Source organism: Salmo salar, chromosome 16 (assembly GCF_965601325.2).
Source record: "Salmo salar chromosome 16, fSalSal1, whole genome shotgun sequence".
NCBI lineage: Eukaryota > Metazoa > Chordata > Actinopteri > Salmoniformes > Salmonidae > Salmo > Salmo salar.
The window spans coordinates 82,495,368-82,604,620 of NC_138306.1; the positions used below are offsets into that span (position 1 = coordinate 82,495,368).

At 44.8% G+C, this 109,253-nt stretch overlaps 2 protein-coding genes and 1 long non-coding RNA gene across 5 annotated transcripts; 2 read left to right on the forward strand and 1 right to left on the reverse strand.

The window, feature by feature from the left end:
- The first annotated feature begins 33,018 nt into the window (after nt 1-33,018).
- Nucleotides 33,019-85,279, forward strand: LOC106574841 (Krueppel-like factor 7). Its single transcript, XM_082963038.1, has 4 exons — nt 33,019-33,442; nt 67,328-67,967; nt 76,062-76,185; nt 80,961-85,279. Exons 1-4 carry the CDS (start codon nt 33,341-33,343, stop codon nt 81,010-81,012), a joined length of 918 nt encoding a protein of 305 aa, XP_082819164.1. The 5' UTR covers nt 33,019-33,340; the 3' UTR covers nt 81,013-85,279.
- On the reverse strand, nt 83,584-100,361 carry LOC145861148 (uncharacterized). Its single transcript, XR_014380988.1, has 3 exons — nt 100,125-100,361; nt 84,562-84,615; nt 83,584-84,236 (listed from the first exon to the last, which is right to left on the reverse strand). It is a non-coding gene; the product is annotated as an uncharacterized LOC145861148 (long non-coding RNA).
- On the forward strand, nt 98,859-108,651 carry LOC106574945 (cyclic AMP-responsive element-binding protein 1). 3 transcript variants are annotated; one of them, XM_014151080.3, is made up of 8 exons: nt 98,859-99,035; nt 100,503-100,628; nt 102,456-102,602; nt 105,678-105,781; nt 106,777-106,922; nt 107,393-107,575; nt 107,772-107,928; nt 108,194-108,651. In XM_014151080.3, exons 2-8 carry the CDS (start codon nt 100,542-100,544, stop codon nt 108,336-108,338), a joined length of 969 nt encoding a protein of 322 aa, XP_014006555.2. In that variant the 5' UTR covers nt 98,859-99,035; nt 100,503-100,541; the 3' UTR covers nt 108,339-108,651. The 3 variants fall into 3 exon arrangements, with proteins under 3 accessions (XP_014006555.2, XP_014006554.2, XP_014006556.2); XM_014151079.3 differs by having other exon boundaries at nt 98,864-99,188; XM_014151081.3 differs by having other exon boundaries at nt 98,864-99,179.
- The last annotated feature ends 602 nt before the right edge of the window (nt 108,652-109,253 follow it).

Consider the following 109,253-nt stretch of genomic DNA (forward strand, 5'->3'; position numbering starts at 1 on the left):
TCCCCAGCCTCATACCCATCCCCAGCCTCAGCCCCAATGCCTTTAATGTATTCAGAGTTATGGTTCCCCCCTGGACAGTACTCTTCCTCTCCAGAACCAGGCTGGGGCCCCTAATGGTGTCAGGCCTAGGCCAGATCAATACAGGTCTGCTCCCAGCTGCTCCCTGACCAGAGGACCTGGTGTTAACCATCTGTAGTGAAGCAAAGAGAGGGAGAGAACATAAGGGTCAGTGTATTGTTAAGATAGAGAGAACATGAGGGTCAGTGTATTGTTAAGGTAGAGAGAACATGATGGTCAGTGTATTGTTAAGGTAGAGAGAACATGATGGTCAGTGTATTGTTACGGTAGAGAGAACATGAGGGTCAGTGTATTGTTACGGTAGAGAGAACATGAGGGTCAGTGTATTGTTACGGTAGAGAGAACATGAGGGTCAGTGTATTGTTACGGTAGAGAGAACATGAGGGTCAGTGTATTGTCAAGGTAGAGAGAACATGAGGGTCAGTGTATTGTTAAGGTAGAGAGAACATGATGGTCAGTGTATTGTTACGGTAGAGAGAACATGAGGGTCAGTGTATTGTTAAGGTAGAGAGAACATGGGGGTCAGTGTATGGTTAAGGTAGAGAGAACATGAGGGTCAGTGTATTGTTAAGGTAGAGAGAACATGAGGGTCAGTGTATTTTTAAGGTAGAGAGAACATGAGGGTCCGTGTATTTTTAAGGTAGAGGGAAGGGACTAGCAAAGAGGACACACTGAGTGAGTTGTATCTTTTAGTGAGAGGAGGAGCATGGGTTGTGTTCAGGATGTCCTACTTGACTTCCCTACAGAGATGTTATCTGCTCTGTTTTACACCTCATCTCTTTATCCCCTGTTCCCCTGTTGGACCTCGCTGGAGTCTCTCTCTCCCAAACCTCTGTGTGATGGATAAATACATGTAATGTGTTTATACTGCCTCAGCATGCACTGTTTGGGCTATCCTTACTTACATTGTTTGTCTGCCTGTCTGTCTGCCGCCACAACACTGGCTGAACTTGAAGCTAAAGCACAAACACTCCTAGAGACCAGGCTATTGCTTGTACCATTGCAAGACTGGAAACCAGTGATTTATATCTGACAGTAGTACATGTACATCCCACCACCAGGGATGATCAGACAGTCATTGATGAAGAGTCTCTGAACCAGGGATCAGCAGGGATGATCAGACAGTCATTGATGAAGAGTCTCTGAACCAGGGATCAGCAGGGATGATCAGACAGTCATTGATGAAGAGTCTCTGAACCAGGGATCAGCAGGGATGATCAGACAGTCATTGATGAAGAGTCTCTGAACCAGGGATTAGCAGGGATGATCAGACAGTCATTGATGAAGAGTCTCTGAACCAGGGATCAGCAGGGATGATCAGACAGTCATTGATGAAGAGTCTCTGAACCAGGGATCACCAGGGATGATCAGACAGTCATTGATGAAGAGTCTCTGAACCAGGGATCACCAGGGATGATCAGACAGTCATTGATGAAGAGTCTCTGCACGACTACGGCAACAGCAGTTGAATTATTGATACCTGTCTGCTGTGTTCGCAAGGCTTTGTCTGTGTTCCAAATGACACCCTACTCTCTTTCTAGGGCCTATAGGACTCTGGTCAAAGTAGTGCACTATGAAGGGAATAGGATGCCATTTGGGACATTACCCTAGTGATCCTCAATCTTCCCATCCTAGCAGAGAAACAGGAAGAAACATGGAGGAGTGCTCACAGCCGTTTGTCATGATACCCCATTGGTCACAGGGCTCTACGATTATCTTCCTGCCCAGCAGTGGGAATGGTACTGTTCCCACTACCTTTTAATCAGGTGATTGTTACGTATTGAAGGAATATCCATTCCAATTTAGAATGAAACATTGTCATGTTTTGGGGGATAATGAGATTGGGATTTTCACATAAAAAGTGGAATTGCACTACATTTCCTCCTTTCATATGACTGTGTGTGTGTGTGTGTGTGTGTGTGTGTGTGTGTGTGTGTGTGTGTGTGTGTGTGTGTGTGTGTGTGTGTGTGTGTGTGTGCCAAAGGCTCATGTATGACCCACAGCAGCAGCAGTAATACTATCAGTGAGCTGTCTCCCACTGAGGGCTGTCTTTATGACTTCACAGACTGACCACTGATGTCTAACACTGACCCACAGACTGCTGTCAACACTGACCCACAGACTGCTGTCAACACTGACCCACAGACTGCAGTTAACACTGACCCACAGACTGCTGTTAACACTGACCCACAGACTGCTGTTAACACTGACCCACAGACTGCTGTTAACACTGACCCACAGACTGCTGTTAACACTGACCCACAGACTGCTGTTAACACTGACCCACAGACTGCTGTTAACACTGACCCACAGACTGCTGTTAACACTGACCCACAGACTGCTGTTAACACTGACCCATAGACTGCTGTTAACACTGACACACAGACTGCTGTTAACAGAGATCATGATATCTAACACTGACACATAGGCTGGGGCTTACATGCTTGGTGGGTAATGCTGCTTGCTTATTAGCCTTGATGCATAGCTTCAACACACACACAGAGAGGGATGCACACATACACACACACACAAGTGCACACACACACACAAAATCTCTCACATACACACATGCACACACACCCTCCTCCCCAACACACACACAACCCTCCTGTATCCCATGTGGACTGTTGCATGACCAGCGAGAGTCCCTGTTGTTTTGGTGTGAAACAGACCCCTAGGGTCGTGTGTGTGTGTGTGTGTATTGAACAGACTGGCTCTGGTTCGTATGGACGACAGACTGCTGTCTATCCAGCCTGCGTCTCCACAGGTGATCTAGTGTTGTTTACATGAGACCAGTGGGACATAGAGACAACACACATGCGTGCACACTCACACACACAGATGCAAGCAGACACACACACACACACACACACACACATGGATACACGCCGAAACATACACACACACACAGATAGATGCAAGCAGACACACAAACACACGATGGGTTTTCTCTGACTGGGCAGATCATAGAATCGATGTTGTTGCTTCCTTGTTTATCTGTAACTGCCTGTAGAGGGTATAATAGAATATATATCTCCAGCTTTGAGTTGCCAATAGGAATCAGGTCAGATGTCAGATCAACAGGGGAACTCTGTGGGTTGCTATGGTGACACTGTAGCCTGTGTTGTAAAAAATGTCAGCATTTTATCTGAACGTTGAGACGAAACAACACCTGTTATCTCATCCCTTCCATTCCTCGTTGCCTTATCGTAGCAGCTGGATGCTTATTGTAATTCCATCCCTATAAAACCATTATGAAATTGCTTGTTGACTATCCCCACCACTCATACTGTGGTGAAACCGTTACTACACAGACAGTGTAGGGTGAAGTTGCCCCTAGACGCTGATCTTGGGTCAGTTTTGCATTTCCCCCACTAATGATTGAGGTTAGAATTGGAGGAGGGCAAGCTGATCCTAGATCTGTACCTGGGGGAAACTTCCCCCCGGAACAACATAGACAGAGGGTTGATCATATTACAAAAGCATCTGATCCTTATCAGGAAAGTCATCACAGCACTGCACCATATGGCCAACAACCAAGCACCTATATGAAGGTGTGAGGCTGATGTCTGACTCTGAAGGAGCGATGGCTATCGGGTCGTTGTGAATGATATGTGTGTGTGTGTGTGTGTGTGTGTTTCACCTAGGCCTCAGACACAGATAAACAGGTAAACACAGACAGTTGTCTCTCATCTCCTCTCGGCCGTGCTGCACGACGGTGGGGTGATAACATCTCTCATGTCTGTTAGACGTTTACTTCCAGCCAGGACTAAGCCCCCAGATTGCATTCTGACAAGCTCCCGTCATCTCACTCCATCCCCAGAACACTGCTGAGAGGAGGGATGAGACCACCGGCTGGCTTCTTATTAAACAGAGGGAGAGATGAAGAAGGGGGAAAGAGGGGGGGTAGGGGGAGTGTGTGTGCTCAACTTTGTGTGTGTGTGTGTGTGTGTGTGTGTGCTGGCGGCAGTTGGATTGGAAATGGGACAGGACCAGACTTCCAGCATCATCAGACGGAGATGGAAGAAGCTGGGATCGTCGTGGTAACCATGTGTAAAACATGAGCAGATCAGACGAATGACACCCAGCTTGTAAAAAGATGCCGGTGATTAAATTGAGAGCGCTCACAAGAGTGCTTAACAAAACAATGTGTGTATAAACCACCCTGGAAATGGAAGAGGATCAAGGCAGTGTAATGGAGGGAATGGAAGAGGATCAAGGCAATGTAAAGGTGGGAATGGAAGAGAATCAAAGCAATGTGAAAGTGGGAATGGAAGAGGATCAAGGCAATGTGAAAGTGGGAATGGAAGAGAATCAAAGCAATGTAAAGGTGGGAATGGAAGAGAATCAAAGCAATGTGAAAGTGGGAATGGAAGAGGATCAAGGCAGTGTACAGGTAGGAATGGAAGAGGATCAAAGCAATGTGAAAGTGGAAATGGAAGAGGATCAAGGCAGTGTACAGGTAGGAATGGAAGAGGATCAAGGCAGTGGAAATGTAGGAATGGAAGAGGATCAAGACATTGTAATGGTGGGAATGGAAGGGGATCAAGGCAATGTAAAGGTGGGAATGGAAGAGGATCAAGACATTGTAATGGTGGGAATGGAAGAGGATCAAGGCAATGTAAAGGTGGGAATGGAAGAGAATCAAAGCAATGTGAAAGTGGGAATGGAAGAGGATCAAGGCAATGTGAAAGTGGGAATGGAAGAGGATCAAGGCAATGTGAAAGTGGGAATGGAAGAGAATCAAAGCAATGTAAAGGTGGGAATGGAAGAGAATCAAAGCAATGTGAAAGTGGGAATGGAAGAGGATCAAGGCAGTGTACAGGTAGGAATGGAAGAGGATCAAAGCAATGTGAAAGTGGAAATGGAAGAGGATCAAGGCAGTGTACAGGTAGGAATGGAAGAGGATCAAGGCAGTGGAAATGTAGGAATGGAAGAGGATCAAGACATTGTAATGGTGGGAATGGAAGGGGATCAAGGCAATGTAAAGGTGGGAATGGAAGAGGATCAAGACATTGTAATGGTGGGAATGGAAGAGGATCAAGACATTGTCATGGTGGGAATGGAAGCGGATCAAAGCAATGTGAAAGTGGGAATGGAAGAGGATCAAGGCAGTGTACAGGTAGGAATGGAAGACGATCAAGACATTGTAATGGTGGGAATGGAAGGGGATCGAGACATTGTAATGGTGGGAATGGAAGAGGATCAAGACATTGTCATGGTGGGAATGGAAGAGGATCAAGGCAGTGTACAGGTAGGAATGGAAGAGGATCAAAGCAATGTGAGTGGAAATGGAAGAGGATCAAGGCAGTGTACAGGTAGGAATGGAAGAGGATCAAGGCAGTGGAAATGTAGGAATGGAAGAGGATCAAGACATTGTAATGGTGGGAATGGAAGGGGATCAAGGCAATGTAAAGGTGGGAATGGAAGAGGATCAAGACATTGTAATGGTGGGAATGGAAGAGGATCAAGACATTGTCATGGTGGGAATGGAAGCGGATCAAAGCAATGTGAAAGTGGGAATGGAAGAGGATCAAGGCAGTGTACAGGTAGAAATGGAAGACGATCAAGACATTGTAATGGTGGGAATGGAAGGGGATCGAGACATTGTAATGGTGGGAATGGAAGAGGATCAAGACATTGTAATGGTGGGAATGGAAGAGGATCAAGGCAATGTAAAGGTGGGAATGGAAGAGGATCAAGGCAGTGTAAAGGTAGGCAATGGAAGAGGATCAAGGCAGTGTAAAGGTGGGAATGGAAGAGGATCAAGGCAGTGTACAGGTAGGAATGGAAGAGGATCAAGGCTGTGTACAGGTAGGAATGGAAGAGGATCAAGGCAGTGTAAAGGTGGGAATGGAAGAGGATCAAGGCTGTGTACCGGTAGGAATGGAAGAGGATCAAGGCAGTGTACAGGTAGGAATGGAAGAGGATCAAGGCAGTGTACAGGTAGGAATGGAAGAGGATCAAGGCAGTGTACAGGTAGGAATGGAAGAGGATCAACAAAGAAAGTGATTATTTTACTGTAATACTGTATTCTCTATTTGCTCGGCAGTGATGCTCCACTCCACTCTCTCAAAGCAATAATCATACTCATGTGTTATGGAGTTGACAGAACTCAAATTATATCATGCACGTTATACACACCCATGGGCAACTATGCCAACTGGGCCAGAGAGTGTCTGAAAGACACCAAATCATCAATTAGAGTTGCTAGGTCAGTGAGAGACACACACACACACACACACACACACACACACACACACACACACACACACACACACACACACACACACACACACACACACACACACACACACACACACACACACACAGAGAGAGAGAGAGAGACACAGACACACACACAGACACACACAGAGAGACAGACACACACACAGAGAGACACAGACACACACACACAGATACATTTGTGTAAAGTAACTAAGTAAAAACACCTGGAAGCAGTGAAGTCGTTTTTTTGGGTATCTTTATCTGCACTTCACTATTTATATTTTTGAAAACTTTTACTTTTACTTCACTAGATTACCAAATAAAGTGATGTAATTTTTGCTCCATACATTTTCTTTGACACCAAAAAGTACCTGTTATATTTCGAATGCTTAGCAGGACAGGAAAATTGTCCAATTCAAGCACTTGTCAAGAGAACATCCCTAGTCATCCTTTCTGCCTCTGATCTGGCAGACTCACTAAACACAAATGCTTTGGTTGTAAATTATGTCTGAGTGTTGGAGTGTGCCTCAGGGTATCGTAAATGAATAAAATATAAGAAATAAAATGGTGCCGTCTGGTTTGCTTAATTTTAGGAATTTGAAATGATTTATACTTTTACTTTTGATACTTAAGTATATTTTAGAAATTACATTTACTTTTGAAACTTAAGTATATTTAAAACTAAACACTTTTAGACTTTTACTCAAGTAGTATTTTACTGGGTGACTTTCAAAAAAGTCATTTTCTATTAAGGTATCTTTACTTTTACTCAAGTATGACAATAGGGTACTTTTTCCACGACTGCACAGAGACAAACAAACACACACAAAGACACAGACCCACAAACAAACACCCTCACACACAAACACAATTCCCACAGTCAATCTGGAGTCCAGCTGGTCTATCCCTCTCTACCTCTCCCATTGCTTTTCTCTATTCTCCTTCTCTTGTATTTATCTTCCATCTCACCCTCCTCTCCTCCTCACCTCCTCTACCTCCCCTCCTCCTCTTCATCTAAGACAATAAACCATTGTCTTAATATCATTTGTATAAACAAACTGTAAAGTTGATCACAAACTATAGACGTGACAGTATCGGTGCTGTTTCTATATCTCATGTATCAGTGCTGTTTCTATATCTCTGTATCAGTATCAGTGCTGTTTCTATATCTCTGTATCAGTATCAGTGCTGTTTCTATATCTCAGTATCAGTATCAGTGCTGTTTCTATATCTCTGTATCAGTATCAGTGCTGTTTCTATATCTCTGTATCAGTATCAGTGCTGTTTCTATATCTCTGTATCAGTATCAGTGCAGTTTCATATCTCTGTATCAGTATCGTGCGTTTCTATGTATCAGTATCAGTGCAGTTTCTATATCTCTGTATCAGTATCAGTGCTGTTTCTATATCTCTGTATCAGTATCGGAGCTGTTTCTATATCTCTGTATCAGTATCAGTGCTGTTTCTAAATCTCTGTATCAGTATCGGTGCTGTTTCTATATCTCTGTATCAGTATCAGTGCAGTTTCTATATCTCTGTATCAGTATCAGTGCAGTTTCTATATCTCTGTATCAGTATCAGTGCAGTTTATATATCTCTGTATCAGTATCAGTGCTGTTTCTATATCTCTGTATCAGTATCGGAGCTGTTTCTATATCTCTGTATCAGTATCAGTGCTGTTTCTATATCTCAGTATCAGTAACAGTGCTGTTTCTATATCTCTGTATCAGTATCGGTGCTGTTTCTATATCAGTATCAGTATCAGTGCAGTTTCTATATCTCTGTATCAGTATCAGTATCAGTGCTGTTTCTATATCTCTGTATCAGTATCGGTGCTGTTTCTATGTATCTGTATCAGTATCGGTCCTGTTTCTATATCTCTGGATCAGTATCGGTGCTGTTTCTATGTATCTGTATCAGTATCAGTGCTGTTTCTATATCGCTGTATCAGTATCAGTGCTGTTTCTATATCTCTGTATGGGTATCAGTGCTGTTTCTATATCTCTGTATCAGTATCACTGCTGTTTCTATATCTCTGTATCAGTATCGGTGCTGTTTCTATGTATCTGTATCAGTATCGGTGCTGTTTCTATATCAGTATCAGTGCTGTTTCTATATCTCTGTATCATTATCAGCGCTGTTTCTATATCTCTGTATCATTATCCGCTCTGTTTCTATATCTCTGTATCAGTATCAGTATCAGTGCTGTTTCTATATCTCTGTATCAGTATCGGTGCTGTTTCTATGTATCTGTATCGGTCCTGTTTCTATATCTCTGGATCAGTATCAGTGCTGTTTCTATATCTCAGTATCAGTGCTGTTTCTATATCTCAGTATCAGTATCGGTGCTGTTTCTATACCGGTATCGGTGCTGTTTCTATATCCGTATCAGTGCTGTTTCTATATCTCTGTATTAGTATCGGTGCTGTTTCTATATTTCTGTATCAATATCAGTGCTGTATCTACATCTCTGTATCAGTATCGGTGCTGTTTCTATATCTCTGTATCAGTATCGGTGCTGTTTCTATATCTCTGTATCAGTATCAGTGCTGTTTCTATGCATCTGTATCAGTATCAGTGCTGTTTCTATATCTCTGTATCAGTATCAGTGCTGTTTCTATATCTCTGTATCAGTATCAGTGCTGTTTCTATATCTCTGTATCAGTATCGGTGCTGTTTCTATGATCAGTATCAGTGCTGTTCCTATATCTCTGTATCAGTATCAGTGCTGTTCCTATATCTCTGTATCAGTATCTGTGCTGTTTCTATATCTCTGTACAGTATCAGTGCTGTTTCTATATCTCTGTATCAGTATCCGTGCTGTTTCTATATCTCTGTATCAGTATCAGTGGAATGGCTCACTGTAGTGTGAGCTATAGTCCCTTAGATCAGAGTAGTGTCCTATAGACAGCAGAAGACAGTTTCTTCATGACTCCAGCTCTTCCTCTGTTCTCCGACTGTGAGAAGTAATTACCACTGTATCACACACACACACACACGCACATGGAAGCACACATACACACACACATGGAAGCACGCACCCACACATGGTCACACACACACACACACATGGAAGCACACATTCACACATGCACGCATACACACACACTATCAGAAATGTCAGGAAGATAACCAGAACCCCAATTACCTCATTGATGGGACATTTCACTGGGGTGGGAGCCATACTAAAAGAATGGGGAATTGGCCAACATTTACAATGGTGGCTGGGCTGGGACATTTCCAAGATGCTAGCTAGGTTCCCCCCCCCCCCATTTTCCACTTTACCAAATGGAAGATGGTGGAGAGATACCCCAAGTAAATTAGATGGGTTTTTTCTTTGTATAAAGAGACTGCAATCATATGGAGGTTCTTGTTCCAATCAAGAGTTCTTCTGCGTCTCAAATGACACCCCTACTACTAACATAATGCACTACCTTTGACCAGGGTCCTATGGACCCTCATCAAAAGTAGTGCACTATGTAGAGAATAGGCTGCCGTTTGGGACTGAGGTTGGTTCGGTGTGATAGAGTGGTGATGGAGGAGAAACATTAGCATTGAGAGACAACACAGCTAGAGGAGATTCATGCTCTTTCTACAAAGTCTCTCTTATTCACATTCACATGGGAGCCTTGAACAGCATCACTCCACAGCATGTGTCTGGCTTAGCCTTGAACAGCATCACCCCACAGCATGTGTCTGGCTCAGCCTTGAACAGCATCACTCCACAGCATGTGTCTGGCTCAGCCTTGAACAGCATCACTCCACAGCATGTGTCTGGCTTAGCCTTGAACAGCATCACCCCACAGAATGTGTCTGGCTTAGCCTTGAACAGCATCACCCCACCATGTGTCTGGCTCAGCCTTGAACAGCATCACTCCACAGCATGTGTCTGGCTTAGCCTTGAACAGCATCACCCCACAGCATATGTCTGGCTTAGCCTTGAACAGCATCACTCCACAGCATGTGTCTGGCTTAGCCTTGAACAGCATCACCCCACAGCATGTGTCTGGCTTAGCCTTGAACAGCATCACTCCACAGCATGTGTCTGGCTTAGCCTTGAACAGCATCACCCCACAGCATGTGTCTGGCTTAGCCTTGAACAGCATCACTCCACAGAATGTGTCTGGCTTAGCCTTGAACAGCATCACTCCACAGCATGTGTCTGGCTTAGCCTTGAACAGCATCACCCCACAGCATGTGTCTGGCTTAGCCTTGAACAGCATCACTCCACAGAATGTGTCTGGCTTAGCCTTGAACAGCATCACCCCACAGAATGTGTCTGGCTCAGCCTTGAACCCCATCACTCCACAGAATGTGTCTGGCTCAGCCTTGAACAGCATCACTCCACAGAATGTGTCTGGCTTAGCCTTGAACAGTATCACCCCACAGAATGTGTCTGGCTCAGCCTTGAACAGCATCACCCCACAGAATGTGTCTGGCTCAGCCCTAAACAGCATCTCCCCACAGAATGTGTCTGGCTCAGCCTTGAACAGCATCAGGTCTGATTGGTATTAATCCACTAACTGTCAATCACTCAATGTGACCATTGGGAGCGTCCACAGTTAAGGCTGGATATCATGTGACCATTGAGACGGTCTATAGTTGAGACTAAATATCATGTAACTATTATGAGGGTTCCTAGTCAAATCAAATTTGATTTGTCACATGCTTCGTAGACAACAGGTGTTGACTAACAGTGAAATGTTTACTTGCGGGTCCTTTTTCAACAATGCAGAGTTACAAGATAAAAAATAAAATAAAAAAAATTGAAATAGTGACACAAAGAATATATACACAGTGAAAAATGAATTAATAAAAACTATTAAAATGAATATGGCTATATACAGAAAATACCAGTACTGAGTCGATGTGCAGGGGTACGAGGTAATTGAGGTAGCTATATACTGTACATATAGGTAAGGTGAATAGGCAACAGGATAGATAATAAACAGTAGCATCAGCGTGTGTGTGTGTGTGTGTGTGTGTGTGTGTGTGTGTGTGTGTGTGTGTGTGTGTGTGTGTGTGTGTGTGTGTGTGTGTGTGTGTGTGCGCGTGTTGGGGTGTCAGTGTAAGTATGTGTGAGTGTGTGGGTAGAGTCCAGTGTGTGGGTAGAGTCCAGTGTGTGTGTGTGTGTGTGTGTGTGTGTGTGTGTGTGTGTGTGTGTGTGTGTGTGTGTGTGTGTGTGTGTGTGTGTGTGAGGAGAAGAGAATGTGATGGGAGTCTCCAGCTCATGGAAGCCAGCTAATCCCTCTCTCCCTCCATCTCCATCTCTCTCTCCATCTCCCTCTCCACACCTCTCTCTATCTCTCATTCCCTTCTCTCTCTCCCCCTCTCTCTCTTTCGATCTCCCTCTCTTTCCCTCTCTCGCTTTCCCTTTCTCTCTCTCCCAGCTAGCTATGTGCAGAATTACCTCCCTACTAGCCTTTCTGCAGCTTCCTGCTAACAGTACCATGGAGAACCATAGACAGACAGACAATCACATTCAGAGGCATTCAAACAGCAGTCCCATAAGATATGAGAGGACATTTCTGTAGTGTCCCACTGTGAAAGAAATCCCCATCTGGATCAATGACTGAAGGTGGAACTAGTAGAGCAGTAAAGAGTAGCTATGCATCGTTTGCTAATGCCGTTTCCTTGATGGTTGGTCGTAGTAAATGAATAGTTGAAAGCAAACAGCTGTTAGTTGGTCTGTTGGTCTGTGGACAATCAGAGTGCTCTAAGAGATCTATTGAAGAAACCACATAGCCCATACCATTCCACTTGTAATGGAACATCCAAAAACCAAACCTGCAGGTTACATGGCACACACACACACACACACACTCACCATTAGCATCCTGAGCAGACCCATTACTCTCTATCTGTTGTGTGGGCCCCAGCCATAATGAGTCCCAGCCATATTGGGCCTCACTGCCCAATATGGAGACCAGTGTTGTCTTTCAGCAGGAGCTAGCCTCACTGCCCAATATGGAGACCAGTGTTGTCTTTCAGCAGGAGCTAGCCTTACTGCCCAATATGGAGACCAGTGTTGTCTTTCAGCAGGAGCTAGCCTTACTGCCCAATATGGAGACCAGTGTTGTCTTTCAGCAGGAGCTAGCCTTACTGCCCAATATGGAGACCAGTGTTGTCTTTCAGCAGGAGCTAGGCTTACTGCCCAATATGGAGACCAGTGTTGTCTTTCAGCAGGAGCTAGCCTTACTGCCCAATATGGAGACCAGTGTTGTCTTTCAGCAGGAGCTAGCCTTACTGCCCAATATGGAGACCAGGTTTGTCTTTCAGCAAGAGCTAGACTCAATGCTTCATCTTCACAACCAACAGGACAGTGCAGAAAACATCAAATCATTTCATCAGGTAAATCAGTAGGAGGATTTAGCTTTGCAATGACATGTTTTTGTCACGTCTTCTCCCGTCCCCCTAACCGGCGCTCAACGTCACCAGTTTATTCATTATTACACACACCTGCCACCATCGTTACGCGCCCCTGCGCCTCATGAGACTCACCTGGACTCCATCACCCTCCTGATGACCTCCCCTATATCTGTCTCTCCCTTTGGTTCTTCCCCCAGGCGTTATTGACTCTGTTTCTGTGTTTCATGTCTGTACGCTACTCTTGTTTTGTTCCGTTATTTATTAAATGCACTCCATGTACTTGCTTCCCGATTCTTAGCGTACACGTTACAGTTTTGCCTTTATAATCACTTAGCGTCAATTAATGCTAGGAAATGTATGTGTCCTAACCGCGGTTGAGATTGAACTCCAAGAGGTTAAAAATATCTTTATTTCTATATTATTAAATGTAATAACTATATTGTCGTGCCTCTCCTGACAGTGAATCCCTTCTCCTGAGGGCACAGGATGGAAGGATACGTCTGCCAGCGCCGTCAGTGTCGAGACTCCGGGCTGCCAGCTGCATCTGATTCATCCTCTCTGGTTGTAATGGGCGTAAGTCATCCTTGATTAACCCCTGCAGAATGAGTCTAATTACTTGAAATTAGCCCAGGCACAATGGAGCCGCTCTCCGTGCAGATGCAAAGTAGAGGGGTGGAGGGCACTAGCCTGCCCTGCAGCCTTATACAATACCTAAATCCTCGACAATCCCCTCTCCAAGCCCCCCTCCTCTCCTCTTTCCAAGCCCCCCTCCTCTTTCCTCTCTGAGAGGTCAGTCTGAACAGGTCCATTTACACCATAGAGGATGCCATAATTGTTCTAGTTTATCAGCGACCGCGTTTCTATTATTCCAGCCTGATGATGGGTTTGTCCATCTGCCAGCCCTGGACAACAAGGGCTACGTCCCAAATGGAATCCTATGCCCTACATACTCCACTTATTTTGACCAGGGCCTATAGGGCACTATGTAGGGCATAGGGGGCCATTTGGAATGTAGCCCTTGTTTGCCAGGGTTGCAGAAAAGTCATTTTAGGCCCATGCCGGGGGAGCGAGACAGCGTATTCAAGCTCGGGGACGACAAATTGAAAAGGGGATTTTGTAATGTGCCGAAAGCGCAGCCGAAAATCAAAACAGTCCCAATAATCGTCTACCTCACAGCTAGTCACCTCATTATGCAGACAGCGGAAGATGAGGCTGTTATGTAGAATGTACACTGACTACATCCCAAATGGCACCCTATTCCCTATATAGTGCACTACTTGACCTCTATCCGTTTAGCTACCAGGAATTGTACACACCAGACCAGAATCACTGAGGAAGTAAAGTACATTGTTCCTGAATGTGTCTAAGGAGTGACGGATTGTTTGCGTTTCAGGCAATTTAATTTCTTGGGTTAATTAATAGAATGATTTTCATGTGACTATACGTACTAGTCTAAAAGTGAGTATAAATGAAGTGAAGCCAGTTCAGAAGGAGCACGCCAGTGTGATGCCATCAGCTGATCGCATCAGCGGATACCACACCAACTGGATTCATACTACTCACATGCGGTCTATTTAAGTTGACCAGTTCTACACATGCTTCCTCAATGCCGGATGTATCTTGCTGCCATTGCGCTGCTGCTGTAAATAGCTGTTAGTCGCTATGCTTGCTGTTTTCTGCTATCCCACCACCACCCCAGTCTCCACCCCAGCCTCCACCTGTCTGTGTTCTGGGTTTCTTCCTTCAGGGGATTTGGTATAGAATATTGTGCTCATTGCCTGTAGATATTTTATCATCTTTATATGATGCTTGGCTCTGGCAGTGTGCTACCCTGAAGGAGCAGAGCCTAACGCCAAGCCTATGCATTGTAATATTTTCTAATAAATGGTTGAATGTACACGTGGCGTTTCCTTTCTGAACTTGTTTTGAGGGATAACAAGATAAACGTGTCTGTCCACCGTAACTGTGCAATGACTGTTGAAAGAAAGGTGGTAACTTCCACTGTTTAGTTCACTAACAACTATTGTGTCTAAGTCTTTGCCTTGACATCAGAGATGTTAGGAGAGAGGTTTCATGGTGTGGAGATGTTAGTGGAGAGGTTTACTGGTGTGGAGTTGTTAGTGGAGAAATTTCATGGTGTGGAGGTGTTAGGGGAGAGGTTTCATGGTGTGGAGATGTTAGTGGAGAGGTTTCAGGGTGTGGAGGTGTTAGTGGAGAGGTTTCAGGGTGTGGAGGTGTTAGTGGAGAAATTTCATGGTGTGGAGGTGTTAGTGGAGAGGTTTCAAGGTGTGGAGGTGTTAGGGGAGAGGTTTCATGGTGTGGAGCTGTTAGTGGAGAGGTTTCATGGTGTGGAGGTGTTAGTGGAGAGGTTTCATGGTGTGGAGGTGTTAGGGGAGAGGTTTCATGGTGTGGAGCTGTTAGTGGAGAGGTTTCATGGTGTGGAGGTGTTAGGGGAGAGGTTTCATGGTGTGGAGGTGTTAGTGGAGAGGTTTCAGGGTGTGGAGGTGTTAGGGGAGAGGTTTCATGGTGTGGAGATGTTAGTGGAGAGGTTTCATGGCGTGGAGGTGTTAATGGAGAGGTTTACTGGCGTGGAGGTGTTAGTGGAGAGGTTTACTGGCGTGGAGGGTTGTTAGTGGAGAGGTTTACTGGCGTGGAGGTGTTAGTGGAGAGGTTTACTGGCGTGGAGGTGTTAATGGAGAGGTTTACTGGCGTGGAGGTGTTAGTGGAGAGGTTTACTGGCGTGGAGGTGTTAGTGGAGAGGTTTACTGGTGTGGAGGTGTTAGTGGAGAGGTTTACTGGTGTGGAACCTTAACCGATAGTCACCAGTGGCTTTATCTGAATGGCTGACTTCTGCACGGTAGAGATTGGAGACATAGGTAAGAAGGGAGTATATGATCATCACGCGTAGAGAGACTCGATTTACCATCAACCATTTCTTTATCTCACACTGTTAGTCGGTGAGTCTCTCTTATGCATGCATACGAACACACACATACACACATGCACTCTCTATCCCTCTCACTCTGTTCTGTTCTGTTTATCCAGATAAGGCTCTTTGAACCTCACAGTGTTAGTGTGTTCTGAGACTCTGCGGTGGCATCTGTTAATGTCAGTGGTAATGACGTACGGCCTGCTGGCTGACTGGTGATGCACCTTGAAAGAGCAGCGGGGAACTGAGGCTCAATCATTCTCACACTCTTCACAGAAATATATAAATGTATTCATGAAAGGGTGAAAAACAAAGAGCAAGAGAGTAAGAGAGAGAGACTTTCAGAATCTGAGAATCTGAGAACTGCGAATGCAGACATTTCTTTTCTCGTAAATCATTTTCACACATGCCTTTGAAATGGCAAAGCCCCTTGGAAAAGATGAGGGAAGCTCCAATATTATGAACAACAACCCAGAGATGAAAGAAGTTCATCCTTCCCTGTCACCTTTTCACCTAGGTCTATCTACTGATCAGGGATCAGGTGACAGGGTTGATGCCTCCTGCTTCCCCCCCAAGTGACTGGGGTCAAAGCAGGTTACCCAGGGAGAATGTGATCGTCAGCCTCGTGGAGAGAGGACCTATGGTGAGCATCACATCATTATGCCTCTCGCTGATGAAGACGGCAGTTGGAAATGGTTCCAACACCAACCTTTCCCATCTCTTTAACAAGGCAGGTCCTACAGGCCCTTGTTTAGCCAGCCTGCCAGCTTAGTGGAGTCTGCCACTAGCACAGTCAGCTCAGCTTTCCCCATTGAGACCGTGTCTGTGCCTCGATCTAGGTTGGGCAAAATGGCGGTGTTCGCTTTAGCAATCTCACTAGTATAAAGACCTCCTCCATTCCTGCCATTATTGAAAGAGATTGTGATACCTCACATCTCAAAATTGGGTTACTTAATGTTAGATCCCTCACTTCCAAGGCAGTTATAGTCAATGAACTAATCACTGATCATAATCTTGATGTGATTGGCCTGACTGAAACATGGCTTAAGCCTGATGAATTTACTGTGTTAAATGAGGCCTCACCCCCTGGTTACACTAGTGACCATACCCCCCGTGCATCTGGCAAAGGCGGAGGTGTTGCTAACATTTACGATAGCAAATTTCAATTTACCAAAAAAAAAACAATGACGTTTTCGTCTTTTGAGCTTCTAGTCATGAAATCTATGCAGCCTACTCACTCACTTTTTATAGCTACTGTTTACAGGCCTCCTGGGCCATATGCAGTGTTCCTGAGTTCCCTGAATTCCTATCGGATCTTGTAGTCATAGCAGATAATATTCTAATTTTTGGTGACTTTAACATTCACATGGAAAAGTCCACAGACCCACTCCAAAAGGCTTTCGGAGCCATCATCGACTCAGTTGGTTTTGTCCAACATGTCTCTGTACCTACTCACTGCCACAGTCATACTCTGGACCTAGTTTTGTCCCATGGAATAAATGTTGTGGATCTTAATGTTTTTCCTCATAATCCTGGATTATCGGACCACCATTTTATTGCGTTTGCAATTGCAACAAATAATCTGCTCAGACCCCAACCAAGGAGCATTAAAAGTTGTGCTATAAATTCTCAGACAACCCAAAGATTCCTTGATGCCCTTCCAGACTCCCTCTGCCTACCCAAGGACGTCAGAGGACAAAAATCAGTTAACCACCTAACCGAGGAACTCAATTTAACATTGCGCAATACCCTAGATGCAGTTGCACCCCTAAAAATTAAAAACATCTGTCATAAGAAACTAGCTCCCTGGTATACAGAAAATACACGAGCTCTGAAGCAAGCTTCCAGAAAGTTTTAACGGAAATGGCGCCACACCAAACTGGAAGTCTTCTGACTAGCTTGGAAAGACAGTACCGTGCAGTATCGAAGAGCCCTCACTGCTGCTCGATCATCCTATTTTTCCAACTTAATTGAGGAAAATAAGAACAATCCGAAATTTATTTTTGATACTGTCGCAAAGCTAACTAAAAAGCAGCATTCGCAAATGGAGGATGGCTTTCACTTCAGCAGTAATAAATTTATGAACTTCTTTGAGGAAAAGATCATGATCATTAGAAAGCAAATTACGGACTCCTCTTTAAATCTGGGTATTCCTCCAAAGCTCCATTGTACTGAGTCTACACAACTCTGCCAGGACCTAGGATCAAGGGAGATACTAAAGTGTTTTAGTACTATATCTCTTGACACAATGATGAAAATAATCATGGCCTCCAAACCCTCAAGCTGCATACTGGACCCTATTCCAACTAAACTACTGAAAGAGCTGCTTCCTGTGCTTGGCCCTCCTATGTTGAACATAATAAACGGCTCTCTATCCACCGGATGTGTACCAAGCTCACTAAAAGTGGCAGTAATAAAGCCTCTCTTGAAAAAGCCGAATCTTGACCCAGAAATTATAAAAAACTATCGGACTATATCGAATCTTCCATTCCTCTCAAAAATTTTAGAAAAAGCTGTTGCACAGCAACTCACTGCCTTCCTGAAGACAAACAATGTATACGAAACGCTCCAGTCTGGTTTTAGACCCCATCATAGCACTGAGACTGCACTTGTGAAGGTGGTAAATGACCTTTTAATGATGTCAGACCGAGGCTCTGCATCTGTCCTCGTGCTCCTAGATCTTAGTGCCGCTTTTGATACCATCGATCACCACATTCTTTTGGAGAGATTGGAAACCCAAATTGGTCTACATGGACAAGTTCTGGCCTGGTTTAGATCTTATCTGTCGGAAAGATATCAGTTTGTCTCTGTGAATGGTTTGTCCTCTGACAAATCAATTGTAAATTTCGGTGTTCCTCAAGGTTCCGTTTTAGGACCACTATTGTTTTCACTATATATTTTACCTCTTGGGGATGTCATTCGAAAACATAATGTTAAATTTCACTGCTATGCGGACGACACGCAGCTGTACATTTCAATGAAACATGGTGAAGCCCCAAAATTGCCCTCGCTAGAAGCCTGTGTTTCAGACATAAAGAAGTGGATGGCTGAAAACTTTCTACTTTTAAACTCGGACAAAACAGAGATGCTTGTTCTAGGTCCCAAGAAACAAAGAGATCTTCTGTTGAATCTGACAATTAATCTGGATGGTTGTACAGTCGTCTCAAATAAAACTGTGAAGGACCTCGGCGTTACTCTGGACCCTGATCTCTCTTTTGAAGAACATATCAAGACTGTTTCAAGGACAGCTTTTTTCCATCTACGTAACATTGCAAACATCAGAAACTTTCTGTCCAATAATGACGCAGAAAAATTAATCCATGCTTTTGTTACTTCTAGGCTGGACTACTGCAATGCTCTACTTTCCGGCTACCCGGATAAAGCACTAAATAAACTTCAGTTAGTGCTAAATACGGCTGCTAGAATCCTGACTAGAACCAAAAAATTTGATCATATTACTCCAGTGCTAGCCTCCCTACACTGGCTTCCTGTTAAGGCAAGGGCTGATTTCAAGGTTTTACTGCTAACCTACAAAGCATTACATGGGCTTGCTCCTACCTATCTTTCCCATTTGGTCCTGCCGTACATACCTACACGTACGCTACGGTCACAAGACGCAGGCCTCCTAATTGTCCCTAGAATTTCTAAGCAAACGGCTGGAGGTAGGGCTTTCTCCTATAGAGCTCCATTTTTATGGAATGGTCTGCCTACCCATGTGAGAGACGCAGACTCAGTCTCAACCTTTAAGTCTTTACTGAAGACTTATCTCTTCAGTAGGTCCTATGATTAAGTATAGTCTGGCCCAGGAGTGTGAAGGTGAACGGAAAGGCTGGAGCAACGAACCGCCCTTGCTGTCTCTGCCTTGCCGGTTCCCCTCTCTCCACTGGGATTCTCTGCCTCTAACCCTATTACAGGGGCTGAGTCACTGACGTACTGGTGTTCTTCCATGCCGTCCATGGGAGGGGTGCGTCACTTGAGTGGGTTGAGTCACTGACGTGGTCTTCCTGTCTGGGTTGGCGCCCCCCCCCCTTGGGTTGTGCCGTGGCGGAGATCTTTGTGGGCTATACTCGGCCTTGTCTTAGGACGGTAAGTTGGTGGTTGGAGACATCCCTCTAGTGGTGTGGGGGCTGTGCTTTGGCAAAGTGGGTGGGGTTATATCCTGCCTGTTTGGCCCTGTCCGGGGGTTTCATCGGATGGGGCCACAGTGTCTCCTGACCCCTCCTGTCTCAGCCTCCAGTATTTATGCTGCAGTAGTTTATGTGTCGGGGGGCTAGGGTCAGTCTGTTACATCTGGAGTATTTCTCTTGTCTTATCCGGTGTCCTGTGTGAATTTAAATATGCTCTCTCTAATTCTCTCTTTCTCTCTTTCTTTCTTTCTCTCGGAGGACCTGAGCCCTAGGACCATGCCTCAGGACTACCTGGCATGATGACTCCTTGCTGTCCCCAGTCCACCTGGCCGTGCTGCTGCTGCTCCAGTTTCAACTGTTCTGCCTGCGGCTATGGAACCCTGACCTGTTCACCGGACGTGCTTGTTGCACCCTCGACAACTACTATGATTATTATTATTTGACCATGCTGGTCATTTATGAACATTTTAACATCTTAACCATGTTCTGTTATAATATCCACCCGGCACAGCCAGAAGAGGACTGGCCACCCCTCATAGCCTGGTTCCTCTCTAGGTTTCTTCCTAGGTTTTTGGCCTTTCTAGGGAGTTTTTCCTAGGGAGTTTTTCCTAGCCACCGTGCTTCTTTCACATGCATTGCTTGCTGTTTGGGGTTTTAGGCTGGGTTTCTGTACAGCACTTTGAGATATCAGCTGATGTACGAAGGGCTATATAAATAAATTTGATTTGATCTTTAGCAAAGAAACATTTAGCAGTTCATCAGATGATGCACGACTAATTACACTATAGAGTTACAAGATCAAAATTCTCACCAGCTACCCTCAGGGCCCAGTTTAAAACAAAAAAGCCTATCGGATAGGATTAAGTACATAGAAATAGAATGAACAGAACAGACAAATCACTTACTTAAATGGGGACTCCCGTTCTCTTCATTCTATTTCTATGCTTTTAATCCCATGCAATAGGCGAAATCCAGATAGCTAACTTTTGAAAATCTGGGCGCTGATCTCACAAGCTACCCTCCCTATGTTATATAAAAAAAGTATTTATCCTACTTCTCATTAGGTTTCTGTTAATGTTATCTCCATACTGAACAAATAAGAATACCTTTTGAATTATCTTGAACATGATATACATTAACATTAATTACCATAGGATAAAACACACTTTTCCCCATTTCCACCAGAGAATGATTCCAGCTGCGTTTCAGGGGGAGGGCTTTCTCTGTTCTCTGCACAGCAACACTGCTCATTGATGCAGGAGGTGTCCTGTCAATATTGGACCATTCACTACAAGCAGACACGTCTCTTCTGACAGAGACAGACGGCCACCTGGGTACCAAATAGGATTAAGAGAGGAAGGTACACACATTAATATACAGATGCAATACGGTCACCTCTCAAATGTCTACGCATGCCTCCCAAATGGTATCCTATTCACTATATAGTGCACTACATTTGACCAGGGCCCTATTCACTTTATAGTGTACTACATTTGACCAGGGCCCTATTCACTTTATAGTGCACGACATTTGACCAGGGCCCATGAAAATTAGGGTGCCATTTGGGACACAAGCTAGGACAATCAGGGGAAATCAAAGAGGATCAAGTTGTTGAAGACACATAGCAACCAGCTAGACTAGACTATCAGACCATATTCCAATGGATCGTTCACAGACACCGACTACAAATGCATTGCAATCACTCACGCCCTGACTATCAACGTCGATATATCAATGAAAGCATATCGGAAACAGCACATTTACTTTCAAATCGTATTCAATCCATTCAGATTCAATTAAATTTACAGCCCATAGAAAACGTCACGTATTAATATTGAATCAAATCAGATCTTACTGCAACCATAATGAAAATCACAAAAAAAATGTTTTAACACACACAACCCCTATTACTAGCCTGTTCAACCTCTCTTTCGTGTCGTCTGAGATTCCCAAAGATTGGAAAGCAGCTACGGTCATCTACGGTCACCCTCTTCAAAGGGGGGGACACTCTTGACCCAAACTGCTACAGACCTATATCTATCCTACCCTGCCTCTCTAAAGTCTTCGAAAGCCAAGTCAACAAACAGATTACCGACCATTTCGAATCCCACCGCACCTTCTCCGCTATGCAATCTGGTTTCAGAGCTGGTCATGGGTGCACCTCAGCCACGCTCAAGGTCCTAAACGATATCTTAACCGCCATCGATAAGAAACAATACTGTGCAGCCGTATTCATTGACCTGGCCAAGGCTTTCAACTCTGTCAATCACCACATCCTCATCGGCAGACTCAACAGCCTTGGTTTCTCAAATGATTGCCTTGCCTGGTTCACCAACTACTTCTCTGATAGAGTTCAGTGTGTCAAATCAGAGGGCCTGTTGTCCGGACCTCTGGCAGTCTCTATGGGGGTGCCACAGGGTTCAATTCTTGGGCCGACTCTTTTCTCTGTATACATCAATGATGTCGCTCTTGCTGCTGGTGAGTCTCTGATCCACCTCTACGCAGATGACACCATTCTGTATACTTCTGGCCCTTCTTTGGACACTGTGTTAACTACCCTCCAGACGAGCTTCAATGCCATACAACTCTCCTTCCGTGGCCTCCAACTGCTCTTAAATACAAGTAAAACTAAATGCATGCTCTTCAACCGATCGCTGCCTGCACCTGCCCGTCCGTCCAGCATCACTACTCTAGACGGTTCTGACTTAGAATATGTGGACAACTACAAATACCTAGGTGTCTGGTTAGACTGTAATCTCTCCTTCCAGAATCACATCAAACATCTCTAATCCAAAGTTAAATCTAGAATTGGCTTCCTATTTCGCAACAAAGCATCTTTCACTCATGCTGCCAAACATACCCTCGTAAAACTGACCATCCTACCGATCCTCGACTTCGGCGATGTCATTTACAAAATAGCCTCCAATACCCTACTCAATAAATTGGATGCAGTCTATCACAGTGCCATCCGTTTTGTCACCAAACCCCATACACTACCCACCACTGCGACCTATACGCTCTCGTTGGCTGGCCCTCACTACATACTCGTCGCCAAACCCACTGGCTCCAGGTCATCTATAAGACCCTGCTAGGTAAAGTTCCCCCTTATCTCAGCTCGCTGGTCACCATAGCAGCACCCACCTGTAGCACACGCTCCAGCAGGTATATCTCTCTGGTCACCCCCAAAGCCAATTCCTCCTTCGGCCGCCTCTCCTTCCAGTTCTCTGCTGCCAATGACTGGAACGAACTACAAAAATCTCTAAAACTGGAAACACTTATCTCCCTCACTAGCTTTAAGCACCAGCTGTCAGAGCAGCTCACAGATTACTGCACCTGTACATAGCCCATCTATACTTTAATTTTGCTCCTTTGCACCCCATTATTTCTATTTCTACTTTGCACTTTCTTACACTGCAAATCTACCATTCCAGTGTTTTACTTGCTATATTGTATTTACTTTGCTACCATGGCCTTTTTTTGCCTTTACCTCCCTTATCTCACCTCATTTGCTCACTTTGTATATAGACTTATTTTTCTACTATATTTTTGACTGTATGTTTGTTTTACTCCATGTGTAACTCTGTGTTGTTGTATGTGTCAAACTGCTTGCTTTATCTTGGCCAGGTTGCAATTGTAAATGAGAACTTGTTCTCAACTTGCCTACCTGGTTACATTATTATTTTTAATTTTTTTAATAATCATAATCCTATTCAAAACTGAGATTGCTATGCTGGTGTACAGTGTACTGCATATGTAGGCCTATGTGCAGAGTAGTATATCTGTCCCAGGCAGTTCTCCTGTGTTTTGTGGAGAGGTGTTAGATAGTAATAAATGATAAATGTTTTTTTGCTTTGGGTTGCTCCGGGTCTTCTTTTCTCCCTCTGAGGTCAATACCTGACAGCTGCTGATTGGCTGTGTGCTGTGGAGGTCAATACCTGACAGCTGCTTGGCTGTGTGCTGTTGCCATGGCTCCCCAGTGGATGGCCTAGTTTCTTTGACCTCTTGTCTTCTCTTTTATGCCCACTCACCTCACGGAGAAGCTGCAATCAAATCAAACACACACAGCTAGAGAGAGAGAGAGTGTGTGAGAGAGAGAGAAAGCTCACACGCACACACACATGAACACACACACACACACACACACACACACACACACACACACACAGACAGACAGACACACACACATCAAAATCACTGCTTCATTTTTGACAAGATAATACATGGCGTTCAGTATCTGTGGATGAATACCTTCCAGTCTCTATTCATGCTCCAAAACCAAGCGGCTATTAGAGTTTCCTGTGTCTCATCACACCTTGTCATGTTTGTCACTGAGCAGAAGACAAGTCATGAATGCCATTAGGAAGTCACCCATTGAGAATTCAAAGCTACAGATGTAGGATCTTTTTTTGATCACTCTTTTGTTGCTGAGAATTTTCACTGCACCACAGGAAATGCAGATGAGCTTCGTGATTTACCTAAATTCACTGAAAACCCCCATTAACACATGGTTATATTAATTCTAACCAGCAATCAAGCAACATTATGGACTAAACATTCAAATCCTGTTGCTGCAAGATTATTTTGCTTTGACAATCAAATCAAATTCCAAATCAAATCAAATGTTATTGGTCACATACACATATTTAGCAGATGTTATTGCAGAAAAATGCTTGTGTTCCTAGCTCGAACAGTGCAGTAGTATCTAACAATTCACAACAATACACAAATCTAAAAGTAAAATAATGGAATTAAGAAATATATAAATATTAGGACGAGCAATGTCGGTGTGGCATTGACTAAAATATAGTAGAATAGAATATGGTATATACATACAGTATGAGATGAGTAAAGCAGTATGTAAACATTATTAAGGTGGCCAGTGATTCCATGTCAATGTATAAATGGCATCAGCCTCAAAGGTGCAGGGTTGAGTAACCGGGTGGTAGCCGGCTAGTGATGGCTATTTAACAGTCAATACAGGTCAAATTAAGATCCTACACCTGTATGACATGATATGACAAGGCTGTACCACCAATGGCACAAATGGGCCCTTTCCCACTTCTTTTCATTGTCATTCAGGTTGAGGCTAGACAGACAAACCTGAATGGTTCCGTATTCACACTATCATGCCCACACAAAGCATAGTAAGCTGGCTTGTGTATTTTCATGGAGTATGGACATAACCTTCAACAGACTGGCAGGCCCAGACCCAGACAGTGCTATAAAAAGTATATTTCACACGGTCACTTTCTCATTATACTGTCACAAATCATATGTAATCAATTTAGATAAAAACCAATTCACACCCTATTGAAAACTGCTCCTTTAACTGTCACAAATCATATTTAATCAATTTAGATAAAACCAATTCACACCCTATTGAAAACTGCTCCTTTTACTGTCACAAATCATATTTAATCAATGCAGATCTCACTGCAACCAATATCAAAAACCACACATTTACTTTCACAATCATCACAATCCTTTATTCAAAACTGGATCGCCATGATGTTGAATTGCTGGTGTACTCCATTGGTTGGATAGGCCTCGGATCGGCTCTGCTAGTGTGAAAAGGACATGGGTGTCTCCAATCATGGCAACACTCAGCACAGAAGGGCCACAGTATCATGGAGATAACCTTCAACAGACTGGCAGGCCCAGACAATGCTAGAAACAGTCCGTTTCACACACTGTCACTCTCTCTTTCTCTCACACTCAACGGGCTTTAATTGGTTCTAAACAGCTGGCCACGGTGGCCTTGTCTATGTTCTATTTCCGCTGCGTGTTCTGGCTTAGGAAGGACCAGCGCAGCACTAAATATCACCCAGCTAAAAGGGCACTTTCTCTGGCTCTGTCTCCCTCCCCCATCCCTGGTTCTCTCTTTCAGCGACTGCGGGGGAGACTGAACCTCCGAAACCCCTAGCATTCATTATCGTTTTTCTGTTTTTCCTCAGTCTGTCACTCCAAATCCCTGCAGTCCCTCCCTCCTCTTTTCCTCCCTCCTGTCTACTTGCTCAGATGAGTAATGGAGGATGGTAGTGAGGAGGTCTGCAGCATCCAGGGCCCAAGCATAGAGTCTTAGAAAATAGTCTGAAGAGGAAAACTGTCCATTAGGGTGCTACAAAAGGCCCTAGACTTCAGCTGTGGTCTTGACTTCCCACTGCAAACTGGTAGTGCATATGTATAGTTATCTATGTACATACACATCTAGACATCCATGGTGTAGGCACTGCATCATGCTGAACCAAAGCCAGTTTCCCGTGCTGATGAACAATCTCTTCCAGTGGTGTAGTGAAGGGTATAGAGCTCCACAGTGGAGGTGTCATAATACCCATAAAACTTAGCGTTCAAACAGGGAAATGGTTCCAATCGTTTTTCCACTATTCATTTTTCCCCATAGGGGATTTTGCTAATTAGCATTTTCGATTCTGAGAGTAAATAGAGACAAATATATTGATAAAAGTCACCTTGTCCGAGAGAGATTTACATGGTTATCAAAACATCACGCCAGGGTAAGCTTACACGAAACACAGCCCTTATTTGAAGTGTTTCTGAAATCCCCTATGGGAAAAATGAATGGTGGAAAAATGATTGGAACCATTTCCCTGTTTGAACGCTAAGTTTTATGGGTATTATGACTCATACTGTGGTACTCTATATGCAGGTATACGCCCATATACACACTTTTTTTTCAGTGGGCATTGCATATACTCACTTCACAATTCCCACTGATGTGTATCAAAGTAGTGTAGTGGAGGTATATGCTGTATCAATTAAGGCTGATGGAACAGATCAGAATGTTTATCTTAAAATGTTGATAAAGTATTATTTCTTCACATTTAAGCGCTGCGATGTGCACACGGCGGTTAAGCCTATATGCCAATGTTCCCAAAGGTAATTAGCTGGAAAACACTGTTCTAAAACGTACACCACACATGCAACTGTTTTCAGATGGAACGGCTTCCCCAAAACCTTCTCAATTAAATGTTAACTAAAGTAGCCTATGTCTACCTGGCCAAATGATATCATGATCCAGAGGCTATTTGTTTTGCCAGCTCCATCTCATGTGTGCTACAGAAACACTGGTAACCAAACAACAGTCCTCAAAAGTGGTCTCCTGATGTGATTTAAGCGTTGTTGTGGACTTAGAACATCCAATTTTGTTGTTTTTCTATTAAAAAAGTGTGACTTTGAAAACCTGAAAGAAATGGGAAAAATCTGAAACCTGTTCATTTCTGACTCAAATGACAGACTCATCTATTATAATTGTAGTCCTACTATTAGCCTACTCCCCAGCACAGCTTGGGTTGGCCTTACTGTGAAAGACCAATATGGCATTGATCATTTTAGGTCATTCAGAGTACAATTCTCATATAATTTTTCACACAGGGCGCCATTCCTTCGCCGAGCGGTCCGTTTGGGAAATGTTTTAGCAAAATTAGAGTATGCCCACTTCTCCAGGCACCACTACACCACTGATCTCTTCAATGAAGCATCTCCATTAAAAACGCTTATTAGTCCAAGAATAGGTAGAATCTGAGTCCCGGAAACTGTCCCAGGAAGTGCAACCACGGTAACACACACATAGACATCTAGAACACTAGCTTTGACCATTGAAATGTGCATTCATATGGATGTTCCACTCCACTGCAGGCTTACCATAATAGACTAGAACCAATGAACACCGAGCATAGAGGTCCCCATTAATCTCATCCTGTTTAAATACCTGAATGAGTGAACTCCTGTCAGTGACACACCCAGCCACTGCCTTCTGGGTAAAGGGCATCTGTCATTGTGCTCTCTGCTCCACTAAAGTCCATTGAAATTGTCCTGATCCATCTTCCTCAATAAAAGCCCTGCATTCAGCTGACGGGATTAGCAGCCCTGCTGCCTCATATTCCAATGATGGATCGCAGTCGTTCAATTATTTATACTGTAAAAGCACTAACTGCCAGGTAAAAGCGATGTCAGCATCCCTATGCAACAGTGTGAGCAGAGTGGTGGACGGTTTGTTTTTTATCTATGATATGCATGCACACAGGGACTCTCAAAGGTACTGACGGAAGCTTTTATGTTGCAATAGCAGCTTGTGTATCCATGCACTTTACTACTATGCAACATGGGCTGGGATGATACGGTGATACGCCGTGTGTGTGTGTTTACTGCTACGCAACATAGGCTGGTATGATAAGGTCATACTGTGTGTGTGTGTGTGTGTGTGTGTGTGTGTGTGTGTGTGTGTGTGTGTGTGTGTGTGTGTCTGGCTCAACACGTAGGGAGAACATCTTATCTGAGCTCCCTCCCTCTGGCTCAACATGTAGGGAGAACATCTTATCTGAGCTCTCTGCCTCAACACATAGGGAGAACATCTTATCTGACCTCTCTGGCTCAACACGTAGGGAGAACATCTTATCTGAGCTCCCTCTCTCTGGCTCAACACGTAGGGAGAACATCTTATCTGAGCTCTCTACCTCAACATGTAGGGAGAACATCTTATCTGAGCTCTCTGGCTCAACATGTAGGGAGAACATCTTATCTGAGCTCTCTCTCTGGCTCAACATGTAGGGAGAACATCTTATCTGAGCTCTCTCTCTCTGGCACAATATGTAGGGAGAACATCTTATCTTAGCTCTCTCTAGCTCAACACGTAGGGAGAACATCTTATCTGAGCTCTCTCTCCCTCTGGCTCAACACGTAGGGAGAACATCTTATCTGAGCTCTCTCTCTGGCTCAACACGTAGGGAGAACATCTTATCAGAGCTCTCTCTCTCTCTGGCTCAACACTTAGGGAGAACATCTTATCAGAGCTCTCTCTCTCTCTGGCTCAACACGTAGGGAGAACATCTTATCTGAGCTCTCTCTCCCTCTGGCTCAACATGTAGGGAGAACATCTTATCAGAGCTCTCTCTCCCTCTGGCTCAACACGTAGGGAGAACATCTTATCAGAGCTCTCTCTCTCTCTGGCTCAACACGTAGGGAGAACATCTTATCAGAGCTCTCTCTCTCTCTGGCTCAACACGTAGGGAGAACATCTTATCTGAGCTCTCTCTCCCTCTGGCTCAACATGTAGGGAGAACATCTTATCAGAGCTCTCTCTCTCTCTGGCTCAACATGTAGGGAGAACATCTTATCTGAGCTCTCTGGCTCAATATGTAGGGAGAACATCTTATCTGAGCTCCCTCCCTCTGGCTCAACATGTAGGGAGAACATCTTATCTGAGCTCTCTCTCTCTCTCTCTCTCTCTCTCTCTGGCTCAACACGTAGGGAGAACATCTTATCTGAGCTCTCTCTCTCTGGCTCAACATGTAGGGAGAACATCTTATCTGAGCTCTCTCTCCCTCTGGCTCAACACGTAGGGAGAAATATGGAGAGGGAGCGATGTAGAGAGGAGGTAGAGAGAAAGAGACTGTGTGTTTACATGTGTGCATGCGTGTGTTTGTCTGTGTCTCTGTGTCTGTGAGAGAGAAAAAGAGAGACAGAGCGAGAGTGAGAGAGTGAGCTGAACGAGTCAAATGGATAAATGTCAGTCAGTGCTTCCTCAGCTCGCAGCGTGCTCTCCCTCCCCAAATGCCATGTGTAAGTCACACATCCAGGGCCGTCAGCCAGCCTCCCAGAACACTGTAATAAGATTACGGCTCTGCTGCATGCCACCATGTGAGTGTATGTGTGTAAGGTAACTCAGTATAAACTAGACTGACACAAATCTGAGCTCGATGAGCTCCGGACTGGGGACCGTCGGCGAAAGCTCCGGACTGGGGACCGTCGCCGGAGGCTCCGGACTGGGGACCATTGCCGGAGGCTCTGGACTGGGGACACGCTCTTCAGGGCAAGTGCGAGGAGCAGGCACAGGACGTACCGGACTGGGAAGGTGCACTGGAGGCCTGATGCGTGGGGCCGGCACAGGTTGCACCGGACTGGTATCACGCTCCTCAGCACGCCCACGCTGCAGCACTCACATCGCCACCACCTCTCTCCGGAATCTTTCGAGTTCCTCCTTCGACTCCCTGACGGTCTCTGGCTCATTCCTCAGCTCCGCCGACCACCCCGTGTGCCCCCCCCAAAATAAAATTGGGCTGTCTTTTGGGCTGTCTTTGTGGCCGCGAACCCCGGCGTCGTCGCTGTCCTCCCTTCTCTCCCTGCGTCTGCTTCCACGGAAGGCTTTCGTGTCCTGCCAAGATTTCCTCCCAAGTCCAGGATATTTTCTCCTCGATTTCCTTGTAAGTCCAGGATGCCATCTCCTCCTGGGCACGCTGGTTGGTCCTGTTGTGGTGGGATCTTCTGTCACGGTTGTGTGGAGAGACGGACCAAGGCGCAGCGTGCTCTGAGTTCCACATATTTTATTTAGTGAAACTTACAAAACAAAAGGAGACACAAACAACGAACCGTGACATCAGCGGTGCTACATGCACTAACTCAAAACAAGATCCCACAAAACACAGTGGGGAAATGGCTGCCTAAATATGATCCCCAATCAGAGACAATGATAAACAGTTGCCTCTGATTGGGAACCATACCAGGCCAACATAGAAATAAAACACCTAGTCACCTAGTCACACCCCGACCTAACCAAAATAGAGAATAATAAGGCTCTCTATGGTCAGGGCGTGACATTCATGAGGTAGTCACCTGGAATGCATTCCAATTAACATTTCAATTGTGCCTTCTTAAAAGTTAATTTGTGGAATGTCTTTCCTTCTTAATGTGTTTGAACCAATCAGTTGTGTTGTGACAAGGTAGGGGGTATACAGAAGATAGCCCTATTTGGTAAAAGACAGAGTCCATATTATGGCAAGAGCAGCTCAAATAAGCAAAGAGAAATGACAGCATCATTACTTTAAGACATGAAGGTCAATCAATACGGAACATATCAAGAACTTTTAAAGTTTCTTCAAGTGCAGTCGCAAAAACCATCAAGCGCTATGATGAAACTGGCTCTCATGAGGACCGCCACAGGAAAGGAAGACCCAGAGTTACCTCTGCTACAGAGGATACGTTCATTAGAGTTATCAGCCTCAGAAATTACAGCCCAAATAGATGCTTCACAGAGTTCAAGTAACAGACACATCTCAACATGAACTGTTCAGAGGAGACTGTGTGAATCAGGCCTTCATGGTCGAATTGCTGCAAAGAAACCACTACTAAAGGACACCAATAAGAAGAAACGACTTGATTGGGCCAAGAAACATGAGCAATGGACATTAGACCGGTGGAAATGTGTCCTTTGGTCTGGAGTCCAAATTTGAGATTTTTTTGGTTCCAACCGCCGTGTCTTTGTGAGACGCAGTGTGGGTGAACGGATGATCTCCACATGTGTATTTCCCACCGTAAAGCACGGAGGAGGAGGTGTTATGGTGTGGGGGTGTATTGACGGTGACACTGTCTGTGATTTATTTAGAATTCAAGGCACACTTAACCAGCATGGCTACCACAGCATTCTGCAGCAATACGCCATCCCATCTGGTTTGCGCTTAGTGGGATTATCATTTATTTTTCAACAGGACAATGACCCAACACACCTCCAGGCTGTGTAAGGGCTATTTTACCAAGAAGGAGAGTGATGGATTGCTGCATCAGATGGCCTGGCCTCCACAATCATCCGACCTCAACCAAATTGAGATGGTTTGGGATGAGTTGGACCGCAGAGTGAAGGAAAAGCAGCCAACAAGTGCTCAGCACATGTGGGAACTCCTTCAAGACTGTTGGAAAAGCATTCCAGGTGAAACTGGTTGAGAGAATGTCAAGAGTGCAAAGCTGTCATCAAGGCAAACGGTAGCTAAAATATATTTTGATTTGTTTCACACTTTTTTGGTTACTACATGATTTCATATGTGTTATTTCATAGTTTTGATGTCTTCACTATTATTCTACAATGTAGAAAATAGTCAAAATAAAGAACACCCCCTGGATGAGTAGGTGTGTCCAAACATTTGACTGGTACTGTATGTTTGCATTACGGTGTCCATATTAGGACAGCCTCAGTCTCAGCAGGACTTTTAAGTAAGATGCCAACAATCTTGTCTACATAGACTTTAAGAAAATGTAGGGTCTGGGGGTGAAAGGTTGAGCTAATTCTCACGTGGGGAGTCTTCCTTCACATCCTCTTTCAGAAGAGGTCATAGTGACAAGCACCCCTAACATGCAATGGTAGTCTATTGTCAGACGAGAGTTAAGTTCCATTCACAAACTTTGAGGCGTATTCCAACAACATCATTGCACTGAAGGATACTGTTATATACACTATATCCTGTTTACCTCACATAATGGGCCTTGTGTAAATTGGTGGCCCCAAATGGGAAAGACACAAGGTATATCCTACATGTACTGCACAATGTTGGTTCCTTCAACAAACTCTCACAGTCTCACGTCACAATTAGACTTTCATCATTTTGAAGTTGTTCCAAACGCACAATTTTGAAGTGGTTAAGGTTAGACATGAACTCTGAATGGTTAAGGTCTGAGATAGGCTTAAAACTAAAATCTCAAAAACAAGTTTCTATCAATGGATTCGAACATGCAACCTTTTGCACTAGAGGGATGTTAGTCATTAACTCCAAACGGTTAATGTAAGGGTTAAGGTTTGGGACAGGCTTAAAACAAGTCTCAAAAATTACTTTTATCACTGGATTCAAACATTCAACTTTCTGTAACAGTAGCAGATGCTTACACCCCCATCCCCAACACCCAAACAAAACGAAACCTACTTAAAAGGTAACAGCGCTCACAATTGCCCCTAATGGCCTTTTTCCACGTCATTTCCGGACTTGGATGGATGTCGAATACTGACTTGTATCACGGGTGACCTGGTGCCTTCAAAGCTCCAAGGTCTGTGTTTGTCTTTCTAAATTCTTTGGTCTACTACTTTAGTCATACGTAGAGTATATGGTTAATGTGTAGGTCTATAACCGAATATAGCCTGGTTTCCCAGTCTATTCGAGGAGCACACGAAAACGACTAGATGTTGGTGCTCTAACTTATTTTAGTAGACAGTCCAAGATGAGCCGCTTACATGTCTATTTAGCTTCGGATAAATAGCTCACCTTTCAAACCTATATGGCTTGAGTGACAGGGAAGGAGAGCCTATTGAGATCCAATTATTTGCATATATGCTCCTCTTTACACACCTTAACCTGTCAAATCACCCCGTTGGCGGGATCGTCAAAGCAATTTACCTTATATGGCCACGCACGAAGTTGATTGACAGTATGTACACGCCCCTCCACTCGCTACTCTCCTCCCCGTTTGTCTTGCGATGCCTGTAGCCTACTACCATCCTGCCCGAACATTTTCCTACAGAAGCGGAGCGCTGGGGAAAAGCGTAGTGGGGATGAGCAAGGTTACTACCTGGCAATAGCCTACGGATACACATGGAGCCTCCATCATCTCTGCAAGTGTGCGTCTCTCACCAAGTCTAAACTAGTTCATTAGAGTCTCCAGCAAATAGTGAAACTACATATTTCCTTCTTTCGGATCTGTTTGTTTCTTTCTGTGCATTATTATATTTCCTGATAGGACTGGCATGAACGTGGATTTGGACATTTGATTAGACACAGCCGGATTCCTTTTTTTCGTGGAACAGTCTCCTTTCTGCGCTCCGCACACAGAGCATCATCATGGACGTTTTGGCGAATCACGGTATTTTTCAGGAACTCCAGCTCGTGCATGACACCGGCTACTTCTCTGCGATGCCTTCGCTGGAGGAGAACTGGCAGCAGGTGACTATAGAGTTTCAATCGTTAGCTATATCAATCGTTAACTGTAGCTATATTGCTGATGGTGGTTTGGCAAAGCCACCGAAGTGCGCTCGAATCACTGACATAGGTGTCAACTTTCCTCCAATCCCTTGCATCACAAGTTCAGAGAGAGAGAGGTACTATAGCCTAAATGTAAGAGTAACTTGTCAAATAGATGAGTCTATGAAAGGAAACCTGCGCTATTGCAATTAAATCTTCATACTAGGCAATTAAATCTGCACCGATGTATTGTTACGCTATTGTTAAGAATATGACCCTGTGTGATTAACTTGAAGCATGTGGTCTAATATGAACAGTGTCGCAATGTTAACTCGTACCAAGTATGATTGTGTTATGATATTAGATCATACCAGCGGAGTGCTGTTCTGTGTTGAGCCGAGCGCAGGTTGTTATTCGCTGCCGTTAATGTATCCTTCACCGGTGCGCATGGTCTCAGCTGTCAAAAGCAATTAGGGAAAAGCAGTCATAATTTCGACAGGGAAGATGTAGATCTCTGAATAATAAAAACTGTGCTTTGTACATAAATAATACATCTGCTTCCGTCGGATTACTTGTTTTGAAACCCTCGGCGGCATGAGGCGAGGAGGTTCCCCATTCAAATGCATAATGTATTAACGCAGATGTATAGGGTTGCCGTTCGAGATAAGCAAGTGGTCTTTTTACAAGATGCTGTGGAAATGGGGAATAGTAAGAGGGGGATTATAATGAGGGAATGATATGGTCCAGGAGTCAAGCCTCGGGGTTTCCGAGTCACATTGTGTCATAGAGCCTGTGCTAATAAAAACTGTCGTGAAATGTAACGCCGGGGGACACATGGTGAAACCAACGTACTGCTCTACTCTCCGTAGGACTGCAGGCGTTATTCAACTCTGGTCTGGTGGGAAGTAAACTGTTTCACTTACTATGCAAGCAAGACAACATTTACACGTTCAGTTTTCTCTATATGCATAAAGTCTCGATGTTTCTTGTTTTACGCGGTGCGTGTAAAGGCATTTAAAGAACCACGCGGTTGCCATGCGGCATGCCATCCACCTGCACTGATGGAAGCGGTTTGGGATGATCATTTTCGCCACCAGCATCGCTGGGCTGCAGGCAACAGCAGTGCATGGTAATTTGGTGCGGGCTACTTGTGCCAGTAGAGTTCTTGTGTGTAAAGGAAGGCTAGTGGTCAGTCAGTGGTCCATGACCATGGCTCTACCCTCTCTAGTCACCTTCTTAATTGGCTTCCCGCTGTCAGCCACTCAAACATCCAGACTAACTCAAGATCACTGTCCAGTCACACACCAGATATTACTGCAGTCAGTTGAAAGACTATGTAACCATTGATAAATGTCATATTACTGTATTACTGACATGGCTCTGCCCTGGCCTGGAGAATAAAACCTCATCAATCTGGTAGAATACTAGCCTGGAGAATAAAACCTCTCATCAATCTGGTAGAATACTAGCCTGGAGAATAAAACCTCTCATCAATATGGTAGAATCCTGGCCTGGAGAATAAAACCTCTCATCAATATGGTAGAATCCTGGCCTGGAGAATAAAACCTCTCATCAATCTGGTAGAATACTAGCCTGGAGAATAAAACCTCTCATCAATATGGTAGAATCCTGGCCTGGAGAATAAAACCTCTCATCAATCTGGTAGAATACTAGCCTGGAGAATAAAACCTCATCAATCTGGTAGAATACTAGCCTGGAGAATAAAACCTCTCATCAATCTGGTAGAATCCTGGCCTGGAGAATAAAACCTCTCATCAATCTGGTAGAATCCTGGCCTGGAGAATAAAATCTCTCATCAATCTGGTAGAATACTAGCCTGGAGAATAAAACCTCTCATCAATCTGGTAGAATACTAGCCTGGAGAATAAAACCTCATCAATCTGGTAGAATCCTGGCCTGGAGAATAAAACCTCTCATCAATCTGGTAGAATACTAGCCTGGAGAATAAAACCTCTCATCAATATGGTAGAATCCTGGCCTGGAGAATAAAACCTCATCAATCTGGTAGAATACTAGCCTGGAGAATAAAACCTCTCATCAATCTGGTAGAATACTAGCCTGGAGAATAAAACCTCTCATCAATATGGTAGAATCCTGGCCTGGAGAATAAAACCTCTCATCAATCTGGTAGAATCCTGGCCTAGGGGAATAAAACCTTTCAACAATCTGGTAGAATTAATGGCAAATCCAGGCTGACATAGGCCTAGTGCAGTTTCAAGATGTTGTACTCTAGAGACACAGCCTATTGTACTTACAATATATATGCTAGCAATATTTCCTAGATGTTTGTGTGAGTGAATGAAAAATGTCTCAAGGTCTCGAGTTGACATCCCCAGACCAGATAAGTCATTATAACAGACCTGTTTACTTGACGGCAGCCACTCAGGGACATGCGACTGGCATTGTCCACCTCCATGGAGAAATATTGCCTGTATAAAACACATAAAACTCTGTCTGACACATGGAACAATGTTGTCTTAATGCTGTGGCCCACAGTAGAGATGTGATGCTTTAAGTGATGCTGTGATAGAACGTTGGTTTTAAAGGGCACCGCATGTTAGTCACCACTGTCATTGTCGTGGTGTTCCCTCCTCCCTGTCTACAGGGCATCAATCAGATGGTTATGGCATCAGCTGCTAGGCCTACACGAGGTGAGACTGCCCGACCATAGAACATGAATAGGATGCACAATACAATAAACAGATTCAGCACCCAACCATAACCCGAGTAGGAGCACATTGCCTATTTTGTCACATGACTGACAGACCAGCTGCCCTGATAGAATTTGCAGAGTGTTTTGTTATTCCCTGTATACCCAGTTGGTAGATGTAGAATTATCACTGGCCACATCACATGGACCCCCCATGGCTACACTGTAATACTACAGCCACAACACAAGGGCTGGCTGACATTGACCTACAGACACAGTCTGTCTGTCCTCCAACACACTCACTCTGTCCTTCAGGGTTCACTCACAGTAAGGGATGTCTAGTCAGTACTCAGGCAACATGGCTGAATATCACTCTACCATATCAGAGATGTGGTTGGTTTCTAAATGGAGGGAAAGGGATATAGCGTGTGTGTGTGTGTGTGTGTGTGTGTGTGTGTGTGTGTGTGTGTGTGTGTGTGTGTGTGTGTGTGGAGATCTCCAGCAACCTGGCAGGCAGCAGTGGTGGTTGATGATAAAGAGGGGAGGGAGAGCGAGAGCAAGAGGAGAGGGAGCGCGAGGAGATGAGGAGAGGGCAGGAGAATAAAGCAGAGGGAAAAGGGGAGGGAGGGGAGGAGAGGAGAAACGAGAAGAGAACAGGAAAGGAGAGGAGAGGATGGAAAAAGAGTGGAGAGAATAGGAGGAGAGAGTAGAAGAAAGAGGAGTGAGGATAGGAGAAGAAAGCAGAGGGGAGAAACGAGAGGAGAAACGAGAAGAGAACAGAACAGGAAAGGAAAGGAGAGGAGAGAGTAGAAGAAAGAGGAGTGAGGATAGGAGGAGAGGGCAGGAGGAGAGGGGAGAAACGAGAGGAGAAACGAGAAGAGAACAGAACAGGAAAGGAAAGGAAAGGAGAGGAGAGAGTAGAAGAAAGAGGAGTGAGGATAGGAGGAGAGGGCAGGAGGAGAGGGGAGAAACGAGAGGAGAAACGAGAAGAGAACAGAACAGGATAGGAGAGAGAGTAGAAGCAAGGAGAGAGAGTAGAAGCAAGGAGAGAGAGTAGAAGCAAGGAGAGGAGAGAAAAAACGAGAAGAGGAAAGGAGAGGAGAGAAAAAACGAGAAGAGGAGAGGAGAGAAGACAAGAGGGGAGGAGAGGACTGGAGAGTATAGGAGGAGAGGGAGTACAGGTAAGAAGGAGAAAGGAGAGGAGGATAGGAGAGAGAGTAGGAGCAAGGAGAGGAGGAGAAAGAGTAGAGGCAAGAAGAGGATGGGAGAGGAGAGGTGGAAAGGAGAGAAGAGAGAGGAGGACAGTGAGATAGAGGAGTGAAGTGCCAAGCATGCACATTTGCTACTGCAGGGTTTCACATTTCACAGTCCACTGGGCCAAGCCTGCAGGAGCAGATAGATGGATAGATAGAAAGATGTAGAGATATAGAGAGTCAAAGAAAAGCATGGAGCTGGACTGACTGACCGGCTTTCCCTTTGACTGACCAGGGAATCTGCCCCGGAGTATCTCTAGTGTTAACCTGACCGTGTGTGTGTGTGTGTGTGTGTGTGTGTGTGTGTGTGTGTGTGTGTGTGTGTGTGTGGTAATCCTCAGTAGGGCCCCAGCTGCTTTCTCACACAGCATGCAGACTGGAGGAGAGCACTTAAACTCTCCCTCTCTCCTTCCCTCCCTCTCTCCTTCCCTTTCTCCCTCCTTCCCACCTCCTTAGCTCGTTCATATGAAATGAAGAATGAACTCCCAATGGGATTGCCAGACGGCAACACTCTGGTTAGTGTGTAAGAGGACGTGTGTATACGCACACGCACACACACACACACACACACACATACACAAAAACACACACACACACATGTGTGAGGACATGACCTCTGAGACTGCTGTGTTTCTGATAAGCTCCAGTGGGTTGTGAGTGCATGTTCTGTATGGGAGATACAGGATATATCTAGCTTATTCTTTTTCTGTCTTCACCACCAAGCCTGCAGTCTTCTCTAGCTTATTCTATTTCTGTCTTCACCACCAAGCCAGCAGTCCTCTCTAGCTTATTTTATTTCTGTCTTCACCACCAAGCCAACAGTCCTCTCTAGCTTATTCTATTTCTGCCTTCACCACCAAGCCAGCAGTCTTCTCTAGCTTATTCTATTTCTGTCTTCACCACCAAGCCAGCAGTCCTCTCTAGCTTATTCTATTTCTGTCTTCACCACCAAGCCAGCAGTCCTCTCTAGCTTATTCTATTTCTGTCTTCACCACCAAGCCAGCAGTCTTCTCTAGCTTATTCTATTTCTGTCTTCACCACCAAGCCAGCAGTCCTCTCTAGTTTATTCTATTTCTGTCTTCACCACCAAGCCAGCAGTCCTCTCTAGCTTATTCTATTTCTGTCTTCACCACCAAGCCTGCAGTCCTCTCTAGCTTTTTCTATTTCTGTCTTCACCACCAAGCCTTCAGTCCTCTCTAGCTTATTCTATTTCTGTCTTCACCACCAAGCCAGCAGTCCTCTCTAGCTTATTCTATTTCTGTCTTCACCACCAAGCCTGCAGTCCTCTCTAGCTTATTCTATTTCTGTCTTCACCACCAAGCCTGCAGTCCTCTCTAACTTATTCTATGTCTGTCTTCACCACCAAGCCTGCAGTCCTCTCTAACTTATTCTATATCTGTCTTCACCACCAAGCCTGCAGTCCTCTCTAACTTATTCTATATCTGTCTTCACCACCAAGCCTGCAGTCCTCTCTAACTTATTCTATATCTGTCTTCACCACCAAGCCTGCAGTCCTCTCTAGCTTATTCTATGTCTGTCTTCACCACCAAGCCTGCAGTCCTCTCTAACTTATTCTATATCTGTCTTCACCACCAAGCCTGCAGTCCTCTCTAGCTTATTCTATGTCTGTCTTCACCACCAAGCCTGCAGTCCTCTCTAGCTTATTCTATATCTGTCTTCACCACCAAGCCTGCAGTCCTCTCTAGCTTATTCTATGTCTGTCTTCACCACCAAGCCTGCAGTCCTCTCTAGCTTATTCTATGTCTGTCTTCACCACCAAGCCAGCAGTCCTCTCTAACTTATTCTATATCTGTCTTCACCACCAAGCCTGCAGTCCTCTCTAGCTTATTCTATTTCTGTCTTCACCACCAAGCCTGCAGTCCTCTCTAACTTATTCTATATCTGTCTTCACCACCAAGCCTGCAGTCCTCTCTAACTTATTCTATGTCTGTCTTCACCACCAAGCCTGCAGTCCTCTCTAGCTTATTCTATGTCTGTCTTCACCACCAAGCCTGCAGTCCTCTCTAGCTTATTCTATTTCTGTCTTCACCACCAAGCCTGCAGTCCTCTCTAGCTTATTCTATTTCTGTCTTCACCACCAAGCCTGCAGTCCTCTCTAGCTTATTCTATGTCTGTCTTCACCACCAAGCCTGCAGTCCTCTCTAACTTATTCTATATCTGTCTTCACCACCAAGCCTGCAGTCCTCTCTAGCTTATTCTATGTCTGTCTTCACCACCAAGCCTGCAGTCCTCTCTAGCTTATTCTATATCTGTCTTCACCACCAAGCCTGCAGTCCTCTCTAGCTTATTCTATGTCTGTCTTCACCACCAAGCCTGCAGTCCTCTCTAGCTTATTCTATGTCTGTCTTCACCACCAAGCCAGCAGTCCTCTCTAACTTATTCTATATCTGTCTTCACCACCAAGCCTGCAGTCCTCTCTAGCTTATTCTATTTCTGTCTTCACCACCAAGCCTGCAGTCCTCTCTAACTTATTCTATATCTGTCTTCACCACCAAGCCTGCAGTCCTCTCTAGCTTATTCTATTTCTGTCTTCACCACCAAGCCTGCAGTCCTCTCTAGCTTATTCTATTTCTGTCTTCACCACCAAGCCTGCAGTCCTCTCTAGAAGGGCCATGTTTCCTCGCGGATTCTGTTCTGATGCTGATAGGTTACTGGTATAGGAGCAGTCTTCAATTCAGCCATTCACTTATGGAAGCATTCATTCTATTCAATTATAGTATTTTTCCATACATTCTTCATTAATTTCCCCATTCGTAGTGAGAAAACCCTGAAATATTGTCAGACGTGCAGTAACTTGTATGATAAATCACTATCGTCATCTGATATGATCCAGATCTCTACATTTCAAAGTAATGAAGCAACGTAATACCAATTCTATCAAACCATCTCAAAGGAATCGTCAAGAAGAAAAAGTTTGGTGAGCAAAGCTTTGTTCCAATCACAGGAATCCAATAGATAATCATCATGTGGATGGAGAGAGGATGGAGAGGACAGAGATTGTCCTGAGCTAACTTCACTCATGACACACGGTTTATGAAAGGGAGCTTCATGTGGTTGAGCGCCATTTCTCAGGAGGGCGTTACACAGTACTCAGGAGCCACTATCTTATGACTGAGCGGCCATTTCTTAGAAAACAGGAGGACAGAATTCAAGAGGAAATAGGCTTAAGGGGCCTGGAGCAGAGTAAAAAAAGAATTTCCATCTCAGATGGACTAATGAAGTTCTATTCTATCTGCTGTAGCTAAGTCTAATACAGTTATATTCTATTTGCTGTAGCTAAGTCTAATAAAGTTATATTCTGTTCTATTTGCTGTTTCTAACTCTTGTATCGTCGTCAGACCATACACTGGCATGACAATGAATTGACAGAGAGGAGCTGGCTAAACCTAACACAGACTGGACCACCAGGCTAATCTAATGTATCTAAACCTAACACAGACTGGACCACCAGGCTAATATAATGTATATAAACCTAACACAGACTGGACCACCAGGCTAATCTAATGTATATAAACTAACACAGACTGGACCACCAGGCTAATATAATGTATATAAACTAACACAGACTGGACCACCAGGCTAATCTAATGTATATAAACCTAACACAGACTGGACCACCAGGCTAATCTAATGTATCTAAATCTAACACAGACTGGATCACCAGGCTAATCTAATGTATATAAACTAACACAGACTGGATCACCAGGCTAATCTAATGTATCTAAATCTACACAGCTACATTAGATTAGCCTGGTGATCCAGTCTAACACAGACTGGAACACCAGGCTAATATAATGTATAGAAACTAACACAGACTGGAACACCAGGCTAATATAATGTATAGAAACTAACACAGACTGGACCACCAGGCTAATATAATGTATAGAAACTAACACAGACTGGACCACCAGGCTAATATAATGTATAGAAACTAACACAGACTGGACCACCAGGCTAATCTAATGTATAGAAACTAACACAGACTGGACCACCAGGCTAATCTAACGTATCTAACATTGAACAATAGAGTTCAGAGTGCAATTCAGACCAGATACAATGACTGACAGCAAGAAGATTCTTAATGAGATTCCTATTGCACTGTCAGGGAGAAAATTGATATGCATACAAACATTTTAGAAGACTGTTGCTAAAAGCAAGCCCTCATTATTCAACGGGCATTCAAGCACTCCACTGTGAATAATTTCATAATCATCATTTTGTGTGTGTGTGTGTGTGCGAGCTTGTGTGTGTGTGTGTGTGTGTGTGTGTGTGTCTGCCTGTCACCCTTTGACCTCAGAACACATCTTTTAAGTGATCGGACCACAATGCACTCTGCCTGCTCCTCCAAGAGGTGAGCTCGTCATTCAACAAGCGAGAAGATGATTGCGAGTGATGGGTGGGTGATGCATTGAAAAGGAGGCGACGGAGAGCTGGAGTGTTGATGAAGTAAAGAAGAGGATGGAGGGAGGAGACGATGCATTCATTTGTCTGGCTCGTCTCGTTCGGAGGAGTGACTGTCACGTCAGTAGCACCCGCTTGGAGAGACGATGAGAGGAGAGGGGGGAAGAGGGGATGAGGAGGAGGAGAAAAGGGGAGGGAAAGCACATCTTTATGTATGGGTTCTGTCATCTCCGCGCTGGACGAGCACGTCGAGCATATCTGGCAACCCTGCCCTGGGGGGATTTGATTAACAGTGAGGAGAGGGAGCCAGTCATTTATTCTCACACCAGACTCACACATGGCCAGGCAATGACTTTCACATCATTTGAGTGGAGATGGGAAGCTGTTACAGTGCTTTAGAGTGATCCGACATGCCTCGTCGCAATTCATCCTGGCATTGCAACCAGAGAGAGTGAGAGAGAGAGGGCTCAGACATTTCCGACATGTCCTTCAAATTTGGCATTTTGGCAATTCTTCTATCCTCTCTCGGTCTCGGCCTGTCTTCCTGCCTGCCTGCCTGTCTTCCTGCCTGCCTGTTTGTCTGCCTGTCTGACTGCCTGTCTCTGATTCGTTCTCTCTCCCTGTCTCTCTCTCACACACTCAGCATCGGTGAGGAACTGGAAGACTGAGAAGGTTCACCGTTGTTGTTATCTAAGACCATGGAGTTTTGTTCCAACTGAACACAGTGTACCAAGGATACATGGTACTTGACTTGTCTGCCCTATTCCTCTATAACCTTTTACCCCAGACAAACGTCAATGGAAGGTGTCCAAACATGCCAAATCAATGATCAACCGCTGTTGACAACCAAACACAAAATCAACCTCAGATCTCTCCAGTCTAGCAACACCTGTTGCTAAGCAGCCGGCACCGAGCACCAGGCAGGCTTCGGATCATTTGTTTGTTTAGTCTGCAACGATAATCCCACCTACCCATGGAACATCGAGGTCTAGAGAAGGGAGATGTCAAATCTGTTTTCTCCATCCTCGTTTATTCCGTTCCTCACCTTTCTGGTAAAGTGGATTGGAGGAGAGGATCCCAGGACCCTGCCCTCTAATCTCCTCCTCCTATGCTCTTTGAGAGAGAGGAGAGGAATGGAGGAAACAAGGATGGAGGAAGCAAGGGTTGACATCTAGTAACAGCCAAAGAGTCCTTTACTGGGACATGGAAGGAGAGAGTTAAACAGTAGTGCACTTTAGATCAGAAGTAGTGCACAATATATGAAAAAGGATGCCCTTTCAGATGCACCCAGAAACAGAATGGGGAAGCCTTACAGACAGGAACGTAGTGCAGGATAAACGTCTGTGGCTTAGGCACGGTTCAGCCTCTGTCATATTGGTAGTTACCCATGGATGACGGTGAGGGAGATTGGGCTATAGAGTTACCCATGGATGACAGTGAGGGAGATGGGATATAGAGTTAGCATGGATGAGGGAGATTGGGATATAGAGTTACCCATGGATGAGGGAGATTGGGATATAGAGTTACCCATGGATGAGGGAGATTGGGATATAGAGTTACCCATGGATGATCGGTGAGGGAGATTGGGATATAGAGTTACCCATGGATGAGGGAGATTGGGATATAGAGTTACCCGTGGATGACGGTGAGGGAGATTGGGATATAGAGTTACCCATGGATGACGGTGAGGGAGATTGGGATATAGAGTTACCCATGGATGAGGGAGATTGGGATATAGAGTTACCCGTGGATGATGGTGAGGGAGATTGGGATATAGAGTTACCCATGGATGACGGTGAGGGAGATTGGGATATAGAGTTACCCATGGATGACGGTGAGGGAGATTGGGATATAGAGTTACCCATGGATGACGGTGAGGGAGATTGGGATATAGAGTTACCCATGGATGAGGGAGATTGGGATATAGAGTTACCCTGGATGATGTGAGGGAGATTGGGATATAGAGTTACCCATGGATGACGGTGAGGGAGATTGGGATATAGAGTTACCCATGGATGACGGTGAGGGAGATTGGGATATAGAGTTACCCATGGATGATGGTGAGGGAGATTGGGATATAGAGTTACCCATGGATGATCGGTGAGGGAGATTGGGATATAGAGTTACCCATGGATGATGGTGAGGGAGATTGGGATATAGAGTTACCCATGGATGATGGTGAGGGAGATTGGGATATAGAGTTACCCATGGATGATGGTGAGGGAGATTGGGATATAGAGTTACCCATGGATGATGGTGAGGGAGATTGGGATATAGAGTTACCCATGGATGATGGTGAGGGAGATTGGGATATACAGTGAGGGAAAAAAGTATTTGATCCCCTGATGATTTTGAACGTTTGCCCACTGACAAAGAAATGATCAGTCTATAATTTTAATGGTAGGTTTATTTGAACAGTGAGAGACAGAATAACAACAAAAAAATCCAGAAAAACGCATGTCAAAAATGTTATAAATTGATTTGCATTTTAATGAGGGAAATAAGTATTTGACCCCTCTGCAAAACATGACTTAGTACTTGGTGGCAAAACCCTTGTTGGCAATCAGAGGTCAGACGTTTCTTGTAGTTGGCCACCAGGTTTGCACACATCTCAGTAGGGATTTTGTCCCACTCCTCTTTGCAGATCTTCTCCAAGTCATTAAGGTTTCGAGGCTGACGTTTGGCAACTCGAACCTTCAACTCCCTCCACAGATTTTCTATGGGATTAAGGTCTAGAGACTGGCTAGGCCACTCCAGGACCTTAATGTGCTTCTTCTTGAGCCAATCCTTTGTTGCCTTGGCCGTGTGTTTTGGGTCATTGTCATGCTGGAATACCCATCCACGACCCATTTTCAATGCCCTGGCTGAGGGAAGGAGGTTCTCACCCAAGATTTGACGGTACATGGCCCTGTCCATCGTCCCTTTGATGCGGTGAAGTTGTCCTGTCCCCTTAGCAGAAAAACACCCCCAAAGCATAATGTTTCCACCTCCATGTTTAACGGTGGGGATGGTATTCTTGGGGTCATAGGCAGCATTCCTCCTCCAAACACGCGAGTTGAGTTGATGCCAAAGAGCTCCATTTTGGTCTCATCTGACCACAACACTTTCACCCAGTTGTCCTCTGAATCATTCAGATGTTCATTGGCAAACTTCAGACGGGCATGTATATGTGCTTTCTTGAGCAGGGGGACCTTGCGGGCGCTGCAGGATTTCAGTCCTTCACGGCATAGTGTGTTACCAATTGTTTTCTTGGTGACTATGGTCCCAGCTGCCTTGAGATCATTGACAAGATCCTCCCGTGTAGTTCTGGGCTGATTCTTCACCGTTCTCATGATCATTGCAACTCCACGAGGTGAGATCTTGCATGGAGCCCCAGGCCGAGGGAGAGTGACAGTTCTTTTGTGTTTCTTCCATTTGCGAATAATCGCACCAACTGTTGTCACCTTCTCACCAAGCTGCTTGGCGATGGTCTTGTAGCCCATTCCAGCCTTGTGTAGGTCTACAATCTTGTCCCTGACATCCTTGGAGAGCTCTTTGGTCTTGGCCATGGTGGAGAGTTTGTAATCTGATTTATTGATTGCTTCTGTGGACAGGTGTCTTTTATACAGGTAACAAGCTGAGATTAGGAGCACTCCCTTTAAGAGTGTGCTCCTAATCTCAGCTCGTTACCTGTATAAAAGACACCTGGGAGCCAGAAATCTTTCTGATTGAGAGGGGGTCAAATACTTATTTCCCTCATTAAAATGCAAATCAATTTATAACATTTTTGACATGCGTTTTTCTGGATTTTTTTGTTGTTATTCTGTCTCTCACTGTTCAAATAAACCTACCATTAAAATTATAGACTGATCATTTCTTTGTCAGTGGGCAAACGTACAAAATCATCAGGGGATCAAATACTTTTTTCCCTCACTGTAGAGTTACCCATGGATGAGGGAGATTGGGATATAGAGTTACCCATGGATGACGGTGAGGGAGATTGGGATATAGAGTTACCCATGGATGACGGTGAGGTAGATTGGGATATAGAGTTACCCATGGATGACGGTGAGGTAGATTGGGATATAGAGTTACCCATGGATGACGGTGAGGGAGATTGGGATATAGAGTTACCCATGGATGAGGGAGATTGGGATATAGAGTTACCCGTGGATGATGGTGAGGGAGATTGGGATATAGTTACCCATGGATGATGGTGAGGGAGATTGGGATATAGAGTTACGCATGGATGAGGGAGATTGGGATATAGAGTTACCCATGGATGATGGTGAGGGAGATTGGGATATAGAGTTACCCATGGATGAGGGAGATTGGGATATAGAGTTACCCATGGATGAGGGAGATTGGGATATAGAGTTACCCATGGATGAGGGAGATTGGGATATAGAGTTACCCATGGATGATGGTGAGGGAGATTGAGATGAATGAGAGAGTGAGGGACTGACCACATGAGAGTGCAGTGATGGGAACATGGAGGCATGTGGTTAGATTCAGAATGTAAAGTGACCTTGGCTTCCTTTACTGTGTCTTCATAGATGGAAGGAGACACAGGGAGAGACAAGGACCATTGACCAAGTGTAAACACTGATGGTTGTGTTTGTTAATGTCACTCTCATCAATCACAGGCCTGAAGAGCCCCACGGTGACGACAGCAAGGACACACAGACATACGGCTCCCTAATAGGGACTGTCAGGGATGAAGAACCAACGCATATGGTTGTTTAGAGTAGAATATAACTTTATTGTCTATATGTTACAGTGAACAACAGAAATGTCTTCTGCTCCATTCTCAACCCCCCAACCTAGCATGGGGTGAAGTGGAGAGTTCCATTATGTTCATTAGAGAAGTGTGCCATTACGTTTTAGGGATGTTGTAACCCATCATGTGGTGTTCAGGGTAGTCTTGGCACGGAGAAGAGGTTTGTTGTAGGATGCTGAAGATGTGGTGGTTTTGAGTTGCCCAATAAGAGCTGTGTGTGTGTGTGTGTGTGTGTGTGTGTGTGTGTGTGTGTGTGTGTGGTGTGTGTGTGTGTGTGTGTGTGTGTAGGCCTGTGTCTTCAGCTCTGTGGCCCAATATGCAAACCCAGCGGTATTTCCATATGCTCTGAGTAATCATTTCCTCAGTTCCAACACGACCTGGCTGCTCTCCAGTCAGCCAGTGTGTGTCAGGACCTCGATGTAATGTCCCCCCTCCCTCCCTCTGCTGTCTCTCACTCAGAGCAATGCAGGCTGCTGGCTGGACCCGGCTACTGGACCCAGCTATCAGCTGTAGTGCATCAGCGGTGGTTAGGCTACGGTTATACTATAGACAGTAATGCCCAGGCTTTAGCTCAGAGGGCTAAGTTCAGACCTAGATTTGAACCCTGGTCAGTTACATTGTGGTTCACCAAACCACCTATGTTACAATAGCAGCTACAGGCTAACTCTGCTGGGATTGGAGGAGAGGAGGGTGGCTGGTTTTACAGAAACTAATGCTAGGCTGGTCTCTATTTAGTCTCCAGACTATCTTATCCCCCAGTGATTTGATGAATCCTGGGGCAAGTCATTGCTTCTTCTGACATCAGTGGCATGGTTTTGATCAGTACTGTTGGTCTGTCTCAATGCACTACCAGTATAGACCTATAGAAGGCCTATATTTGGCCAAAGAGGAAATCCTTCAAGCAGTTGATCCTATTTACTGTGATCTTGTGATACCAGTTCCTGTCCTGCAGCCATTTTAGAGCATATGTATGTCTATGATGTTCTGTCTCCCAGGCAATATACAATAGACTGTCTCCCCCACCTCTCCCTGGCCCACTACTGTACACTCTTGGCCTAGATAGGCCATAAACATTTTGGTTATAAAAAGGAGGGAATTAATTACCCAGTCAAACAAATGGCTTTGGTGTAACGTTGGACACCTCAGACAGTTCCAACAGGGGAGTTATTTGGGTCGCTAGCTATTTTAGTCCCGGTGATGTTGCCGGGAATACCTTAGGGAACGGACTGTGTTTTATAAGAGAGCCCATCAATCATTGTGTGTGTGTGTGTGTGTGTGTGTGTGTGTGTGTGTGTGTGTGTGTGTGTGTGTGTGTGTGTGTGTGTGTGTGTGTGTGTGTGTGTGTGTGTGTGTGAGCTATAGCAAGGCAGTGATCTGTGTACATTATTACCTGTATGCTTCTACATGCCCTACTGTATAATGATGTGTTCTTGTCGTAGCCTGCTGGGACCACTCTCTCTATGAGGTTTAGTGAAGCAGGTCCCAGGTGTCTGCTGGGACCACTCTCTCTATGAGGTTCAGTGGAGCAGGTCCCAGGTGTCTGCTGGGACCACTCTCTCTATGAGGTTCAGTGGTGCAGGTCCCAGGTGTCTGCTGGGACCACTCTCTCTATGAGGTTCAGTGGAGCAGGTCCCAGGTGTCTGCTGGGACCACTCTCTCTATGATGTTCAGTGGTGCAGGTCCCAGGTATCTGCTAGGACCACTCTCTCTATGAGGTTCAGTGGTGCAGGTCCCAGGTGTCTGCTGGGACCACTCTCTCTATGAGGTTCAGTGGAGCAGATCCCAGGTGTCTGCTGGAACCACTCTCTCTACGAGGTTCAGTGGAGCAGGTCCCAGTTGTCTGCTGGGACCACTCTCTCTATGAGGTTTAGTGAAGCAGGTCCCAGGTGTCTGCTGGGACCACTCTCTCTATGAGGTTCAGTGGTGCAGGTCCCAGGTGTCTGCTGGGACCACTCTCTCTATGAGGTTCAGTGGAGCAGGTCCCAGGTGTCTGCTGGGACCACTCTCTCTATGATGTTCAGTGGTGCAGGTCCCAGGTATCTGCTAGGACCACTCTCTCTATGAGGTTCAGTGGTGCAGGTCCCAGGTGTCTGCTGGGACCACTCTCTCTATGAGGTTCAGTGGAGCAGATCCCAGGTGTCTGCTGGAACCACTCTCTCTACGAGGTTCAGTGGAGCAGGTCCCAGTTGTCTGCTGGGACCACTCTCTCTATGAGGTTTAGTGAAGCAGGTCCCAGGTGTCTGCTGGGACCACTCTCTCTATGAGGTTCAGTGGAGCAGGTCCCAGGTGTCTGCTGGGACCACTCTCTCTATGAGGTTCAGTGGAGTAGGTCCCAAGTGCCTGCTGGGACCACTCTCTCTACGAGGTTCAGTGAAGCGGGTCCCAGGTGCCTGCTGGGACCACTCTCTCTATGAGGTTCAGTGGAGCAGGTCCCAGATGTCTGCTGGGACCACTCTCTCTACGAGGTTCAGTGAAGCGGGTCCCAGGTGCCTGCTGGGACCACTCTCTATGAGGTTCAGTGGAGCAGGTCCCAGGTGTCTGCTGGGACCACTCTCTCTAAGAGGTTCAGTGAAGCGGGTCCCATGTGTTCACTTAAATCACAACTAGTCTGAATGATTTAAGCCTGAACTGGTGCAAAACAGCCAAGGGACTGTGGGCTGGTGTTTTCCTTCTAAACAGTCCCCCATAGCTCCAACCAACCAGGCAACATCAAGCACACCTCTGCACACAGTCCATTGTGGGAAGCGTTCGTTCAAACATTCCCTCAAGCACATGTGACTGATCTCTGTGTGCAAAGTGAATGGCGCTCTCTCGGTTAAGAATATATTTGCTAAATAAACTAAAGTAAAAAGTAACACAATAAAATAACAATAACGAGGCTATTTACAGGGGGTTCCAGTACCGAGTCAATGTGCGGAGATACAGGTTAGTCGAGGTCATTTGTACATGTAGGTAAGGGTAAAGTGACTATGCAACCGGTCAGGACGGTGCAGCTGTAGAAAATGATCTTTATAATCTGGGGACCCATGACAAATATATTTTGTCTCCTGACAGGGAAAAGGTTTTGTTGTGCCCTCTTCACGACTGTCTTGGTGTGTTTGGACCATGATAGTTTGTCGGTGATGTGGACACCAAGGAGCTTGAAACTCTCGAACGGCTCCACTACAGCCCTGTCGATGTGAATGGGGGCCTGTTCGGCCCTTCTTTTCCTGTAGTCCACAATCAGCTCCTTTGTCTTGCTCATGTTGAGGGAGAGGTTGTTATCCTGGAACCACACTGCCAGGTCTCTGACCTTTTCCCTATAGGCTGTCTTATCGTTGTCGGCGATCAGGCCTACCACTGTTGGGTCGTCAGCAAACTTAATGATGGTGTTGGAGTCGTGCTTGGCCATGCAGTCATGGTTGAACAGGGAGTACAGGAGGGGACTAAGCACGCACCCCTGAGGGGCCCCTGTGTTGATGATCAGTGTTGCAGATGTGTTGTTGCCCTTATCAGATAAACTCTTCAGTCTCACCTTTCATACTACTATACTGCACTAATTTCCTTTTAAATGGAACCTGCCTGCCAAGCCTGAACCAATCAAATACGAGCTTACAAAACAGGCTTCCAGGCCTGAACCAATCAAATACAGGCTTACAAACAGGTTTCCAGGCCGGAGCCAATCAAACATAGGCTTATAAAATAGGCTTCCAAGCCTGAACCAATCAAATACAGGCTTACAAAACCGAGATCCAGTCTCTTGTTTATTATTATAGTGTCTGACTCGTACTATGCCCTGCGTCCATGTGACAGCTCACATGTGCACACACTAACTCACACACACAACACACACACAGAAGCAAAAATCTGGTTGTAGTGCTTCTATCTTCACTAAGAAGAGGCTCAGTTAATAAGAAGAGGCTCAGTTATTAAGAAGAGGCTCAGTTATTAAGAAGAGGCTCAGTTATTAAGAAGGGGCTCAGTTATTAAGAAGAGGCTCAGTTATTAAGAAGAGGCTCAGTTATTAAGAAGAGGCTCAGTTAATAAGAAGAGGCTCAGTTAATAAGAAGAGGCTCAGTTATTAAGAAGAGGCTCAGTTATTAAGAAGAGGCTCAGTTATTAAGAAGAGGCTCAGTTATTAAGAAGAGGCTCAGTTATTAAGAAGAGGCTCAGTTATAAAAACAGGTTTAGTTATAGGGAGGATATTGGGATTAAAGTGCTTGCACTCTGTTTCAGCGTTTCACTGAGGAGGCAAACTCTGGGCAGAGAGGGGTGAGCAGGTTCAAGCAGAGTTGCGTGCTTCCTTCCATGGCACAGTCCTCAATCAGCACAGAACACTAAACAGCCTTTTCTTCCATTCTATCTCTTGGAGGAGAGCCCACTGCAGTGGCAACAGAGGTATTTTGTTCAATATTTAAGCAGTTTGGCAAATCTGTGTTCCTGAGGTTTGTTTTAAAAGCGTTCCTGTGTGAATGAAGACAGGGGAGAACGACCCATTGTCTCCTTCTTCTGGCTTATACACCCACCCAGTTAAACCCGCGGGAGGTAAGTTGCGCTCACACACACACGTGTAAACAATTTTGACCTCATGAACTTTAACCTCGTCACCTGAGGTCCTAGCAGGGTGTGGTAACCTGCTTTTGAAAGATCCTGCCTTTTTCACTCTTGAACCTTAATTAACCTCATTGGAGGCATATCTCAATGCTGTAATCAGTGGTTGGTGGAGTTGACCCTCTTGACCCCTAGTTAACCTCAGTGGGGGCATATCTCAATGCTGTAATCAGTGGAGATGACCCTCTTGACCCCCAGTTAACCTCAGTGGGGGCATATCTCAATGCTGTAATCAGTGGTTGGTGGAGTTGACCTTCTTGACCCCTAGTTAACCTCAGTGGGGGCGTATCTCAATGCTGTAATCAGTGGAGTTGACCCTCTTGACCCCCAGTTAACCTCAGTGGGGGCGTATCTCAATGCTGTAATCAGTGGAGTTGACCTTCTTGACCCCTAGTTAACCTCAGTGGGGGCATATCTCAATGCTGTGGTTGGTGGAGTTGACCCTCTTGACCCCCAGTTAACCTCAGTGGGGGCATATCTCAATGCTGTAATCAGTGGAGATGACCCTCTTGACCCCTAGTTAACCTCAGTGGGGGCATATCTCAATGCTGTAATCAGTGGAGATGACCTTCTTGACCCCTAGTTAACCTCAGTGGGGGCATATCTCAATGCTGTAATCAGTGGAGTTGACCCTCTTGACCCCTAGTTGACCTCAGTGGGGGCATATCTCAGTTATAATCAGTGGTTGGTGGAGTTGACCTTCTTGACCCCTAGTTAACCTCAGTGGGGGCATATCTCAATGCTGTAATGAGTGGAGATGACCCTCTTGACCCCTAGTTAACAGTGGGGGCATATCTCAGTTATAATCAGTGGTTGGTGGACTTGTTCCTCTTGACCTCCAGTTAACCTCAGTGGAGGCATATCTCAATGCTGTAATCAGTGGTTGGTGGAGTTGACCTTCTTAACCCCTAGTTAACCTCAGTGGGGGCATATCTCAATGCTGTAATCAGTGGAGATGACCCTCTTGACCCCCAGTTAACCTCAGTGGGGGCATATCTCAATGCTGTAATCAGTGGAGATGACCCTCTTGACCCCTAGTTAACCTCAGTGGTTAGCAATAATCAGTCCCATGACTGGCTGTGAAATAGCCTTTCACAACCCCTTTCTTCAAACACTGCATATCTGTAGACATCACACCTCAGCCCTCACTACCAGACTGTGTTTCAACCATGGCAAATCGTTTACATGTTAGTCCTTTAGCAGACACTCTTATCCAGAGCCACTTACTCCAGGAGCAATCAGGGTTAAGTGCCTTGCTCAAGGGCACATCTACAGATTTTTGACCTAGTCTGCTCGGGATTTGAACCAGTGACCTTTCTGTTACTGTCCCAATGCTCTTAACCGCTAAGTGCCCTGCCGCCCGTAGCACCGTGCAGCAGACAGGACCTGTTAGGTTTTTTTCTATCTGTACAGACCCAGTTTAGCCTGTTCTCCATTCTGGACGACGTGACTTGGGTGCCCATTCTGTATCTGCACCAAGCCTGTATGAAGAGGAAGCTGACTTTTTCCGGTTCGCTGTTCCCTTTATCTCTTCCCTCTCTCTCCTCTGCCTCTGTTATTCCCCCCCCCCCCCCCCCCTCTTTCTTTCTCTCACAGCTCTTTTGTTTCGCCAAACTCATTTCCAGCCGAGTGCCATTCTCTCTGCTCTGTCATTGTGTGTGGTAATGAAGATTAGCTAGCTTGTGGCTCACAATGGGGTACCCAAATCCACCATACAGACGACTCCAAATCCCCCTGCTAACTGTTAACCCTGGTGTAAAATGCTGGTCTCCCACCCAACCCCTATCCTAACCCACTCCAACCCTTTCTGTGAGCGTGTGCAGTGGGGGCGGGGGGTAATACTCTTCGGCCAGTTGACTGGTTGAATGGGAATGGCTGTTTCCTGATTAGATTAGCGTGGATTTGGCCGCTGAGACGGGACCTCTTGGCGAGTCGCTACACCGATAAACAGCAGCTCAACCAAAGCCAGTTAAAGAGACAAGGATCCTCTCCCCAGTGAGCTCCACTACCGTCACTCTAGTCTCTCCAGTCACTGGGATAATCCACTGGGCTTGGCTCCTCTCCCCACAACTATCTCCTCTACCTCTCCTCTTTTCTCCTCTCCCCCTTTCTCTCTCTCTCTTGTCTCCCTCCTCCTCTCCTCTTTCTCCTATTTCCCTCTTCCTCTCCTGTCTTCTAATCTCTCCTCTTCTCTCATGTCTTCCCCTTCTCATCTCCTCTCATTCACCTTTTCCTCTCGTCTCCTCTCCCCTCAACTCCTGACACTCTTCCCCCTTTCCTCTCTCCTCCTCTCATTTCCACCCTCTGTTCTCACTCCTCTCATCTCCCTGCCTCTCCATCCTCTCTTCATTGCCAGGACACACAGGCGTTTTCACAGCACGTCACAACCAAATTAGACTGCTGATCAGAAGAATACATTTGGTTTGCTTTCCTGAGGCACTGCATGATTTTGCCACAGCAATTCTCCTAATCTTTAATTACTTTTCTTCTAGAAGGATTTGCATCTCGAAGCAGTCTGTCCATTTACTGTAGAATGTGTTAGAATGTATACCGACAGTTATATACTGACAGTTGTATACCGACAGTTATATACTGACAGTTGTATACTGACACACGGTTGTATACTGACAGTTGTATACTGACAAACGGTTGTATACTGACAGTTATATACTGACAAACCGTTGTATACTGACAGTTATATACTGACACACGGTTGTATACTGACAGTTATATACTGACACACGGTTGTATACTGACAATCGGTTGTATACTGACAGTTATATACTGACAAACGGTTGTATACTGACAGTTATATACTGACAAACGGTTGTATACTGACAGTTATATACTGACAAACGGTTGTATACTGACAGTTATATACTGACAAACGGTTGTATACTGACAAACTGTTGTATACTGACAGTTATATACTGACAAACGGTTGTATACTGACAGTTATATACTGACAGTTATATACTGACAAACGGTTGTATACTGACAGCTATATACTGACAAACGGTTGTATACTGACAGTTATATACTGACAAACGGTTGTATACTGACAGTTATATACTGACAATCGGTTGTATACTGACAGTTATATACTGACAAACGGTTGTATACTGACAGTTATATACTGACAAACGGTTGTATACTGACAGCTATATTGTAACGGGTGTCGTGTGTGGAGGACCAAGACGCAACAGGGAAGCGTATACTCATCTTTTTAAATATTGAAGAAGGTGAAACAAAATGAAACACATATACAATTACGAAAACGACACTAACAGTTCTGTCAGGTGAAGAACACAAAACAGAATACAACTACCCACAAACCACAATACAAACACACCCCTAATATAGGACCTTCAATCAGAGGCAACGATAGACAGCTGCCTCCAACTGAAGGCCCCAACACCAATTAACTAAACATAGAAATACGAATGACTAGACAGAACATAGAAATAAACTAACATAGAACAATAACCAAAAACCCTGGACTAATAAATTAAATACCCCTCTCTACATGGACACAACACACAACCACCCTGAACCACATAAAACAAATACCCCCCGCCACGTCCTGACCAAACTATAATAACAAATAACACCTTTACTGGTCAGCACGTGACATATATACTGACAATCGGTTGTATACTGACAGTTATATACTGACAATCGGTTGAAGACTGACAGTTATAAACTGACAATCGGTTGTATACTGACAGTTATATACTGACAAATGGTTGTATACTGACAGCTATATACTGACAATCGGTTGTACACTGACAGTTATAAACTGACAATCGGTTGTATACTGACAGTTATATACTGACAAACGGTTGTATACTGACAGTTGTATACTGACAGTTATATACTGACAATCGGTTGTATACTGACAGTTATATACTGACAATCGGTTGTATACTGACAATCGGTTGTATACTGACAGTTATATACTGACAAACGGTTGTATACTGACAGTTATATACTGACAAACGGTTGTATACTGACAGTTATATACTGACAAACGGTTGTATACTGACAGCTATATACTGACAATCGGTTGTATACTGACAGTTATGTACTGACACACGGTTGTATACTGACAGTTATATACTGACACACGGTTGTATACTGACAGATTTGTATGCTGACAATCGGTTGTATGCTGACAATCGGTTGTATGCTGACAATCGGTTGTATGCTGACAATCGGTTGTATGCTGACAATCGGTTGTATGCTGACAATCGGTTGTATGCTGACAGCATGTATCAAGTGGAAGTGTACAACTCCCTGCTGTTTTTATTGGCATTGAATTATGATCTAAGCCTAACTGTGAGGTGGGGTTGTTGCAGTCAGAGCACACTATCATCCTGTCCCAAATGACACCCTATTTCCTATGTAGTGCTACTACTTTTGACTAGGGCCCTATTCCCTATGCAGTGCACTACTTTTGACCAGGACCCTATTCCCTATGTAGTGCACTACTTTTGACCAGGACTCTCTCTATTCCCTATGTAGTGCACTACTTTTGACCAGGACCCTATTCCCTATGTAGTGCACTACTTTTGACCAGGACTCTCTCTATTCCCTATGTAGTGCACTACTTTTGACCAGGACCCTATTCCCTATGTAGTGCACTACTTTTGACCAGGGCCCTATTCCCTATGTAGTGCGCTACTTTTGACTAGGAACCTATTCCCTATATAGTACACTACTTTTGACCTAGGCCCAAAGAGAATAGGGTGCCATTTGGGACATAACTCAGGTTTGCAGCCAGCTGAAATGAGCTGCCATGCTGGATCATTGGCTGAAGAAAGATGTGTGGGGGTAGTGTCGGTGAGCAGCTAACAGTGTTGCGGCAGAAAAGCAATGGGAAATGTCTTTCCAGTCCGTTTAGAGGTCACCAGGTCTGCAATCTCTCTGCACCCTGTGAGCGGTGGTCTTTCCCTGGAGGAAAGAGGGCTTCCTGAATGGCTTTCTACTTCCCTGTTCCTTCCCTCCATGACTGATTGTCATAGTTTAGAGATGTTTGGCTGGAGTTAGTCTCTGACATCCAAAGTGGCCAGAAAATGTGGGGTCCATCTAGTATAGCAGGAAGCTTGACCTCAGCTCTTTCCTTGATTGAAGCTCCCCTTTCTTTACTCTCAGTGCTGACTGCACTTCACTGTCAACGTTTTGGATTGGCTGCACCAGGAAGAGAAGGCCAGGTCACTCCTGTTAGCTCCACACGTTGGTCCCTGTCTGACTGGTGGTATAACTCCTGTTAGCTCCACACGTTGGTCCCTGTCAGACTGGTGGTATAACTCCTGTTAGCTCCACACGTTGGTCCCTGTCTGACTGGTGGTATAACTCCTGTTAGCTCCACACGTTGGTCCCTGTCTGACTGGTGGTATAACTCCTGTTAGCTCCACACGTTGGTCCCTGTCTGACTGGTGGTGTAACTCCTGTTAGCTCCACACGTTGGTCCCTGTCTGACTGGTGGTATAACTCCTGTTAGCTCCACACATTGGTCCTTGTCTGACTGGTGGTATAACTCCTGTCTGTCTGAAATAGATCAGCATGGTTGAGGAGTAGGGAGCATACGTGTGGGATATTATTGGTTCTTGTCTCGTGTGGCTCTCTCTGTGAGCTTCTCTGTGCAGATGTATGATTTCTTGATTAGCACTGAGGTATCTATGGACATTATTCAGACCAACCTGGTAAGCAGGTTTCAGGGAGAGGCCCCAAATCGACTTTTTAATTGCACCAAATGAATGTTCAATGTTGTTTACCGATCCGGGTACACGGGGGGAGCGCTTTGGCTTGAACAGCCAGCTGAAGTGTCTTATCATCAGGAACCATGCTTGCCAAGCCCTTTAAACCTGCCCTGAAGGATCTGGGAGCAAAGCCCTTTAAACTTGCCCTGAAGGATCTTGGAGCAAAGCCATTTAAACCTGCCCTGGATGATCTGGGAGTAAAGCCATTTAAACCTGCCCTGAAGGATCTTGGAGCAAAGCCATTTAAACCTGCCCTGGATGATCTGGGAGCAAAGCCATTTAAACCTGCCCTGAAGGATCTGGGAGCAAAGCCATTTAAACCTGCCCTAAATGATCTGGGAGCAAAGCCATTTAAACCTGCCCTGAAGGATCTGGGAGCAAAGGCCTTTATACCTGCCCTGAAGGATCTGGGAGCAAAGGCCTTTATACCTGCCCTGAAGGATCTGGGAGCAAAGGCCTTTATACCTGCCCTGAAGGATCTGGGAGCAAAGGCCTTTATACCTGCCCTGAAGGATCTGGGAGCAAAGGCCTTTATACCTGCCCTGAAGGATCTGGGAGCAAAGGCCTTTATACCTGCCCTGAAGGATCTGGGAGCAAAGGCCTTTAAACCTGCCCTGAAGGATCTGGGAGCAAAGGCCTTTATACCTGCCCTGAAGGATCTGGGAGCAAAGCTCTTTAAACCTGCTCTGAAGGATCTGGTAGCAAAACCCTTTAAAACTGCCCTGAAGTATCTGGGAGCAAAGCCCTTTAATCCTGCCGTGAAGGATATGGGAGCAAAGCCTTTTAAACCTGCCCTGATCTGGGAGATTATGTTGTGAGGGTAATGTCGTCTGATAAGGGCTGTGTGTGTGTAATTATCTCACATCTCTGCTCTGCTTGGCTGCACCGGTCTCTAACGCCTCTTAAGTGGTGGCAGAAGGTGTTAGATCTCGCTGAACCTAACCTCGACCACTCCATGGATCCCGAGTGGCGCAGTGTTCTAAGGCACTGCATCTCAGTGCTAGAGGCATCACTACAGACACCCTTGTTCGAATCCAGGCTGTACCACAACTAGGATTTGCACATTTTGGGGAATATTCAGAGGTGGAAACTTTCCGTGGGAATTAACGGGAATATATGGGAATTAATGGAAATATATGCTAATTAATATTAATACCATTTAAATGTAGATGTTTTTTGGATTGGATATATTTACCATATCATATGGAGACAGAAACATAAACCTTTTACCTTATCATAAGTAGACATAATTGCAAATGATTAAATCCTTCCAATAGAAATATAAAAAACTGTTTAGTTAAGAATTGATCTTTAATTAAATGAGTTGACTCTTCACATGGGATGATTTCACTTAACAAAAGAAAGGGAATATTGAATGATCCCCAATGATCAATCGCATCTCCCAAAAGCATTTTCAACATACATCTGTAAAATGATAGTCTAGAAACTAAAGCTTTGGTTGTCTTCCTCTCAGGCTTCCATGTCTTTTCCCTGGACCTCCTCAATGTCCACCTCTTGAACATCAGACTCTGAGGCCTCATCTTCACTGTCACTTTCCAACCTTGTTGAGGATTGCTCGTTGTCAGGCTCAAAAAGCCTCAAATTTGCCTGGATGTCCACCAATTTTTCAAACCTTGTATTGGTCAGCCTGTTGCGTGCTTTGGTTTGTGTGTTCCTAAACAAGGACCAATTGCACTCTGAGGTGGCTGATGTTGGTGGGATTTGGAGGATGATGGAGGCAACAGGGGAAAGAGTCTCAGATCCACAAAGTCCCTTCCACCAGGTAGCTGATGAGATATGTTGACACGACTGCCATATCGCATATGGCATATCTCCATCCCAAAGCCCTTGCTTGAAAGTGTACTTCGCCAGAATGCCAATAACCTTTCCCTCATCCAGGCCAAGGTGGTGAGATATGGTAGTGATGACACCATAGGCGTTGTTGAGCTATGCACCAGACAGGATGCTCTTGCCAGCATACTTGGGGTCCAACATGTACGCTGCGGCATTTATGGGCTTCAGGCAGAAGTCTTCACGCTTTTTGATGTATTTCAGAACTGCAGTTTCCTCTGCTTGGAGCAACAGTGAAGTGGGCTGGGCAGTACGGATTTCTTCTCTTACATCTGCAAGCAGAGTCTGAACATCAGACAGGATGGCATTGTCTCCCTCAATCCATGCAATGGCTACTGCTATATGTTTCAGGCTGCTTACCACTCCCTCCCAAAATACATCATCCAGGAGGATCCTCTTGATGGGGCTGTCCATATAGGCAGACTGTGATATGGCCATTTCTTGGAGAGACTCCTTCCCCTCCAGGAGACTGTCAAACATGATGACAATACCACCCCAACGGGTGTTGCTGGGCAGCTTCAATGTGGTGCTCTTATTCTTCTCACTTTTCTTGGTGAGGTAGATTGCTGCTATAACTTGATGACCCTTCACATACCTAACCATTTCCTTGGCTCTCTTGTAGAGTGTATCCATTGTTTTCAGTGCCATGATGTCCTTGAGGAGCAGATTCAATGCATGAGCAGCACAGCCAATGGGTGTGATATGAGGGTAGGACTCCTCCACTTTAGACCAAGCAGCCTTCATTTTCGCAGCATTGTCTGTCACCAGTGCAAATACCTTCTGTGGTCCAAGGTCATTGATGACTGCCTTCAGCTCATCTGCAATGTAGAGACCGGTGTGTCTATTGTCCCTTGTGTCTGTGCTCTTGTAGAATACTGGTTGAGGGGTGGAGAACAGGCACCTGACTTGACAGATGACCCATATCGATGCAGATTTCATGGAGCTAATAGTGATTCCACTATATACTCGGTGGCCAGTTTATTAGGTACACCACCCCATTCACGATAATGGTTCTCTCCCACGGACTCTCTAGAGTTTACCGAAAATGGTGTGAGAAACACAAAACATCCAGTCAGCGGCAGTCCTGTGGGTGAAAACAGCTCGTTGATGAGAGGTCGAAGGAGAATGGCAAGAATCATGCAAGCTAACAGGCTGGCCACTAACTAGCAAATAACGGCACTGAAGCAACAGGATTAAATCTTCACAACATTAATGACCCATATCCACCTTATCTCACTTAAGTGTCTTGTGTTCTGGCCTCAAGTCAGGGGTCTATGAAATCTGTTTGTTTTTATAGGCTAACCTCTGTTTTTACCAGCCTCTCCAGCAGTCAGCCAGGCAGACAACCGTGGGTGGTAGCTTAGCTAGCACTTTGATACTAATGGCGTGCTGTGTGCTGGGCTGAGGGGAGGGATGCTAAAGGGGGCGAGAGGAGGGATAGCGTGTGTTGGCAGGCTTGGTATCTGCAGGGAAGGCACTAGTGGTGGCCATGTGGGTGGGAATGAATATTGGGGGAAGGCTGTGTTGAGATAGATGGGGTAACAGTTGTACTGCAGTGGTAGAGGCTAAGACAGAGGCAGGATACTCTACTATATGTAGAAGTTAGATAGGATATATATATAGGGGAACAACATTGTTATCTGTATAGTTCACCCCAGCCTGACGATTGGCTCTGTGGTGTTTTGTTCTCTATTCTGAGCTGCTCTCACTTCAGCGTGTGACACATGACTCACTCTGTCTGGGTAAGCCACTGACTAGCTTGGTGTGAGAAGGAAAACAAAAACTAGTATTGGAGAGAGCCTCTGTCAAGCGTAAGAATACTAGATAGCTGTTGAGGGGTTTGTTCAACACATTTTGCCATGGGGCAGAGAGAAACATTTGTAGTTTTATCATGCTGTTCTTCACATTTTGTCATGTGACTGAGAGAACATTTAGCCATTTATAAGCATGGCTTATAACATGGTTGTATGCTATCTGGGGGGCCCCGACTGAAAAACAAAATCTTGACGCTTGGAAGTAGAGGGCCCCGGGAAAGTGATGCCTTGTGTGCCCGGTTCATAAATCCCGCCCTGGGAAAGTGTGTACATACGTCCAGGTAAAATTATAGTATGTGTGTATGTGGGAAGTGTGTGTGTGTGCTAGGATTGATAATCTGCTTTGTCTGCATCTGTGGGTCCCCTCCTATCTTTGTTTTGTGAGGTGTGTGTGTGTGTGTGTGTGTGTGTGTGGGTGGGGGGGAGGGGGAGGGGGGGGCAGGTCAGTTCTCCAGCCATAAATAATATCCCTGGTGGCTTGGTGACTAACTCACTAACACACAGCTCAGGTCCACCCAAAGGCTTTGTTATCATAGCAGCAAAATGTCATATCACGGACTGTTTGTTTGCCCAACATGCTGACTCAGACAGGGTTAGGGCTGAATGCAACTGTTGGCTGTGGGCATGTCTTCACTGTTAGCACTAAATGGACCGCCAAGTTGGAGTGGAAAGATCCGTATTTGGACGATTTTGCTTGTGCAGCAGGTCATTGGATAACTTCACCTCAGTTCCGCTCCAACTTGGCAGCCCAAAGAGGGTTTCTCTTTTCTTATAAGTCATGCATAGAAAAGGAGTCTGCTTTAAACCTGAAAGACTTAAAGATATCTTTGTGTGGAGATGATCCATGTTGACTTTTTAGATCAGTGTCAGTCAATTACTCTGTCAGGGGTGGCCTGTTAAGTCCTCTTTATCTTTTATTTTACTTAACTTGGCAAGTCAGTTAAGAACAAATTCTTATTTTCAATGACGATCTAGGAACAGTGGGTTAACTGCCTTGTTCAGGGGCAGAACGATAGATTTTTACCTTGTCAGCTCAGGGATTTGATTTTGCAACCTTTCGGTTACTAGTCCAACGCTCTAACCACTAGGCTACCTGCCTCCCCATCTTGCCCTTTTGGAGACATCAGCCTCCGAGGGATGCCAGAGCACTGCTTTTAAACCTGACAACGAGAGGAAAACCACACACATTGCAGAGAAAGATACACAGACAAGTGAAGAAAATGCTGAATAATTCCTTCTCTTGAACAATATTCCTTTAATGAGAGAGATAGTCTCTCCCAGCCCTCCATCTTCTCTTCATCTTCTACCTTCCAATAAACCCCTCAGACACCCTGTCTGTATCCCAATTCTCTAGCCCTTTGACTAAAGCACTGTTCACTTCCCTTCCTGGGTTTAAAAGGGAAGTTGTAAGAAATATGGTGGAAAGTCCTCCTAGCCCACGCTTATCTTACACCAATCCAATGTTTTTAAACCTCTCCACTGGCATACACTCTCCTCCTCAACACAGGTCACCTGACATCACTGACCTATACTCATATTCAATACATCGAATGTGTTTCATAAAGCCCCTTTTACATCAGCATACCGGGTGGAGAGGAACCAGTCTCAGAGGGGTGGCCAGTCCTCTTCTGGGTAGAGAGGAACCAGTCTCAGAGGGGGTGACCAGTCCTCTTCTGGGTAGAGAGGAACCAGTCTCAGAGGGGAGGGCCAGTCCTCTTCTGGCTGTAGTGGGTAGAGAGGAACCAGTCTCAGAGGGGAGGGCCAGTCCTCTTCTGGGTAGAGAGGAACCAGTCTCAGAGGGGGTGGCCAGTCCTCTTCTGGGTAGAGAGGAACCAGTCTGAGGGGAGGGCCAGTCCTCTTCTGGGTAGAGATTAACCAGTCTCAGAGGGGTGTCCAGTCCTCTTCTGGGTAGAGAGGAACCAGTCTCAGATGGGAGGGCCAGTCCTCTTCTGGCTGTACCGGGTAGAGAGGAACCAGTCTCAGAGGGGTGGCCAGTCCTCTTCTGGCTGTACTGGGTAGAGAGGAACCAGGCTCTGAGGGGTGGCCAGTCCTCTTCTGGCTGTACTGGGTAGAGAGGAACCAGTCTCAGAGGGGTGGCCAGCCCTCTTCTGGCTGTACTGGGTAGAGAGGAACCAGGCTCTGAGGGGTGGCCAGCCCTCTTCTGGGTAGAGAGGAACCAGTCTGAGGGGAGGGCCAGTCCTCTTCTGGGTAGAGAGGAACCAGTCTCAGAGGGGAGGGCCAGTCCTCTTCTGGGTAGAGAGGAACCAGTCTCAGAGGGGAGGGCCAGTCCTCTTCTGGCTGTACCAGGTAGAGACCTACATTTACTGCTACGGAACTGCTACAGTGCAGCCTTATCCCACCTTTCCCTGAGGTGTGTATTCAGAGTGCAGTCTCATCTCACCTTTCCCTGGGGTGTGTATTCAGAGTGCAGTCTCATCTCTCCTTTCCCTGAGGTGTGTATTCAGAGTGCAGTCTCATCTCACCTTTCCCTGAGGTGTGTATTCAGAGTGCAGTCTCATCTCACCTTTCCCTGAGGTGTGTATTTAGAGTGCAGTCTCATCTCTCCTTTCCCTGAGGTGTGTATTCAGAGTGCAGTCTCATCTCACCTTTCCCTGAGGTGTGTATTCAGAGTGCAGTCTCATCTCTCCTTTCCATGAGGTGTGTATTCAGAGTGCAAGGCTCCTGGCCGTGTGTTAGTTAGCCTGCTGTGAGGATACCGTTACGGTGAATGTCACAGGCCCAGGATTGGTTTTACTTCCCACTGTGAGAGCCAAGGCAAGCCCTCGCTCCCTCTCTCGCTCTCGGCCTCCCCTTTTTTCACACCCTCCCTCTTTCATTCACCCGGTTATTCTCGGTCTTCCTCAGCCCCTCCTTCACTCTCCCTCCATCTGTTTCTCTTCCATACCTCATTTCTGTCCCTCATGTCTCTCTCTCCATCTCTTTTCCCCTTCTCCCTCTCCAGCCATCTCTCTTCCTCGTCCATTTTTACTTCCCCCTCTTTCTTTCTTTACTCGTAACCCCATGGGGAGGGAGGGAGGGAGGGAGGGAGGGAGGGAGGGAGGGAGGGAGGGAGGGAGGGAGGGAGGGAGGGCAATAGCTTGAAATGAATCATGAAAGCTGAACGTGTCCACATCATGAACTATACACTGCATGAGCATATTGAGCTCACTAGTGTTAGCAGACTCAGACAGTGAGCTCACTAGTGTTAGCAGACTCAGACAGTGAGCTCACTAGTGTTAGCAGACTCAGACAGTGACCTAACTAGTGTTAGCAGACTCAGACAGTGACCAATGGCTGTATCGATGATTGTTCTCCCTTTTGAATTCAGTGAAGATTGTAGCATACCATTTTCTTATCACTTCTTAATGTCGCCAACACTTAAATTGCCTCCCTCGTAAATTCAGTTCATTCCAATTACATTTTACAACGACCACAGCAATCACAGGAACAGTAAAACCCGGAAAAGGTTATTTTTTAAAAGCATCTTAAAATATGTCCCCATTATAACAGGTAAGAAAGATATTTCCGCAGCATTTCTCTATTGACACACTCTTGGGGGTGCTTACAATTTTACGTTAATATGCAAATTAGTTTAACAGTCCCCCCCCAAAACAGTATTACCTAGCAACAGATACAAATAATTAAAAACTGTTGTATTTTTAGAGTGCAGAACACAGAAACAACAGGGGGAGGTAGTTATATTGGTTTCTCAAATGACTGCCTCGCCTGGTTCACCAACTACTTCTCTGATAGAGTTCAGTGTGTCAAATCAGAGGGCCTGTTGTCCGGGCCTCTGGCAGTCTCTATGGGGGTGCCACAGGGTTCAATTATTGGGCCGACTCTTCTCTGTATACATCAATGATGTCGCTCTTGCTGCTGGTGATTCTCTGATCCACCTCTACGGAGACAACACCATTCTGTATACTTCTGGCCCTTCATTGGACACTGTGTTAACTAACCTCCAGACGAGCTTCAATGCCATACAACTCTCCTTCCGTGGCCACCAACTGCTCTTAAACGCAGGTAAAACTAAATGCATGCTCTTCAACCGATCGCTGCCTGCACCTTCCCACCCGTCCAGCATCACTACTCTGGACGGTTCTGACTTAGAATATGTGGACAACTACAAATACCTAGGTGTCTGGTTAGACTGTAAACTCTCCTTCCAGACTCACATCAAACATCTCCAAACCAAAGTTAAATCTAGAATGGGCTCCCTATTTCGCAACAAAGCATCTTTCACTCATGCTGCCAAACATACCCTCGTAAAACTGACCATCCTACCAATCCTCGACTTCGGCGATGTCATTTACCAAATAGCCTCCAATACCCTACTCAATAAATTGGATGCAGTCTATCAAGGTGCCATCCGTTTTGTCACCAAAGCCCCTTATACTACCCACCACTGCGACCTGTATGCTCTCGTTGGCTGGCCCTCACTTCATACTCGTCGCCAAACCCTCTGGCTCCAGTTCATCTACAAGACCCTGCTTGGTAAAGTTACCCCTTATCTCAGCTCGCTGGTCACCATAGCAGCACCCACATGTAGCACGCGCTCCAGCAGGTATATCGCTCTGGTCACCCCCAAAGCCAATTCCTCCTTCGGCCGCCTCTCCTTCCAGTTCTCTGCTGCCAATGACTGGAACGAACCTCAAAAATCTCTAAAACTGGAAACACTTACCTCCCTCACTAGCTTTAAGCACCAGCTGTCAGAGCAGCTCACAGATTACTGCACCTGTACATAGCCCATCTATAATCTAGCCCAAACAACTACCTCTTCCTCTACTGTATTTATTTATTTATTTATTTTGCTCCTTTGCACCCCATTATTTATATTTCTACTTTGCACTTTCCTCCGCTGCAAATCTACTATTCCAGTGTTTTACTTGCTATATTGTATTTACTTCGCCACCATGGCCTTTTTTTTGCCTTTACCTCCCTTATCTCACCTCATTTGCTCACTTTATATATAGACTTATTTTTCTACTATATTATTGACTGTATGTTTGTTTTACTCCATGTGTAACTCTGTGTTGTTGTATGTGTCAAACTGCTTTGCTTTATCTTGGCCAGGTCGCAATTGTAAATGAGAACTTGTTCTCAACTTGCCTACCTGGTTAAGTAAAGGTGAAATAAATAAATATATGAACTTCATCTGTCAGATGGATGTCGTCTGTACCTCCTCCACCTCCATAATGGAGCTGTCTGTCATTCTCCTCTGGCTCAGTTGAAATGGTTAGTATAAGGGCCCGGCAGCAGTGCTGTTTTCTCCCATTGCCACTGTCAGAGTACTTTAGCCTCTACATGCCAAACACAACTCACAGCTATCAGAGAGTAAGAGAGAGAGAGAGAGAGAGAGAGAGAGAGAGAGAGAGAGGGGCCCTGCCGTCAAACAAAACGCCTTTATGGTTTTGTGCGGAGAGCGCTGCTGTGCTGAACAGCGTCCCTGCAACTCCAACCCAACACGTCCCTCTTGACCAGAGCCAGGCTTTGTCTGATGGAGTTGGTCTACTAGGTATATGCTGGGCGTTTATGATGGAGTATTCCGTTATTTTAGCATACGGCCAAACCAGAAGGAAATCCCTAGACTGATGACTTAATAAATCTGTCCTCTCCCCTATCTGAGGGTTGTAAAACTGCACGCATGGCTTATCTGTGCTCAATAAAGAGAGACCTGTGCTTGTGTGTAAGAGAGAGAGAGAGAAAGGTTAGTCGGTTCAGGGCTCCTCTCCCCACTCCAGCCATTGTAATCAATCTGTGTGTAATGAGCCATCTCTGCTGAGCTGCCAGGCCTGGTAATGTGGGGCTGGTTCTACCATCTACTATCCTCCCTGGGGTTCTAAAAATACTGCAGCAGTCTTTCTCCGCGTATATAAAAAGGTATGATAGGTCCGCACTCAAAAAGATGTTGCATAAAATATATCTATTTTTTCTTATTTTCACTGCATCAGGGACGTTTGGGCTCTGCAGCCTTCTTCAGTGTGTAGGTACAAATCATTTTCATTCAGAACAGCATTTGGAGGGAACACAGGTGAACAACTGACGAGCAGCAGGTGCTTCTAATCAGGGTGGTCACTCATCTGCCAATCAGGGATGTGTCTTCTCTGATCTACCTGTATACATGTTACAGTCAGAAAGACATACAGAATGATAGGGTATGGGAGTGGGCTCCACAGGAGGCTGCTGAGGGGAGGACGGCATCAAATGGAATGGCATCCATGTGTTTGATGTATTTGATACCATTCCCGTCTATTCCGCTCCAGTCATTACCACGAGCCCATCCTCCCCAATTAAGGTGCCACCAACCTCCTGTGGTGGGCACGAAGGGCAATTGAGGGCATCAGGGGTGAAATATTAATCAATCAATTGCCTTAGTTGCCTGCTCACTTGGATCCATTATATCAGTTGATGAGAGAGCTCCACATATCACCCAGCCCTGACTGGCGTAGTAATTATGTGAGTTGTCAGGGTTTTTTAATTGAATGAGGTGATCTAGTGAACAAATCCGAACAGGAAATATCCACCCAGCTTTACAGGGATGTTCACCACCAGCAGCACCGTTTTCCAGTATTCCACTGAAATCTGCACTATAGTCATTCTATGTAGCATGTGCTTCAGCCAAGGTTATGAGTCCAGTCTGGGAATACCAGTACCACTATACAAGTACCTGTATATCAGTGTTAAGACATAGGGTTTATGTGTGAGTGTGTATGTTGACCCCGTCTCCTCTCCCTTCTCCCTTCAGACATGTCTGGAGTTGGAGCGTTATCTACAGACGGAGCCCAAGAGGCTGTCGGACCTCTTTGACGAGGAGCTTGACTGCCTGCTCACCCCGGCCTACCTGAAGGAGGACAGTGAAGAGGACCTACTAGACCCCCTCCTCCCCAGCCTCCCGGACCCCCCCAGCCCTCCTCTACCGCCCCTGCTCTGCCCCTCTCGGAAGCACCTCTCTGGGGCCTTGAAGTCTGCCAAACTTAGAGACGGGGTGGGGTTAGGGTCTGGAGGGGGAGGGGTACACCCAGCCCAGTTGAGCGCCGTCACCTCCCTGACGCCGCCCTCGTCCCCGGAGCTGGGACGCCACCTGGTCAAGCCCGACCCCCACCAGACTCTGACGGCGTCCGCGGACGGCACGCTCACTCTCAAACTGGTGGCGAGGAAGGTGGGGCTGAGCGCCGCCAGGCTGGCGGCGACAAACGCGCCACCCCTGCCCACAAGGCATGACACCACAGGCGGGCACAGCGACGGCGAGCAGGGGGGCACGTGTGTGATGGGCGTGGGGGGTATCTCTGAGAACAAGAAGAGGGTCCACCGCTGCCAGTTTAACGGCTGCAGGAAGGTCTACACCAAGAGCTCCCATCTCAAGGCACACCAGAGGACACACACAGGTGACACTCATCAGCACTACGCTGCAGTCTACAGCACAGTTGAAATAGCATTGGTTTTTATTTCAGATACATTGAGCATCAGATTGAGCCTGCCTTGAATACCAAATGTACGGCACTTTTGGGACTATTCTGTTCCATCCCATTGCACTAGGCAAGCTTAATTATGTTCACTTCTGCCCAGGGAAAGTCACTTAATCTGAAAACATAAGTATCATTTATCAAAGAGGTAGATCATCTGAGTCGTTAACAGGCAGGGCGAGCTCTCAGACAGACTCTACAGACCAACACCATCACAACTACTACGCATCATGCATTACCTTCTTAGACATCCCTCGTCCATCCATGTTTCACGTTCCTTACTTTTAGCTCAGGTTCTCTTCAATCATACCTGGTACTCATCATGGTCTTTTCTGTGAACGGAGCCTCATTTATGAATTACAGAACAGATCCACAGATCTTCTTTATCATCCTCTACCTCCTACTCAGCCTCTTCATCCTCTTCCTCGTCTAACCCTAACCCTGGGTCAGTGCTCACTGGCTCCTCCAATTATAGAATATTGGCCCTAAAATAGAATTACCACCTAAACTTAGAGTCCTGGCACCAGCACCCAAAATGAGTACTTCAGTACTCTTCAGCGCTGCCTGTACCCTCAGTATACTCTGCTATCAGTATTCCTCCTCAAGGTTACCACACTACTTCCTCAGCAGATTTCCGGAGGGGGAAATGGCCATAATTCTCACTCTCCTCAATCTCAATCCCAAACCACTCAGACCTCCGTCAGGAAACTGTCCGCAGAGTGACTAACTGCCCCGTGATTGATGGATTGACCTGGATAAGCCGTGGTTTCCCAGTTTATTTTAGTCTGCCGCCCCGTATCCCTCTACGTACTCTTTCTATAGGATAAGTCTGGCACTTCTCAAACACCTGTATGCTAACCAGGTTTGGGGTCAATTCCATTTAAATTCCAGTCAATTCAAAAAGTAAACCAAACCAATTCAGATTTTTTTGTTTTTTTTGTTCTCTTATTGAAAGGCATTGAGGAGAATTTGAATTAGAATTTTAGTTCACTTCCTGAATTGAAATGGAATAGACCCCGACTCTAACGCTCCATGTCAGTTCTACAGCCTCAACAGGTCTGTTCCAATATCCACACTAGCTTCCCATTTAGAGTCGGGGTCCATTCCAGAGTGAGGGATATAGCTGGAACACATGGAAGAGAGTGAGGGATATAGCTGGAACACATGGAAGAGAGTGAGATATAGCTGGAACACATGGAAGAGAGTGAGGGATAGCTGGAACACATGGAAGAGAGTATAGCTGGAACACATGGAAGAGAGTATAGCTGGAACACATGGAAGAGAGTATAGCTGGAACACATGGAAGAGAGTATAGCTGGAACACATGGAAGAGAGTATAGCTGGAACACATGGAAGAGAGTATAGCTGGAACATATGGAAGAGAGTATAGCTGGAACACATGGAAGAGAGTATAGCTGGAACACATGGAAGAGAGTATAGCTGGAACACATGGAAGAGAGTATAGCTGGAACACATGGAAGAGAGTATAGCTGGAACACATGGAAGAGAGTATAGCTGGAACACATGGAAGAGAGTATAGCTGGAACACATGGAAGAGAGTATAGCTGGAACACATGGAAGAGAGTATAGCTGGAACAGTTGTTTTAGTCACTCAGAGACATAAAGAACCAAGACAGTGACCGAGCACTGAGGAGGAGAGGTAGAAACATCTCAGTCCACCTGTACTGTTCAGTGACATGCTGGCTCTAAAAGAGCAGGGTCAGTGTTATAGCTAGCTGAAATAGTTACTTTAGCCACTGACAGAACCGAGACAGTGACCGAGCACTGAGGAGGAGAGGTAGAAACATCTGTCGGAGACATAGTGCCATGGGCCTCTCGTTCAATCATCAGGGCATGACTCAAACCCCTCCTTTCTTCACTTGTTATTCCCATAAATGACTGACAGAGAAGATATGAACAATAGAGCTGGAATCGAGCAGACTTTGTGGAAATGACACGTCCCTGCAGTGAGTTTTATGAATGGAGGTTTGAACACAGATAAGGAAGTGTGCAATTCGATTTTGAAGAGAGGAAGAGTAAAAACACGTCTCTCTCTGTCCTGCCTCCTCCTCCTCCCCTCCTCTCTCTGTCTCCTCCATCTCTCCCTTCTCTCCCCTGCCGCACACCCCACATGCACGCCCACACCCCACACACTCTCCCTCTCTGCTCATATAAAGGAAGCCAGCATTGACGAGTGTAACAGTAAAAGTGTAGGAGTGAGTAGTACTGGTCTGTAAAGTGCTTTCCCAGTGCCCCCATAATGACCTCAGAGATCACGATACCCCGGTCCATCTCCAGCTAATGGAGGAAATGCAGTTAACCACAACTCAGGCACCTGAGAGGCTGGGTCGTGTGTGTATGTGTGTGTGTGTGTGTGTGTGTGTGTGTGTGTGTGTGTGTGTGTGTGTGTGTGTGTGTGTGTGTGTGTTAGTTGCTAGGCAACCATAGCCTATCAATGCAGGAGTGTGTAGCTGGAGTGGTTATATGCTGTGCTCTAGGCACTGGTCTCAGCCTGTATCGATGCTCTCTCCACTATGCCTCCCCCCTCACAACCACCACACCCCCTACCCCCACCAAGAATGTACAGCGTTACAGTGCAGGTTGCTAGGCAACTGCATTCTTTTCTGCCAGCGTGAGTGGTAATTGGCTAGTGGCACAGCGGCGTGTGCTGCCAATGCCAGATCCAGCCAGCTGCACTAGCTGCCTCCTCCTCGTGTTTCATCCCTTACCCCGTTGCTAGGAGACTGAGTCAGGCATCCATGCCTCCCAGGACTATAATTGGCCGGTGTGAGGGAGGGAGGGAGTGGGCCAGACCTAAATCTGCCCCTCTTGTTTTTAAGGCTAGAGGAGATGAGAGGGGAGGATATGGCTAGAGGAGAGGAAAGGACAGAGGAGAGGAAAGGACAGAGGAGAGGAAAGGACAGAGGAGAGGAAAGAACAGACGAGAGGGGAGGATGGGGCTAGAGGAGAGGAAATGACAGAGGAGAGGAGGATGGGCTAGAGGAGAGGAAAGGAGAGAGGAGAGGAGGATGGGGCTAGAGGAGAGGGAGGAGAGAGGAGAGGAGGATGGGGCTAGAGGAGAGGGAGGATGGGGCTAGAGGAGAGGGAGGATGGGGCTAGAGGAGAGAGGAGGATGGGGCTAGAGGAGAGAGGAGGTGGGGCAGAGGAGGTGGGGCTAGAGGAGAGAGGAGGATGGGGCTAGAGGAGAGAGGAGGATGGGGCTAGAGGAGAGGAGAGAGGAGGGAGGACAGAGGAGAGAGGAGGATGGGGCTAGAGGAGAGGAAAGGACAGAGGAGAGGGGAGGATGGGGCTAGAGGAGAGGAAAGGAGAGAGGAGAGGAGGATGGGGCTAGAGGAGAGAGGAGGATGGGGCTAGAGGAGAGAGGAGGATGGGGCTAGAGGAGAGAGGAGGAGAGAGGAGAGGAGGATGGGGCTAGAGGAGAGAGGAGGATGGGGCTAGAGGAGAGAGGAGGATGGGGCTAGAGGAGAGAGGAGGATGGGGCTAGAGGAGAGGGAGGATGGGGCTAGAGGAGAGGAAAGGAGAGAGGAGAGGAGGATGGGGCTAGAGGAGAGGGGAGGATGGGGCTAGAGGAGAGGAAAGGACAGAGGAGAGGGGAGGATGGGGCTAGAGGAGAGGAGAGGAGGATGGGGCTAGAGAGAAGGGGAGGATAGGGGAAAATGTGAACCCGTGTTGGGGAATGAGTTGGATGTGAGTGATAAGTACTCTGTTATACACCTGGCACCTCTGTTACCCACCACCAAGCTAGCCTCTAAAGATAAGAATGGCCTCTGTTACCTACCACTCAGCTAGCCTCTCATTATAAGAATGGCCTCTGGTATTTTAAGTAGTTGAGTAGTGAATTCCTTATGGACAACATCAGAGTAACACCAAAGAAGGCTGGCCCAAGGAGGAAGAGGGGGCTAGTCCTCCTAAAAACATTTTCACCTGCTGACACACGTCATCCCATTTGCTTTATTATGGTAATGTACCTTTTCAGTTCTTCAGCAGCTCGGTTGGGGAGATAGCAGGCAGGTCATTATAAAAGCACTGTAAACCACAAAATGCTTCCTTCCTTTCTTAATTGCATTCTGAAAGCTGATGAAGCAAGTGTTATGTGGATTGGATGGAGCTCTTGAAGAGAGATATAAAACGTGTGACAACTGCTGGTACAAACCGTGCCTCATTAAACCATCCAAGCACACTGGGGAGCTATTATATAAGTTATATTATAGTATATATATTATATAGGTGATATTATATAACTTATATTATAGTATATATATATTATATAGGTTATATTATATAAGTTATATTATAGTATATATATTATATAGGTGATATTATATAAGTTATATTATAGTATATATATTATATAGGTTATATTGTATAAGTTATATTATAGTATATATATTATATAGGTTATATTGTATAAGTTATATTATGGTATATACATTATATTATAGTATATAGATGATATTATATGGGTTATATTATAGTATATATATTATATAAGTTATAGTATATAGATGATATTATATTATATAGGTTATATTATAGTATATACATTATATTATAGTATATAGATTATATAATATGGGTTATATTATAGTATATATATTATATAAGTTATAGTATATAGATGATATTATATTTTATAGGTTATATTATAGTGTATATATATATATATAGAGATAGATAGATAGATTTATATATTTATAGTATATAGAGATATAGATAGATTTATATATTTATATATTTATAGTATATATATTTATAGTATATATATAGATATATTTATAGTATATATATAGATATATTTATAGTATATATATAGATATATTTATAGTATATATATATATATATATTTATAGTATATATATATATATATATATATATATATATATATATAATATATAGATAGATAGATAGATAGATAGATAGATAGATAGATAGATAGATATCTATATATATCTATCTATCTATCTATCTATATATATATATACTGCTCAAAATAATAAAGGGAACACTTAAACAACACATCCTAGATCTGAATGAAAGAAATAATCTTATTAAATACTTTTTTCTTTACATAGTTGAATGTGCTGACAACAAAATCACACAAAAATAATCAATGGAAATCCAATTTATCAACCCATGGAGGTCTGGATTTGGAGTCACACTCAAAATGAAAGTGGAAAACCACACTACAGGCTGATCCAACTTTGATGTAATGTCCTTAAAACAAGTCAAAATGAGGCTCAGTAGTGTGTGTGGCCTCCACGTGCCTGTATGACCTCCCTACAACGCCTGGGCATGCTCCTGATGAGGTGGCGGATGGTCTCCTGAGGGATCTCCTCCCAGACCTGGACTAAAGCATCCGCCAACTCCTGGACAGTCTGTGGTGCAACGTGGCGTTGGTGGATGGAGCGAGACATGATGTCCCAGATGTGCTCAATTGGATTCAGGTCTGGGGAACGGGCGGGCCAGTCCATAGCATCAATGCCTTCCTCTTGCAGGAACTGCTGACACACTCCAGCCACATGAGGTCTAGCATTGTCTTGCATTAGGAGGAACCCAGGGCCAACCGCACCAGCATATGGTCTCACAAGGGGTCTGAGGATCTCATCTCGGTACCTAATGGCAGTCAGACTACCTCTGGCGAGCACATGGAGGGCTGTGCGGCCCCCCAAAGAAATGCCACCCTACACCATGACTGACCCACCGCCAAACCGGTCATGCTGGAGGATGTTGCAGAACGTTCTCCACGGTGTCTCCAGACTCTGTCACGTCTGTCACAGTGTGAACCTGCTTTCATCTGTGAAGAGCACAGGGCGCCAGTGGCGAATTTGCCAATCTTGGTGTTTTCTGGCAAATGCCAAACGTCCTGCACGGTGTTGGGCTGTAAGCACAACCCCCACCTGTGGACGTCGGGCCCTCATACCACCCTCATGGAGTCTGTTTCTGACCGTTTGAGCAGACACATGCACATTTGTGGCCTGCTGGAGGTCATTTTGCAGGGCTCTGGCAGTGCTTCTCCTGCTCCTCCTTGTACAAAGGCGGAGGTAGCGGTCCTGCTGCTGGGTAGTTGCCCTCCTACGGCCTCCTCCACGTCTCCTGATGTACTGGCCTGTCTCCTGGTAGCGCCTCCATGCTCTGGACACTACGCTGACAGACACAGCAAACCTTCTTGCCACAGCTCGCATTGATGTGCCATCCTGGATGAGCTGCACTACCTGAGCCACTTGGGTGGGTTGTAGACTCCGTCTCATGCTACCACTAGAGTGAAAGCACCGCCAGCATTCAAAAGGGCCCAAAACATCAGCCAGGAAGCATAGGAACTGAGAAGTGGTCTGTGGTCACCACTCCTTTATTGGGGGTGTCTTGCTAATTGCCTATAATTTCCACCTTTTGTCTATTCCATTTGCACAACAGCATGTGAAATGTATTGTCAATCAGTGTTGCTTCCTAAGTGGACAGTTTGATTTCACAGAAGTGTGATTGACTTGGAGTTACATTGTGTTGTTTAAGTGTTCCCTTTATTTTTTTGAGCAGTGTGTGTATATATATATATATATATAAGTTAGATTATATAAGTTATATTATATAACTTATATTATATAGATATAGGTTAAATAATAGTATATATATTATAGTAGTGAGACTGTATTTAGTCTGGCGTCTCTATGAGACTGTATTTAGTCTGGCGTCTCTATGAGACTGTATTTAGTCTGGCGTCTCTATGAGACTATTTAGTCTGGCGTCTCTATGAGACTATTTAGTCTGGCGTCTCTATGAGACTGTATTTAGTCTGGCGTTTCTATGAGACTGTATTTAGTCTGGCGTCTCTGAGACTGTATTTAGTCTGGCGTCTCTGTGAGACTGTATTTAGTCTGGCGTCTCTGAGACTGTATTTAGTCTGGCGTCTCTGTGAGACTGTATTTAGTCTGGCGTCTCTGTGAGACTGTATTTAGTCTGGCGTCTCTATGAGACTGTATTTAGTCTGGCGTTTCTATGAGACTGTATTTAGTCTGGTGTCTCTATGAGACTGTATTTAGTCTGGTGTCTCTATGAGACTGTATTTTAGTCTGGTGTCTCTATGAGACTGTATTTAGTCTGGTGTCTCTATGAGACTGTATTTAGTCTGGCGTCTCTGTGAGACTGTATTTAGTCTGGCGTTTCTATGAGACTGTATTTAGTCTGGTGTTTCTATGAGACTGTATTTAGTCTGATGTCTGTGTTATGCGGTCTAGTTGGGATGATTGGTGGATGTGTGTGACATCTCCTTAGAGAGGGAGGCAGCTGGCAGATTGTAAATATAGAGTAACTTCCCATTAAGCAACACCACTGGCCTAATTATCACACACATGCACATACACAAACCTCCCACCAGTATCTCTGCCCCTCTCCTCCTCCTCTTCTCCTCCTTTTCGTTTCTGCCCGTTCAGCAAGATGAGAGACCACTGGGAACCCCTCCGCATCCATGAAAACACACTACACACACACACACACACACACACACACACACACACACACACACACACACACACACACACACAGGAGCAGACTGGAACCAGAATCAGCCATGGCGTTTCTAACACAGCGGCTCATGTTTTCCTTAAGACGCCCATTATTTGACAAATTATAATTTTGCATTTGCCCGAAATGCCAGATGGCCAGTCTGCTGCTACAGACACACACACCCTCCTAAATGGAAGTCTCCTATCAACTTAGCTGCACGTGAAACAGTACGATGGGAATATACCCCCCATCTAGTTGACTGAGCCCAATGTTAATGTTTGATTTTATGTAGCCATGCAGCTGTTCTGTACAACGTCGATCCTGTTCATCATAAACTGTAATGGTTATATCAGTTTACCGAGGTGGTAATAATCAAGCTCTAATACGTGGGATTGGTGGATGCTTGCTATAACCATCCGTATGATTGGTGGATAAGTGTTAAACATGCGTGTGATTGGTGGATGAGTAATAAACACTCCTGTTTGTTTCTGTCCTCAGGTGAGAAGCCCTACAAGTGCTCATGGGAGGGCTGTGAGTGGCGGTTCGCCCGGAGCGATGAGCTGACGAGACACTACCGCAAACACACGGGCGCAAAGCCTTTTAAGTGTGACCACTGTGACAGGTATGTCAAAACACAATCGCATCCACACACACACACACACACACACACACACACACACACACACACACACACACACACACACACACACACACACACACACACACACACACACACAGCTACACAAGCCTGTTAAGTGTATGGACTCTGAAGGCGAGGCATGCGTTACTCAAGCTCAGTGTTTGGCAAGGCAGTTACAGTACTTAACAGACTGATGCAGCCAGCCCTAGTAAGCAACACTGTAGTACAGGGCATATAGTAGTCATGTTAGGTCCAGACCATAAAGATCAGAAAGGCACCCGTCATGTTGGGAGGACTTAAACGCCTTAAGAGGCCTAAAAAAAGTCTACAAAGATGAACTTTACTGAGAAATTCATTGCAGGGTCCCATCTAAATTCCTATGTGTTTGCATTCTGCTCCCACCTGTTTGATTGGTTTTTATAAGGATGTATTTTAGCCCACCAAGAGCTAGTCTTCCAGTCCTTAAGAAATGTAAAGACTTACAGAAATGTAGAAAAACAACAGAAGCAGAGTAAAAACACAAACACAGATCCACTGTCCAACTGTTCAGAACCCTCAGGTTATAATGTTGTCTATAGGAGCCTATATTACCATGACAACTGTTCAGAACCCTCAGGTTATACTGTTGTCTATAGGAGCCTATATTACCATGACAACTGTTCAGAACCCTCAGGTTATAATGTTGTCTATAGGAGCCTATATTACCATGACAACTGTTCAGAACCCTCAGGTTATAATGTTGTCTATAGGAGCCTATATTACCATGACAACTGTTCAGAACCCTCAGGTTATACTGTTGTCTATAGGAGCCTATATTACCATGACAACTGTTCAGAACCCTCAGGTTATAATGTTGTCTATAGGAGCCTATATTACCATGACAACTGTTCAGAACCCTCAGGTTATACTGTTGTCTATAGGAGCCTATATTACCATGACAACTGTTCAGAACCCTCAGGTTATACTGTTGTCTATAGGAGCCTATATTACCATGACAACTGTTCAGAATCCTCAGGTTATACTGTTGTCTATAGGAGCCTAAATCACCATGACAACTGTTCAGAACCCTCAGGTTATACTGTTGTCTATAGGAGCCTATATTACCATGACAACTGTTCAGAACCCTCAGGTTATACTGTTGTCTATAGGAGCCTATATTACCATGACAACTGTTCAGAACCCTCAGGTTATACTGTTGTCTATAGGAGCCTATATTACCATGACAACTGTTCAGAACCCTCAGGTTACACTGTTGTCTATAGGAGCCTATATTACCATGACAACTGTTCAGAACCCTCAGGTTATACTGTTGTCTATAGGAGCCTATATTACCATGACAACTGTTCAGAACCCTCAGGTTATACTGTTGTCTATAGGAGACTATATTACCATGACAACTGTTCAGAACCCTCAGGTTATACTGTTGTCTATAGGAGCCTATATTACCATGACAACTGTTCAGAACCCTCAGGTTATACTGTTGTCTATAGGAGCCTATATTACCATGACAACTGTTCAGAACCCTCAGGTTATACTGTTGTCTATAGGAGCCTATATTACCATGACAACTGTTCAGAATCCTCAGGTTATACTGTTGTCTATAGGAGCCTATATTACCATGACAACTGTTCAGAACCCTCAGGTTATACTGTTGTCTATAGGAGCCTATATTACCATGACAACTGTTCAGAACCCTCAGGTTATACTGTTGTCTATAGGAGCCTATATTACCATGACAACTGTTTAGAATCCTCAGGTTACACTGCTGTCTATAGGAGCCTATATTACCATGACAACTGTTCAGAATCCTCAGGTTATACTGTTGTCTATAGGAGCCTATATTACCATGACAACTGTTCAGAGTCCTCAGGTTATACTGTTGTCTATAGGAGCCTATATTACCATGACAACTGTTCAGAGTCCTCAGGTTATACTGTTGTCTATAGGAGCCTATATTACCATGACAACTGTTCAGAACCCTCAGGTTATACTGTTGTCTATAGGAGCCTATATTACCATGACAACTGTTCAGAACCCTCAGGTTATACTGTTGTCTATAGGAGCCTATATTACCATGACAACTGTTCAGAACCCTCAGGTTATACTGTTGTCTATAGGAGCCTATATTACCATGACAACTATTCAGAACCCTCAGGTTATACTGTTGTCTCAAGGAGCCTATATTACCATGACAACTGTTCAGAACCCTCAGGTTATACTGTTGTCTCAAGGAGCCTATATTACCATGACAACTGTTCAGAACCCTCAGGTTATACTGTTGTCTCAAGGAGCCTATATTACCATGACAACTGTTCAGAATCCTCAGGTTATACGGTTGTCTATAGGAGACTATATTACAATGACAACTGTTCAGAATCCTCAGGTTATACTGTTGTCTCAAGGAGCCTATATTACCATGACAACTGTTCAGAACCCTCAGGTTATACTGTTGTCTATAGGAGACTATATTACCATGACAACTGTTCAGAACCCTCAGGTTATAATGTTGTCTATAGGAGCCTATATTACCATGACAACTGTTCAGAACCCTCAGGTTATACTGTTGTCTATAGGAGACTATATTACCATGACAACTGTTCAGAACCCTCAGGTTATACTGTTGTCTATAGGAGCCTATATTACCATGACAACTGTTCAGAACCCTCAGGTTATACTTTTTTTATTGGAGACTATATTACCATGACAACTGTTCAGAACCCTCAGGTTATACTGTTGTCTATAGGAGACTATATTACCATGACAACGTGAGAGGAGCTTGGGGCACCAGTGTTTACCTCATCTTGTCTTAGCTGTACAGTAATACAGTATGTTGATGTTCACAACAACACCTCATCTGTGTGTCACCTCACCTCCCTGTCCTGTGTGTGTCCAACATCTCCATTCATCCAGACGTATGAGTCAGACAGGGACCTGTGTGTCCAACATCTCCATTCATCCAGATGTATGAGTCAGACAGGAACCTGTGTGTCCAACATCTCCATTCATCCAGACGTATGAGTCAGACAGGGACCTGTGTGTCCAACATCTCCATTCATCCAGACGTATGAGTCAGACAGGGACCTGTGTGTCCAACATCTCCATTCATCCAGACGTATGAGTCAGACAGGGACCTGTGTGTCCAACATCTCCATTCATCCAGACGTATGAGTCAGACAGGGACCTGTGTGTGTCCAACATCTCCATTCATCCAGACGTATGAGTCAGACAGGGACCTGTGTGTCCAACATCTCCATTCATCCAGACGTATGAGTCAGACAGGGACCTGTGTGTCCAACATCTCCATTCATCCAGACGTATGAGTCAGACAGGGACCTGTGTGTGTCCAACATCTCCATTCATCCAGACGTATGAGTCAGACAGGGACCTGTGTGTCCAACATCTCCATTCATCCAGACGTATGAGTCAGACAGGGACCTGTGTGTCCAACATCTCCATTCATCCAGACGTATGAGTCAGACAGGGACCTGTGTGTCCAACATCTCCATTCATCCAGACGTATGAGTCAGACAGGGACCTGTGTGTGTCCAACATCTCCATTCATCCAGACGTATGAGTCAGACAGGGACCTGTGTGTGTCCAACATCTCCATTCATCCAGACGTATGAGTCAGACAGGGACCTGTGTGTGTCCAACATCTCCATTCATCCAGACGTATGAGTCAGACAGGGACCTGTGTGTCCAACATCTCCATTCATCCAGACGTATGAGTCAGACAGGGACCTGTGTGTGTCCAACATCTCCATTCATCCAGACGTATGAGTCAGACAGGGACCTGTGTGTCCAACATCTCCATTCATCCAGACGTATGAGTCAGACAGGGACCTGTGTGTCCAACATCTCCATTCATCCAGACGTATGAGTCAGACAGGGACCTGTGTGTGTCCAACATCTCCATTCATCCAGACGTATGAGTCAGACAGGGACCTGTGTGTCCAACATCTCCATTCATCCAGACGTATGAGTCAGACAGGGACCTGTGTGTCCAACATCTCCATTCATCCAGACGTATGAGTCAGACAGGGACCTGTGTGTCCAACATCTCCATTCATCCAGACGTATGAGTCAGACAGGGACCTGTGTGTGTCCAACATCTCCATTCATCCAGACGTATGAGTCAGACAGGGACCTGTGTGTCCAACATCTCCATTCATCCAGACGTATGAGTCAGACAGGGACCTGTGTGTCCAACATCTCCATTCATCCAGACGTATGAGTCAGACATAAATATGTCCTTATTTGTAGCAATGAGGAAAGTAAAGAAGAAAAAGTTATGAATATGATCGAATAAAATATTCATATTTGGTACATAATGTGATTTCATGTTTTACTCTGTTGACTTTGGTCTCGAACAAATATATGAGTCCAATTTCAATATGTTCTACTAATTTAGTTCTGATATTGTTTGTGTGCATTTCTTATACATGCAGACAGCTCAACTAATTGTGCCTTAATGGTAGAGCAAACGCTGTTTGTGTTGCTTTTCCACCACTGGTTCAACAGATTCATCTGCAGCTTCCATTCCTATTCATAATGCAGCTGCAGTCATTACCGGCCCTGTTGAACATCTTGATTGAAATGTTGATTATGAATTAGTCATACATGTTTAATTGCATGTGCATTAGAATTGCCTTGACGCACTAGCGACTCGCTAACAGCAGCAGTTAGACTGTTGACTCAACAATAGTTCCTCCTGCCATGGCAACAAGCTAACGACATAATTTCTGTCCGTTCTGCAGATGTTTCTCACGATCGGACCACTTGGCACTACACATGAAAAGGCATATCTGAGGAGGTGGAGGGAGAAGAGGGAGAGGAGGAGAGCGAGAAGAGGAGAGGTGAAGATGGAGGTGAACATCACTCCTGTCTCTGTTGTGTTGAAAAGGGTACTGAGGAGAGAGAGTTCAATCAAAAGCTTGGTTACATCAGAACAAGGATCGGATCAGCCTTGGGAGAAATGGGAGAGCAAGACAAAAAGACAGTGTCTGTGGGGCTGCATTGGGCACGTAATCATGGCGTTTGTGTACAGACAGACAGACAAACAGACAGTCTGGTCTAATGTTGTTCCCAAAGCAGCTCTGCCTCACCCGAGTCCTGGAAATCTGATACTGCCAGATTGGGATTCTGCATGGAGACAGTAACACAATACCAACTGACGCTTGTGTCGTATAAAGAGTAAAAGAGTTGTCGTCCCATTTTCCGTTGCTCTTTCAAAGGTTATCTTAAGAGTTTGGACAACTGCAAACAACCACAGGACAAGGCTACTTTGCAAAGCCAACCCAGTCAAACTCCTCTTGTAAGGAGTCAAAGGTCAACCGGAAGACATTGACCCAGTCCCTGGTCAGACAACTGATGATCATATTGAACTATAATATTCATACTCCTATTCTCCAGATGCACTCTTCTCTGTCTCCTCTCTGCCTCCTCTCTGTCTCCTCTCTGCCTCCTCTCTGTCTCCTCTCTGCCTCCTCTTTGTTTCCACTGTGTCTCCTCTCTGTTTCCTCTCTGCCTCATCTGTTTCCTCTCTGCCTCCTCTGTCTCCTCTCTGCCTCCTCTCTGTCTCCTCTCTGCCTCCTCTTTGTTTCCACTCTGTTTCCTGCCTGTCTCCTCTCTGTTTCCTCTCTGCCTCCTCTCTGAGTTCCCCTCCACAGCTGCGCAGTGACACTTTTGAAACTTTTGTAAAGAAATGTAATTTGTAAACCCTTCGGTCTTCAACTGGAAAGTCTTGAAACTCACCAAACGTTGGCTTGGACACATACTGTTCTAGTGTGGACTGCCATATGCACAAGCGAAAGACAAGTAGCAAAACAGCTACCGAAGCACAGACTGCAAAGGATATCGTAAATGATGTGTACAGGTTTCTTAATTTATTTTCTAAAATCTCTTCCCTTTCCCTATATGTTTTGCTGAGAACAATTCATTTCGGAGCAGATCCTGAACAGCAACTCGCCATCAAAGTACCAAGCCTATGAATTCTTCAACATACTTGAAATGATACATTGGTCTATGGGAGTACTTGGCCAACCCCCCTACAGAACTACAGAGTGCAACTACCAGACAAAAGACAAAACTAGAGCCAGAGTCAAAAGCATACAGACAGAGACTTTGTCGGCCCCTCGCATTTCTAACAGAATTCTGCTCATGTCTACAGTTCATTTCAATAGGCTGAGATGCTCCTACTCAAGGTGGGATGTGGGAAATGTATTTTATGTTGAGGGAGGATTCTTCTTGTTACGGTTCAAGGTTTTTGGGCGGGTGAGTGAGTTATTGTGAATGTACTGTTGTCTGTCTGTGCATGGCATTAGCACCCAGAAAGGACTTGGTCAGTGGGATTGTTGTGCAGTCATATAGGTGGTACTGGGAAGCACAAGCCAGGCAGTGTGATTCACTTTCATCGGTAGTCTTCTCTTCACCATTATCTTCACCGTCGTCTTTCCTCACCCTGAATTGTGTAAGAATTGGCAGGTGCAGAAACGCACACATCACTTGGCGAGAAGACGGACAAACATTTGCTCGCTGTTGACATTTTCTTGCTAGCCTCTTGCCAATTGCCATCTAGACATCTGCTCCGTTAGCTGTTAGCATCATCCAGCGCTAGCCCCTCAGAGCTGCCCACTGAATTGGCTGACATTGGCCAATGGGAGGGCACGTTGACAGCAGGGTCATCGAGGTAATGAGGAGTAAATTCTGCTCCCTCAGAGGTGCTGGTCAGCGCCGGTCAGCCCTCTAACGGGACTCAATGGAGTGAGACTTCCCAACTGCTCTATTTCTCTCTCTCTCTCTCTCTCTCTCTCTCCCTCTCTATTTCTCTCTCTAGCTCTCTCCCTCTATTTCTCTCTCCCCCTCTCTCTATTTCTCTCTCCCCCCCCTCTGTGTGACCTTACTACTGAGAGGTCACATACATTGCCCCACTGACCGACACGGCCCAATTCCCAGCCCCGGCATTAGTTTGCTAGAAAGTGTCAGCCTCCTGTCCTGCTACTCGCAAATACCAAGGAATACAAACTCCAGGGTCATGTTCAGTAGGGAGGAAATTAATCAGAGTGAAACAAGCGACCACCTGAACGAACCGCATGGACGTTTTAAAACCTTTTGCTACAGTGGTCCTGGAGGAACACAACCCAGACCTCCAGGCTTAGCTAGCTTAGCTGTGCACAAACACACGCAAGGAGGTTGAATGCATTGCCCACGACATCTCAATGATTTGTATAAAAGAGACCAAAAGAGGAACCTGGTAATAATGTTCTGTGTATATCAAACCTTTACCACACTCTCCCTTGAGGCTTACTGTCCAATATCCATGTGTGTGATTGGTTCCAATAAACCAGCATGAAAGACCAAAAAGTGCACAGACAACGGTGGTTGATCAGAATCAAAACCCGTTTTATTGTAGGAAACACAGCAAGAAACAAGCAACATCAAAGGTTTTAGAGTAGTTGGGACTGTGATTAATGTTTCCTCCATTGGCAGCTCGCTGTGTTCAGACCTTTCAGTATTCCAGGGTGAAACCGTCAAGACAACAACTTTAACTAAATGCTCTTATGTAGGTTTTCTCTGTAAATGCTAGCTACCAGTTGATTACTGAGATGTTGATTGTGATATAATCTTTTTTTTTAATCGTACAACAAGATTCACTGTATACTTGAACAGAGTTCCCTTTTGGGGCGGTTTATCCAAAGCGGAGTCAAAATTAAGCTTCATTCTGGCCTGCCGAGTGGCGCTGCAGTCTAAGGCGGCGTAACTACAGACCCGGGTTCATTCCCGGGTTGTGCCACATCCGGCCGTGGCCAGGAGTCCCATAGGACGGTGCGCAATTGGCTCAGCATCGTCCGGGTTAGGGAGGGTTTGGCCGGGGGAGCTTTTACTTGGCTCATCGCTCTCTAGCGACTCCTTGTGGCGGGCCGGGTGCCTGCAGGCTGACCCCGGTCTTCCGGGTTCAGCTGGCGGGTGTTAAGGAGCGCTGTTAGGCGGGTCATGTTTCGGAGGACGCCTGACTCCACTTTTGCCTCCCAAGCCTGTTGGGAAGATGCAGCGATGAGACAAGATTAAAATTGTAGAGAAAAAGGGAGGTCAAATTTACAAAATAATTAATCACCTCATCTCTTCAGTCGGTATAATTCAGCGCTACAATTTGTTACGACATTTCAAAGTGACAGAAAGACAGGCATTTTGATTGTTTTACAGTGGATACACTGCATCTTGATGTACTGTATGACATGTGTTTGCTGTGCACTCTGTCATCATCTTCAAGCCCACTACCATGTCAGCTGTCTGACCACCACATGAACTTTGGATGTTACGTCCCAAATTCTTCTCCCTGGAACATCATGATGCACACACCAGTGTTGATGTATTTCTTGTTTCCAGTTTCCTGTCAGAGACGCATCATGTTTCCTGTTTGTGATCAGAGACACATCAGTAAGTTAGTAAAAACATTCACAGAGAACAACTGAAACAGAGAAAACACTTCACATTTACTTTGTGTCTGCAGTCTACACCTCATGTTTACTTGTCTTTGTGCATCAGAACTTGGTTATACAACAATGGCTTTCACTGCTTTGTGTGGGACTAAATCACTGCTTTGTGTGGGACTAAATCACTGCTTTGTGTGGGACTAAATCACTGCTTTGTGTGGGACTAAATCACTGCTTTGTGTGGGACTAAATCACTGCTTTGTGTGGGAGTAAATCACTGCTTTGTGTGGGACTAAATCACTGCTTTGTGTGGGAGTAAATGAAAATGTATTGTACACCATCCTTAGTGAAACAGCACTTCAAAAAACGTTCCCTTTTTTCTACCAGCGCCCCCCTCCCATATTCCTAACTGGACTTCCTCTCTCCTTTTCTTTGCTGTACAAAGTGTTTTCAAAATTATTATTTGTATGATGTTAGTATGACGGTGTTCTTTATTATGGAAAAAGGAAAGATTTATTTTTGTTACTGGTTTGTTTCATAATTCTTTTTTAAATTGGTATTGTAATATCTCTATGCAAGAACTGTTGAGTGAATCATTTGTATTTAAGAATGTAATATGTGTAATAAATAGTAGAATCACACTGGCCAGTGGTCTCTCTTTTCTTGGCTGGTCCCTGTAAATACATTGGGGATTTCTTTTTTCATAGAAGAAAGGTTGCACCCTGTTGGAGTCATGTCTAACCGGGACATCAGCAGGGATCAGCCAATCGAGAAGAAGAAAATGTACTGTCACAGACGTCATAATGGCACAGATACAAAGATGAGTCTTCTATCTCTATGCTCACACCTTGGCGGCCATTTTGGTTCCTCTTCCTAATCACGTTCTCTCCCTGCTTACAGTGACAGGTTCATTATTTGACCAATCAACCATCAATATGGGAGTAGGCCTACATGCACTCTTTCATCAGTTCATTTAATTTCACATTCAATGTGGAGGCGTTACAGTCCATTGTCTTGTTGAGGCAATGGAAATTAATTTTGTTCTACTTTCAACCCAAGATGCACACTGAGACCCATGATGGATGAATTACAATTGTTAGTAACCAAGGTGATGACATACCTGCCATTTCTTCTCCTTTTGACTGTGACTAAATGATAAAAGGGTACTCAAATAACTAAATGGTTAATTAGGGTGCAATTAATATTCTAGTTAATGAGCCTGTGCAGTGTATTAATTATGCTTATGTCTGGCAGGGAGCTACTCTATAAGGTTTTCTCATTTAATGTCCTTAATTGAAATGGGCACCCTCATCAAGCAGCCTCCATGTATCTGTCAGACTTAATGTTCCTCTATGTGTAATTACAGACAATCACCACACCCCCCCCTCGTACCTACTGCCCATTGTACCTACACTAGATCAATCTATCGGACAGGTTATGAAATTAGAAATGAGAGTCATTTTTCACCCACCGTCCCTCATATCCCATGAGTAATTTTTAATATTGAGGGATACCCCCATCATGTAGTTTTTAATATTGAGGGATACCCCCATCATGTAGTTTTTAATATTGAGGGATACCCCCATCATGTAGTTTTTAATATTGAGGGATACCCCCATCATGTAGTTTTTAATATTGAGGGATACCCCCATCATGTAGTTTTTAATATTGAGGGATACCCCTATCATAGTAGTTTTTAATATTGAGGGATACCCCTATCATGTAGTTTTTAATATTGAGGGATACCCCAATCATGTAGTTTTTAATATTGAGGGATACCCCCATCATGTAGTTTTTAATATTGAGGGATACCCCCATCATGTAGTTTTTAATATTGAGGGATACCCCTATCATAGTAGTTTTTAATATTGAGGGATACCCCTATCATGTAGTTTTTAATATTGAGGGATACCCCTATCATGTAGTTTTTAATATTGAGGGATACCCCTATCATAGTAGTTTTTAATATTGAGGGATACCCCTATCATGTAGTTTTTAATATTGAGGGATACCCCCATCATGTAGTTTTTAATATTGAGGGATACCCCCATCATGTCGTTTTTAATATTGAGGGATACCCCCATCATGTCGTTTTTAATATTGAGGGATACCCCCATCATGTCGTTTTTAATATTGAGGGATACCCCCTATCATGTAGTTTTTAATATTGAGGGATACCCCCATCATGTAGTTTTTAATATTGAGGGATACCCCCATCATGTAGTTTTTAATATTGAGGGATACCCCCATCATGTAGTTTTTAATATTGAGGGATACCCCCATCATGTAGTTTTTAATATTGAGGGATACCCCCTATCATGTAGTTTTTAATATTGAGGGATACCCCAATCATGTAGTTTTTAATATTGAGGGATACCCCCATCATGTCATAAGATTCCTAGTGATGAAATGGGAATGACGAGGAGTGTGTTTATGTTAAGAGGGGAAAAGATACATACAGTCGCTAGTGAAAGTCTACACACCCCTTTCACATTCTGCTGCCTTAAAATTACATCTGAAAAGGGATTCAAATTGATATTTTTCCTACAGATCTGCACAACCTACTTCACATTTCCAAAGTGAAAGAAACTTATAGAAAATGTTCCTAATTAATACACAAAAATAAAATGTATTTTTATTTAACTAAGCAAGTCAGTTAACAAATTGTTATTTACAATGACGGCCTACCCCTGCCAAACCCTAATGACACTGGGCCAATTGTGCGCTGCCCTTTGGGACTCCCAATCACAGCCATTTGTGATACAGCCTGGAATCGAACCAGGGTCTGTAGTGATGCCTCTAGCACTGAGATGCAGTGCCTTACACCGCTGCGCCACTCGTCTCTGGTCTCGGATTGCATATGTCTTCATACTCCAGACTTAATACTTGGTGGAAGCACCTTTGGCAGCCATTACAGCTGTGGATCATTCTACCAACCTTGTACATCTCTTATGTCAACACACATGTATCCAAGAGGTGTTGAGTGTTCCTGAGGGGTCCAGTCTCAATCCTGACTTAAATGTGCTTGAAAATCTGAGACAAAATTTGAATATTGCTTCCATCAATGACTCCCAACCAAATGTAATGAGCTTGAGCAGTTTTGACAAAAACAATAGATGTATCTTAGTCAGAATGATTCCCAGCTGTAATGGCTGCCTAAAAGACTTTCAACAAGTAGTAACTCCGGGTTGTGAAGACATACGCAATCAAGAGTGGGGCCTCCCGAGTGACGCAGCGGTAGAGGTGTCACTACCGATCCGGGTTCGATCCCAGGCTGTGTCGCAGCTGACTGCGACCGGGAGACCCATGAGGCGCTGCACAATTGGCCCAGCATCGTCCGGGTTAGGGGAGGGTTTGTCCGGCTGAGATGTCCTTGTCCCAGCGTGCTCTAGCTACTCCTTATGGCGGCCGGGGGCATGCACTCTGACTTCGGTTGCCAGCTGTACGGTGTTTCCTTCGACTGGTGCGGTGGGCTTCCGGGTTAAGCGAGCAGTGTGTCAAGAAGCAGTGCAGCTTGGCAGGGTCATGTTTCGGAATTGTACATCCCAAAATTGGGGAGAAAAAGGGGTAAAAAAAAAATTATAATAATAATTTCTAAATAAAATCTGGAGTAGGAAAAAAATAGGAAAAAAATAAAATCCCCCAAAATGTGAAGACAAGGTGCAAGGGGTGTGTAGACTTTCACTAGGCCCTGTAGATGTGTGAGATATCCCAAGACGTACCAAACATTTCCCCGGGCTGGACAAGACAACCCGTGAGATAAAACAGTTTGTTCCAGTTGAGAATGCATCAATGTCATTTTCCCACCAACACACATATTCCATCCCTGCCTCACAGAACAGTCAGATCCTCAATGACAAACACAGAAGCTTCCAAAGAAGTGTTTTTCACCACCCAGTTTACCCTGCAGTCCTTCTGCAGTTCTCTAATGGTGTCTGGCAGCTTGGGGAAACAAGCTAATGCATCGAGGCATGGAGAGAAAAAGAGGTGGATTCCATCTCCAGCGTATTGAATTCGAAGCTGGGGATTCCTAATTGGCAGAAATGCATTATCTATACGTACACTACCGTTCAAAAGTTTCGGGTCACTTAGAAATGTCCTTGTTTTTGAAAGAAAAGTACATTTTTTATGTCCATTAAAACAACTTCAAATTGATCAGAAATACAGTGTAGACATTGTCCATGTTGTAAATGACTATTGTAGCTGGAAACGACAGATTATTTTATGGAATATCTTGTGGTGGCTAATTTCTGCATTACCAAATGAGGAGAGTTACAAACTTCAAACACCAGTCAGTCAGAGTTATACTTAAACTACATATTTAATAATAAGAGCTTTGCATTAGCAATGACTTTCAATGATGCGCCATTGAAAGTGGCAACACAAAAGTACAAAGATCTTTTATAGCCAAGATACACCCCTCTCAACCTACATGAGGAACCACAGATCTTAGGAACAATTCACAAAAAAGACACTTACTTGAGAGAGGAGTATCCCATAGCCAGATAGCATTCGCTATAAATTATCGTTCAATTTGGTCCCTAAAACGAGGTTCTAATCCCGTTCCTGGTACTTCATAGCACAAAAACACCATCTCATCCAATGGCATAAATCAATTGTCAACTCTAGATACTCCCATCTCAAGTCAACCCCCTCTTGACCCCACTCCTGGACAAGCTCACTGAGGGGAGTGAGCCTCTAGGTCATACACTATCCCAGGATAAGTGCAACATCAGAGAGGACATACAATGGTTCCAGACACTGCCATACACCTTCCCCCAATGCCAAAGGAGGGAGTGACTTGCGCACAGACATTGTGGAGACAAGTAATTGGTTCCCCATTAATCACGCCATCCCTTCACATGGTTTAACAGATACATTCACATATGAAGACAATGTTCCATACTGTCCTCTTCCCTTTCTGATATTCTGCATAGCACCAGGGATATGTGAAAGACAAGCCTGACCTCTCCCCTCTCTAGGCCCCAAGTGATTGAGCCCCAGCTGTGGGAAGAAGTGCAACTGCCAACACCGGAGTCCAAAGGGATACATTCTGATTCATCCGCCACAATCTACAGAGGCCCATTATCAGCAACCATCACTCCTGTGTTCCAATGGCACGTTGTGTTAAACTTGGATTAACTATCATTTTAAAAGGCTAATTGATCATAAACAAAATCCCTTTGCAATTATGTTAGCACAGCTGAAAACTGTTGTACTGATTAAAGAAGCAATAAACTGGCCTTATTTAGACTAGTTGAGTATCTGGAGCATCAGCATTTGTTTCGATTACAGGCTCAAAATGGCAAGAAACAAAGACCTTTCTTCTGAAACTCATCAGTCTATTCTTGTTCTGAGAAATTAAGGCTATTCCATGCGAGAAATTGCCAAGAAACTGAAGATCTCGTACAACGCTGTGTACTACTCCCTTCACATAACAGTGCAAACTGGCTCTAACCAGAATAGAAAGAGGAGTGGGAGGCCCCGGTGCACAACTGAGCAAGAGGACAAGTACATTAGAGTGTCTAGTTTGACAAACAGACGCCTCACAAGTCCTCAACTGGCAGCTTCATTAAATAGTACCCGCAAAACACCAGTCTCAACGTCAACAGTGAAGAGGCGACTCCGGGATGCTGGCCTTCTAGGCAGAGTTGCATTGAAAAAGCCATATCTCAGACTGGCCAATAAAAAGAAAAAATTAAGATGAGCAAAAGAACACAGTCACTGGGAAGAGAAATATTGGAAAAAAGTGTAATGGACAGACAAATCTATGTTTGAGGTGTTCAGATTACAAAAAAAAGACCATACGTGAGACGCAGAAAAAATGAAAAGATGCTGGAGGAGTGCTTGACGCCATCTGTCAAGCATGGTAGAGGCAATGGGATGGTCTGGGGGTGCTTTGGTGGTGGTAAAGTGGGAGATTTGTACAGGGTAAAAGGGATCTTGAAGAAGGAAGGCTATCACTCCATTTTGCAATGCCATGCCATACCCTGTGGACGGCGCTTAATTGGAACCAATTTCCTCCTACAACTGGACAATGACCCAAAGCACAGCTCCAAACTATGCAATAACTATTTAGGGAAGAAGCAGTCAGCTGGTATTCTTTCTATAATGGAGTGGCCAGCACAGTCACCGGATCTCAACCCTATTGAGCTGTTGTGGGAGCAGCTTGATTGTATTCAGATTTCCTCAACAAATTGACAACTAGAATGCCAAAAGGTCTGCAAGGCTGTAATTGCTGCAAATGGAGGATTCTTTGACAAAAGCTAAGTTTGAAGGACACAATTATTATTTCAATAAAAAAATCATTATTTATAACATTATACACGTCTTGACTATATTTCCTATTCATTTCATGTATGTTTTCATGGAAAACAAGGACATTTCTAAGTGACCCTAAAGTTTTGAACGGTAATATAGCTACATTACTTCGTGTCCCTAATGCTTTGGTGTTCTTGTAAAGAAGATGGCTATAGCATAACATTGTCCAAAGCGAGCAGTCAGTCTGATGTCAGAGCTGTACTTCAGGTAATGCCCAACTTAACCCCAGAACACCAGATCAGGGACGTTATTCAGATTGGTCAATAGGCTACATGATATGAATATTTCCTAGTTTGATCGATGTGATGAGTCGATTGAAGAAGTGTTTAATTGATGAAGAAGTGTTTTTCACATGGACCTAGGTGTGTGTTCTTCCTTTTCACTTGTCTGTCTGCCTGGCTGTATAAAATGTGACAGGGAAAAAAAAACTGGCCAGCTAGTGTTTACCTCTCCCAGTCGTTCCTTACCTGTGGGCATTTTGGCTCGTGTGACTCATCCTCGGTCTAGACCGGACTATTCAACACACCAACACCCCAGGACTGTATTGGAAATGTTGACATCGATTCAAAACAGACTGCCTAATCACAGTTCTCAGCCACTGAGAAAAGGCAGCTTAAACATCTACGTGACAAATGAAACTATTCCCTACATAGTGCACTACTTAGGGGGGAAAGGATGCCATTTGGGATGCAGCTATAGAAGTCGGCAATGTGCACTGTGGGAAATTCTGAATGATCAGAATGAGTAGTGTGACCGTGGTAGAGACCAGCTAGAGAAAGAGTAAAATAATACACTACAAATCTACAAAGACATCCCTGGTAAAAACAAAACCATTGTTAAACTGCCCTGATACAAACCCTATTGGCTGTGCAACAGAACAATCATTGAGCGGTGCCAGGTGTCTGCAGGATGTTGGCAGCGCCAGCGGTTTAGGGGACATTATTGTCACATCTGGCAGTGTTGATCTGCCTACCAAGTGGGAGGTGGAGTTGAGATTTCCCCTCCCTGTAGCTCCTTCCATGTTACAGCTTCATAATGTTCTGACACTGGTGCCTGGTGTTCATTATGCTCTGACACTGGTGTCTGGTGTTCATTATGCTCTGACACTGGTGTCTGGTGTTCATAATGCTCTGACACTGGTGTCTGGTGTTCATAATGCTCTGACACTGGTGTCTGGTGTTCATTATGCTCTGACACTGGTGTCTGGTGTTCATTATGCTCTGACACTGGTGTCTGGTGTTCATTATGCTCTGACACTGGTGCCGAGATGATTCGCGGGTGAAAAGTACCATTAGGCCTGTAGGGAAAATAAAGATAGCATTATTGAAAAGGATGATGTACATGAATGAGCTGTCTAATAAATGTATTGCATTAAAAACATGCAACAAACATACGTACAAGAATAAAATTCTTGGTATTCGCATTGTATTGAGTATCAGTGTCTATTCAGTGGTTGCTTTGCTAGAAGGGTGGATTTTGCCTGTCTGTGACCCCCCGCTTAGGAAGTCTGTGAGATGGTCATCCTCCTCACCTCACAGCTTAGGATTTCATCACCGACTCCAATGGATTATTCTGTGTCCCGCACGGGGCAACGGGAGCTCTTAGATATATCCAGTCATTGGGAATATGTCAGCGTGGCCCTCGGTAATTAAAGCCTAATCATCCCGGTGAATTCTGAGCGTGGTCCTCATCAACGTTTGATTAGTCTCCACCTGGCTCTCCGACGCCCTCGCTAGCTCTCCTCCTTCTGCTGCTTTAAACCTGCAATATGTCACTTTTTGGGCAATCTGACTAAATTCACATAGAAATGTGAGTTCTAGATCCATCACTCTCATTGACAGCAAGTCTAATAAGCGATAGATCTGTTCTATCTGCACTATTTCTATGCTTCCCTTTCATATGTTTTGTTTTGACTTTTGGTTTTGTACACCAAGTTTAAACAGCTGAAAATACAATATTTTTGGTTATTGAAAAGATATTTCACAGCGGTTTATCAATGAAATGTATTTATAAAGCCCTATTTACATCAGCCGATGTCACAAAGTGCTGTACAGAAGCCCAGCCTAAAACCCCAAACAGCAAGCAATGCAGATGTAGAAGCACAGTGGCTAGGAAAAACTCCCTAGAAAGGCAGGAACCTAGGAAGAAACCTAGAGAGGAACCAAGCTCTGAAGGGTAGCCAGTCCTCTTCTGGATGTGCCGGGTGGAGATTATAACAGTACATGGACAAGATGTTCAAACGTTCATAGATGACCAGCAGGGTCAAATAATAATCACAGTAGTTGTCGAGGGTGCAACAGGTCAGCACCTAAGGAGTAAATGTCAGTTGGCTTTTCATAGCCGATCATTCAGACTTAGTGACAGCAGGTGCGATAGAGAAAGAGAATCGAAAACAGCAGGTCTGGGACAGGTAGCACGTCCGGTGAACAGGTCAGGGTTCCATAGCCGCAGGCAGAACAGTTGAAACTGGAGCAGCAGCATGACCAGGTGGACTGGGAGTCATCAGGTAGCAAGGAGTCATTAGGCCAGGTAGTCCTGATGTAACCGATGTGAAATGGCTAGTTAGTTAGCGGTGGTGCGCGCTAATAGCATTTCAATCAGTGACGTCACTCGCTCTGAGACTTGAAGTAGGGTTTCCCCTTGCGTTGCAAGGGCTGCGGCTTTTGTGGCGCGATGGGTAACGATGCTTCGTGGGTGTCAGTTGTTGATGTGTGCAAGGGTCCCTGGTTCGAGCCCAGGTTGGGGCGAAGAGAGGGACGGAACCTACACTGTTACACTGAGGCATGGTCCTAGGGCTCAGGTCCTCGGGGAGGGAAGGGAGAGAGAGAGAATTAGAGGGCGCATAATTAAATTCACACAGGACACTGGATGTGCAGTAGGAGATGGTAGCCGCCTGGACGTGCAGTAAGATATGGTAGCCACCTGGACGTGCAGTAGGAGATGGTAGCCACCTGGCTGTGCAGTAGGAGATGGTAGCCACCTGAATGTGCAGTAGGAGATGGTAGCCACCTGAATGTGCAGTAGGAGATGGTAGCCACCTGAATGTGCAGTAGGAGGTGGTAGCCACCTGGATGTGCAGTAGGAGGTGGTAGCCACCTGGATGTGAAGTAGGAGGTGGTAGCCACCTGGATGTGCAGTAGTAGGTGGTAGCCACCTGGATGTGCAGTAGGAGATGGTAGCCAGCTGGATCTGCAGTAGGAGATGGTAGCCAGCTGGATCTGCAGTAGGAGATGGTAGCCAGCTGGATCTGCAGTAGGAGATGGTAGCCAGCTGGATCTGCAGTAGGAGATGGTAGCCAGCTGGATCTGCAGTAGGAGAGCTGGTGGGTTGGTGGATGAAGACACGGCAGTGCTGCTGCACTGTGGGGATGCCTGGCCTTCATGCATTATGTAGGACTCTGTCGCCATCTCACCACCTCTCCCTCTGTCTCTCTGCAGTAAAAATAGATCAGCGACTGTCTTTTTCTCCCACCACCTCTGTCATGACTCTTTCTCAGGTGTAGCAGGCTATGGCTGTTAGGCCTACCTCAAGAGCTAGGTGATTGTGGTCATTTCTTCTCTGCATTCTTGTAGCGTTATTAGGTAAAGCATGCACACGTTTGTGTGTGTGTGTTCCAAATGAAGCGAATGTGGAAAATTTGACAACAATTTATGGATTTAAGATTTCAAGCATCATCCAAACAATAAAGTGAAGTTATTTTTAAGGTAAACGTTTCATTTCCTGTAGGCTCCTCTTTTTACAATGAGTGTACTTTGCACAGTAGGCAAAGTCTAACAGCACAGATAAAAAGAGCAGACTGGCTTCATGCTGAAGGATACAGTATTGCTGAGTGTTGGAGTGAAGGCTAGAGGGAGTTCACACGAACACAAACACGCCCTCCTGGAGGAGTTGCACAGTGGGGGGGCTTGTCGGAGAAACACTCCAGTCTTCCACTCACTGCCAGCTCAAGGTCAGTCACTGTTTGCTGAATGCGTGTGGGGGTGTATAGATTATATGGTTCGATCTATTAAAAACAAAATGTTTTAAAACTAATAAAGATGATTGTCATAAATTGGTTTGAAGTGTAAGTTTCCCTTAGGATTTGCACCAGCTGCCAAAGCTGAGGGTTAATTTATTTTATAACACAGATAATTTTGTGTCTGCAATAAAGGGATGTTTTTTTTATGGCTTGTGTAAGTTGGAGAGGAATACTAGACAGATAAAGCAAATGAAATGGGCATCTTGAGCATTATAAAATGAACAGAAACTCAATAACCCCAGCACAGCATTTCCCACAATACAAGATCAGGGTCTTCTCTGTTGGAATACCAAAACATGCCTCCTTTCTCCCTCAACCGGATCACTAATCAGAGATTAGATAACTGAAAGTACCTAGCCAATAATTACAATAACACTATATTGGGTATTGCTTTAGTGGAGACCTTAATCAAAACCTATCCCTTTCTTTCAAAAGGGAAAATGGACGTATGTATTTTTGTATGTATTCCAACAGTGCCCAGATTGTAGAAGCTTCCTATTGCTGATTTGCAGCTTGAGTGTGGCAGCAGATCTATACAGCATGCTCACAGACAGTGTTCTACTGCCCCCACCTGAGACTCCCTAAAAACACGCCCCTTCGATACAGCTACGACCAGAAGTGACTTCTCGTAGCAAGTTAGGATGAAAAGTCCTAACCTTAACCAAATTCTCCTAACCTGCTATGTTAATTATCCTAACCGGCTGCGTACGTTCTCTTAACCTGCAATGAAAAAGTAACTTCCGTTTGTAGCTGTATAGCACCCTCATAGAGATCATCCCAACCCACCTGTCCTCCAAATACACCTCTGCTGTCTTCAACCAGGATCTCAGCGATCACTGCCTCATTGCCTGCGTCCGTAATGGGTCTGCGGTCAAACGACCACCCCTCATCACTGTCAAACGCTCCCTAAAACACTTCAGCGAGCAGGCCTTTCTAATCGACCTGGCCCGGGTATCCTGGAAAGATATTGACCTCATTCCATCAGTAGAGGATGCCTGGTTATTCTATAAAAGTGCTTTCCTCACCATCTTAAATAAGCATGCCCCACTCAAAAAACGTAGAACCAGGAACAGATATAGCCCTTGGTTAACTCCAGACCTGACTGCCCTTGACCAGCACAAAAACATCCTGTGGCGTACAGCATTAGCATCGAAAAGCCCCCGCGATATGCAACTTTTCAGGGAAGTTAGGAACCAATATACACAGGCAGTAGGAAAGCAACGGCTAGCTTTTTCAAACAGAAATTTGCATCCTGTAGCACAAACTCCAAAAGGTTCTGGGACACTGTAAAGTCCATGGAGAATAAAAGCACCTCCTCCCAGCTTCCCACTGCACTAAGGCTAGGAAACACTGTCACCACCGATAAATCCACGATAATTGAGAATTTCAATAAGCATTTTTCTACGGCTGGCCATGCTTTCCACCTGGCTACCCCTACCCCAGTCAACAGCCCTGCACGCCCCACAGCAACTTGCCCAAGCCTCCCACATTTCTCCTTCACCCAAATCCAGATAGCTGATGTTCATCTGGACCCCTACAAATCAGCCGGGCTAGACAATCTGGACCCTCTCTTTCTAAAATTATCTGCCAAAATTGTTGCAACCCCTATTACTAGCCTGTTCAACCTCTCTTTCGTATCGTCTGAAATCCCCAAAGAGAGATCCCCTCTTCAAAGGGGGAGACACTCTAGACCCAAACTGCTACAGACCTATATCTATCCTACCCTGCCTTTCTAAGGTCTTCGAAAGCCAAGTTAACAAACAGATCACCGACCATTTCGAATCCCACCGTACCTTCTCCGCTATGCAATATGGTTTCCGAGCTGGTCATGGGTGCACCTCAGCCACGCTCAAGGTCCTAAACGACATCATAACCGCCATCGATAAGAGACAATACTGTGCAGCTGTATTCATCGACCTGGCCAAGGCTTTCGACTCTGTCAATCAACGCATTCTTATCGGCAGACTCAACAGCCTTGGTTTCTCAAATGACTGCCTCGCCTGGTTCACCAACTACTTCTCAGACAGAGTTCAGTGTGTCAAATCAGAGGGCCTGTTGTCCGGACCTCTGGCAGTCTCTATGGGGGTGCCACAGGGTTCAATTCTCAGGCCGACTCTTTTCTCTGTATACATTAATGATGTCGCTCTTGCTGCTGGTGATTCTCTGATACACTTCTACGCAGACAACACCATTCTGTATACTTCTGGCCCTTCTTTGGACACTGTGTTAACTAACCTCCAGACGAGCTTCAATGCCATACAACTCTCCTTCCGTGGCCTCCAACTGCTCTTAAATGCAAGTAAAACTAAATCCATTTCTTCAACCGATCGCTTCCCGCACCTGCCCGCCCATCCAGCATCACTACTCTGGACGGTTCTGACTTAGGTATTTGTAGTTGTCCACCTATTCTAGGTGTCTGGCTAGACTGTAAACTCTCCTTCCAGACTCACATTAAGCATCTCCAATCCAAAATTAAATCTAGAATCGGCTTCCTATTTTGCAACAAAGCATCCTTCACTCATGCTGCCAAACATACCCTCGTAAAACTGACTATCCTACCGATCCTTGACTTCGGCGAAGTCATTTACAAAATAGCCTCCAACACTCTACTCAGTAAATTGGATGCAGTCTATCACAGTGCCATCCATTTTGTCACCAAAGCCCCATATACTACCCACCACTGCGACCTGTATGCTCTCGTTGGCTGGCCCTCACTTCATATTCGTCGCCAAACCCACTGGCTCCAGGTCATCTATAAGTCTTTGCTAGGTAAAGCCCTACCTTTTCTCAGCTCACTGGTCACCATAGCAGCACCCACCCGTAGCACGCGCTCCAGCAGGTATATTCCACTGGTCACCTCCAAAGCCAAGTCCTCCTTTGGCCGCCTTTCCTTACAGTTCTCTGCTGCCAATGACTGGAATGAACTGCAAAAATCACTGAAGCCTCATATCTCCCTCACTAACTTTAAGCACCAGCTGTCAGAGCAGCTCACAGAGCACTGCACCTGTACATAGCCCATCTGTAAATAGCCCATCCAACTACCTCATCCCCATACTGTTATTTATTTTCCTCCTTTGCACCCCAGTATCTCTACTTGCACACTCATCTTCTGCACATCTATCACCCCAGCTTTTAAATTGCTATATTGTAATTATTTTGCCACTGTGGCCTATTTATTGCCTTACCTCCCTTATCCTACCTCATTTGTACACACTGCATATAGACTTTTCTATTGTATTATTGACTGTATGTTTGTTTACTCCATGTGTAACTCTGTTGTTGTTTGTATCGCACTGCTTTGCTTAATCTTGGCCAGGTTGCAGTTGTAAATGAGAACTTGTTCTCAACTGGTCTACCTGGTTAAATAAAGGTGAAATACAAAAATATAAAGAAATAAAAAGAAGTGGTACGTTTTTAGGGAAACCTCGCCCCCATCTGGGCTAAGAAGCTGGTTACCCTTCCAATGTAATCATATGGCAAAGCACAGTCTTTGGTTTCATTTAATCATTTCCAACAGCCTCACACAAATGTATCCCTCACAAAAATACTTAAATATATCTAGCCTATGAGCAAATTGGTTAGGGAACATTTGGAATATACCTGTTGATTTATCACTGGTGACAATTATGTACAAAATAGTATATTTAAGATTTTAGAATCAGTTCTACTGGCAATACAATGCTGTTTTTAGCATACTTACTGCTCATGCTTCCTAATATATAACAAAGATGTTCTCGTTTCTGTTTATACGACGTCTTTGATTGACAGCTGTTCATGTGCTCGACTGACATGTCGCACAAGCGCACTTTTATGTAGGCCTACATTTCGTACACTTCCGCCAATGTTCGTACTTGTCGGTATTCTTCGTGTGCATTTCGTCATTTTTCGTTCAAATTCGAGCCCTGTCGATAGAACTGATTTTCGTCGTCTCCCTCGTTCTCCGTGTTGTTGTTCATCTCGGTGACGCGACAGAGGTGTAGCCTGACGCGGTCTCTTACGTGTCGGTCTGAATAAAAGTGGAGCTCGGAGGACCCGGGAGTGACGAAGCGAGTCTGTGTCGGGTAAGCATCCGATGCGGAGAGGGGGATAGAAGAAAGCCCTGGTGTGTTGGAGAAATCGCTCCAAATCTAACAAAGAGATCATGGCGGCGGTGTTGCAGAGCCACACGATGTTGAGTCAGTCTACAAAGCTAGCCAGCCAGCTATGTGAGAATGGTACTGGAAAAATGGGAGTGAGGCTTGAGTCCTCGAGTAAAGATTGCAACCACAGTAATTATAGCATCAGCATGTTGGCTAGCAGACCTAGTTTGGCCATCTAGCTACATAGCCAGCTGGCAACCACAAAAAAAAACATGTACGTTCGAATGCCTAACTTGCTAAGCTAACTAGCGGTATAGAATGTTAGCCCAGCCCAAGTATATTTGGCTTAGCTACAGACATTTCCCTCCCAAAGAACTAGCTAACGTTAGCTTGCAAGATAGTCCGTCTACAAACACAGCGTGGTTGTCTTGAATAAGCATACTATATTAGCAGACTTAGATAAAGACATCGATTCAAGTGCCATAGTTAGCCAACGTTAAATTAACCAGATGAAAATTAATTAAGCTAAAACTTGATTTTTACCGCATGGGAAACATTTGTATATTTACGTTAGCTAGCTAGCAGCTATAGCTAGTTAGCCAGGTTGTCGATATTAGCTAGCTACCACAAAGCTTTAATATCGAGCAACAATATGAACATGGATACATTTCGTACCATTTGGTTGAAAATGTATTTTTTTCTTATCTATTAGTATAGCTAGGCAAGTGTCAGCTAGCTACTGTTATCTTTGTAGCTAACAATGCTATATACTTTTGCTAACTAACTACTTGGAAAAAGGCGGCAATAACAGGGTATCGTGTTAGGAAATGATGATGTACTGCATATTATACTGTAAATTGAAAATGCACTTTTAAAACTAGTGTTGTCATAAAATCATTACGTTGATACAATGTTGGAACTTATTTGATAAACATTGAGCAACACACTCAATGACGAACACATTTTTACCTTAGGAACGTTACTTATGGTTTGGGATAGTATCTCCCATACTTTCAGATATTCACACATAATACTGCATGTCTGGTGTAGCCTACAATCACTTAAACAAACCTGGTCTGGTATGAATAGACAGGGGCACAAACGCCACGACCTGAAACATCACTTAATCAGGGCTCTCCAACCCTGTTCCTGGAGAGCTACCATCCTGTAGGGTTTCACACCAAGCTTCTTCCTGGAGAGCTATTGTCCTGTAGGTTTTCGCTCCAACCGTAATCTAATGCACCTGATTCTAATAGCTGGTTGATAAGCTGAATCAGGTTAGTTACAACTGGGGTTGGAGCGAAAACCTACAGGATGGTATCTCTCCAGGAACAGGATTGGCGTGAACCTACACAACTTTATCTCTCCAGAAACAGGGTTGGAGAGCCCTGAATTAAATCCACACCCATACCAATATTTGACATTTTGTGTAAAAACTTACATTCACAGGCTCTCCAGAGTTCTCCACCCGCCAATCCAGCCAACTAAATGACCATGGAAGCGGGAGCCGATACACAGCAGGGTGGTGACACAGCTGTTTCTGAGTCTGAGGCCCAGCAGATCACACTGGCCCAGGTACAGTACCCTCATCAACGTTGCCAGACACTTTGAATCAAATTTAACTTTATTGATCCTCTGGTAGAAATTCTTTACGAGGCCCTACATCTTGTGTACATGTAATGTGTCTGTATGTCTGCGTTTACACTGGCAGCCCAATTCTGATGTTTTCCCCACCAATTTATCTTGACCAATCACGTCATATCTTTTTAGAGCTGATATGATTGGTCTAAAGAAATCTCAGAATCGGGCTGCCTGTGTAAATGCAGCCTATGCGTGTAGGGAGCCTCCATATGTGGGCTGCGTTCAGCAGGGCACAACATTGTAGAATGTTCAGAAATAAATATGTTATGTAGAAGAGCAGAACTGTTCTCTGACATGAAGAATAATCAATCACTTCTATTCATGGTCTTTGATTGTAACCATTATGTGGATTGGCGCAGCGGTCTAAGGCACTGCATCTCAGTGCTAGAGGCGTCGCTACAGACCCTGATTCGATTCCAGGCTGTATCACAACCGGACATGATTGGGAGCCCCATAGGGCGGCGCACAATTGGCCCAGCGTCATCTGGGTTAGGGTTTGGCTGGGGTAGGCCGTCATTGTAAATAAGAATTTGTTCTTAACTGACTTGCCTAGTTATATAAAGGTTAAAAAGATGGACCAGTTTCCCAAAAGCATCTTGATGCTAAGTCCATCGTTAGAGCCATATTGTGCTAAAGTGAACTTGGCCTTAAAAACCTCTTTAGGGTACGTGGGACGGTAGTGTCCCACCTGGCCAACATCCAGTGAAATTGCAGAGCACGAAATTCAAACTACAGAATTGAAAATATTTAACATTCTTGACAATACACATGCAATATGTCAAATTAAAGCTTGACTTCTTGTTAATCCAGCCACAGTGTCAGATTTCAAAAAGGCTTTCCAGCGAAAGCAACCCATGCGATTATCTGAGGACAGCACCCCATCAAACAAACAGACAATCATATTTCATCCCGCCAGGCGCGACACAAAACTCAGAAATAACGATATAATTCATGCCTTACCTTTGAAGAGCTTCTTCTGTTGGCACTCCAATATGTCCCATAAACATCACAAATGGTCCTTTTCGATTAATTTCGTCGTTATATCTCCAAAATGTCAATTTATTTGGCGCATTTGATCCAGAAAAACACCGGTTCCAACTCACGCAACATGACTACAAAATATCTCATAAGTTACCTGTAATCTTTGTCCAAACATTTCAAACAACTTTCCTAATACAAGTTTAGGTATTTTTTTATGTAAATAATCGATAAAATTTAAGACGTGATAAACTGCGTTCAATAGCGGATTTTAAAAAAAAAAGTGGCGCGAGCTTTCAGGTCACGCGCCCCAACCACAAACAGTACACTAGACTCGACCCTCGTTCTGAACAAGGCTACTTCTTCATTTCTCAAAGGAAAAACATCAACCAATTTCTAAAGACTGTTGACATGCAGTGGAAGTGATAGGAACTGCAAGCAAGTGCCTTAGAAATCTAGATCCCCATAGAAAACTCATTAAAAAGAGTGACCTCAAAAAAAAAAATCCTGGATGGTTTGTCCTCGGGGTTTCGCCTGCCAAATAAGTTCTGTTATACTCACAGACATCATTCAAACAGTTTTAGAAAACACGCTGAAGTTTCTATCAAATACTACCAATTATATGCATATCCTAGCTTCTAGGCCTGAGTAGCAGTCATCCAAACATCCGAATACTGCCCCCTACCCCGAAGAAGTTAAGATGCTTTTGGGAAACCAGGCCCTGGAAGGTGCATGTATAGCCCACATTCATAAGCCGTTTCTAAATCTGCGTCTCTGCTGCAGGTGTCTATGGCAGCAGGACAGGTCTCCTCCAGCGGCCCCACAGTCACCCTGGTGCAGCTACCCAACGGTCAGACGGTTCAGGTCCACGGGGTCATCCAGGGCGCCCAGCCTTCAGTCATCCAGTCGCCTCAAGTGCAGACTGTTCAGGTGAGCCCCATTCCTCCCTCCATAACAGTAGTCTATTGTGATATACATAGGAAGGTACATGCAATAGGCCTTGGTAGTAGGCAGCAACAGGTATATTTGACCTGCACTGTTGGAGCTTTTAAGAATTTCACTGTATCGTTCAATTACATGAGTGACCCTCTGCATGTGACTAATGAACTGATCTAATCTATAGCAGAGAATCTCTCAGATGGCAGCTATTTGAGGGTTGGTGTGGGTCACATACAGTAATATAGCAAATCGATTAGAGGTCGACCGATTATGATTTTAACACCGATGCCGATTATTGGAGGACCCAAGAAAAACCGCTACCGATTAATCGGACGATTTAAAAAAAATAATAATAATAATGTTTTTGTAATAATGACAATTACAACAATACTGAATGAACACTTATTTTAACTTAATATAATACATCAATACAATCAATTTAGCCTCAAATAAATGATGAAACATGTTCAATTTGGTTTAAATAATGCAAAAACAAAGTGTTGTAAAATGCAATATGTGCCATGTAAGAAAGCTAACGTTTAAGTTCCTTGCTCAGAACATGAGAACATATGAAAGCTGGTGGTTCCTTTTAACATGAGTCTTCAATATTCCCAGGTAAGTTTTAGGTTGTAGTTATTATAGTAATAATAGGACTATTTCTCTCTATACGATTTGACTATTGGATGTTCTTATAGGCACTTTAGTATTGCCAGTGTAATAGCTTCCGTCCCTCTCCTCGCTCCTACCTGGGCTCGAACCAGGAACACATCGACAACAGCCACCCTCGAAGCAGCGTTACCCACGCAGAGCAAGGGGAACAACTGCTCCAAGTCTCAGAGCGAGTGACGCTTGAAACGCTATTAGCGCGCACCCGCTAACTAGCTAGCCATTTCACATCGGTTACACCAGCCAAATCTTGGGAGTTGATAGGCTTGAAGTCAAAACAGCGCAATGCTTGAAGCAGAGCGAAGAGCTGTTTGAATGAATGCTTACGAGCCTGCTGCTGCCTACCACCGCTCAGTCAGACTGCCCTATCAAATCATAGACTTAATTATAACATAATAACACACAACAATACGAGCCTTAGGTTATTAATATGGTCGAATCCGGAAACTATCATCTCGAAAACAAAACGTTTTTCCTGTCGGTGAAATACGGAACTGTTCTGTATTTTATCTAACGGGTGGCATCCCTAAGTCTAAATATTCCTGTTACATTGCCCAACCTTCAATGTTATGTCATAATTACGTAAAATTCTGGCAAATTAGTTAGCAACAAGCCAGGCGGCCCAAACTGTTGCATATACCCTGACTCTGCGTGCAATGAACGCTAGAGATGTGACACAATTTCATGTTAGCAGGCAATATTAACTAAATATGCAGGTTTAAAAATATATACTTGTTTATTGATTTTAAAGAAAGGCATTGATGTTTATGGTTAGGTACATTGGTGCAACGACAGTGCTTTTTTCGCAAATGCGCTTGTTAAATCAACACCCGTTTGGCGAAGTAGGCTATGATTCAATGATAAATTAACAGGCACCGCATCGATTATATGCAACGCAGGACACGTTAAATAACTACACATGGTTGATGATATTACTAGTTTAACTAGTGATTATGTTAAGATTGATGTAGTTTTTTTATAAGATAAGTTTAATGCTAGCTAGCAACTTACTTTGGCTTCTTGCTGCCCTCGCGTAACAGGTAGTCAGCCTGCCATGCAGGCTCCTCGTGGAGTGCTATGTAAGGCAGGTGGTTAGAGCGTTGGACTAGTAACCGGAAGGTTGCAAAATCGAATCCCCCCTGAACAAGGCAGTTCCTAGGCTGTCATTGAAAATAAGAATGTGTTCTTAATCTGACTTGCCTAGTTAAATAAAGGTGTAAAAATAAAAAATACCGATTACCGATTGTTATGAAAACTTGAAATCGGCCCTAATTAAATCGCCCATTCCGATTAATCGGTCGACCTCTAGTTCCTAAGCCGTCATTGAAAATAAGAATGTGTTCTTAACTGACTTGCCTAGTTAAATAGAGGTGTACATTTATTTTTTACATTTTTTTAATCGGCGTCCAAAAATACCGATTTCTGATTCTTATGAAAACTTGAAATCGGCCTTAATTAATCGGTCGACCTCTAAAATCAATGGAACATTATTGGATGTTGTATAGGTGCTACTGCATTTCCAATAAACTGTAGGGTGTCAATGTGCTTTTTGTGATGAAATTTCACTTGTGTTATATCCCTGTAATTTATTGGGTCAAAATAAAGAAGGCACAGTGATGCCAAAAAGTTTGTTTTACCCAATGAATTACTTTACCCAATGTGTGTGTGTATGTGTGTCTGACTTTATTTATTTTCATAGCCTATAGTTTATTCGCCGTTAGTCAGCACCTCCACAAAAAATATTTTTTTCTGGGTGTGTGCCAGCTATGCTTTTTATTAGACTTAAGTTATAAAAATCAATTTTACCAAGACAAGTATGATTCTTCATGTTCTGAATCGTTCGGTTGGGTCTTTGTCTAACATGTTAATGATATCTAAAAAGTTGGATTTCAGAACCTAATACATCTAATAATCACCAAGCTCTGTTCACATAGCGGTGCAAGTTTCCTGTAATGACTTTTGAGAATTTTACGTTTTGTGGTCAAAGTTGTTTCCGTGGGTCGCAAAAAGCTAAATTAGCATGGCACGAGCTGAAATAAATGTAAAAGGCTTTGGTAAAAAACAAAATTGCTCTGACATTTCAGAGGTACGCTTGTTTTTGTGAGATATCTTGGGGAAATTACAGGAATTTTGAATGAATATGAAAAGTGGATATCCATCTTACCTCTATTGTTTCATGTCCTTTGGATTCTAGAAGAAAGATCAGTTCAACAGGAAAGTGATTTTTCAGCTTTTTTTTTCTCTGGCCTCGATTGATTTAGTCACCCTAATTCTGACCATCCTACAAGGGTAAAAACCTTCGAATGGATTATGATATTATTTTACCCATTGGTAAAAAAAAAAAAAATGTTTTTGATTGGACACCCTATAAACTGCAACGCTTGTGTTTGACCCTGTCAGATTTCAACAGTTGCAGAGGATTCCCAGGACTCCCAGGAGTCGGTGGACAGTGTGACAGACTCTCAGAAGAGGAGGGAGATTCTGTCCAGACGTCCTTCCTACAGGTACCGCTCCTCCACAGGGCCACTGTCACAGCCTCAGGGTGGCAGGAAAAGAATCCCAATCGCAACATGACTGTCATGTTGACTCAGTGTTGCCAAATTGGGATTATTTTTTTATTGCAGATCGGGTGCAATTTTGGATCTGATTGGGCTGTGAATGAAATCTGATGACGCGTTGTTGGCTGAGAGTCCGAGACATTGATTGGGATTGTGTTTGGTATCCCTTGACATTGATTGGGATTGTGTTTGGTATCCCTTGACATTGATTGGGATTGTGTTTGGTATCCCTTGACATTGATTGGGATTGTGTTTGGTATCCCTTGACATTGATTGGGATTGTGTTTGTTATACCTTGACATTGATTGGGATTGTGTTTGGTATCCCTTGACATTGATTGGGATTGTGTTTGGTATCCCTTGACATTGATTGGGATTGTGTTTGGTATCCCTTGACATTGATTGGGATTGTGTTTGGTATACCTTGACATTGATTGGGATTGTGTTTGGTATACCTTGACATTGATTGGGATTGTGTTTGGTATCCCTTGACATTGATTGGGATTGTGTTTGGTATCCCTTGACATTGATTGGGATTGTGTTTGTTATACCTTGACATTGATTGGGATTGTGTTTGTTATACCTTGACATTGATTGGGATTGTGTTTGGTATCCCTTGACATTGATTGGGATTGTGTTTGGTATCCCTTGACATTGATTGGGATTGTGTTTGGTATCCCTTGACATTGATTGGGATTGTGTTTGGTATCCCTTGACATTGATTGGGATTGTGTTTGGTATCCCTTGACATTGATTGGGATTGTGTTTGGTATCCCTTGACATTGATTGGGATTGTGTTTGGTATACCTTGACATTGATTGGGATTGTGTTTGGTATCCCTTGACATTGATTGGGATTGTGTTTGGTATCCCTTGACATTGATTGGGATTGTGTTTGGTATACCTTGACATTGATTGGGATTGTGTTTGGTATACCTTGCAGGAAGATCCTGAACGACCTGTCGTCTGACGTGTCTGCGGTCCCGCCGATCGAGGAGGAGAAATCGGAGGACGACTCGACCCCCGCCATCACCACCGTTGCCATGCCCACATCATGCCCCATCTATCAGACGGCCAGCGGCCAGTACAGTACGTAACCCCTCCCTATTCAATCCTCTGTTTTATCGCTCCGGGGGGGGGGGGGGGGGTCCTGTAGGTACAGATCTAGGATCAGCTTCCCCTCCACCAATCAAATGCTAAACTGACCCAAGATCAGCATCTAGGGACAACTTCACCCGTACTCCAGTTTCATCATGGACATATGTGAAGACTGCCTGCTTGTTCTGGTTTGGACAAGCTTAGTTGGCTTACTTACTTTATATTTGATGAGTAGTGTATGGTCAATGACTATAGTGGAAATAGGGTCATGTTCAGTAGGGAGAAATGTTTTAAATCTGGATGAAACGAAGGTTCTACCTGAACATGTCCAATAATGACAGATGTTAATTTTCCATTTCAAAACGTTTCGCTATGGTTTGCCTTGCTGAACATGACTGAGCAGACCATTGCAATGTTCCTAACCTATCCATCATCCATTAACCCCGCCTCCTCCTCTGCAGTCGCCATCACCCAGGGCGGCGCCATCCAACTGGCCAATAACGGTACGGATGGCATGCAGGGGATGCAGACCCTGACCATGACCAACGCGGCGGGCGCCCAGCAGGGCACCACCATCCTGCAGTATGCCCAGACCTCCGATGGACAGCAAATCCTGGTGCCCAGCAACCAGGTGGTAATGCAAGGTGAGAAAGTCTTGGACCATGGGAGGCCCCAGCCTCAATCAAGTTTTAGTTCTTACAGGGTCAGTTGTTCTGCTCGTACATTCTAAACAGAACCTCTTTCCTGCATATGCAGTCACACAACAAACAACTCCTGTATGTCCACAATTTCTTGACGTAAACACCAACACGTAACGCTACGATCCCTTCCGTTTCCCAGCTGCCTCTGGAGAAGTGCAGACCTACCAGATCCGTACGGCCAACACCAGCAGCATGACTCCTGGGATGGTGATGGCCTCCTCTCCCGCCCTGTCCGGCCAGGAAGGCCCAGAGGTTGTAGTCACCCGTAAGAGGGAGGTCAGACTGATGAAGAACAGGTAGGTGGAGTAGAGGCTATAGATACTGTAGCATTGTTAGCTAGGGTTATGTTGATCACTTTAATGAAGGCTGTTGGGTGGAATGGTAGACCTATAACGTAGGTGTACATTTAGCAGGTTGTTGATATGGAACTCCTATTTCTATACCTACATAATAAAGCTGAGGTAATGCTAAGAGAAAAGATGAGTAACATGATGATCGTGTTAAGATTTGCTTTGCTGAGGCTGACATACAGTACTGACTGTCCATACCTGTGTGTGACAGGGAGGCGGCCCGGGAGTGTCGCCGGAAGAAGAAGGAGTACGTCAAGTGTCTGGAGAACCGTGTGGCCGTTCTGGAGAACCAAAACAAAACCCTCATCGAGGAACTGAAGTCACTTAAAGACTTGTACTGCCACAAATCAGAATAGTGCCCCCCCCCCCCCCCCCATGTACAGAGACTCACCACAGAGCCATGCATCTGGCAGCACCCTCCCCCATTTCTATCTTTTTCTTTTTAAAAAGCTCTACCAGTCTATAGGACCTACAGAAAGAGGAAAAAGAACAAGGAAAACCTCACAATTTCTCCACTTTTTCACAAGTACCCCTTTAAAAGGATGAGATGAGTACCTTCCATCATGAGTACCCCTTTAAAAGGATGAGATGAGTACCCCTTTAAAAGGATGAGATGAGTACCCCTTTAAAAGGATGAGATGAGTACCCCTTTAAAAGGATGAGATGAGTACCCCGGGGGGTCCCCTTTAAAAGGATGAGATGAGTACCCCGGGGGGCCCCTTTAAAAGGATGAGATGAGTACCCCTTTAAAAGGATGAGATGAGTACCCCTTTAAAAGGATGAGATGAGTACCCCTTTAAAAGGATGAGATGAGTACCCCTTTAAAAGGATGAGATGAGTACCCCTAAAAAGGATGAGATGAGTACCCCTTTAAAAGGATGAGATGAGTACCCCTAAAAAGGATGACATGAGTACCTTCCATCATGAGTAGCCCTAAAAGGATGAGGTGGAGCACACACTCTCTCCACCAATAGAATGGAGCCCCTAGTGGAATCTTACAGTGGTAGGTATCGTGTATATCCACGACACCACTGCTGCTAACTAACCAGTAGTCCCCAGTCTCAAGATGTCAGATACCAGGAGAACACCAGCCGTGGAGGACTAGGACCCCTCTGCCCACCATGAACTACCCTATACAACTATTGAGTTTGGACCGTCACCGGCAACACACGTTGAAAATTATTTTGGAAAAATTGGCATATTTTGGAGTGCTACACTATTCAGTATTTAGGCTGATTGCTTTAACTCTTCTGTTACTTACTAACACTTTG

What these genes read in the sequence shown, in the direction of transcription:
- LOC106574841 (XM_082963038.1), top strand. Translation starts at nt 33,341, where the DNA reads ATGGACGTTTTGGCGAATCACGGTATTTTTCAGGAACTCCAGCTCGTG. An exon ending in TGGAGGAGAACTGGCAGCAG is followed by an intron (nt 33,443 to 67,327) that starts GTGACTATAGAG and finishes TTCTCCCTTCAG; the next exon opens with ACATGTCTGGAGTTGGAGCG. An exon ending in ACACCAGAGGACACACACAG is followed by an intron (nt 67,968 to 76,061) that starts GTGACACTCATC and finishes TTCTGTCCTCAG; the next exon opens with GTGAGAAGCCCTACAAGTGC.
- LOC106574945 (XM_014151080.3), top strand. Translation starts at nt 100,542, where the DNA reads ATGACCATGGAAGCGGGAGCCGATACACAGCAGGGTGGTGACACAGCT. An exon ending in GACGGCCAGCGGCCAGTACA is followed by an intron (nt 106,923 to 107,392) that starts GTACGTAACCCC and finishes CCTCCTCTGCAG; the next exon opens with TCGCCATCACCCAGGGCGGC. An exon ending in CAACCAGGTGGTAATGCAAG is followed by an intron (nt 107,576 to 107,771) that starts GTGAGAAAGTCT and finishes TCCGTTTCCCAG; the next exon opens with CTGCCTCTGGAGAAGTGCAG.